Source organism: Ornithodoros turicata, chromosome 1, assembly GCF_037126465.1.
Source record: "Ornithodoros turicata isolate Travis chromosome 1, ASM3712646v1, whole genome shotgun sequence".
NCBI classification, from domain to species: domain Eukaryota; kingdom Metazoa; phylum Arthropoda; class Arachnida; order Ixodida; family Argasidae; genus Ornithodoros; species Ornithodoros turicata.
This window is the reverse complement of record NC_088201.1, coordinates 230822104-230965991: the sequence shown is the minus strand read 5'-3', so window position 1 is coordinate 230965991 and position 143888 is coordinate 230822104. Positions and strand designations below refer to the sequence as shown.

The window sequence follows — 143888 nt, the reverse complement described above, 5'->3', positions numbered from 1 at the left end:
TGCTGCCTTGAATGGGAGTAGAGCTATTCTTAATAATTTTGCGATTCATTTAGTTCAGAGAGTAACCGCGAGGGGGACAGGTGTGTGACTTTATGTCTTGCTGAACCATTTTTTTTTCCTGTACAGTAAGACTTTGGGAATGAAATGCTACAATCTCCTCTTGTCTATGGTGCTCTTCTGCAATAGTTTCCTATGCAATCGTTATAGAAGAATAAAGGAAATAATCTTGGGATAGTGATTCAATAAATAATAGGTCCCCTGTCTAGAGCGCACGCGTCCTTGAGCCACGCAGGTGCATGATGACGTCATACCGTGGCTTCACTGCAGATTGACCAAAGGAGCATTAGTGGAAAAAAACAGGGTAGCCCTGAGACAATAGGATGACGTCACGACCAATGAGAACCGCCAGCAGGGGGCGCAAGGATTCACTTCTCTCTTGGACACTGACGGGTCTCGACACGCAAATTCTGCTCCTGGCGTTGGCCGTCAGTGGAAGAGCGTAGCTTCGGTGGGGTTCTGTCTGCCTCTGATGGGGTGCGGATGTGTGGTTCGTCACTGGTGAATGGTGTTCGACGATGCAGGTGGATTTTGTGACGAGCGGATCTACAATGAGGGAATGCTGTGAACAGGAAAAATGATGGTGAGTGCCTTTTTCACTCTGTTCAAGTGTTTGTTTTCCTCTGTTGCCCAGCAGTCGTACGATTTGTCCTGACGTGTCCTGACATGCCCCGATATGCATGCTTTCCTTTGTTGACGCTTAGTATTTTTTTCTCTTTTGACAAGGAACATTGTTGTCTTGACGATAGTGCTGCCCTGAGTTCTGCGCTCCTGGTTACCCGTACTCTGTGCTGATTTGTTGAGTGCCTAGTCCTCTTATTTGTCGTTGATGGAGTTACGTGTTAGGATATTTTGTTCTTTTGCAAGTCTCATTTAGTAAGCTTCACAAGGGTGGCAAGCTGGGGTAGTTGGTTCAAGTTCAACATGGTGTTCATTGCAGCCAAAACAGACACACACTCAGACAGAGAACACACAACACAAACTGCAAGTTTGTGTTTGCAGTTGCAGTTTGCAATTGCAGTTTGTGTTGTGTGTTCTCTGTCTGAGTGTGTGTCTGTTTTGGCTGCAATGAACACCACGTTGTTCATTTAGTAAGACTTTGGAATTCCTACGATCAGCTTTCATGCATGGTGCTCTTCTGCAATAGTTTCCTATGCAATCGTTATAGAAGAATAAAGGAAATAATCATGGGATAGTGATTCAACAAATAATAGGTCCCCTGTCTAGAGCGTACGCGTCCTTGAGCCACGCAGGTGCATGATGACGTCATACTGTGGCTTCATTGTAGATTGACCAAAGGAGCATTAGTGGAAAAAAAACAGGGTAGTCCTGAGACAATAGGATGATGTCACGACCAATGAGAACGGCCAGCAGGGGGCGCAGGAATGCTCTTCTCTCTTAGCCTCACGACCAATGAGAACGGCCAGCAGGGGGCGCAGGAATGCTCTTCTCACTTAGCCTCACGACCAATGAGCAACGAGAGAAGAGGGTGCAGGAATGCTGTTCACTCTTAGCCTCTCGGAGGTGGTCGCCCCAGAGGGCGCTAGGAGCGCGTATGCGTAGCGGCCGCGGAGCGGCGCCCCAGTCAGTTTCTCTCCGGCTGTCGCAGAAAGCAGACGTGCGCTCCCCGCGCTCGCTCAGTTTCTGGCTGGTTGTCACGGAGAGCAGTCGCATCGGTCTGCGCTCCTGCTGTGGTGAGGTGATTTGTTGCGTAACTAATGCTTTCGTCAACTTTGTTCCCGCTTTGTTTGCGATTTTCGTGCCAGTGCTGGTTGCTGTTGTCCGGGCATCCCCGGCATTTTCTATCATCTTCTGCCTTGGGAACGGCAGTAGCGCTGGCGTGATTCTTAATAATTTTGTTGTGAGATTAGTTGAGAAAGTAACCGCTAGGGGGTGCAGCTGCGGGGCTTTATACAGGACAAAAAAGCATTACGAGTCAGTTTCTGCCTGCCTCTCGGATGGAGCAGTCGCATGGTTCTGCGCTCCTGTTGTGGTGGGATCATTTGTTGTGTAACTAGTTCTATTTTCTTGTTAGCTATTGATGGTTTGCATACTCTTGCTTTCCCAGCCTCTGTATTACGAGTGTTTTTCTCCTTGCATGTCCAGAGCTGTCCTAACTTGCCCAGACATGCCATGATGACGTCACAGCTGACGTCACAGGATGTCCGGAACTTGTGCTGCGATGCTTTGCAACCTGCCTCCGTGCTCCGTCGCCCAGCGACAGTCAGCGGCCGTTCCGGACCGCTTTCTGCAAGATGGCGTCGTTGATCTTCAACTAAACTCCTTCTCTCCACTCTATCTCTATCTTTTTATTTTATTTTCTACCTATTTTTTTATTTTTTATCAGCTCAAGTAGCCGGCAACTCACACAGTGGTCTGGACGTGTCTTAGATGGTCCCCAATTAGTGTAATGACTCCCTGGTGGGTCCCGATTAATGTGGGGGGTCCCAATTAGCTCTAATTGCTAATTAATGGCGTCCAGACGAAGATGTGACTTGCCGGCTAGTTGAGCTGATACACTACTACTGCGGTCGTCTGAAACAGTCAATAAGAGTCACGTAGTGGTCGTCTGTAACTGCCACCAAGAGTCACTAGGGGGTCGTATGCGACTGTCACCAAGCTGCCTCCCCTACTAGCCTGTGATCACCCCCGCGCAGCCATCTTTTGACATGGACAGTGTCAGTTCACGAGTTTCTGAAGGACGAGCTGCTCAGTTTGGGAAGCCACCCTGCGAAGTCACGCGTCGTAACTAGGGCCAGGATTTTTAGGCACTAAAAAAGTGCGAAATAGGCAGGCATTTAGGCCCTAAAAACAGCGAAATAGGCAAATATAGGCACAATAACATTGTAAGCTTTTATTGACACCTTGCTTCTCTATTCTCGTAGCATGGCACAATGAAAGTCGTTCTCAAGTTCTCAAACTTGAAACTTGATATGTTTGCTCTAAATAGGGCCTTGTAGCGGGAGAAGCTTCTTTCCACGTCACATTACGTCACAGGTGCAAACTTGAAACATGAAATCTCGTACGGGCTGAGGTCTTGATCTGGTGTAGGTGTGTCCCCGCCATATACGATCTCTCAAATCTTCAGCAGTGTGGAAAGGGCCCCGATTCTTTTGAATGAAAGCCTCCATCTTCGTGGTGGCTCTGGAGCCCTTCCCTTCCAGGTTTTGGAGCGCAGAGCGGACACGTTGTAAGATCTTTAGAGATTCGTTCAAAGAAATGCCAACTGTTTCTAGCTTTTTCATGTTCGTCGACAGGCAGGATAAATTTTCGGTTCACTGCGTTGTACTTATGGCAACCAACCGATGAGGTGAGCAGTCTTGTTAACTCTACTCTGCGACAGGAGACACAAAAAGCTAGCACCACACCACGCGTTTCTGTTAAGGAGGTTACGTGTCCGTGAGTCACATAGGGCCACGGTAGGAGGCTATTGACGGGGATCAACGTATCCCTCTTAAGAAGGGTCGATGAGTCACAGGGGTGCAGAAAAGATGGCTATCGGAGGGGTCAACGTATTTTTCAGTCTTTGTGACGTCAAGGTTTGTGACGTCAAGGTTGCGACGAGAATAAATGTGTGTTGGAAGAGGACAAAACCTCCCGTTCTGCCATGATATATAACATGCAAGTAAGAAGGTCCGGTCCCAAATTGGCTCAAATAGGCAATTCTAGGCACGAAACTTGGAAAAAGGCATTTATGCATGAAAATGTTCAGTTTAGGCATTTATAGGCAGTTTTAGGCAAATGCCTAAAAATCCTGGCCCTAGTCATAACAAAGCTGCGAAACAGGCGGATGTAAGGAACGATGATGGCCAGCGGAGTAAGCGAGACGCGCTCTGCGTTGTGTTGTGTGTGTGCGGCCCTTCTGGGTTGCGTGTAGACTTGAGCCGTGCCGTCGGTGTCACACCGTGAATGTTGTGGATCATACCCTATCTGTGAGGTCGTCGACGACGTCGATATCTCTTTGCTTCTCTGCGGCAGAGATGGGCAAGTTACCGCCCGTAAACGTGTTGAAGCAGCGATATGAACTGCTGAGTCGCAGGGATAAAGAAATCGTATCGAATAACGAATCTAGCAAGCCCTTAAGAGGACGACATCAATTCGTTGCAGGCTACATACAGTTAACTGTCATCTAAAAGATGCTCCGTGAACTAACCGCTGATGCAACTAGAAACTACATGCGTGAAGTTTGGGGTCGATACAGTCTTGCACGGAACGCAAACTCCATTGACACACATAAGAGTTTGGCAGAGTGCCTTGAACTGTTGAATTAGTTAAATTAGTTGCTGCTACATACACACGAAAGGTCAAGCAGACACACGGACTGCCGGGGACGCCTGCTGACGAAATATTCACATCAGAACTCGAGCCAAGCAGTTCAAGTTTCAAACCTACAACGTGCTGTGATTCACCGCGCTTGAAAGTTGCCCTGTCGCACGATGCAAGGGACCTGCAAAGTTCAATGAAAGTATGGCAAACATTTACCTGTAGTGATCGGAGGCGCACGACATGTTACATAATGCAGCTCAGGAAATATGTTAACGATAAAACATTACGCTCGACTCCCGCGTCAGTCTCGTCTACCCTGCAACAAAACAACAGGATTTGAAATTAAGTGTGGCACGAAAAAAGAAAGCAAGAAAAACACAATTCAGCGAAGTAGAATTCCGCACTCAGCTGCGCCCTCTATTTCCTTGCGTATGTCATGGGACACAGCAGAAATCACAGGGACCTGGGAGTTTCCCACGAAAAATGAAAACTACGTTTCTGACTTTTTCTATTCGGAAACAAGAAACAAGCAACATCAGCTGTTTCGCCACTTTCCTCTCAGAGATCCAAATAGTCCCTTGCTCAGCCACTGCCTGCATTCCGTTGTTCGCGACTCACCTGATCCCACAAGTCATCCAACCTGCAATGTTTTTTTTTTCTTCACTGGAACAAAACAGCTGCCTGCCTATGACTAACCATAAGCACCCAACGGGCTGGTACCCAACGGAGCCTGAATTGTTTCCGTTGATCCCTATGACAAAGAATTGGAATGGTGACCGTGTAGCCAGTAAGAAGTAAAAAAGATCCAGGTACATGCCAATGCCTTTCCTCATAAGCACGTTGAAGTCTGGAAATCAACGGAGGTCACATCGTTTTCCTTGGTGTGACAAAGCCTGCGACGAAGCATATGGATGGTGACCTTTTAATGAATAAAGAATAGCAAAAGATTCAGGTACGTGCTGGTGCCTTTCCACATAAGCTCATAACCGCCTGGAAATCTGAAACGCGTATAACGACGCCAGGCTCCAACAGCTCCACGCAGAGCCCATAGTTTGAGATAGTTCACACAACACTGAGCAAGCGACCAATGAGAGTGCAACGTGGTAGATAATTCTGGTTATTATATTATGTGGTTAACCCCCAACACTCTTTGTACGTTCTAAGCAGGACCCTTCGACATGAAATTCTTCAACTTGGGTCCTCGCGTCCAGTACATTTTTGTACGCACAATTTTCTTGCGCTACAAGGAATAAACAATTTCAATTTGAATACTACTTTACTACGCGTACAGGAGCACACAGTATTCAACGTATAAAACACAACAGCAACAGTGGCCACCACAATCGCGGAATATGGCAGTTATTAGCTTCTTCTGGCTGTTTAATCTCGGCTTCTGCCTCTTTTGTAACCTTCAGCAGTGGCTCCTTGGTCTTCCTACGTCTCAAAATTTCTTCTCGCCTTTTCTTCCTCTTCTTAGCTTCGCGGTCGTTTATCAACGCTGCTCGGACGTCATCTCTCTCTGCGTCCGTCAAGAAATAATTGATCGCGATCGGATCGCCCAGGTTACACTCGTGCGCAAACACTCTCGGGTCCTTGGTGGCCAGGTCGTAGCCCGTGTCCCCCTTGAACTCTGCAATGTCAATTACTCGACTGCCCTGCGAGTAGAGGAGGAAGACCAGAGTCTCTGGACGTCCAGAGGTCGGGAAGGGACCGCTGTAGAGGATGAGCTCATCGCCAGAGTACACGTCCTTGGTGACGATGTTGACCACCAGCCAGTACTGCCAGAACATGAAGGTGATGTCCGTAAGAAAGAGTGTGTACAGGTTTCCTTCTTTCATGTCGAAGGAAACGTGTAAGGGTTCGAGCCAGAGCTGCTGAGCTACAAAAAAGTTGCCCATTCGGATTTTGCGGCCATAGCCGTAGTCGACGTTGATTAGCTGCTTCGGTACGTCCGCCAAGAAGTGAGGTATGACTCCGTCCCTGGTTAGGTTTCCTCTGTAAGCGTCGAAGATATCTTTGGGTCGGTGGGTATCCGAGAGTAGGGCATGTGCTTGGAACTTGTTCTGCAGCAGAGAGTTAAGGGGTTAGGAACGGCCCGATATGGAACCCAAAAAGTTGCGTCGAAGGTTAATAATAATTTAAGATCGTTGACGTTAATATCAAGGTCATATCAAGTACTGACAGATGGTTGGTTCGAATCCTACCACCGCCTGTGCTTAGGAAAATTGGTGTTTCCTTCAGACTTTGAAGACGTATGTTGAAACAGTGCCCTTAGCCCAGCAGAGGGCACATGGGACCACAGGTCCAGGAACAGTACATTCTCTTTGGGCTTGAGTCAGGCGGAGCAAGCTATGAAGCCATTGGACCAGGCGGGTACATCAAAAGATTGGGCTAGGGCCTAGAGATCCGGTGCTCCGCTGTCTATGGCGTAGTACTAATTTTTCATCACAGGCCAATAAGAAACTTTTAACTGCATGAAGCTGGCCTGAGGTTGTGACATCATTTACTTACGTCATCGCCTGCAAAGCTTCGTTTGTGCCGTTTCACCCTTCTGCGTACAGCCGTGAGGGAGTCTGCAGAGAATCCTCTTGTCACGAGAGGTTCTTGAACGCCAAACCTTCTGCGGAATGTAACAGTGTGGTCAGTGGACTTGACGTCGCCCTGATCGGAGACGACAAAGACGTATTGCCGAGGATGCGCTAGCGGAGAGTGCTTGACGATGAAGTCACGTTTGGCTAGATTTCCGTCGTTCACGTTCACGATGGCCCTTGGGACGTCTTCAGGCTCTTGCAGAACAAGGTGCGTGTAGAGACGTCCTGGCTTGATGTCATTTACGGTAGTTAACGGTGGTCCTTCATATTCGTCCATGCTAGACCCATTAACGGCGGGGCTATGGTTCGACGTGTGGATTAGAAGGTCTGGTAGTAGATCGGTGAACGTCGCAGAGTCGATTATCCTTGTGGGATAAACAGTGGCGACTTCACTTCTGGTCCAAACCCGACTTCCGGTTATCCACTTCCCGTATATACTTGTCTTCCGGTACTCACTTCCGGTCGAATTGGATTTCCGGTTCTCCACTTCGGTCTAACCTGACTTTCGGTTGTCCACCTCCGCTCTGTATTTGGCTTCCGGTTCGACACTTTAAATTTTTATAGGTAAGTTCATATAATTAACCTCTAACTTTCCTCAATTGCTTTCAATTACCCTTTAGTTACCAAAGATAACTGCGCGTTACCTGATGTAATCTTGAATTTAATTTTTAATTTATTTAATTTTCATATTTAATTCCCTATACTTATGTTTACTTGCTTTAACAACTTTCAATTTCCTGTAGTTGACGGAAATTAGCTTCAATTACCTGCGGTGACCTGTCGTTGCCTTCGATAATTGTGTAATGTAATCTATGTATGTGATCTATGTTGTATGTTTGTATGTATCTATGTAAGTGTAATCTATAATTTCATTTAATCTTTCTCTTATTTACATTATCTTACATTGATTACCTCTCATAAGCCTTCATTACTCTTACCTCGTACTCTTAAAACTACTTCAATTTCAATGAGTCATGAGTAAAATCTTGCAGCCAAAGAGAGGACGGAGACACAGCGGTAGAAACACACAACAGCGGAACTGCAGCCTCTCAACTAAGATATTTATTGACAATACGTCAGTTAAAAGGCGCAAGAAAGTAGGACACAGATAGTGATAAAGGTGAGGATAAACACGTTCCAACGAAAGTTAGGCTCCTGCAAGATAGTCAATCTCGACTGGTAAGAGGGACAAAGAAGTTTGACTAACACACTTATCTCCCAGTGAGGAGATTAGGGAGGCCTCCACAATCTCTCAAGCAATGTTCAAAGCTAAGAGCTTGCAAGCCCTTGACAAGAATTTTCGACCTGCCCAATCGAAAGAATGCGCTGCTGCAAAACAAAAAAATCATTAATATCTGCGAAGAAAATGAACTCCACCAACTGAAGAAGGCAATCAAGGCAAGCCCTGCGATGTTCTTAGACGTATTCTACACGGCCAAAACACACAAAGTTGACGTACCGTTCCGTGCTATTGTGTCGGAAAGGCACACGTGGCGAAAAAACGTATCTACCTTCCTACTGAACAACCTTAAACGTCTGCCCCTTTCGGATCCTTTCCTCGTCCAGAACTATACACAGATTATCCAGTGCGTGCAGGACATTAACTTCGAGTTCTTCTCAATTGATGTCGAGGAACTGTTCTACTCGGTGCCCCAGGATTGCGTGTTGCAAGAAGTTGAGTCTCTAATTGAAAGGAGCAACCCCATCTGCTTCCAGAATGACACTGGGTTGAGTGTGCCCACCTTCATGGAACTCCTTAATGTTTATCTCTCGTCCACTATAATCAGTGAAAGTGATAGCTTCTTTGTGCAAAAAGGTGGCACCCCTATAGGATCGTCTGTTTCACCCTTACTATGCGACATTTACCTTTCGGCATGTGATACGAGAATTTATAACGCTCTCGTCGGCACTTCTACTTTCTACATTTTCAGATATGTAGACGATTTTCTTCGATGCTTTAGAAAAGATGAAGGCTCATCCTTCGTTCCCTGTGAACAGTTTTTTTTCTTCAATTGTGTCGCAAAAACGCACAAGGTCTCAGATTTACGTACGAACTTCCGCAGGAAGACATGTTGCAATTTCTCGACTTGAGACTTGAGCGAGGCACTTCCCATGTGTGTTGGTCCTACGTGGGAAAACGTGGGATTGCTTCCGCCAAGCTGGGGGAGGCTTTAAGGAAGTCATGCGAACACAAGATGCAGGAGAGTTTTTGTGCCCAGATAAAACAGTTGGTAGAAGGAGGTCACCCTGTGTGTTTGCTGTCCAGCATAGCCGGGAGCCTGCTACGGAAAGTAAAAGGGACCGAAAAGCATAGCAGAGAGCGACCTAATGGAAGACCTGTGAATATCCCGTACTTGCATACCATATCGCACAAACTTAAACATGTAGCAAGTAGGTATAGCGTTCCGGTTGTCCTTTCTGCACCTGTTAAGCTTAGGTCTTTGTGCAGAAAAATCAATAACCCCTCTAAGGCTGGTTGTAAAATCAAACATAGACAGAACTTGGTCCCATGTATGCAGCATATTGTATACAAAATTCCCCTCACATGCGGGAGAGCGTACGTTGGCCAAAGTGGCCGTTGTGTTAATACTCGGCTTCTAGAACACAGATGCAAAGTTGATGCCTCCACCCCTTCTGGGCACCTTGCGGTGCACTGTCGCACTTGCAAATATAAACCACTGCTTGAAGCTACAACCATTTGTGCTCGCTTCAAAGAAAAGAATGTTCGAGAGATTGTGGAGGCCTCCCTAATCTCCTCACTGCGAGATAAGTGTGTTAGTCAAACTTCTTTGTCCCTCTTACCAGTCGAGATTGACTATCTTGCAGGAGACTAACTTTCGTTGGAACGTGTTTATCCTCACCTATATCACTATCTGTGTCCTACTTTCTTGCGCCTTTTAACTGACGTATTGTCAATAAATATCTTTGATGTATATATATTAAGATAGATATTAAAAATACTGCCCTTTTAAAGGAGTACAGAGGGCCATCCAAACAAATTTCAGATTAAGACATCTGATGAAAGTGTGTGTGTCATTATACCGAAGAGCGCGAAAGGTTTTGATGTGTGCAATTTGTTTCCCAGAAAAAAACTCACATAAACATAGCTCCGCGCCTTCACCCTTAACTCGCCACTCAAGCTATAACGAGGATGAGGAGGTATGATGGCACGTCACCGATGACAGCATAAGGAGACTCGTTCTGGTTTGCCGGTCAGTGGGGGTCAGCGCATTGTCCCTTTGCCGCCGTAAACCTGTTTTGCCAGTTTTCCCGGAGAATTGGGGATAGAAAGAGCGGCCGAAGCATTACCGAGCAAGGAGAAAGGCTTTATCAGAACCCCGAACAGCCGAGTAGCAGACGACAGCGGAGTAGCAGACAACATTTCTCTAGGCCAATCAGCGAGCGTTCTCCTTATAGCGTCAGCGCGAGGTTCCAGGCAGATCACAGGCTGGTACTGCTCTTCACCACCGTTGCGCACGGTCGCTTTTCGCGGCGTATTTTAAATTCAATTTCCGCGATAATTATGACTCTGTGGTGTAAATTACTTCGCATGGTGCATCTTACTGGCAAACTTAACAGTTTTATAGGAAGAAAACTGGGTGTTAAAAATGACTTCTGTGCTACTTTAAGAGAAGCGCGTCGTCACCTACACGTTAGATAACATACTGTATTTTATCAGTATTTTAACCTGTCTCAATTTGAAATTCCCTCAGTGACGATTGTTCTCGCGGAAGAAACGGGAAGACGTTAACTGTTACGATCCAAAGGTAGAACCAATTTAATGTTGCACTTTAAATAACAGAGTCTAACCGAACCCGAACTTGAACCGAAAGCATTATTAACCGTTATTTTTGGCCGAACGGAACGAAACAGTCGGCGCCATCTTGGAGCTGAGCCGGAACTGAGCCGTTAAAAAAATACCGGTAACCGGTTCAAATAACGGTTCATACGGGACTAAGGGTGGAACTTCGCATGTTGTGCAGGAACAATTTGTTTGTTTGTTTTTTTCATCTTTTTTATTCTTTGATTAGCTTCGTAGCCTTCGTCTTGCTTGCCGAAAAAGTCGTGCACTGCACGAATGCTCTGGATTTTCTGGGGCTGCAAAATAACCTCAAAGATGGTAACTGAAAACTGCTATGACTACTACTGTCTAAGCCCTACACACGAATATATGTATATATTTAAAAATTTCTTATGAATTAAGGATCAACGACTGTTTTGGGTAGCATTCAGGAAGTGACGGGTGTTATACTAATATACTAACGAGCCTCAGCTATACAGGGTGTCCTTCCTAACTGCAGAAATGATCGCTGACAGATAGCGCTGTCCAAGAAAAACTCACTGCTCCCTATGGCGTTTGTGTTACAAAGAGGTGCTGCATTGTAGGATCAGCCCGTTTGGAACACAGACGTCATAGCAGACTGTCACTTTTTCTTTGATATCGCTGTGTGTAATACCCCTGTCACACGGGCATTTCGATCCTTCTCGAATCCGATCTGCATCGAACTTCCCGAGCACGCTCGAGTTTTGACGCTGCTACACGGCCACTTTCAATGCGCATTGAGTGGTTGACCTGTGGCGCGAGAGGCGGCGCAGCCGTCGCCGTCTGAGTACGTATCCGATTAGCTGTTCCGGCTGTTGTCGCGCGGTGTCGAGAATATAGGCAAATGAATAAACGGAACTCATTAATTTCGCGTTTCGTATATAACAGCGATATTAGTGGTAATTTAACGTATACCGATGTAAGCATCATTTGTAGCTTCGCGCGCATGTCCGTCTTAAGTTATGACAGTTCACCGGGGTCGAGGATGCAAATGGCGTCCGTCGAGCCGTCTTGAAATTCTCAATCCTGTTATGGGAACTGTCTTGAGTCAAGCAGGATCAAAGTTCTATCCTGCTTGGAAGCGGCAGTGTAGCACCATCCGATCTGCATTGGGTTCAAGCAGGTTCGGTCGAGCAGGATCGAAAATGCCCGTGTGACAGGGGTATTAGAGATCATTTCTAGGCGTATCGTGGACATCCTGTGCATAAATGCGAGTACGCGGACCAAGCGATGGATGGAGGCGACATCGGCCGCACGATGTCGCCAAAAATCCTTGCGGTTACCGTGGTACACGGAGCACCCAGTGAAGGCTACTGAGGGATGCTCGCACGTTTTGTGTGGTGGGCAGGGCTCGGAACCGTTATATTTTGGGGATTCAGTTCAAGTTCCGGTTGAACGTTATCGGTTCGTGTCGAACGCAACCAAAATAACGGTTTGAACCGATATTAATCGGTTCGGACCGGTTTATGTGCGCTGTGCTAATCACTGTACCACATGCGAGAGGTAATATCAGGTTCCGGCCGATGGCATGCTTCTCGTTCCTTCCTTCTTACTTCCTCGCCTCTACGCTTCATGGGTACAAAGAACCGTGCACTTCGCAGCAGCTCATCTTTTACACTACCGAAAAGTGCTGCGAAATGCCGTACAGCATGCCATTGAACTCCATGGCAAAAGGCTATCGCCAATTTTTAAAGAAAAAAAATAGAAGAAAGGAGTGGAGGAGGAGGAGGAGGAGGAGTGTCGTTGGGAGGAACCCGAGAGGTCTGCCTGCCTGATTAGGCGGCATGTTTCTCGGGAAGGGAAAGGTGGTGGAGAGGAGGAGAGGAAAGGGTGAAGTGGAAGACCGAGCGGAATCCGCTCGGGGGGAGGATAGCTGCGTCCATGGGCCGACTTCAGGGGAACTGTGCCGGCATACGCCTATTACACATCCGAGGGAAACCCAGGAAAAACCCCAGACGGCACAGCCGGCCCGCGGATTCGAACCGCGGACCTCCCAGTCTCCAAGCGCACGCGTTACCGCTGCGCCACCGGAGCTGGTGAAGAAAGCAGTCACGTGGTAGATACGAGTATCTCATCACCACGCGCACCTCTCGCGAGTTCTTACCCTCTCGCAGCGGGGCAACATCGACTTGCGGGAGTGTGAAAGTCACCTGCAAAGGCGGTGGAGTTCATCCAGAGGGTGGGGAGGGGGGGGGGATCGTCCAAGAGCCAGAGGTCGCAAGAGAATATCAGGCGCAGCGACGATGAAAGTTGGCTCACGACGACCTAACTGTTCTTGATATTATTAAATGACTAATGAATGGAATGAATGAAGACTTATATTTATCAGTGATGACCAGTAGTTCACTACATGTAGTTAAACTACCTGACTGTAGTTAAAAAGGAGTTGCCACTACATTTCTGCAAGTAGTTGATAACTACTAGTTAACAACAGTAGTTATAGGTTACTGAAGGCACCAATTACTTCCGATTATGCCGCAAGCTTTACGGCACGATTGTGCTTCCGATTGATTGATTGATTGATTATTTAAAAGAAAACCAGGGAGAAATTGAACTTGTCTCCTGACTAGTTCTGCTACTCCCAAAACAAACAACAAACAAACAAACAAACAAACAACCCAAACCAAAGAAAAGTACATTCCCCAATCCCAACAATTAGTGTGTTAGTACACTAGGTACAAGTGAATAAATATCACTAAAACACGCAGAGAAACAGATACTTTGAGCTACTTGTTTGATGAGAACGGAGGTGCAGAGCAATTGTGTCGTGCATGTGTACTAAATCTTCACTTTTAATGCTTGCCTAATGAAGCCTCATTTGCTGTGAAATAATTCGGCAACTTAGATTATCGCGTTCGCACAGGAAGAATCCCGCCGCAAGCTTTGTATTTGACGATCATAGCAATGGCTTGAGCCAAAGTTTATTACTGCTTGTGATTCATATTTAGGTGCCGAAGAACACTACAAGATATTAGTGTTGGTGGACAACGTTAAGTAGTTATAGATGTAGTTAAACTACATTGCAGTAGTTAAAAAAGTAGTTTTAACTACTCCCCCGAAAAGTAGTTGAACTACTAGTTAAACTACTCAATCACAAACTAGTTAGCAGTTATACTTAAACTACTGTAGACATAGTTAGTGGCCATCAGTGGTATTTATTTCATTAAAATCGAATTAAAGGAGCGAAGCAAGCGGACATCTTGACCTTTTCGAGTAAAAAACTGGGCTCGGACACGAGTGAGCCCGCCTCGATTTTTCCTCGCGAACATCCTTACCAGCGTCAGTCCACAGCCTCCTATATACTGATCAGTATATAGGAGGCTATGGTCAGTCCTTCTTCTGCTACTTCTTCGTCCTTCAATTAATGGTTCTACAGCAATGTGCCACACAAGAAGAGGAAGAAGGTCGAAAGCTCGACCATCGTATCCTGTGCTCGTGTTCCCGTGTGCGTTCTAACATATGCAATGCTTGTCCCTCTGCTCGCGTTTGCTATCCTTAGCTCGGACCTTTACCACGTCAGCTCTGCGGCGTTGACCGAGCTACTACCAGACCTTCTAATCCACACGTCGAACCATAGCCCCGCCGTTAATGGGTCTAGCATGGACGAATATGAAGGACCACCGTTAAATACTGTAAATGACATCAAGCCAGGACGTCTCTACACGCGCCTTCTCCTGCAAGACCCTGAAGACGTCCCAAGGGCCATCGTGAACGTGAACGACGAAAATCTAGCCAAACGTGACTTCATCGTGAAGCACTCGCCCCTAGCGCATCGTCGGCAATACGTCTTCGTTGTCTCCGATCAGGGCGACGTCAAGTCCACTGACCAGACTGTTGCATTCCGCAGAAGGTTTGGCTTTCAAGAACCTCTCGTGACAAGAGGATTCTCTGCAGACTCCCTCACGGCTGTACGCAGAAGGGTGAAACGGCACAAACGAAGCTTTGCAGGCGATGACGTAAGTAAATGATGTCACAACCTCAGGCCAGCTTCATGCAGTTAAAAGTTTCTTATTGGCCTGTGATGAAAAATTAGTACTACGCCATAGACAGCGGAGCACCGGATCTCTAGGCCCTAGCCCAATCTTTTGATGTACCCGCCTGGTCCAATGGCTTCATAGCTTGCTCCGCCTGACTCAAGCCCAAAGAGAATGTACTGTTCCTGGCCCTGTGGTCCCATGTGCCCTCTGCTGGGCTAAGGGCACTGTTTCAACATACGTCTTCAAAGTCTGAAGGAAACACCAATTTTCCTAAGCACAGGCGGTGGTAGGATTCGAACCAACCATCTGTCAGTACTTGATATGACCTTGATATTAACGTCAACGATCTTAAATTATTATTAACCTTCGACGCAACTTTTTGGGTTCCATATCGGGCCGTTCCTAACCCCTTAACTCTCTGCTGCAGAACAAGTTCCAAGCACATGCCCTACTCTCGGATAGCCACCGACCCAAAGATATCTTCGACGCTTACAGAGGAAACCTAACCAGGGACGGCGTCATACCTCACTTCTTGGCGGACGTACCGAAGCAACTAATCAACGTCGACTACGGCTACGGCCGCAAAATCCGAATGGGCAACTTTTTTGTAGCTCAGCAGCTCTGGCTCGAACCCTTACACGTTTCCTTCGACATGAAAGAAGGGAACCTGTACACACTCTTTCTTACGGACATCACCTTCATGTTCTGGCAGTACTGGCTGGTGGTCAACATCGTCACCAAGGACGTGTACTGTGGCGATGAGCTCATCCTCTACAGCGGTCCCTTCCCAACATATGGACGTCCAGAAACTCTGGTCTTCCTCCTCTACTCTCAGGGGAGTCGAGTAATTGACATTGCAAAGTTCAAGGGGGACACGGGCTACGACCTGGCCACAAAGGACCCCAGGGTGTTTGCGCACGAGTGTAATCTGGGCGATCCGATCGCGATCAATTATTTCTTGACGGACGCAGAGAGAGATGACGTCCGAGCAGCGTTGATAAACGACCGCGAAGCTAAGAAGAGGAAGAAAAGGCGAGAAGAAATTTTGAGACGTAGGAAGACCAAGGAGCCACTGCTGAAGGTTACAAAAGAGGCAGAAGCCGAGATTAAACAGCCAGAAGAAGCTAATAACTGCCATATTCCGCGATTGTGGTGGCCACTGTTGCTGTTGTGTTTTATACGTTGAATACTGTGTGCTCCTGTACGCGTAGTAAAGTAGTATTCAAATTGAAATTGTTTATTCCTTGTAGCGCAAGAAAATTGTGCGTTCAAAAATATACTGGACGCGAGGACCCAAGGGGAATTCCATGTCGAAGGGTCCTGCTTAGAACGTACAAAGAGTGTTGGTGGTTAACGACATAATATAATAACCAGAATTATCTACCACGTTGCACTCTCATTGGTCGCTTGCTCAGTGTTGTGTGAATTATCTCAAACTATGGACTCTGCGTGGAGCTGTTGGAGCCTGGCGTCGTTATACGCGTTTCAGATTTCCAGGCGATTGCGAGCTTATGTGGAAAGGCACCAGCACGTACCTGAATCTTTTGCTAATCTTTATTCATTAAAAGGTCACCATCCATATGCTTCGTCGCAGGCTTTGTCGCACCAAGGAAAACGATGTGACCTCCGTTGATTTCCAGACTGCAACGTGATTATGAGGAAAGGCATCTGGATCTTGTTTGCGTCTTACTGGCTACAGGGTCACCATTCCAATTCTTTGTCATAGGGATCAAGGGAAACAATTCAGACTCCGTTAGGTACCAGCTGTGCTTATGGTTAGTCATACGCAGGCAACTGTTTTGTTGCAGTGAAGAAAAAAAAAACATGGCAGGTTGGATGGCTTGTGGGATCAGATGAGTCTTGGACAACGGAATGCAGATAACGGGTGAGCGTGGAACTCTTTGGATCACTGAGAGGAGACCGGCGAGATCGCTGAGGTCACGTGTTTCTCGTCCACTTCATCGTTCGTTCAGCGAGACTGAAGACACAGGCAGTTCGTTCACTCCTTACTTGAGCTTGATGTCATGTACGCACACATATGTCCACAGTAATGGCAAAAGGGCAAGGGTGCAGGCCAGCTGGTACATGGTGAAAAAATTTGGAACCCGAGAAAGGGACAGAGGAGGGACGACACGACACGTTCTCAAAGTGAGAACGTGTGAACGTGTGAACGACGTGTGAACGTGTGAACGACACGACACGTTCTCAAAGTGAGAACGTGTCGTGTCGTCCCTCCTCTGTCCCTGTCTCGGGTTCCAAATTTTTTCACATATGTCCACATTGTTTCATTGCTTGCTACGAAACTGTGCTTTGAAAATAAGTGCTTCAGAACATTCGGTTGCTTCGCCTTTGTGTGGGCAGAAGCAGTCCTCATTTTTCGTTGGAAACTCGCAGGTCCATGTGATTTCTCATATGTAATATGACATACGGAGATAAATCAATCGCACAAGTGAGGGCGGAATTCTACCTCGCTGAATGGTGTTTTTTTTTTCTTACCACACTTAAATTTCAAATCTTGTTGTTTGTTGCAGGGTTGAAGAGACCGACACGGGAATCGAGCGTAATGTTTTATCGTTAACATATTTTCTGAGCTGCATTATGTAATATGTCGTGCGTCTCCGATCACTACAGGTAAATGTTTGCCATGCTTTCATTGAACTTTGCAGGTCCCGTGCATCGTGCGACAGGGCAACTTTCAAGCGCGGTGAATCACAGCACGTAGGTTTGGAGCTTGAACTGCTTGGCTGAGAGTTCTGATCTGAATATTTCGTCAGCATGCGTCCCCGGCAGTCCGTGTGTCTGCTTGGCCTTTCGTGTGCATGAAGCAGCAACTAATCACAGTTCACCGCACTCTGCCGAACTCTTATGTGTGTCAATGGAGTTTGCGTTCCGTGCAAGACTGTATCGACACCAAACTTCAAGCTTGTAGTTTCTAGTTGCATCAGCGTGGTTTCGGTTAGTCCGCGGAGCAGCTTGAAGATGACAGTTAACTGTATGTAGCCTGCAACGAATTGATTTCGTCCTCGTAAGGGCTTGCTAGGTTCGTTATTCGTTACGATTTCTTTATCCCAGCGACTCAGCAGTTCGTATCGCTGCTTCAACACGTTCAGAGGCGGTAACTTGCCCATCTCTGCCGCTGAGAAGCAAAGAGATATCGGCGTCGTGGACGAACGCACAGATAGGATATGATCCACATCATTCACGGTGTGACACCGACGGCAGGGCTCAATTCTACACGCCCCCAGAAGGGCCGCACACACGCAACAACAACGCACAGAGCGCGTCTCGCTTCTTCCGCTGGCCATCGTCGTCCTCCCCATTCGCTCGTGTCGTCGTTCTGTCATGACACGTGACTTCGCAGGATGTGACAATGAAAAAAATGGCTAGGAAGCAAGCCAGCTGGTAGACGAAAGTTCGGTCCCAGAAGCAGTGCCTATAAGGTATCCGCCGATGAAACAAGGAACCTAAACTGCTCACTCACGACAGTTCTGTGTGACGTCAGAAGCTTCTTCCTCTGCCAAGGTAGGTCCTGGGGTTCAAGGTTTCGTGTTCCTGTCTGTCACTTCGTGGTTCCCTAGTCTCGGGGCTTTACATCATGCTTCGCAGGATGGCTTTCCAAACTCGTTGACTCACACTGTCCGTGTCAAAGGATGGCTGCGCGGGGGCGGCCAGGCTAGTACAGGAGCAGGAGTGCATTGCAGGCGCCGCCAATCCGTTCTGTAGAGTCTTCCTATGGGCCTGTTGCTCTGGGCCAGGTGGCGCGAGTGAGCAGCAACATCAGCGCCCCAAATCATGCAACACTCCCCAGTTTAGCAGACGACGCGGCACTTTCAAGTACACGGTTTCGAGTTGTTCGCGCTTTTCAAGAAGCACCGCTTTTTCTGTTGATTTCCTACAGGTTTTGTAGCTTCCTTGGCACCATACCGTTTGACACACCATACAAAACCCGCTGATGGAACTCCTTGCTGTTGGGATCCGCGGCCGTTTGGGCCCGAAATGGCGCTGTGCAAACTTCAGTGCAACAGCCCTATAAATCGATGGCTAGGAGACCTTCGATGACAGCTGCAGGCAGAGCTCTGGTTGAAGACGACAGTTATAGGTGGCAGCTTGGTGACAGTTGCATACGATCCCCTGGTGGCTCTTGGCGGCAGCTACGAACGGCCGCTACGTGACTCTTATTGACTGTTTCAGACGACCGCTAGGTGACTCTTAGTGACAGTTGGAGACGACCGCTACGTGGCTCTTATTGACAGTTGCAGACGACTGCTGGGTGACTCTTAGTGATTGCTGCAGACGGTCGTTTTGGTTACTCTTGGTGGCAGGAACAGTCAACCGCTAGGTGCTGCAGGAGTGCGGTGCGCTAAAACATTTTTTTTTTATGAAAGATGGAAGTCACTGAAAAAGTTCGCCAGCTGTAGGATTCGAAGCCACATCTTCTGGATTACCGGTCCAGGGCTCTACCATTTAAGCTAAGCTAACACGCCTTCTAACGCTACTTCCAGGGTGCGTCATCTGAAGGGACAAACCAGTAAAGGACAAACCGTATGAATGTGTGTGTGAGTGTGCAAAAACGTAAGAGTGAAAGGAGGATGAGTGAGGGAGAGTGGCTGGTTTGTCCAGCTGGTCAGGCGTGTTAGCTTAGCTCAATTGGTAGAGCCCTGGACCGGCAATCCAGAAGATGTGGGTTCGAGTCCTACAGCTGGCTAACCTTTTCAGTGACTTCCATCTTTCATCGTTAATTTCTTAGGGAACTTGAGACCTTGTATGTGATTGTCCCATTTTGTATGTGATTGTCCCGTTTTGTGACACCAAACTGCAAAGACTTCAGACGAGCTGCTTAGCACTGCTAAAGTGGCCCTAAAGCTACATAAAATAGTCTCCCTTCTCGAATGATGGCTGGCGTTACCTTCACCACAACTCAGACAGAACTGGCTTCCTCCTGAAGACAGCCCGCAGTGCATACAGACCCTCCTTTTTTTCTTCTCTCCACCGTTTGTCACAGCCCAACTCCCTCGTGCAAATAAAACGGGTTTAATGAAAATAAAGTGACAACACGCGCTGCAGAGCGAATGTGGGTTTATTTCAAACACATTTTTGACACCATGGGGTGTCGTGCGTCGGTGCGGAGAAAGTTGCCTTCCAGTCTTCGCTACTGCAAGAAAAAAGAAAGAATAAACAGCGTTACGAAATCAGCTGCTGTGTGTGTGTAGTGTTCTACGTATCGAGTATTTACATAGACACGGCCCGTGTGGTCTTTTAAGACCTATGGAAAAGAATAGGAGGAGGCACCCCAAAGCGCAGGACAAGTGACGAACGAATAAGGGCTCAATTTCATCCCGTTGGAAGCTTCGAACAGGACACGTGACTTGAGAAGACCAATGAGAGCACTGCACATGCACCAGTTTGGGATAACATTTTGATGCGGTACAGCACGGCGTCTGTCCAGGAATTGAGAAACTCTGCTTCAAACGGCTGCGCGGACGCTAGAAACACAAAACTATCGTTGGCAACATATTCCTTTCCCGTGGCTTCCAATTTTCAATGGAACAGGACAACCACTCTCGTTCCTCCATACGCCGATTTGCATGAACTGAAAAGACACTGCATAATTTTAGTGAAAAGGAAACTTAATAAAGACATAAAGAAAACTTCACATAAGAAAACTTAAATAAAGACAACTTAACACAATAAAGAAACGGAAAAGTCCTGGACTCTCGATGTTAGAACACCTTTAAAGTTAATGACTATTTTCCCCTGTAATAACAATCGAATATTAGTCAAGCCATGCGAAGGCGTGCCCTCACGGGGGGTGGGGGGTGGGGGCAAGGGGGTACGTTGCCGTACGCACTGGCTTCAGCAAGTTAACATTGCCGTTGCAACACAACTTATGAATTATTTTAGCTCTCTACGTTCCAGAAACGTAGCTTTTGTGAGCCCAGACAATGTAGCTGCGGGCGCCACTTGACTCGCAGAAGCCCTGCCCTCCCACTCCCCCCCCCCGCCCTCTCCCCACTGCTTCTAAAAAATCATTAAGAAAGGAAATTGCTATACCTAAACAGGTAGCAAAACTCCCGCGGGCCCCCCGTCTTCATCGTGATGCCCTGATAGAGACCATCGGCGCCGTCTATCCAAACTATGCACGAATGCCGTAACACCTGACGTCAGCGGTATGAATAATAGGCAGTGCATGACGCTTTTACATCGGCGTACCGCGTTGCCGCTTGTATTCCGAACAGCTGTAGCGAAAATTTCCAAAGCCTTCGGCTCACCAACATAACCAAACTTGAGGGAACCATACTGAGGGAGATATAACCGATATAAACAGCCCACAGATGCGCAAGCGAGCAGAATGCGAAAACTTGCTCGTGGAGGCTGATGATTTCGTATGCAGGGTGTCCCAGAACACGTGTCATTCAATTACAATAATGATAATTAGAAAACCTACACCACATAGATCGTGCGATCAACGTCACGTGTTCTTACTAGGCTTTTGCCAACTCCTCATAAGAATGTCGTGTAACATAAGTTTCGTGAACCCCAGTCGGAAATTTGCGAGGCACAGGTTACGATTTTAACCCTACCAACGTAAACAGCGTGTCTAATTTAAACAAATTAATGATAATGGACAGGAATATTTAGGAACTATCCCATTGGCACTATCCCTGAACATCAACGCGCTACCCAGGTGCCAGAGGATAGCGCGCGACGAATTTTTCACCGCAGTCGTTGTCAGTACGAGGAACGGAGGTTGGAAACCTAGCCCACACTGGCATCACAGACAGCGATTACACAAGCATGGCTTACGGTGTCCAGGTTTCGCTGGGATCATGCTTCCCCTCCCTCAGTTTCAGGAACTGTGACTTTTTCTACCGTCAATCTGTGGGCTGGGCTTGTAGCCTCCTTTCGTCGGTCTGGCAGCGATTGCGTTCAAAAAGTCGTCGCACGTTACGATCCGGGGCTCCGAAAAGCATGAAAGCGTGATGTCCGATTATTTTTTTCCGATGACACGATGAGCTCGTCAACATCACTGCCATATTGGCAGTGATGTTGACTATCATGAATGAATCAGTTGATTAGTTGAGTATCATGAATTTGAGTAAATTCGACATGCTGCTCACATTGGTGCGGTAAAAAGTGAGCTCTACTAGGCAAATTTCCGAGCTCAGCTCGTAAAATGTCTACATAATTAACCTTGCGATACTCTCAGACCGACGAATGGAGGTTCCAAACCCAGCCCACATAGTGATAGTAGAAAAAGTGACAGTTTCTGAAATTGGGAGAGGGAAAGTGCCATCCCAGAGAAAGTCGGGCGCGATAAGCCATACCTGTGTTATCTCTTTCTGCGTTGCAGGTATGGTCTGGGTTTCCCACCACCTTTCGTCGGGCTGACAAGGATTGCGCTGGAAACTTCGTCGCGCGCTAGCTCCGTAGAGCATGATGTTCGGTTATTTTTTTCTGATGGGATAGCCCCTGAATGTTCCTGTCAATTATCATTAATTTGGGTAAGTTAGAGACGTTCTTCACATTGGTGGGGTAAAAAAAAAGTGACCTTTACTTGGCAAGAGTCTGACTTCAGTTCGCAAAAATTTACATAATGAAATTTACCTTACACGACATTCACCTCAGGAAGTGGCAAAAACCTATTAAGAGCAAATGTCGTTGTCCGCATTATTCCAGGTGACGTAACTATTTTATTTTAATTCAATTACACGTTTTCTGGGGCACCTTAGTGAGGCAACAGGAAGCTTTCCTGCATTGAAAGAGTCATGACTAAGTTACTAATGCACACAAAATCCATACGCATGTCCCAAATATATAAAATTTTTGTGTGTTTACAATCGTACCCCTACAAGCAACATCAAGGACCGCTCGCGCCTTTTGATGATAGCCGTGCCGATGGGTTCGAATTGGTACGTCCCGCTGGCTTTTGCTACCAGTTTAGATTTACCTTGCCTGCCCCCTAATAAAAAAAGGTAGTGTGATAGTGGCGATAACTCACATTACTGTAGGCAATGGTAGGTGCGGTCTCCTCCTGGCTCACGGTGCTCCGATGATTCCGGTCACCTATTGAAAATATTTCGTTTCATGAATACCGACGCAACTCTTGTCCCTTTGTGAAACGAGAACTTCGCCATTTTCCTGCCTCTCACTCTACCAGAACGATTTCCCAGTCTGGGGGAGGCTTATGGTAGCACAGAAGTAATTTTTAACGCCCTGTTTTCTTCGTATAAAGCTGCTAAGTAGGCCAGTAAGCTCCGCCATGCGAAGTAATTCACACCACAGAGTCATAATTATCGCAGAAATTGAATTTAAAGCACGCCGCAGAAAAGCCGCCTGGCGGAACGGCGGTGGAGAGTAGTACAAGCCTGCCTGGAACTTGGCGCTGACGCTACAAGGATCACGCTCGCTGATTGGTCCAGAAAAATGTTGTCTGCTGCTCAGCTGTCGTCTGCTACAAGGCTGTTCGGGGTTCTGCACAAAGCATTGCTCCTGGCTCTGTTATGGTTGCTGCTCCTTCTATCCACAATTCTCCCGGAGAACTGGCAAAACTGGTCTACGGCGGCAAAGGCAAAAAGGCGCTGACCCTCACTGACCAGCGAACCTCATCCGTTACATAGCATCATACATTCTCGTTCTCGTTATACCCAGATTGACGAGTTAATGGTGAACGCACGGAGGCATGTTTATGTTAGTTTTTTTTTTCTTTCGGAGGGAACCAATTGCGCACATCAAAACCTTTCGCGCTATTCGGTAAAGGACACACATACACACATTCATCAGACGTCTTATTGGGATTTTTTAATGGCCCTCTGTACTCAAGACTACGATATCCAGAGCAGTTCGCTAGCAAAATGAAGTTGACATTTTCTCGATTCGGTCTATACCCGAACGGGATCCCGTCAGATCACGACTCGCACTTCTCGCCCAGTTCCGAAGCTTCGCAAAGGATTGTGGGATTCGACTCGGTACGCCAAGTCCTCGCGACGAATCTACGCTGATGCCGCTATATACACAAGGTGTGGTCCTTCGGAGAGCCGACATCCATAGGTCCGATACTTGGTGGATGCCCAAGAGGAAGCGAAGCGCCGAACCAGCGGTTATCTCAAAGAAAGAGCCTACGCGGAATGTGGTCAGCTGTAGGTCGCCGAGTTGGGAGTTCCAGGCACTGCACTCGGGCAAACGTGATGAGGTCGCTGGTTGACAGAGCCGATGCGAAACGGACTTAACGAACACTAATTGAACCTCAGTATGCAATAAGGGGATAAGTCGGATTATCCCCTTTCTAGTATTTTTGTTGCAATGACATCTGGATACCAGTATGTACCTGCCAAAGAAAGTTTAGGGCCGTATTGCAATTTATTGACTCACTATACACTCTAAGAAAAAAAAAAAAAGAGTAAAACGGGGAGTAATTGCAGATTCTACTCCCCTAGTCTGGGATTACTCCCCATTTTAGTCCCCTACCCCGACATTTAGTCCCGACATTTACTCCCCAGGACTGCAAATCGTCACTAAACTTCGCGCATGGTCTCCTGAATGCAACAGTCTACGTAAATATGTGCCCTTGGTCATTTTGTGCGGCATCAGGCTGTATGACTCAGACCATGTAGCATTATCCCAACCACACAGAGTAAGAAACAGTTAGCGCATCTTTCTCCGCAAATTGTGCCCTATGAATGGCGCAAGTTTTTATATCACGCGATATATTACGGTTGACGGTTTGCTTCAAAGTATTTTCACGCATGAACACGAATTATGTACTTGGGACTCTTACAACTGCGCGGGAAACGCAGTTTACACTCTGTGACACTCATTTACTCCCGTGCATTTACTCCCAAAAGGGACTATTTTTGGTGGCGAGGCATTTAGTCCCCAAAAGGAATACAAGCACTCCTTTTTTTCTTAGAGTGTAGGAGGATAAGAAACAGGAAATGTATGTGTGTCAATGCGATGGACACACAGATCCGGTCCTGTTTCGACACATGCATACAAATGATGTAAGTTAAATTTTGCTACGATGCCGAAATCAACTTCGACTTCCGCTCGAAAAACGCGTTCTTCCTACCTCATGTGACCGTGTCAGCACTGCTACTGAGCGTTGTAATCGGAAAAATGTGTGCACTATGCTAATAAATCATATTTTGCTGGTCATACGGAACATTATCTTCAATACTGTGCTTGTTCAGCACCACGATAATTACGATCTAGGCTGCTCCACTGCACAAAAGTAACTTCGGCCATCCTGCCATCACCATGAAAGTCCGACTCGTGAAAACAGTTTTTTTTTTGTTTTTTTCCTGCACGAAAACTCTGTCCGTGTGGTGTTTATAGCAAAAGGGGATATGTCATGCTGCTGTGTTTTGTTCAATTTCTGCTAAGTCACACACCCAGAAGCGGTGCTAACAGGACATGCATGTAGCGTAGACACATGCATATATGTTACATATATTGGATTTGGGTTACTTGAGGAAACTCATCTGCAATCACTTTACCAAGTATTCACTTGAAGTTTTCTCGGTTCGGGATTTTTCGACTCATCCCCTTATTGCATACAGAGGCTCAATTGTCAACAGTCTCAATTGTCAACAGTCTCGAATGGGAAAGGTGCGATAGAAGGATGACAAAAATGGTTTGGGGACGGGGAATTTGAGGCGTGAGGAATTCACGTGGATTAATCTTGTGTTCTTTGGACTGGTCAGTTGTGTATGTTGATTCTGCTCCCGTGACTACATTGGTGGGCCACACCAGATTGATTGTATAGATATCTCAAGCCGCATCTTCCATCTGCACCTGCAACGGTTTAACACTCTCAGCACGAAGCTATTTTCTAAGGACGTCGCAAGGATCAACCTTTTCTTGGGGTTCATCAACCACGGATGGAGTCTACTGCTTCTTGAAGGTAAGTGCCTCTTGAAGGTAAGCTGCTCCATCTGCTCCACCCAGATTTGTGCGTATTTGGAGTATTGTATTGTATACTGTATTTTAAATACAATTTGGGGTATTTTGGTACTCTACTCAATACTTTTTTCTTTTGTGTATTTATACGCTATTTAAAATACATTTTCTGGTATTTTCTACTCAATACTCTAATTACATATTTTGTATCTCCCTCTCAAACTTTCTGTGTCTCGTCTTTCCATTATCTCGTTTGTTCAGTGGAAATTTCCTGAGTCCCTCGGGCTTGACACGGATAGTGACTTTAGACCCGGACATTGGCCCTTCTTGGAAGTCTCCATTTAGAGATCTTGCTCCGTGTGTACTAATCCTTGGCGTGCCAGGGTTCTGTTACGTGTGCCTTGACGCGGAGACGCTCACTGTTAGAAAAATTTATACCTTTTAGGGTATAAATCGCCCGTGCAATAACTCGTACCTTTTAGGATATAAATTTATACCCTCCGGAAAGGTATATATAGTTTATACCCTAGTGCAAGTATAGAATTTATACCTTTTCTTCACATAAACTGTACCTCTGCAGAGGTATATTCTAATCCAGTTTGCGACAAAATTTTAGGAGAGGGAGTTGAAATAACATTTGATGAGAAGAAAAACGTTTTTTCTTTTTTACCACACTCACATATGCAAACCATTTAAGAGTAACGCTCGAGTACACCACACGAATTCCTCGTATAAAGACAAATATAAAATAAAATAATATATAAAAAGAAAAGGTTCAAAGAGGAATACCCGTTCCGCGAGTTTGGCAGTTTGGGTCGATCAAATCCAGATATCGACATCTAAAGGACAACAAATACTGATATACGGCTTGGCGACTTCGCAAACTGTGGAGCACCCTTTGCCTGGCGGACAACCATACGCGTGAGAACGGCAAGATCTAATTATTTCAGGTACACATATAACGCAGTCATAAGCTCAACCTATAGATTGTAAATGCAACTCTAACGAAGTCTGTGTTTCTTAAACAAATTAGTGCTTATCTTAAATGACACCGCTTCAACAAAAGAAAATTATGTGATTCAACACGTGGTGCAAGCAAAGGTATAAAAACGATGAAGGTATAAACAGCCTGCAGTTTTACCTTAGGAGGTATAGCCTCGGTTGTATGTTATGCGCGAGGTATAAACACGTGATAATGAGGTATAAATATGTTACGTTATCCCTGCTTCATACCTCTTTTATACCCTTGTGCATGCTTGGAGGTATAAATCGGAACTTTGTACGTTTTCTATACCCTCCAAAGGTATATATCTGCAACAGAAGGTATAAAAAAGGTACAATAGCCCATTATTATACCTTCTTTATACCTTTTTTTCTAACAGTGCTGAATTCTGACCTCGCCGAGAAGGGACCTGCTAGAAGTTTGCTTTGTTCTGGTTCACACATGTAATTAGTGGAGTTGTTGGTATCTCTTTGTCATCTTTTTGGGACTTGCGTTTAGATGACTCCTATCACACAGCGGCGGCTAGCGTAGTGCGCGGGGTTCAGGTGATTCACGTAGCGGCGACTTGCCGCATTGACCAATGACGGGCGACTTTTTGCGTTCAAGGATAAATACTATCTTAATTGTGTTTGAAATGCTTTTCGAAGTATTTTGTACTCTATCTTAATTACTTAAATGTTCGTGTATTTATACTGTTATCTTAATTACATTATAACGTTACGTTATTTATTATCTTAGCTTAAATACATTTTTGAGTATCTTGTAGATGTCTGGCTCCACCTTAATGATTTCGGTACTTGTACTATGGCAGAAGCCCACATTGCTACCCGAAGGATCCAGCGAAAATTCATAGTGAACCTGAAGCTGTCACTTCCGCTGTCATCGGTTTTCTCCAAGCCTGAAGACTCGTGAACTGCATGTGACGGTGTTCTAGTGTCTCTCTTATTCCTTCTTTCTTTCTTTTTCCATGTTCTCATTTTCCGTTTCCCCCCTTTTTGCTATTTTAGAATAGCGAGCCGGGTCTTTGCCTGGCTAACTTTTTCCTTTCCTTCGTTTATTTAATAAATATATCCACCCCTGATAGTGAAAAGAGCCCTCTGGTGAGGCGGCTTCTATGAATGTCCGATGGGTTTCCACAAAGCTGGCAATAAAAATATAAGTCCCGGGGATCGAAGTGCTTACCAGGAGAAGAACTGGCTACATACCTCTGCGAGATACAACGCACTTTTACGAAAGACCGCAAGAAGAGGAAGTGGTAAGACACGTTTTCTTTCTCTGTCTTCGCCGTTCTCTCCTCTGATCTATTGAAAATATCGGGCGAACGCCTTGTTTTGACGCGTATATGCGGCTATTGTAATTGATAAATAGACGCACTATATGACCGCAGCAAACAGTCAGCTTTTTAGTCGAGCCAATGTGGAGATTGAAGGACTCGGAATGCAATCCTTTAATTGCGCGGCAGCGGAAGCTTAAGTCGACCCATTTCAGCAAGAACGATTCACTGAAACAGCCTACTGTAAAGAAGAAGCGTTACCGTTCGTACCATGGAGGAAAGAAAGAGAGAGGAGGAGCCCTACACTCTTAAAAATGAACTTCACCGCATAGCACGCTCCTAGCCAACCATCATCTCGAATGATATCGTTATCTGCCCTGATTTGTTGAAAACGGGAGGCGTGCGCCTTTTCTGTGACAATTATGAACAGCATAAGTGTCACAGAAAAGGCGTACGCCTCCCATTTCCAACAAATCAGTGCAGATAACGATATCATTCAAGGTGATGGTTCGCTAGTTGTGTGCTATGCCGTGAAGTTCATTTTTAAGAGTGTATGGCTCTGAGAAGTGAAGCCGAGATGGGGGGGGGGGCACTCCAGTGACGTCACCGCTCGCCTTCCGATTTCGGTTACATATCCATCTCTACGGGAGCCCCCAACAACGCATAGTCTCGGAAAGCATGGATAGGTGTGGTGGCAGTGCGCCGAAATGACCCCCCCCCCCCCAGAAAGTGGCGTGTGCAGAGCGACCTCATTGGGCTATTCAGGTGACGCCATCCTCGCATGCCTCCAAAGAAGCTACAGTTCACCTCCTATCCTCGGGTCACTTGCCCCACGCTGCTCTCTTCTCTCGAAGAGCCGCCTCCTTTCCTTCTTTCCTCCACGGTTCGTACCAATCGGTAGACGGGGGGTGGGGGGATATGTTTATTAGGAAAAAGAAAGGAAAGCTCAGCGAGACGAAGGTCGGCTTGCTACTCCAAACAAAAAGAGATAAAGAAGGGAAGAAGGAAAGAAAAGAGGACGAAGAAAAGGGGAAGGAAAAAGGAGAAAAGGGGGAGTAAAGAAAAGGGAAGGAAAGGAAAAGAAGAAAAAAAAGGGAAAGAAGACAAGAAAAAACAAAGGATATAAGGAAAGGAAAGGAAGAAGACAAAACTAAAACTGAAAAGTCACACAGGACAAAGCGATTACTTACCACAACGCAGTTGGTGAGCTTGAAATGTTTGTTCACTTCGACTTCCGAATAGTTCGTTGAACCAGAGGCCGGTATGTCGTATCTGGTGGAAGTCACCAGCGTGGGAGGCTTCCCTGCTTCCCCAGTCACGATTTGGCCGCGCATGACCTTCGTGATGACACGCAGGGAGTCGGTCTTTCCCTTGTGGCTGAACAATTGAACGCCGTTATCCTTGATGGTGATCTCATCGCTGTAAAACGTCAAACGCCTCGAGATGACATTGTCCCTGACATATAAGCTAACAAGTACATTGTGATAGTAATTAATCGCACCGCCAATCTAGCCACGTGCAGTGCTTAAGCCTAGTCCCCACTACAACTTGTCTTCATTACTGGTGCGGTGTGGAGGCGGAATGTGAATGCGGTTGTCGTTCGTCACACTGCGCAGCTGCATGCTTTCTTGGTGCCAAAAGCGGCCGTGTTTGGCCAATCACAGACGAGTGTGCCATAAGCGAGCAGGGATGATCGTTCGCTCATTGGTCAACTGCGTAGGCGCAGGTAACCGTACCGCGTGGGGTACGGTCGGGTCCACTTTTTCCCGCTGCATGTGCTTTTCGCTCTGCCGTAGTCGGTTGCCGTGGCAACAGTAAAGGCTGGTTCACACTGTCACGTTTACGCTTGCGTCTACGGGTTACGGGCGCTTACGGTGGGGGTTGCCATGACGACGAAGAGACGGCGCCCGCAAGATCGTTTCCGCAAGGAGTTGAGGCAACTGAAACTTTTCTCCCGCAAGCTCCGTAACCGTAAGCGCACTGGCCAATAGGATGGCAGAAGAGTTCTGATGCCGCGCGAGCGTTTTGTCTCGCGCGTCTCCTTGCAAAGATGGCGGAAACATTGGATGCCTTAGAAGTTCTTATTCTCCAAGTTGAGAAGTTTCCCTGGCTATACAATAGCAAAAGAAGCGACTACAGGGATGCCACGAAAAAAGAAAACTCATGGATGACAATTAGCATAGCAGTGGGTCTGTCAGGTGATATCTTCACTCAATGAATCTGTCCGAAGTAGCGAGTTGTACGTTGCACTGTCGACGATGGCGTTAAGTTAAGAACATCAACAGTTAAGAACATCGTCAAGGAATGTCTGATTGTCTTCGAAAGCAGCCGGCACCGGGGTGCTGGACGCCATGCTACTCTGTGGCTCTATTTCACTTTTCTTCCGAAGGATGGCGCTCTAGGAGGCCGCTCCTCATTGGAGGAACGGAGCGCCGAAACGTAGTAATGTGAACGATGGAGGAACGATTCCGGCAACGAGATGGGTACTACGTAAGCGCGAACATGGCAGTGTGAACCATCCTTAACGCGTTCCTTTTTTATTAAATTTCGTGTTAGCGCCGCGAAGCAACTGTGGCCATGAGCGGCGTACAGACGTAGACAGATGGAGAGAGTACAGCAGGAAGGACAGAGGGGGTTAGTATGCGTCCTGGGCCGACTTCAGGGGGAACTGTGCCAACATTCGTCTGGAAAGTCTTCGGAAAACCCAGGGAAAACAGGTGACAGGATTCGAACCCGTGTCACCTCCCAGTCTCGGCGTGGAAAGCGATCATGCTAACCACTATGCCAAGGGAGCTGGTGACAGTATAACGCGTGAAATTAACAACGGTACGAACTGAGGGAAAGCTTATACACACACTGGCTTAACGCAAACAACAATGAATCAAAATGTAATACGACGTTTCAATGCGTGTTCGGGCATCATCATCATCATCATCATCAGAATGAGAAAGAAGAACGGTGCGCCACAGAGGAGGTGCAGAGGTTGCCCCGCATGGAAGAGTGTGGTGTTGTATACAGGTTGGAATGTGAACAATGCAGTGCCTGCTACGTGGGAGAAACTGGACGCGGAAAGTCACGAGGCTTTCTAAGAGCTACAAGAGCATCAGCAACATCAAAACCACCACGCGCAGTGAATCGCGGCGCAGCACTTGTCGAGCACGTGCTAAAAGCAGGTCATTCTTTTGAGTTTCACGATGCAAAGACCGTGGCACACGAACATAGATGGGGGAAGGGGGGGGTAAGAAAATGTTTTCAGTCTTTGCACATTCATCGTGATGATAACGCATGTAACAGTCCCAAAGGGTCATTACCTGATTGTTACAAGGTCGTGACTAAGCCATAAGTAGAACTCGGACGGCGTACTGTTTCTTGTTTCTTTCTTTCTGATGATGCCCGAACAGGCATATCGAAAGGTCATATTACAATTTGTGTCATTGTCGCGTTAAAGGAGGTAAGAACTCCCATCTGCATGTATTTAGTTACGGGTTTAATAGATGTAATATTGTTGTTCTACGCTTCATAAACCTATTTAGAATCTATTGTTCAATTCTTCTCCTTCATAACTTGTGCAACGTTAATACAAAAACGCACTCTCTTTCGTATTCGGGCGAGTACACGCCCACCGCCGTCGAGATACTTGTATCCATCGTTACGTCATCTGAAGTATTGTAGCACCCAATCAGACGCCAACGCGGAGGTACACATAGCATTCTACTTTACCATCTTCAAGATTAACTTCACTACATGGCACGCTCGTAGCCAACCATCATCCACAATGACAACGTTCTTGCCTCTGATTTGTTGAAAATGGGAGGCGTAGCCCATTTTGTAGCCGCGCATAATAGATACATAATAAACTTCGCCTCTCGTTATCAACAAATCATGGGCGAGAACGTTGTCATTCGGGAAGATTGTTGGCCAGGAGCGTGCTATGGTGCTGAAGATACGTAGCTATCAAATTCACCTATACAAAAGGTGTCACAGACAACACGTTCAAATCGCCGTTTGGAGCCGACACAGTCGGCGGGCTCGCTTGGTACAGTTCATAGCTCCTTCAAGCCACACTGTTAAAACAGAACTTCACCGCATAGCACGCTCCTGACCAACCATCATACCGAATGATATCATTCTGTGTCATGATTTGTTCAAAACAGGGGGGAGGCGCCTATCTGGGACAAGATAATCTGTCCCAGATAGGCGCCTCCTCTCATTTTCAACAAATCAATGTACAGAACGATATCATTCGGAATGACGGTTGGCTAGGAGCGTGCTATGCGGTGAAGTTCTGTTTTAACAGTGCAGTGTGTATGTAAGCTTTCCTCGTGATGTCCCCTGGTTTCTCGTCTATCTTCAACGGTGTGAACTATAGGCATCAGCAACTGGTCGGGTTGCAACTTTCGCGCCCCTCTTCGGTACCTCCTCTCCCTCAAACTCACGCGACGCGGCCTCACCCATGCACCAACCAAGATCCGCGGTGAGCAAACACCGCCTCACGAAAAGTGTAGCCACGGAAACATTGCCCTCCGTGCGTTTCGAATGAGACGTGGCGGTCTTTGTACAGTTGCTCTCAGCTGCCGCTAGGGGAGCCATACGTGTTTACACCGATGTCCAGTACCACGTGGATGCTTATTTCTCTTATTTTGCGTTACGCACCGTTAGTGCCCGTAGCGGAACCCGCTGACAACCCTGCAGATACCTCCGCGTTCACATCAGTATAGCCCGTTCAAGATGCACTAAGTTCAAAATTTCCGTCTCTGCTGTTGTGCCGCAGAGCATCGGTTTCTTGGACGATTCTTTTCCCCCTTGGTTTCGATTGCGTAAATGGGTCGTCGTGCCACTGGAAGTTGGTCCTGCAGCATGTCCTGCACGTCCTGCAGCAAAATTCGTGTTCGGGTGTGGTACTACCAGTGTGGTAGTACCACAGGTTAAATGTAGTAATACCTCGAGCTTGTAAGAAGCTCGTCCAACAGCATGCATTATTCGTGTTCGGTTGTGGTGCTACCAGTGTGGCTAGGTCGAGAATTGTGGTAATAATACGGGCTTGAACTTACTCGGTTTCTGCCTTGCCCTCCCACATTAGCAAAGCTCCGGGACTCAGTATTATGCGAGTGTCTGTAGACCCATGCTTCAGCAGCATGAAATCTTGCCCCTGAAATGTTGCAATTGTTGAGGCAGCGTTCACACAGCAACTTTTTTTCCAGCAACTATGAGCAACCCTAGAGTTGCTGACAGTCGGCAACCTCCAGCAGCTCGAGTTGCTCAGAGTTGCTGCGAACCGCTCCCCGACCGAAAACTTGACAAGTTGCTCGCGCACCGGCCAATCAGCGAGGGGAGCATTGCCACGTGACTCCCGAGGGCGTTGTGGATTTCGTGCGTAGATTCATGGGTTCAAATCCTGCAGGTGCAGCTGAAAAATAACTTTTCCTTTTTCTTACTAATGTCACGGAAACGTATCAGTTGCCATTACTGGAAGGTAATAATGATCTATTCGCGCAATAAAACTGACTGAAACTTGATAAACAGCAGCTAAAGGAAAGATTCTACCAGTTGGATTCGAACCCACATTCTCCGGTCGCCATAAGGTTGCTTGTGGGTGGAGCTACCGAGTTGCTACGTGTGAGCGCGAACTCGAAATTGCTCGAAAGACGTTGGTTTGAGTTGCTTCGAGTTGCTGGGAAAAGTTGCCCCGTGTGAACGCCGGCTGAGGCTGCTAACAGGTTGTATCAATTTGCAGCTAACTGGTCACTCTGGAAAGCTCCAGGAAACAGATATTTGTCCAAGGGCATGCATTAGGCTTAGAACGCATAGTGTCTATTCTGAAAACGAAACTTGAACGCGGAGCAGCGCCTACCACGTCCTTCTCGTTGTACCCCTTCTCAGTAACACTTGACAGTGACTTGACTGGATGTGTTAGGAAAACGGCGTACGCTCCTGCTCATCCCCAAATGATGCGACGCGCCTTAACACCTCGAGCGCTGAATGACTGCATGGTGAACTTGAGTGAAACCTTTTACGGTGTATTTCCGACACAGAATTATCCCATTGTCATGCCTTGCGCCCTAAATGCACAGCTGCAGCACATAATTGCATACAAGTCGGCAGCTGCTCTGCTGCTGTGCTTAACTTTGTCTTCTGTCACTAGAGAACGTATCTGCAACACGCATATATGGGAAACGTAGGTACCTATAGCAATTGCCCCGCAAGGACTAGAGGTGCAAAATTTCCGGAAAGTTTAGATCGCTCGAAAAAAAAAAAGGTTTTCTTTCGGGTTTTTTTGCGAAAAATTGTAAAAAATGGAAACAAACGCGGTTACTGCTGAGTCGAAGCACTGCCGGCCAAGCCACAGCATACAATGAGCTAGAAACCTTAGTAGTGTTCACCCTCTAGGCATAAATGCAGAGCAGAGCATCCATTGAGACTGCTGTCTACTCAGCGATCGGTACTTGGAACAACCCGTGAACTACGACCAGAACTCCGACATTATGTGAACGCGATGGCGATCGCTTGGAGCAGCCAGACGGAGCTCTAAGTTGGGGATTGCGGGCATATTAAGAGGCACCTAAGGATCTGTTGGCGGGTTGGAACGCATCGAAGCACGGAAATTTACATTTTTCAATTACGTGGCCTGGAAATTTTGTCAGTTTTTTGCCGGAGACGAGAAAAATAAACGAAAAAAAACTTTTTTTTTTCCAAATTTCCGGGTTTTTTCCGGGGCTTCGCATCTCTTCCTCTTGGGGAGGGAGGTCCCCATTCTGGAAAACTCTTGGTACCCTTTCCAATCGCGTAACAAAGGGCTAGTTTCAAGGCCTTCGGGGGCTTCAACAGGTAGTTTCGTCAGCTGGCATAGAACATAATTTTTTAAAAAAATATTGTGATATTCTTCCACCCCAAACCCATGCGCGTCGGAGAGGAAAATGTTGCCGGCTTGCTATATATTTCTTGTTTAACAATGCTGCGATATATCGGAAATGTTTTGGAAAATAGAGGGCTCGATCGTGTTGCCTTCAACGAAGTCTCGTCTATTTGTGTTTTGATAAAGGTAACAAAAAAAAAAATTCAAGTGTGCGTCCTTTCTTATTTAGTTTTCCCCTGGTCTGGAGTTTCATTATGGATTCTCTTTCTTTTTAAGTGCATTTCCACGCGTCATACTCACGTGATTGAACACATCACCACTTGCATCTCCCTTGTAGGTTACATGAATTTCCAGGAGGGTGGCATTAAAGACAGTTTTTTCATCTTCCATTCCAAATTGGTGATAAGTGAGCTTGCTGAGGTCCAGGGTGAGCTGGGCGCGTTTCGACCACATGTCTTGTCCGTTCCATTTCACCTTAAATGAAGAGGTCCTCGTTGCACGTAAGAACATATGTGGTGGAGCAAAATCATACACTCTAAAAAATATAACTCCTTTTTGGGTGTAATTTGACGATACCCTGACTCCCTTTTTGTGTATATATAAACCCTCTGGCAAAACTACACCCCTCAGAAAGGGTGTTCTCTGAACACCTCTGTTGGTGTAATCTAACGGCACCCTAACTGACTCCCTTTTTGGTGTATGTCTACCCCCCCAGGCAAGACAACACCCTTCAGTAAGGGTGTTGTGCTGGGGGCAACGGAAACACAACGGTTAAAATAACAGGCATAACCTTTATTTGGATTACCTATAATACACTGCATGCACTGCAATAAGAACTACATGGTAACCGGACAATACAAAACATAAAAGTGTCCACCAACATAGCGATGAAGGTATTAGGTATTACGGTGAGGCCAAGAGAAGTCCTGCCTGTGCCTTAAAAAAAAATATTTAGGGTGTAATAAGGGAGTAAAGCAACTGATACACCCCAAATTCACCCCAATTACACCTAAAAAGGAGTTTTCTTAGTTACAGTGTAGAAGGCCCGTCGTGCTCTACCATCGAAACTGATTGTCGGAAGTGTACTGACCCTTGAGAGAGAGGGAGATACTTCATTTGACGTGATGGAAATTGATGTTCCGAGGGTAGTACACAAAAGGAAGGAGAAACAAAGCCTCGACCCCTATGAAAATGGCACCAGAAGAGCCAGCAGTATTTTGAAATAAATAAATACAATAAAAATGAAATTCGCCTGTCTGTGACATATTTTGGACGTTGTTTGGACATTGTTTCTTAGGCATTTTGAGGCTTTGCATGTATATTTGTCTTTTCTATGTTGTTCCAGCCCCAGAACATCAGTTCTCTCATTATTTGGTTTTTATTCTGAATTTCATTTCCCGTGCCCAATTTCCTAGAGACACTGGCTGAAGACGGAACTTGCCCTTTCTTTTTCCTGAATGTCTAAAGAGGTCACGCAGAAGGAAATGTACATTGACTGCTTTTGGCGTTGACCTGCCCTTTATTTTCACAAGAAAACAGTCTATAGCTGGTTCAAAGAACGACAAAAAAAAAAAAAAAAAGAAAGAAAAAAGCGTTCAAAGAAAAGAAAAAAAATCTAGAGGTGGAAGTGTAACTGCAGGGTGTCTAGGGAGTATTTGGAGTTTCTGTATAGCGTGCCACATCTTGCGGCAATGCCCTTTCAATAAAAAAGAAAAAAGCTCAAATCACTCAATGACAATCGCGGATGCTTTTTGGCCATACCAAATAGGTAGGGCCTATTCGGCGTATGTTTGTCACAGTTTACTGACATGCACAAAATCGGCGTTTTTCGGTATGTTTCCTGCGTTGAACATCGTTTACCGGACAGCTATCGGCGATGAAAACCACAATGTACTTTCGGCGCTGTGCGTCTAACCATGCCGTTTTACCGTTAACGAAAAAATTAAACGGACATTTTTCCCAACCATAATATTTCCGTATGGTTTTCTGACCTGCATCAACAACTTGCCGGGCATGTGCAGCAATATACCTCTGCCATCTTTCCTGCAATCTTCCTCTGTATTCGGTGTTTTTCGATTAAAACGGAACTAGGAAAAATTTAACCGGCGTATGTTTCTCGGTGTTTTTCGATTAAAACCGAATGAGGAAAAATTTAACCGGCGTATGTTTTTCGGTGGTTTCCGATTAAAACGGAAAACGCGGATCTCTACAAATAGGACAGCCGCGCTAACGCATCGCCGTGACGTCACGCTGTGAAGTGAGTCCATACCTCCACTTGCTAGCGCTTTCATGAGCACGCAGCAAGCACTAGAGTTTCCCTCCTCAGAATAAAACTGAAACCGCAATAACCATATATTGCTAGTCTTGCGTGCTTCCGCGATATTTGAGTGTCCCGCTCGCCTCTGAGTCAATATGAAGGGCGAGGTGCCCCAGATTAATTAGACTACACTTGCGCCCAACACTGCAGTGAGGAATTGCTTGGAGCATTAACTCACGGCAAAGATAACGCCTGTGTCTGCTAACTGCTATGCGTCTTTGAGACACCCAGTATGTCAATCGAAAGATAAACCTGTGCAGCGAGACAGCCATCTGCATTCAACGTGAACCTGCATGGCATATTACCCACCGCGCAAGACTGACTTTCAATGGACATACTCAATGTCTCAAACCGAAACCAGGTACAAACACATGCGTCATGTTGGTCGTGAATTAAAACTCTAAGCGATTCCTCACTCCACTGGTTGATGAACGTGTAATGGAATTAAGCTGGGGCACCTCACCCTTCGCTCTGACTCAGAGGCAAGCAGGACACTCGAATTTGAGGGAGCTCGTAATGAAAACTAATATATGGTATGTGATTTCACGCGGTACGTGTGCTTGTGACGGCCGTGTGCTGCTTCTCAGATAAAAAAGAAACAAAGAAATCCCCACACAGTTTCGCGCAACGGGTACTCAACAGAATTCGAAGAGGTAAGCAGTGTCCCTTTTTCGACACCTGTCAACACTCTAAGAAAGAAAAAAAAAAAGGTGTAATTTGCTAGCTTTCGGGGTAGAAGTGTTTTGTTACAGATTCTCAGCCGTTTCGGGGTAGAAAAAGAGGGGGAGAAGCAAGTCTATCTTTTCATTTCTACGACATGGGTAGAACTGTTCTACCCCTGAGCGTCTTAGCAATTCCACCCCGTTAGTGGCAAAATTCTGCGCCTACACGTTCAAGTGTTGTTCCTCTGGGGGTCTGTCGTTTCTCTCCACATGGGAGACAAGTCTAGCTCAACCCAGTAAACCTCAAAGTGGACCTCTTTGAGATGTCCACCCGACATCCCAAAGTGACTGTTTGGATGTCCCATCGATCATTGCAGAGAGCCAGTAGACGTAGCATGTACGTCCTGGCGACTATGTCTCACTTTTTTTTTCACATTCCACGAACGTCCCAGAGACGAAAAAAACTTCGGGATATTATGATATTCGCAGGATGTTTTCAAATCTGCTCATATTATTGCCGCCATCTTTAAGGTCACGTGTGCCTTGACGTTCGACCAGGACCTGTCCAGGATGAATTGCGTTCGCCCAGCCCGCTTTCGTCTACGGAGCAATGCATTGGATGCCACCCCTGTGCAATCGCCTATGGGAGAGCCGGGTCATGGGATAGTTCACAGCAGTGGCCAGCGCAAGCGCCACATTGCATTGTCGGGGAGAGGCAATGACACTGTCACCCTTGCCACCTCTTTCGTGCTACGCTACACAGGCTGTTGCTAAGCACGTGCTATTCCCTCTCTTACTGCTTCCCCGTTGTCAACGCAAGTGACGCAACGGCAAGTGACGTGATAACGTATAGTGCAAGCGGCGATTGCCAGAACTACTACCCCGGTGCTGGGAGCTTTGCGGATGTCCAGGTCTCGAGTATAGTAGTAGGTCGTGCGTTGTTCCAGACCAAGGGTTTCTGCTTTGCCACTGTGTGTCACCAGAGAAGCCCGGATGAAGTATTTAAACACGACAGGAGTCCTGAGAATTATTCAGGTTTCACAATGCGCATTCGAAATTGAAAACTACCTAGCGAGACATCCTGACGTTCTCAACACAGATACTGAAGGCTAAGATGGCGTTTACACATACAGGGTGTGTGCGGAAAAACGTGACTCGCATTTAGGCACATAGCTTGTTGTCTATCAAGATAACGAACTTCCGTCGCACGATGGCGCATTTATGCGTGCGGAATCTGCAGAAAAATCGTGGAAGCCATACTGAGCTTAAAAAAATAGACAGAGCAACGAAAACTTCGGCCTCCGTGCCTGAGAATAGGGCAACATGGCGGACGCAGGAGAATTGAATTCAAGTACCGCTAGAGGAGCTATCGGTGCATAAATCGAAACGATGTCCCACAGGGATGCTCATCGGTAGTACCCCTAGCGGTGCCTGCACATAACTCTCCTGAGAGCGCCATGCACTACCATGCACTGTCATGACCACCCTATTCTAATGCATGAAAGCCCATGTTTTCGCGCTCTGTTAATTTTTTTTACGCTGAGTATGGCTTCCAGGATTTTGTTTTTGTAGCTTTCGCACGCATAAATACGCCATCGTGCGCCACCGGAAGTCCCTCGGGTAAGTGGACAACGAGTTTCATGTAAAAATGAGGGTCATGTTTTTCTGCACACACCCTGTAGAGCAGGGTGACGGGGTGAAGTTTTGCAAAACTCGTTCGAACCTTTTGCCACGTGGGATAGTATACAAGGTAATAATAATCATAGTAATAATAATATTCATTTCCACGATATTGTGGAGGAGACAGGTACAAGGACAGGGACAGCAGGTGTGCCTGGTACGCTGTTCCTTTGCTTATGGAGGTTAGAGAAAAACGCTTACCATAATCTCATTGGACTGATCGACATCCAGCTGGATTACAGAAACTCCGTACTTGAAGTCTTTCTCCTTGATCAATCCGCTGTCCTTGTAGACGTACTCAGAGTTGTTCGATGGGTCGCTTTGATAAAAACCCAAGTTGCGGCCATACCCTGGGTCATCGACTACGTAGTCTACGTAATGTTTTTCGTCCTTTCCACCTTCATAAAAAATGCGGTACTCTTTCCTGAAAATAAAACGTACATGTAAACATGGCATGGTACAAGTAGGTTTCTAGTAACCGTGCCGTGATACGGACCAGAGTTGGGGAATTCAAATTCCGGAATTGGAATGATTCCGGAGTGATGCCCCATTTTTTAGCGCACCGGAGCGGAATGGGAATGGAGTTAAGTTACCAGCTGTTGGGAGTGGAATTGCAATGGAATTAGACCTGTTTGGCGGCCGGAAAATGGCCAACGAGTGGTTTTAAATTGCTGGCCTCCAGCACGCTGGGTTTTGAGCGGAGGCTACTCAAGCTATATGCGTCTGGCAACCATTCAACCGTAGGTCGTCTATAGTTTCGGATTACAACGCTGTACGTGCGGGCAATCTTGCTCGTGAACGCTCGCTGCGGTGCTGGTTCTTGTTCTCGGAAGTTAATGTTGGAAACAGAAGAACGTAAAATTTATCGAAATAAAGCAGTGTATGATTTTTTTTTCAGCGTTGGCTGTTGGTCGGATATCTAGTATCCCGTTACACGTTTCTTTTTTTTATCACTTTTTTTTTTTTAAAGCGCAACACTTTAGCCCAGAAATGGGAATGCCCTTTTTCTTCAGGGTGGAATGAGAGTGACCCTCGAGTCTTCATTCAGAGGAATTACAAGGAATGGAATTTCGACTCGCGACCACTCCTCGTAATGGAATGGGAATTGTGAATGGATCGGCCCATTCCGCAATACTGATACGGACACGGTAACAGCAGACTGAGAACAACGTGAAGAAAAACTAGAGAACTTCAGACTGCTAGTGGAACTTCCTATCTACCTGTTTTCTATGGTGTCACTCAACTGTGGATACGCGCAGCAAATATTTGCGTCGATACCACGCTGTACATTCAACATATTGTCAACCTTTATCGCGAGTGGAGAAGTCGTGGCTACTTCAGTGGGCGCCCAAGTATTTCGCGCTGTATTTTATTTTTACGTTCTATCGTGCCATTCCCGGTAGTGTAAGACCTGTATCACGTGGTATTTATGTCCCCCATGCTGCCATTAAATATATCGCTTATTTATTTTGCACCCTCACGGTCATACATTTTTTAACCACCTTTGTAAACGGCACATCGCGAAAGATCGCACGCGTTCAGAAAACGAAGACGAAAACACTTGACCTCTTCCGCGCCGCCATGGTGATCGGTCACGGAGGTTGAGGGATAGAGTGATATAAGGAGAAATCCACTTCCCAGCAAGCGTGAGCCGAGCGCAACGACGTCTGCCTCATCGGCATCGACATTCTCCAACCGCCGTTCCAAGCAGTGAAGGCCCGTTGGAGCGGCGGGGCTCGTCATTGTGGCAGTTCGATAGAAAGGATATTGCATATATTGTCACATGGGCATGTCTTTGGAACTCCAGCATCATGAGTGTTTTGCACTGATGTCTCTCCAGCATAGGGGCAGTATTGGCCAATGCCGTTGTGAGCTCGACTAAGAAAAAGGGCGGATCGCAGATGGAATGGCTCTCCGGTGGACAGCGTGGGCGAGAGCACGCGCTTCTTCTTCATCGTCGCCAGAGGCCGCAACACCGAGAACAAATATGTTGAGCGTTGCAGCGAATGCCGTACTGTGCGAGAGGCAGCGTCCCTTTGTTCTCCGGCTTTCAGCTTTGCCAGGTGATTTTTCTTTCTCCCTTTTGCCTCACTGAAGATTTGCCCTTTCTTGTTTTCTCAACGATCACATCTGGTAGACGCATGGAGAATAAGGCCCTGCTGGAAATAGTAGACACGATGTCATTGACTCGTCTCCGGGATTTTAATGACACTCAATGAGAAATCAGACTGCGAATTCCGAATTCGTTCAACGTGTGAAAACCTCGACTATTTCTCATTGACGGAATTGGACGTTAAGCAGGGAAGCTGCCTTCGCCAAACCAGGTTCTGCCGTGGTGTGTGGCGGAGACCACATCACTGATTAGGGAACCAATTGGACGACTTTTGTATTGTACTTTACACGCGCAATGGAAATCGCGCAAAAGGACAGATAGAGAGAGAATAGAGAAATGGTGGGAGGAAGAAGTAGGTCAGTAAACGCCGGTTGGGCGACTTCAAGAGAAGCTGCGCGGATATTCACGTCGAAAGTCCATTTAAAATTCCAAGCGAAAAAAAGAGAAAACCATGCAGCGAATAAAGGTTTGGACAATTTCTTCGGTGCGACACCCTAGTACCCGGCGGAAGCGGGTCATCAGGGTGTCGCGTGGGGGCTTGCGTGTGTCAGGGAGGTCAGAGTCGTATATTAAAAGGGAGTCTGGCCATTGGGAGGAGTCACAAAAAGAGGCTCGACCTGTCAATCACAGTTTCGGTCCTCTGACTGGTTTGCTTTTTACCAAGGGGGTCGCCATGACACCTTACCGCCACCCAAAATGGCGACAAAAACAATCGCAGTGAAGCGGAGATTTCGCGACCAAAAATTTTCACAGACTACTCTGATTTTACGCTGCAAACGTACGTCATCATATACGTTTCTCGGAAATCAGTTTCGCCTCATGCTCATCCACAGATATCTAACTGAAAATTATACTTTTTGACGCCGATGTTACGCCTAGTGAACACGGTCATATTGAAATCATAGCAAAAACGGCACTGTGCTGTACAATCTTATATTTAAATGCTGGACTTGATGTATATAAACATTCTTGCCTTTTATATTCGAGCTATTCTTGTAGATTTATTTAAAAATCATACCGACAACAGAATGTGTCCCAGCAGGTGGTTCTGCCGGCACCGGTACAACCATGGGTACAACGACGGAAGCAGACGAGAATTCCCGACGTGCCTTACGCTCCCTAGGTGGCGTTCATCAAATTTCCACCAAAAATCCACTAGTGTTGCAGATTGCGAGAGGTATCCATTTCAATCCCACCCAATCCACTTGCCACCCAAAATGGCGCTGCCCATGTTGGATACAGGGAGAAATAGTGAGGATAGGTTGATTGATAGCGCCCCATATTTCAAGACCTCATTGGTCGGAAAACTGAAAAAGTGGGTGGAGCTTCAGGTATAGGCATGACCCATTAATGGCCAGGCTCCCTTTTAATATGTGGCTCTGAGGGAAGTGGACGCTAGCGCTCTGTGTCGCTGACACCGCACGCTTCCGCCCCTCCCTCCGAAACAGTGAGCTCATCCGTTTCCCGCGGCCTCTATAGAGTGTCGCAGCGAAGAGAGAGTATGCCGCTCGCGCGTTCCGTAAACGTTTGTCCCAACATGTACACAGGGTTGGCGAATGAGTTTCGCATGCGCTCACTCAGGCGAAAATAACATCAACAACAACAACTTTATTTTGAGATGGAGAGTGGGGATGTGGGGAATAAAATAAAGAGCCCCTTCACAGTAACGATCGAAGTCCGATGGTGTCCAGAAATGTCAAAAGACCTTTCAGCGCAGATCGTTGCTGGGCTGGATTGGGCCAGGGACCAAGCGATTTCGATAGGGAGAATGAGCGAGAGTCCAGCAGACTAAGAGACTCGGAGAATGCGGTTCGCGAACGTTGGTAGTGGGGGCAATGAAGAAGAACGTGCTTCAGATCCTCAAGAGCACCACAGTGGCAGCAGGTGGGAAAGTCAACTTGTCTCAAGCGGTAACGCCACTGCGCTGTAAAGGCCACATCGAGTCGCATTCGGTGGATTAATGCAGCATCTTGACGAGAGGTGTGTCGTGGCATGCGGAGAGCGAGCGTTGGACCAACTCTGCTCAACATAGATGGGGGAGAATGTCGGTTGTCCATTGGCGGTAAGCCAGGGGTGTCACGAGGCATTCAGAATGGAACGGCGAAAATAACATCGAGGCACGCAAATGCCAGTGATGGAAAGCAGTTCAAGTACCACGCGTATATTCTCAAATGCTACTTTAGGTACGTTTCTCAGTGCTTGTTCTCGAAGTATATTTCAGTTTGTGTACGTTGCACTGTACTCTAGGTACTCCTTTTGGAATATCATTCAAATACCGAGTTGGCAATGCAAACGCAGGACTTGGAAAACGTCCGAATAATTTCTAAAAAGGGTTGTCTAGTTCCAACGGGCTTGCCTCTCGTTTGTATGAAAAGGAAGTATCCTTTGTTCAGACATCAGCGCGAGACGATGTCTGCTAGTGAGGGGATAAGCCGAGAAATGATAGGTTGCACAAGCGGCACTGATTCTCCAGTATACGTGAAAACGCATTTTTTGTTTAATATTAATGAGTCTGTGGTGTCGCGCAGAGCCGATAGCGCGCGAGTGTAAGAAGCACCATGAGGATCGCGATCAATAAAGGATTCTGGAATGGGATGTCTGGCTGAGCGGACACAACAGAGTCAAGCTGTAAACTGTCCGTGTTTTTGTACTAGCACTTTGCTCAAACATTGTAAAGATAACAATCGAAATATAACTATCTAGCGTTTCATCGACATCGGTTGTTGAAACGTCCCTTCGGTTCGGTACAGGTTACATAAGCACTTGATGAGTGCTTGTAAGCACTTTGTCAGTCACTTTCTCATTGGTTTTCAGTACACTTCTAATATTGCACTTTGTACGGTGTAGTGGAAATACAGGGTGTCCCAGAAAACGTGTAACTGAATTATAATAAAAAAAAGACTACACCACCTAGAGTCATGCGGTCAACGGTATTTGTTCTTACTGGGTTTTTGCCACCTCATGATGTGCATGTCACGTAACCTAAGTTTAATTATGTAAATTTTTCCGAGCTTAAGTCTGAAATTTGCCAGGTAAAGTGACCTTCACTTGGCAAATTTCCGAGTTGAGTTTGCGAATATTTACATAATTCAACTTACAATACATGACAATCACATGAGGAGGTGGCAAAATCCTAATAAAAACAAATGCCGTTAACCGCATGATTCTAGGTGGCGTAGTTTTTTTATTATAATGCAATGACACGTTTTCTGGGACACCCTGTATAACAGGTGATAGGTACTTGGTACTTTAATTTAAAGGAAGACTTCGTAAGGCGAAAAAAAAAGGGTTTACATCATACCGAACACGAAAGACCCCCTCGATACCGAAAACGCCGTTCGCATTCACTTTGTGCGAATAATTAATTCGCAAATGATGACAATACCAAACCTAAACTACAATGCAAGGCGCACAACGGTTCGGCCGGAGGAAGATACTGCGAGGTTACCCAGCATTGTCGTCTGCTATGGAGCTTGCATTCTTCCATCCCAGATGACGCCCGCAGTGTTGCTTTCAGCGCCCTCTTTCTTCACTTAGACGAAACGCTCACTTCCTAATAATTCGTTCGAATAAACTCTGCGCACTTTGGGAATGCGATATTTCGTATGTACGTTCCTCACACCGCAAGAGTTACTGCTATGTCACAATCTTTACGGTGTTTTTCTTCCGGGGTCGTACTTTAACCGTGTATTCACACGAGCGACATTCCCCCAGAAGCGGAAGATGCGAAAAGCGTCATAGGTCTCTGCTGTCACGTGAGCGCGAGCGTTCAATGTCGTGTCTTCGCCACGACCTACTAGATTATAACGACCATGTCACAATCAGCAACCCCTATGAGGAGCCCGTCCGCACGATCCGCCAGGGGGCTACTCATCGGCACGCCACGATTGGACGATGGAAATTTGAATCCTGAACGCGCAGAAGCATATGTACGACTACAGTAGCAGACGACAGCGATAGCTCCTGTGAACACGCGTAGAATGATGATGATAATCAACCGCAGGATAAAACATCTGTGGAACGTCCACCGCTTGTACAGAAATATTAAGGTAAGCTGAAGTACAAAGTATCGTAGAAATTGAGGAAGCAATAACTGGGACGATGAGTAGCGCTACCGCTAGCTTCCAAAAATGCGGCGATGGAAGGGGTGCCCACGACATGGTCGTCATAATCTAGTAGGTCGTGGTCTTCACGTATACACTGCTAACCGCGGGGAATATCCTCTTACACAGCCACAAGATATTCCGTAGCAGACGACAGGAAAACACGCTGACGGTGTCGTCTCCTAAGTGTCGTCTGCTAAGTGTCGTCTGCTAAATGTCGTCTGCTAAGTGTCGTCTGCTAAATGTCGTCTGCTAAATGCGCAGTTCGCCACCCCGATATTCCGCGCCGTGTGAATGCTCAACATAACACGGGTCGGAACTTCGGCTCTGTGAGCAGTGTTTTCGCTTTCTCTTCTTCTAGAATACTCCGCGAGGATGTCCCTCGTGTGAATACACGGTAAGTACAATCTTGATGTACTTTGCTCATCACAGACTGAAATTGTTCGTATAGTTCTGCAGGAACGGCATTAAAACATGCGTCATTTGGCACTTAGCACCCGTGTCGCCCGCACAAGCATCTTCATGTCCGTGTGCTTTCGCCTACTTTCACTTACACCGTTTTGTCGTCCGGGAAATTTATTACGTGCATCCATTTCATTGACTTTGACAGACCCTTCGGGAAGATGACTTGACCCCTGTCCCATTCCTTTTCGTGAGTGAACCCATTCTGGGAGAAAAAAGGGGGCACGCTTAAGACATTATACTCTATGACTGTAGTGGAAACACAACAAGTCCACGGAATGAAGCACTCTTTGAAATAAAACTTTAATACACACAACCTTTCGTGCGGGACCTGCACTTTATCAGGTGATGATGCAAATAAACGGGGTGTATCCCGTTTGAAACCATTAAAAATTATCTTTCAAAAATAAACGCGTAAGTACCCACTGTTAAAAATATATCTCCCAGAATATACGCTTCAAAATCAACGCACAATAATAATCTCCGAAATAACCCCGTTTAACTAAAAACGCTAAGGAATCAACGGTTAAGAATATATCGTTAAAAATAAATCGTTTCAGAATCCCCCCAAATCCACCCTACAGTTGCTAGAATCACGTGGTATGGCCCAAATCAAGGTTAACTGCAAGCAAGGGGCTTAAACTAACCTCGCAGGACCAAACTATTCTAAACTATCCAAAACTAACCGAAACCAAACTAAACTAACCTAACATAACCTGATCTAACCCGGCGCAAATTGCAATAAATCTGTCTCCGCGCTGGATGGTGAGGGGCTTTTGAAACAGTTTATTTTTAATGCCGGATTATTAAACAGTGATCTATAAGCGGGTATAGTAAGCGGTTTATTTTAGGACCTATATTTTTAACCGTGCATTTTTTCAGCGGTTTATTCTTTAATGTCTTATTCTTAAGCGGTTTATTCTTAATGGTGGATTTCGGGAACCCCCCCCCCCCCACCAGTAAGGGTACAGCAGAACCCGGCTATTAGAGTCTCACCAATGTCTAGTTACCCGCCTCTTTATGTTAATTATCTATCCCCCCACGTGCGACGGCACACTTGATGTGACGCCAAACCCAGAATTTATTACCCACCCTCTGTGTCCCCAATAACACAGTAAACTTGGCATGGATACGTTCCTGCCGCCCGAGTGTGACAGCATAGGAGAGGGTTCAGAAAAAAAACACGATTTTTTTCTGAATCCCTTCTGCGCTGCAAACGCACAACTTCGCCAAAGGACGCTCTCAGTGCTGTACCAACACACATTTACGGGTACAACTCTCTTCAACCTTAATAATAACACTGCAAAAAATACGGTCTCGTTCTCGAGCGCGAGCAGAGCAACCCCCGGGGCCGCTAGGACAATTTAGTTTAAAGGGTCACTGACCAGAAGCCGGAGAGACTTTTCTGCAGTGGCTACCGATAGAATACACAAAAGCAACTTCACATACGAAAATGCACGCCTCAACACCTCGTAGTTTTCGTAAACTCGAATTTTCAACATCGCGGTTCACGCCGACGCTGGCACACCTAGTGTCAAACCAAGAAAACGTACGCATACACAGAAAACTCATCTGGCCATCCCACTGGGATGACGTCAATCGCCCATGCAATCAGCGCGCAGAATGCCGTCACGTGATCGAGCACTACAACAACAACTTTCAGGAAGAACCAACATTTTTACGTCGATATACTGTTGTCACAATGTCTGGAAATAAAAAGTATGTATATACTTCGAAATCTGCGACCCGTTTTATAACTGCGATAATCCAATTAGCGACTTCCGTGGAAAGAGGAACTAACGATGAAAGATGAAAGTCACTGAAAAGGTTAGCCAGCTGTAGGGATCGAACCCACATCTTCTGGATTGCCGGTCCAGGGCTCTACCAATTGAGCTAAGCTAACACGCCTCTCCAGCGACTTTCGGGGTGCGTCATCCGAAGGGACGACAAACCAGCCACTCACTCTCACTCACCCTCCTTTCACTCTTACATTTTTGCTCACTCATACACACATTCATACGACGGAAATCGACGCAAGCGGCACCTGTTGAACAAGAGATAAACTGATGCTCTGAGGCTGGAACAACATAGAAGGGACAGATACAAACAAAGCCTCAAATTGCCTAAGAAGAAGGCAATTTATAAGAACTTAGGCAATTTGAGGCTTTGTTTGTATCTGTCCCTTCTATGTTGTTCCAGCCTCAGAGCATCAGTTTATCTCTTGTTCAAGAGGAACTAGCTACGAAGCTACAAGCTACGACGAGTCCAGGGTCCACAGCGTCCACAGCAGTCCAGGGTCCACAGCGTCTCCTGCCACCCCATCAATCTATATATGCATGTAAACACATATCAACGGGCATACCGGGTAGAGAATGTGGATGCCGGGCTCGCTGCGTGCCGTCGCAATGAGACCCATCTGCTTGAAGGTGTAGTCTTTGGGTGAGAGGATTGGGTAGGACATGGCGTTTCTGTTCTTCTAGACCCCTCACGAGAAGAGTACTGGAGCGAAAATGAATGCGCAGAGGATACGAGCTTCTTATAACGACCGACACATATGGTCTATATCATCACTGCCCACGCGGCTGACGTTTGTTCGCCGTTCGACAGCTTTAAGACCCGACGCCTTTTCCGTTGGCAGGGTCGTATATGCTGCTGGTTTGCAGCTGCGGCAACACAAAGTATCGGATTCGAGAACGTTCTCGCACCCTCTGTTCACGCAGCCTTCACTAACTTCCCTGTCTGTTTCCTCCTCCTCCTCGTCCTTACGATCGGCAGAAGTTTTCCCGCAGGTTTTTCGGGTTCCATTTTATATTTTTATTATTATTAGAATTATTATATTATATAATATTATATTTTTTATTTTATATTCCGTATATATTTTTATAAGGTTAACGTTTTGGTTCTCCGCATCGTTTGTTGGACCTGTCTTGTCATGCGAAACGCCGTTATCACAGGTCATAATACGTACAACAGACACCGATCTGATGATATATGGACCTGGTTTTCCTCATGAAAACACTTTGGAGTCTCCTGCAGAGTTGCGTGGCTTAGATATTAGTTACATTTTTTTTTTCTCTCCGATGTGTAATCCGATAGAAGTAGTTTCTTGAGAGTGTCGTTGAGATGACTGTACCGTCTCTTTCCCCCATGTAATGTACTCAAGAACCTTAGAGGACTTTGTAAATGAGAATGAAACCTGGCAGGGCAAACGTATCTCATTCAGATTTGCATGCTTGCTCTCAGAACAAGTATTTCAAGATTAGTAGCATGAAATCGAAAGCGCTAGAGGGCGCAGAGCAGGTAGCTTAAAACTGGACGGCATACCACGATAGTTTTACTGACATGCGACTTGTACACGAACAGCGCAATGTACTTCTATGATGGGACGAACAGAAGACACGGACGGTCACTTGCAAGCATTGGCGCGAGATTAAACACATTCATACACATACATACTAAAATATGTACGTGCCCTGTCTGGAGAACGGTGTATATATGGGGTTTGTGCAGATAAGCCTAAGTGGCATTTACACACTTACCTTGTTGCCTACTTACCCTACGAACTTCCGGTAGCGCATTTATGCGTACGGAATCTACAGACAAATTGTGGAAGTCATACTGGGCGTATAAAATGAGCTGAGCGACGAAGACATCGGTTCCCGTGCATTAGACTAGCGTAACATGGCGGCCTCTGCAGAGTTGTGCTTATATGTACCACTAGGGGAGCTATCGGTTCAGAAACTAAAAACGATGTCCCACATGGATGTTCATCGGTAGTGCCCCTAGCGGTACCTCCATACAACTCGCCTGAGACGGCCGTGTGGTCCCTATATAATACCACACGGTAGCCTATGTTTTCGTCGCCCTGTTTATTTTTTTCCGCTGAGTATGATTAACGCGATCTTTCTATAGCTTTCACACGGATAAATGCGCCATCATGCGCCACTGGAATTGCGTCACTTAAGTAGACACAAGCTAACTACCCCAAGGCCACTAAGGTTTATACGCGCACATCCTGTATATCATTCTCTTATCGCGCGGCAAAAATATATCGGCTGCACATTTTAGGGCATAAATGAGCGCCTTCGCCAGCGGAGACCAAGAATTCGGTTGTTCTCGGCTGATATTCCTTTAGGCATAGAAGCACACGTGAACGCTTGCCCTAATTGTTTACCCCTGTTCAACAGGGAGAATGCTTCCTGCATGTGCCTGTTTAGTCAGGGCGCGGAACCGTAGAAGGTGGTCTCATTGAAAGCCCTTCCGACAATATTGGCCGGAGACCTGTGAAATTGCTCCACTAGAGGTCGCATCGTGTCTCGGGAAATTTAAGACTAGTCTCGTGCTTGTGTACCCCATTTGAATAAACCCGCTAGATGAACGAGGCAGTGATTCGAGCTCACTAGTACACACTAGTACTGCTCTTGTGTTGTCTTCTGTCTCCTCCGTCGCTGTCCCCTGGGGCTTCACTTGTAGCAGCTAGACGAACGCTGTCCCTGTCCGTCCACGTCTTGCGCACGTTCCTTTATGTGAAGCACAAGAACAGAAACTATACTGTATAGAGAGAAGAGCAAAAGCGTTGCCATAAACGATCCTCTAGTTGGAGATGCCTAACAAATTCAGGCTGTCTGGCTGGTGAGTTTGAGACACACAGTGTACCATGTGGCATCACTCCCGAATGTGTGCAAAGCTGATCCCTCTTTTTTTTTGTTTTGCTCTTCTTTTTTTTTCGCTGATGCGTGATCTACAACGACGGAAAAACAGCGACGAGTGCAGGTAAAACCACAGCGGCCGCGCGACGCATCTCTCCTGCCCAGCTTTACAGCATTCTCTTTTCGTGTAAAGAGCGCATACCGGCGACCGAGGAAGACGAAGGATATTTCCTGACACATACGGGGCCCCAGGTACTAATAATAATTGGGTGTTTACGTCGCGAGACAACTGAGATCATGAGCGACCCCGGGTACGTGACGCAAGCAAATAACACAAAACAGATATGAATGCGTTGGAACTATTTATGTGATTCATATGCCCGCAACAGACACGGCTAGGGTTTGTTTGGCTGCTGGCAGCTTTTAGGTGCGATTCGTTTTCAATTGGCAGGGCAATATATTTTCCTGGCTCCCAGCTGCGTGAACACAAAGTGCAGGCTTCGAGAACTTTCCCCATCCGTTTTACGCAGCCCGTACTACGCGGCCTTCGTTAATTTCCGTCTCTCTTTCCCCTCACCATCGCATAAGGCGTTCCCACAGGGATTTCGGCTTACGCGAACTTGGCTTGACCATCTGTCTAAAGCTGTCATACTGGCACTCTTTCTTCGTTTTTTTAAATATTGTTTCCTCGATTGCAAGTGTCTTCGCTTACAAATAGAGTTTATTAACTGACGTCATTCAGCGCTCTCTAGAAGGCACTGGCCTCGAAAAGGCCACCGCGATTATGTGGGTTCCTCCAAGTTTGGTTCGGTTTTCATGCACTGGCACACGGTGTTTAGAAGGTTCATAACGTTCAAAACATGGAAATTACATGGATTGTAGTGGAAATATTGGTCACCCGGTACACTGACTTTGAAACACCTGATGTACACTGAATGCGATGTGGGTGAAGGTCCGGAGAGTCAAAACCTTTGGACCTATGTTACGAATGCAAATGTGGTAGCGACGGTGGAGTCTCCTGCGGATGACATGCTCCAAAACGCTTTTATTTCGGGAGCCCTTCATTTTCGCAAATTTCGCGGAATCGAGAAAGGAGGAGCGCGAGCAGCTAACGAAATTTAGTAGCTCCGAACAAATCCTATATTCCTGGATTCTTTAAAAATTAAATTAAGGATTCTTCCTGGATTCTTGAAAATTAAATAAAGGGTTTCAAAACCTACAGTAGCCAAGGATTGCATCTCCAAGGCTCCTTGCGTCGCCGGTTTCTAAACCATGTCCTAAGATATCGGGCATACCAGGCTTCTCCGGAAGCATCCTGGAAAAGGGTGGCGATGCGTGTTCATGCATTTCTTGTTGCTCCGAGGTACCTGGAAATGCTGTCAGACCCTCGTCTAAGGCAACACCTACAACACAACTACACGTGTTTTGTATTCTGTTCCGTGATGCCTCTTCACAGGACAGTGATTGCCCAGCGCTGTCAAGGATTCCAGCTGCATGCTGCAACGGATCATCGTTGTTGCCAGCGGGTCCCTGGTCTCGCCTTGGGCGGACGTCCTGGGTTTCCCACACCAGTCCGCCGTCGATCCGTATCAGTGGTTGTCCACTCCATGAATTAGCATAGGAGGTTCTACTGTACGCAAACCGGAAAGTCACCGCGGCTGGAAAGTCCACGAAGAATCCGATCCGGATGGTAAAGTCGCGTCCCAGGATCATTGCTGCTGCTAGTCCAGGAGGGTAAACAAAGCCTTGAATAACCCGTCGTTCAGCGACGGTCAAGGTAATGTGTACAGCTCCACCAGTAGGTACGACCACATCACGGGCGAACTCTTGGTAAGTCCTGCTCTTTCGTACCGAGATCTTCCGTTACAGTCACGAACAGTGCATGGTGTCACCGATCAGGAAACAGCTGTTCCGGTGTCCAACTGCATCGTCTTTGCCGAGAACGCGCACAACACTAAAGGGTACACTGTTGCAGATGTCATCTTGCGATTGGCGTGCAAGTGGGGCCGAAACTGTCTGGGTTACTGTATATTATACATGGTAGCTAGAAGTATCTTGCCTCTTGTGTATGTTCGCTCCGGCCGGCGATGAGATAGCGTAGTTTACGATTACCACTTTCGCCGTTCCAAGTTTCCACGATGCGTTTGTCCGGGGGATGGCTGGAGTACGGTGCGGGCAGGATGTGTCCGCGCTCCCCGTATCCGTAATAACGTATTCTCTCAAACATTTCGTCCATTCGAGCGCGGCGGGGTTGTTCCTTCAGGTTGATCTCCAATCGCTTCGGTGGTTCGGCATTGCACGATTCCCATTATCGGTCGCTTCAATTATGTTCAGCAAGTCTCGCCGATTCGTTTGCCCCTACGGAAAATGGTCTAATGCGTTGTACGAACGACCTGCTGCCAACTCCGCTACTCAGTCCTGCAGGCCAACGGAGCTACAGGTCCGACACCTTTACCGGTCTACGCCATGAGCAAATAGGCACAGGAGTTCCACCGGTCCATGTGGTGGGTGGTACCGCAATTCCGCCAAAAGGATGGCTTATATGGTCCGGACGCTCTGGGCTTCCTTGGTTAAATCAGACAGGAAATAAAAACTTCCACCACGTAAGTATGGCTTGAAGCGAGGCTGACACTGGCGGCTAAGCTCGTGCCACATTGTCCTTTTCGTCAGCGAGGAAGTCCGCTCTCCAGGACAACTCCTGCATTGCTCGAGTGTATTCTAAAAGAACCTCCTCACCATGATGCTTTCGAGCAGTAAGCTAATCGCGCTAACGCATTACATAGTCTGGGCGGAGGAGCTCTTCTCGAAGCAGTTGCTTGAATACGCTCATAGAAACACAGGTGCACCTGCACTATACCTGACCACCAGACTTACACCATAATGCAGTTGCACTTACCAGTGCTGCATGAAGTACTCGACGCAAGATGACGTCTTCGGTTACCCCAACGACCGTCTGCTAGGCATCCACGTCGTCGAGTAAATCTTCCGCTGACTTGGTATCGCCTTTTCCTGAAAATGTCGGTACCCACAAATTCAGGCACAGCAATGTGTCCGGGGATGGCTGGGCGGCGGGTGTGATGCGACAAAGCTGGTGCGTCGGTACCTACAGAGGAATGCCATCCGCCGAGGCGAGTCCTCAGCCAGAGCCTCAGGTTCGTCCTCGTCAGTGCCACTTTCAGGCGTCTTCTTGGAGGCATCACCGTCATAAGTGTCTGCGCTACCCAAACGCTGTCTGTGGGAGAGCGAAAAACAAAACGTGGGGAAGCAAACAGACAAACGAAAAATCCCTGCAACTATATGCTGTGCTGTCTGGGGAAGGGGCGTGACTTGTAGAAACCATCACTGTTGGGCTCCAGTTTTGTGGAAATTGCGACCCAGAAACCGCGGGTGGTTCGAACTACGACCCGCCGACAACAACCCTAACCCCGATGAACACACCCCGCTGGTCAACTAACAACAGAGAATAAGTTTATTTGCTTACATGCAGGTAGAGGGAATCCGCACGTTTTCCTGTACGTTACTGCGCTCCGTACTCTATGCTTTCCCAAAGCCAAAAACAACAAGCCTCCAGCCGCGGTGACGTCGAGGGCGTGACCAACTCCACACAAGAGCGTGATCCGGTTTCTTATCAGCAGTTGCACCACGGAACGGTCACAGAACTTTGAAAGCTATGTTATAACTTGTCCAGACTGAACCAAATCAAGACTTACACACTGACAGTACAGGCAGTCAACTGTGCTCGAAATTTATCAGCACAGATCACATCGATAAATTTTACGTGCCTGTCTTCTTATTACAACAAGTCGACACGGACTGCAAGAATGTCTCTTTGTGAAAGTGTTAAAATCTAACTGCCCCAAAACCCAAAATAAAACGTGACTGGGGAGAACGACTCAAGAAGTAGTGCACAAACTGTGTATACATATTTCTGCTGCTTCATTCACGAGAAGAGATATGTGTCAATGTATGTACGTATTCGAATCGTCTAATGCAACATTCCGCTCTCCGCACCAACACCTTCCTGCGATCCGAGCACTGTGGCGTCAATAATGACAATAGTTGTCTCGCTACGTAAAGCCACGAATTTTATATGAACTAAGCCTGCCTAAATATGAGCCAAAACCAAAGCTAAACATGTAATGTAAACATATCAGCTAAACATAGCTAAAGCTGTCAGCTAAATTTCAGCACACAACAAAGAGCACCATGTTAGCAAAATTAATCGACAGACCGAGCACTGTGGCGTCCATCATGACAATAGTTGTCTCGCTACATAAAGGCACACATTTTATATGAACTACACCTTCCTAAATATGAGCCAAAACCAAAGCTAAACATGGAATGTAAACATATGAGCTAAGCATAGCTAAAGTTATCACCTAAATTTCAGCACACAACAAAGAGCCCCAGGTAACCGAAATGAATCTACAGAGCGAGCACTATGGCGTCAATAATGACAATAGTTGTCTCGCTACGTAAAGCCACGAATTTTATATAAACTAAATCTGCCTCAATATGAGCCAAAAGCAAACCTAAACAAGCAATGTAAACATATCAGCTAAGCACAGCTAAAGTCATCAGCTAAATTTCAGCACACAACAGAGAGCCCCAGGTGAGGGAAATGAATCTACAGAGCGAGCACTATGGCGTCAATAATGACAATAGTTGTCTCGCTACGTAAAGCCACGAATTTTATATGAACTAAACCTGCCTAAATATGAGCCAAAAGCAAAGCTAAACAAGCAATGTAAACATATCAGCTAAGCACAGCTAAAGTCATCAGCTAAATTTCAGCACACAGCAGAGAGCCCCAGTTGAGCGAAATGAATCTACAGAGCGAGCACTATGGCGCCAATAATGACAATAGTTGTCTCGCTACGTAAAGCCACGAATTTTAAATGAACTAAACCTGCCTAAATATGAGCCAAAAGCAAAGCTAAACATGCAATGTAAACATATCAGCTAAGCACAGCTAAAGTCATCAGCTAAATTTCAGCACACAGCAGAGAGCCCCACGTGAGCGAAATGAATCTACAGAGCGAGCACTATGGCGTCAATAATGACAATAGTTGTCTCGCTACGTAAAGCCACGAATTTTATATGAACTAAACCTGCCTAAATATGAGCCAAAACCAAAGCTAATCAAGCAATGTAAACAAATCAGCTAAGCACAGCTAAAGTCATCAGCTAAATTTCAGCACACAACAGAGAGCCCCAGGTGAGGGAAATGAATCCACAGAGCGAGCACTGTGGCGTCAATAATGACAATAGTTGTCTCGCTACGTAAAGTCACGAATTTTATATGAACTAAACCTGCCTAAATATGAGCCAAACGCAAAGCTAAACAAGCAATGTAAACATATCAGCTAAGCACAGCTAAAGTCATCAGCTAAATTTCAGCACACAGCAGAGAGCCCCAGGTGAGCGAAATGAATCTACAGAGCGAGCACTATGGCGTCAATAATGACAATAGTTGTCTCGATACGTAAAGCCACGAATTTTATATGAACTAAACCTGCCTAAATATGAGCCAAAAGCAAAGCTAATCAAGCAATGTAAACAAATCAGCTAAGCACAGCTAAAGTCATCACCTAAATTTCAGCACACAACAGAGAGCCCCAGGTGAGGGAAATGAATCCACAGAGCGAGCACTGTGGCGTCAATAATGACAATAGTTGTCTCGCTACGTAAAGCCACGAATTTTATATGAACTAAACCTGCCTAAATATGAGCCAAACGCAAAGCTAAACAAGCAATGTAAACATATCAGCTAAGCACAGCTAAAGCCATCAGCTAAATTTCAGCACACAGCAGAGAGCCCCAGGTGAGCGAAATGAATCTACAGAGCGAGCACTATGGCGTCAATAATGACAATAGTTGTCTCGATACGTAAAGCCACGAATTTTATATGAACTAAACCTGCCTAAATATGAGCCAAAAGCAAAGCTAATCAAGCAATGTAAACAAATCAGCTAAGCACAGCTAAAGTCATCAGCTAAATTTCAGCACACAACAGAGAGCCCCAGGTGAGGGAAATGAATCCACAGAGCGAGCACTGTGGCGTCAATAATGACAATAGTTGTCTGGCTACGTAAAGTCACGAATTTTATATGAACTAAACCTGCCTAAATATGAGCCAAACGCAAAGCTAAACAAGCAATGTAAACATATCAGCTAAGCACAGCTAAAGTCATCAGCTAAATTTCAGCACACAGCAGAGAGCCCCAGGTGAGCGAAATGAATCTACAGAGCGAGCACTATGGCGTCAATAATGACAATTGTTGTCTCGATACGTAAAGCCACGAATTTTATATGAACTAAACCTGCCTAAATATGAGCCAAAAGCAAAGCTAATCAAGCAATGTAAACAAATCAGCTAAGCACAGCTAAAGTCATCAGCTAAATTTCAGCACACAACAGAGAGCTCCAGGTGAGGGAAATGAATCCACAGAGCGAGCACTGTGGCGTCAATAATGACAATAGTTGTCTGGCTACGTAAAGCCACGAATTTTATATGAACTAAACCTGCCTAAGTATGAGCTAAAAGCAAAGCTAAACAAGCAATGTAAACATATCAGCTAAGCACAGCTAAAGTCATCAGATAAATTTCAGCACACAGCAGAGAGCTCCAGGTGAGCGAAATGAATCTACAGAGCGAGCACTGTGGCGTCAATAATGACAATAGTTGTCTCGCTACGTAAAGCCACGAATTTTATATGAACTAAACCTGCCTAAATATGAGCCAAAAGCAAAGCTAAACAAGCAATGTAAACATATCAGCTAAGCACAGCTAAAGTCATCAGCTAAATTTCAGCACACAACAGAGAGCCCCAGGTGAGGGAAATGAATCCACAGAGTGAGCACTGTGGCGTCAATAATGACAATAGTTGTCTCGCTACGTAAAGCCATGAATTTTATATGAACTAAACCTGCCTAAATATGAGCCAAACGCAAAGCTCAACAAGCAATGTAAACATATCAGCTAAGCACAGCTAAAGTCATCAGCTAAATTTCAGCACACAGCAGAGAGCCCCAGGTGAGCGAAATGAATCTACAGAGCGAGCACTATGGCGTCAATAATGACAATAGTTGTCTCGATACGTAAAGCCACGAATTTTATATGAACTAAACCTGCCTAAATATGAGCCAAAAGCAAAGCTAATCAAGCAATGTAAACAAATCAGCTAAGCACAGCTAAAGTCATCAGCTAAATTTCAGCACACAACAGAGAGCCCCAGGTGAGGGAAATAAATCCACAGAGCGAGCACTGTGGCGTCAATAATGACAATAGTTGTCTGGCTACGTAAAGCCACGAATTTTATATGAACTAAACCTGCCTAAATATGAGCCAAACGCAAAGCTAAACAAGCAATGTAAACACATCAGCTAAGCACAGCTAAAGTCATCAGCTAAATTTCAGCACACAGCAGAGAGCCCCAGGTGAGCGAAATGAATCTACAGAGCGAGCACTATGGCGTCAATAATGACAATAGTTGTCTCGATACGTAAAGCCACGAATTTTATATGAACTAAATCTGCCTAAATATGAGCCAAAAGCAAAGCTAAACAAGCAATGTACACATATCAGCTAAGCGCAGCTAAAGTCATCAGCTAAATTTCAGCACACAGCAGAGAGCCCCAGGTGAGCGAAATGAATCTACAGAGCGAGCACTATGGCGTCAATGATGACAATAGTTGTCTGGCTACGTAAAGTCACGAATTTTATATGAACTAAACCTGCCTAAATATGAGCCAAACGCAAAGCTAAACAAGCAATGTAAACATATCAGCTAAGCACAGCTAAAGTCATCAGCTAAATTTCAGCACACAGCAGAGAGCCCCAGGTGAGCGAAATGAATCTACAGAGCGAGCACTATGGCGTCAATAATGACAATAGTTGTCTCGATACGTAAAGCCACGAATTTTATATGAACTAAACCTGCCTAAATATGAGCCAAAAGCAAAGCTAATCAAGCAATGTAAACATATCAGCTAAGCACAGCTAAAGTCATCAGCTAAATTTCAGCACACAACAAAGAGCACCATGTTAGCAAAATTAATCGACAGACCGAGCACTGTGGCGTCAATAATGACAATAGCTGTCTCGCTACGTAAAGGCACAAATTTTATATGAACTACACCTTCCTAAATATGAGCCAAAACCAAAGCTAAACATGTAATGTAAACATATGAGCTAAACATAGCTAAATGTATCAGCTAAATTTCAGCACACAACAAAGAGCACCATGTTAGCAAAATTAATCTACAGACCGAGCCCTGTGGCGTCAATAATGACAATAGCTGTCTCGCTACGTAAAGGCACGAATTTTATATGAACTACACCTTCCTAAATATGAGCCAAAACCAAAGCTAAACATGTAATGTAAACATATGAGCTAAACATAGCTAAAGGTATCAGCTAAATTTCAGCACACAACAAAGAGCACCATGTTAGCAAAATTAATCTACAGACCGAGCCCTGTGGCGTCAATAATGACAATAGCTGTCTCGCTACGTAAAGGCACAAATTTTATATGAACTACACCTTCCTAAATATGAGCCAAAACCAAAGCTAAACATGTAATGTAAATACATGAGCTAAACATAGCTAAAGGTATCAGCTAAAGTTCAGCACACAACAAAGAGCACCATGTTAGCAAAATTAATCGACAGACCGAGCTATGTGGCGTCAATAATGACAATAGCTGTCTCGCTACGTAAAGGCACAAATTTTATATGAACTACACCTTCCTAAATATGAGCCAAAACCAAAGCTAAACATGTAATGTAAACATATGAGCTAAACATAGCTAAAGGTATCAGATAAAGTTCAGCACACAACAAAGAGCACCATGTTAGCAAAATTAATCGACAGACCGAGCTATGTGGTGTCAATAATGACAATAGCTGTCTCGCTACGTAAAGGCACGAATTTTATATGAACTACACCTTCCTAAACATGAGCCAAAACCAAAGCTAAACATGTAATGTAAACATATGAGCTAAACATAGCTAAGGCTATCAGCTAAATTTCAGCACACAACAAAGAGCACCATGTTAGCAAAATTAATCTACAGACCGAGCCCTGTGGCGTCAATAATGACAATATCTGTCTCGCTACGTAAAGGCACGAATTTTATATGAACTACACCTTCCTAAATATGAGCCAAAACCAAAGCTAAACATGTAATGTAAACATATGAGCTAAACATAGCTAAAGGATTTACACCAAGGCACCTAATATGCAGTCATTTGCATTTGCCATGCATGTGCCATTTCGGGAAGCAACCTCACATCTTTTCCCTCTCAGCATTTCTTCTTTCTCTTGGCATCGGGATACTATCGTCATAGCTTCGGGTTCCTGCATTCGTTAACGGCCTTTGCAGAACCAGTAGTCTCGTTGACTTCCCGACCCTTTCCCGGTCCTGTGTGGTGCTTGGGCAGACAGTCCTCCAAACGTCGAACACACAATCCTCGAAACTTCGAACCGGCCGACACTGCAAAGCTGAATCAAGATCACCCTTACTCACGAGCACGAGTGTTCCTCGAACGAAATGGCCGACGAACAATTGTCCAAGCAAGTGGCGCAAGACACGCTTCAATGTGAGAAGCAGCTGTAATTTTGCGCACGTATGTGTGACCGTTGAGACAGGCAGTGGCGTATCTAGAGCTGCCTGCGCCCATGGCAACATGGTTAACACGATGTCCTTGGGGATGCGTTTTCGTGTGGTCCGCACTAGGTTTCACACTACAACCTCTCTAACAGCGGGTGCTTTAGATCATTTATGAATGTGCCAGGTTGAGTGCCCGACCTGGCACATTCACACCCAACCACATAATGGCGCCCCTGTTCACCTGGCGCCCATGGCACCTGTCCACACCTGCCACACCCTAGATACGCCACTGGAGACAGGGAACAACCTGTAAAGAAACCGAAGTGAATATCACGCGGGTATTTTTGCACCTTGAATGCTGGAATAGTACACCAATTTGGTAACACACCTCCTCGCAATCGATACAGTCCCACGGTCGCCTATAACGAAATAATACAATTGATTTCGTTTACGAAGGGAGTAGCCTCAGGACAGGAGCCGCCGATATTTCGAGCAGAGACTGTTCTTCTTCTGGGCACCGTCCTCATCGTTGACATGGTATTTAAAGGGTTAGGTATGACGTGTTAAACGTTCATGCGAATTGTGGGTCAACAGCCCGGAGAGAAGAAAAGGTCCGTACGGTCTTCTACGGTCGGCGTGAATGGCCGGTTTGTTAGAGTGTGGAGGGGATTATGTGAACGAAGTGATCTAGGCTCCAGACCGGTTACAGAAAAATGGGAGGTTCACGTACACGGGAACGAAACGGGACAACAGGCAGGTATTGGCAAGCATTTGGCGTCACCAGGGTATGCGTCACCCGGTGTGGAGCTCTGTCACCCCCACCCCCTCCAATAATGTGTCCCTTTCCATCCGAGGCGATACACGATAAATAACAGTATCATATCGTACGCAGAAAAAAAAATCACATGCTCACCTATGGGGCTTCTTATATTGTTTGTTGGCGTCACCTCGCTACGGAAAAAGAGCAGAAGCAGCGGTACTGCTGCAGCACGTCACCCCCTTCTGTGGCATCACCCGGCGCTGTCCGCACCCCCCTAGTGACGTCAGTGGTAATGTATATCGTGGCTTCACCGATGTAGCCGGTCCGCTCCTGCTGTCATTTACAATGCGTCCACCGTCTGCAACAGAATATATTTGGATGGTTAAACACTCGTAAAACGCAGGCCTCGTACGATACATCACAGCTAGGCTGACTTACGTTAAGCAAGCATTGAACCTGTACTTAAAAAGCAAGGTCGTCATCCTTCTCGAAGGCCACTTTGCAGAGCAGACAACAGGAAAGGAAGCGGGAAGGAATGCACTGCGGAAAAATACGCCGTGCTATGTCACTCCTCGCCGGGGAGCGCGGAGCGAAGTAGTACGCTGCAACGAAGGCACATATATTCGGGGGACACACGCATTATACAACAAGCACGCGGATAGACGCTTCAGGAGGTACACACATATTATTCAGCAGACACAAAGCCGTTTCATACGGACGTGACGGCGTTGTACATGCTGAAATTTGGCGATGGGGATCGCTGTGCTTGCTATTTGATAACCGCTACGGCTGTTTTTTTTTTTTTTTTTCAGACGGTTACCGCTGTGTTACGGCTGCACTTTCTCAGGAAATTTTTGTTATCCAGTACGTGCCTCCCACAGGATTTAGAGTCTAGTCCCCTTCCCGCTTTATAAGCAGCTATCGAATTGTTTGTTGGTGTCTCCTCCAGTCTCTGGGACTCATCGGCCAAGCCCAAGTACACTGTAAGGAGAAAAAAAAGGAATAAAACGGGGAGTAATTGCAGCTTCTACTCCCCTAGATTGCAATTATTCCCCAGTTTAGTCCCCTAACCTGACATTTAGTCCTGACATTTACCCTCTAGGACTGCAAATTGTCACTGAACTTCGCGAATGGTCTCCTGAATGCAACACTCTACGTAAATATGTGTCCTTGGTCAATTTGAGCGGCATAAGGCTGTATAACTCAGCCAACGCGGCAATTTTGCAGCCGCACAGAGAAAGAAACAGTTAGAGCATCTTTCTTCGTTAATTGTGCCCTATATATAGCGCAAGATTTGATATCACTCGCTATATCAGGGTTGACGGTTTGCGTCAAAGTATTTTCACGCATGCACACGAGTTTTTTTTACCTGGCACTTTTACAACAGCGCGTAAAATGCAGTCTCCGCTCTGTGACATTCATTTACTCCCGAAAGGGACTATGTTTTGTGGCAATGCATTTAGTCCCCAGAAGGAGTAAAAGTACTCTTTTTGTTTCCCCTGTAACGCATAAGACGGCAAATAATTACAGGCATGCTTAAAGAGAAAATGTCCGGCACTCTCCGTGAGATGCTAAGAGGGTGAGCCGTGTAGACCTGAAAGAACATATATGATGAAGATTACAGTGAGTGAGAGCAAAAGATCTAAAAGGCGCACACACGCGTTATTAGGCACATTACGCTATACTTGTAATACTACAAGCACAGCCGCATACTTTTTCTTTCCTTAACTGAATGGGCTGAAGCGACTTCAAGAACGATAGAAACTGAAACGAATGAACAAACAAAAAAAGCCCTCAAGCGACAAGCGGCAAAATCGATGGCGCCGCCGCCACGCGAGCGACAAAAAAGCTCTGTCGCGGCTACATTATGTTGCATCTACTCCCCGTAGATAAGCCCGGACCCCATAACAAGCGACACGCGACGCGCTGCAGAATTTGTCGCTGTCGCGTCTGGTCATGGCGCGACTTCCTGGTCCATTTGAGCAGCGACATTTCGTCACCGAGAAATGATGTTTTTGGAGAAGCAATGCTTATTTTATTCGAGCTAAGTTGTAAATTGCCATAAATATACCAAAAATAGTATTTCATTCGTCAAAACGAGGAGAAATTGTAATGAAGTTGCTATGTAATATTCGCCGTAACGCAGTGGCGCTGCGGTTGAAGTACCCAACGCCCCGCCCACTTCTTCGTCTGCTAGTTTTGTTGGTTGCCCTCTCCACCCTCTCCCTTGCCCACGCGTTCAGTTCTTGTTTCACGCCGCCAAATCTAGCTGGTTTTGTCAAACAACAGGCAACGAACTCAGCCACATGCTACAAATATCTACTGGGAGTAGATGCAGAAATATTGAGCCGCGACAAAGCTTTTTTGACGCTCGTGTGGCGGCAGTGACGTCGATTTTGTCGCTTCTCGCGTGTATCTGCCGCGTGTCGCTTGTTATGGGATTCGGGCTATATTTGTCGCTTGGCGCCAGTGACCGTTGCCCGGCGCGTGCCCAAATCCGCTAGATTTTGCGGGATGTAACTGAAGTGAATGATAACGGATAGAGATGTGGAGGTTACGGCGTAGCGTGGTTGGTAACTCAACTTTATTAAAATGAAATTTCGATGATGTAGGTGGGAAGCAAGCGAACTTTAAAAAGTAAAAGAGGCGGAGCGAGTAAAAAAAAAAAACTATATAGAAGACGAAAGCGGGGGAACCGCAGCGCCACCAAGAGACGGACCCGTAAAATGCATGTGCACATAATTTGGCGCTATTAATTAATGACTCCATTTGGTTGTGTAGTGTATATAAACTAAAATCACTTCACGTCGTGAGGTATTACGTTGGGAAATTCAGATCTTTTTTTTTCCTTTTTTGTTTCCTGAAACGTTGTTTCCCAGCTCGCTTTTGTCGTCGCTCAAATGGGTCGGGAAGCAGCAGCAACCGCGACAGCGACAAAATCTGTAGCATGTCGCCTGTCGCTTCTTATAGGCTCCGCGCTTTACATGTATCCCGGTCACAGGCGGCGACCACCCGAGGAATGTCAGGTCACCGACGATGCATCTCACCCAAGGCTTCACCAGCTACATGCCGTGCTGCAGAAGACACCAGTCTCTCAAACAGAATTTGAAAATATCCTCTCCAACGGGATATGACATAACATGATTACTTCTCTTGCACCTAGCGAAAAAAACAAAACAAAACAAAACCTCTGCGCAGATTTTTGCCTTCGTGAGAGAGAGGGATGATGGGTTTAATGGCAGAAAGGCGGCAAACGCCTTTGTGACGACGCGGAATCAGAAGAAGACAGAGAAGGAGAAAAGGAGGAAGGCGGAGCGTCGACGGTGAAGAGGGTTACTCAAACGTCCATCCGCGCACGCAGTGGGGATGGAGTCCACACAGCGTCAATTGGTTACCTATGGGTAGGCTTCCGACTTTTCGGATTTACAATAACATACAACGTTGGGCTAGTTGGTAAGTATATGACATGGTAGAATGCGCACAAAAACACGGACTAGAGGAAGACAACGCATTTTCAGATTTATCCGATAGACTTCGATAAAATTCCTCCGATGTTCTTTTGCAAGATATCGGATTTATCCGATAAACTCCGGTTTTTCCAACGCCCACGGGGCCTCCTTAAGGATTTTCCCGTTTCCTTCTTCTTTTGTCCGCCTTCTTTCAGACCTAGTTTTCGACTGCAAGCTGATTCACAACGAAAAAGAAAAGGCCAGAAGTGGTAGCCTCCTCCAGGGTCGCTGGACGCATGAATGGCCTAAAAGGAGGCTACTACACACACTTGTCCCATCTGTTCTATGTATCTTCGAACTTAGTGACTCTACCTAACCCCGGGTACTGGGCTATAGTTTGGCACAGAACGGCTCTGAGTTCGTCACAGCTGCTACTCATTTTGAAACTGGGCGCCATTCACAATTTGTACTTCAATAGCTCTGGGTATTAGAACATCGTGCGTTACATCGTCGAGTCACTTTTGCACATCGTTCCTTGCATTGTCTCTGCGATGACGGCTCCGCAATACTTCGAAATCGGCGCCGTCCGTTTCTCAGACTTTGTAATCCTTCGAGAAACTCCGAATTTCCGAAGGATCCGAACTCGAAGGTAAGATCATGCTTGGTTGAAGTGCTTGCATGGTTACCACACTGAAAACTGAAAAGCGCTCTTTTGGGTGAAATGGCTTGTCGTCTAACTCACACCACTTTTTACACCGTATAGTCTGGAACGCCCTTTTTAGAGGGTGTATTCTGTGTAAAACATCCTTTGAAGCGGTGCTTTTCCTTGAAAACGCCGTCTTTTGCACCCTCTACACGCCCTTTTAGAAGGGTGTTTAACAATCTAACACCCTCCTAAAAGGGTGTATAAAGGGTGCAAAATAAGGCATTTTCAAGGAAAAACACGTTTTCGAAGGGGGTTTTGCACAAAATACGCCATATAAAAAGGGTGCTCCAGACTATACGGTGTAAAAAGTGGTGTGAGTTAGAGGACAAGCCAGTTTACAGTGCACTTCCCCTGCTCGATATTCGAAAGTCGAAAATCGAGTCCGCCTTTTCCATCTGTCTTTTTCTTCGCTTGGCACTTTGTTCACACTGCTGCGAACGTCTATAAAAGAACTGAACCCGCCATGATTGCCGCCTGAACTTGCCATTTCGCTGGAATAAGGTGTTTCTTTCAGCGTGTGATAAGTCGCCTCTATAGCGTGTGCGTTGTTGCCTTTCCTTCCATTCAGTTTTTATGTGTTTTTTCTTTCCCGATTTTTTATATCTCGTACATCCTACAGGTGGCGCTGCGGAGACCCGCAAACTAAAGCCATCATCATCTCACAGCTTCTCAGATTTATCAAGCACACAGCTTCATCGGTTTTATCTTCCACTTTGTACTTTCCATTGCGCCGTTGTAGTGGATTTTTTATTGTGTTCAAGACAGGGATCGGAACCGGACCTGAACCCGATCCGAAAACCGAAAAAAAAAGCGTTATTTTCTGAGGAACCCGAACGGAACCGAACACCCCCAAAAAATTCAGTCTGTTATCGGTTCGACAATCGGTTCAGAGGTGAAATAATTATACTACTGACCGACCTTCTTTGACTCACCAACGGTTATATCATACCTTTCTCTTAATTACAAAATGACTGCCCATGAACCAGTTAGACCGGGACCGAAAGACTTAACGATCCAATCCCTGTAAATGTCCCGACCGCTGACCGACTTTTTTTGTCTGCGTGTGTGCGGGGCGGGGGGGGGGGGTTCTCCCTGAGCCGAACCCGAACGAACCGAACCGATATACCTGAACCGGTTCAAGCTGGTAATTTCGGTTCAGCGGAGCTAAACCCGAACCGAACCAATATGCCTGATCCCGAACCCAAACCGGGCCCAAAAAAGTACCGGTTCCGATCCCTTGTTCAAGGCCATTTCACGGATGGGCCTCACGGTGATGCGGTCAGTGAACACTGCATGCATTCTTTGAGAACTTAAAACTTCGCACAGTCCATGACTGTGCAGTATCCTCCTGTTTGTAACCGTGTATTCGCTTGAGCGACATTCCCCGAGAAGCGGAAGATGCGAAAAGCGTCATAGCTCTATGCTGTCACGTGAGCGCGAGCGCTCAACGTCGTGTCCTCACGTACACTGCAAACGGTGGGGAATATCCTGCTACACAGCCACAAGATATCCCATAGCAGACGACAGGAAAACACGCTGACGGTGTCGCCTGCTAAGTGTCGTCTGCTAAGTGTCATCTTCTAAATGTCGTCTGCTAAATGTCGTCTGCTAAGTGCCGTCTGCTAAATGTCGTCTGCTAAGTGCCGTCTGCTAAGTGTCGTCTGCTAAATGTCGTCTGTTAAGTGTCGTCTGCTAAGTGTCGTCTGCTAAATGTCGTCTGTTAAGTGTCGTCTGCTAAGTGTCGTCTGCTAAATGTCGTCTGCTAAGTGTCGTCTGCTAAGTGTCGTCTGCTAAATGTGCAGTACGCCACGCCCGATATTCCGCACCGTGTGAATGCTCACGTAACACGGGACGGAACTTCGTGTCTGTGAGCAGTGCGTTTGCTTTTTCTTCCACTAGAATATTCCGCTGAGGATGTCGCTCGTGTAAATACACAGTAAATCAACGTCACAGAAGAGTGTCGTTCGTTGAAATTCCTGTTCACGTGATGGAGCGCCGCCAGGAGTTTTTCTAGGGTGGGGGCAGAAACGTTGCGGGAGCTGGTGCGTCAAATGGGCCCGGAAAAACTTTGTCTTGACTCAGAAACCATAAGTTTCTGAAAATGTGGGGTTTAGCGCCCCCGTCATGGCGGGGATTCCTTTTTACAAGTTACTTTTAGTTACCCGTTCAGTGCACTTTATTGAACCAACTTGCTGGATTTCCTTGTAAACCAAGCAAGTGTGAAAGATGAAAGTCGCTGAGAAGGTTAGCCAGCTGTAGGACTCGAACCCACATCTTCTGGATTACCGGTCCAGGGATCTACCAATTGAGCTAAGCTAACACGCATTCTCAGCGACTTCCAAGGGTGCGTCATCTTAAGGGACAAACCAGCCACTCTCTCTCACTCATTCTCCTTTCACTCTTACATTTTTGCTCACTCATATACAACTGTTGCACTGAGAGAACTGATGTTCTGAGGCTGGGGGAACAACATAGAAAGGACAAACACATACAAAGCCTCAAATTGCCTAAGAAATGAGCGATGAAAGATAGAAGTCAGTGAAAAGGTTAGTCAGCTGTAGGACTCGAACCCACATCTTCTGGATTGCCAAGCAATCGTGTTTTTTCGTATCGAGCGGGTTTCCAATACTTTGACAACATGACAGACGCTACAGAATTTCGGTATTGTTGGAATTAACCCAAAGTATGACCTATCGGAGCTTTAATACAGGACAGTCTAATTACTTAAGCAATGCCTTGTGTCAGCGACTCCTACATCTATAGCTTATGCCATCAATATGTCTCTACTATAGGAAAGAGACGCTTCTTTACAGCACTGTAAGCTGTGTGACACAATAAACAACTCAGAAGGAAAAAAAACAAACGAGAAGCAGCGAAAGAACACGAGCGCACCCCCTCTAATGAGATTCTTCAGTGAGGAGTGTGTAAAAATTATTAAAGTATGATCCGTACAGGTGGTCATCATGTAACGGTATGTGTGACGCCTGAATGCCACAAACACGCTTTGGTTAATGTCCTTGTTTCATTATTTTCCCCTTCACACGTGGTTTTTCATCGCGCAACTAAATTAGACGAGCACAATCGACAGCGACATATCCCGTACTACCAATCAAGACAAACACTAACGTTCTGCTGGCGCGAACACTGCTGCCGTCTACTGCTATGAGGCCATCCAGGTGGCACCACTGTCGAGGAGAGACGACTGCTCTGTTTCGCGGAAGGAGAAGTTGTCTCCATTTTTGAGTATTCAGGGCTTTATTGCAAGGCTCATTTCTAATTCCTCTTCTTTCATTGAGTCTCATGACAGTCCAGCGTTGTGCTGTTCGTAAGGTGATAAGTAAATTATAAAAACAGTGGTGCATGTCTTTCATCTCTCGTCCGCGTGTTTCAGCCCATATAATGCAAAGAAAAACTGCGTACCACCCTCAGCTGTCTTCAGTGGAGCTATTTCCTGGTATATCCCCTGGGCGTGTTTTTGTTCCGCGTTCGGTTTCGAGACGAAATAGCTCCGTGCGGACATGGATATAGTGAAAGATGAAAGATGAGAGTCGCTGAAACGGTTAGCCAGCTGTAGGACACGAACCCACATCGTCTGGATTACCGGTCCAGGGCTCTACCAATTGAGCTTAGCTGATACACCTCCTCTGCAACTTCCAAAGGTGCGTCATCTGAAGGGACAAACCAGCCGCTCTCTCTCACTCATCCTCCTTTCACTCTTACAGTTTTGCTCACACATACATAACATTCATAGGACGGGATCGACGCAAGCGGCAACTGTTGAACATGGGAGAGCTGATGTTCTGAGGCTGGAACGACATAGAAGGGAGAAATACAAACAAAGCCTTAAAGCGTTGTTTGTATTTGTCCTTTGTGTTGTTCCAGCCTCAGAACATCAGTTCTCTCATGAATATAGTGTCTCATTGTCGCGTGCGAGCATAAAAAGAAGTGTGCACAAAAAATAATAATAATAATAATTCCCGCTTCAGGTCATCAGGCATTCCCAGCATACAGAGTAAGACACTGTACGTGTATATAGCATATGTATACTCTGTCTTTTATTGTTGATGGTACCACAAGCACGGTCTCATGTGAGAGCAGTCACAAATCTTCAAGACGAACTTGGCGAAATCTTCAAAGCACACTGCAGTCCTTAAATGACCTGTGCATAAACTTCTTGATGTAATGCGCGTCTGCGAAGCCGTCCGTAAAATTGGTGTCACCACATAAGTTTTCGACGTCGCCGCGCTCAATTTCGAAGAGGACGTATCCCCCGTCGTAGCTGTATTGTCGTTGTGCGTTGCATATCTGTAAAAAGAGCAGTCGGTAACTGTTCGCACTTTGATTATACGTGGACGATCCAATATGTATCTGCTGGAGAGCCCTCCCTGATGCTACGTATCTCGCATGGTTACGTTTCCTACCCTAGGAGGAATAGTCGCACGTACGCGATAACCATATGGTGAACCCCCTTTTAATATCACCAGAACCGTTCCCACAGAGTTTGGTCATAAAGCGCACTGTCATAATAACGAGAAACGCATCCTCCGTCGGCTCTAGTGACCGGTTCGTTCCAGTCATTCTTACGTGCTCGACAACACCGGCACTGCGTATTCTGGTCCAGGGGGCCTGTCCATATATCACGTGAACTACTACATCTGTAGGTGTTTCATGCGTCTTATACTTGTACTGGACCAAACTCGTACACTGCACGGGCATCCACGACAATACGCGGAGGGACGTCCCGGAGACATTCCTCGGATCATTTTGTACGTACGAGGCATCCACGTTACCTAATCCATGCGCTGACACACGTGGGAACAGCGTGCGGTCTCGCGATAGCCGCCCACCGTCGGTGGGATGGTAAGCAACAGTAGATCAAACAGGTACGCTATAGATGCCAGTTTATGTATACATAGACACAATAAAACGAACAGGAGAGAAGCGTCCTGCATTTTCCTACTTTTATCGAGGGACCGTGCACTTAGCAAATACACGAGCTCATGGCCCGTGCTAGGAGGTGACCATTTTAAAAGAACGTAAGTGTGAGGCGTCGTTATCCAGTTTAAGCACGCACAGTTCAGTATCACCGTGCATATAAACGGTCGAACGCAACAACTCAGGGAAAAGATGTGCTGTTTGTGTCGTCCCTAATTGTGGTATGCCTCGGCCAAATCTCGTTGTTTAAATAAACAGTCGCTCCAAACAAAAACTCGCAATGTAGCGAGTACGGGCGCACTTTTGTGTTAAGCTACCGCTTGCTCGGATGGGTTGTGATACTGTTAAGCGTACACAGACCTGTATATTAGAGCTGTACTAGATATCATGCTGGCACCGGGTTGCTGTCGTTGCAAGCGACTGTTATTTACATAAGCAATAAGGTTATAAGATATGCGGCGCATTATATCTGAATCAACACATCTTGGGGTTCTTAAACACATCGTTTGTTCCACTTTAGAACACCAGTTGGCATACGTAATGACATCAATTAACTCTGCACTTTCTCTGAATGTTTGTGAAAATTTATAGGCACGAAATTTTATACAAAACACTGTGAGACAGAGTACAGTATTATATCTTAGCACCTCAGTAGCCGATAATTCTCCATAAAAATATGGTAGCGTCTCATCCCCCCCTTTTTTTAGTTCGTGAGTTCTAGTGTGAGAATGTTGTAGCCTGTTGCCCCTTTTTACTTGAACCTGCCAGTGACGCTTGAACAGCTTCATGAAGACACGAATTCGTCTAGTACCTACCAGCTGCCGTGCGTTTTGGAAGGTACACCAATAGAACGCAACTTCCACAATTCAACAACGTTAAAGGCAAAACGACACGCTTGAGATCATTATTCTCGTGAAATTGTTCCTGCGGACAAATGGAGGTCGCTGTAGAGACTGTGCCATTCGATGCCTTGACGAACAGGTCTACCAGCGAGCTTATGTATCCACAATCCAAGAGCTTATGCCCTCCTCTGCCTGTAAGCTTCCCATGACCCAAGCATGCACGCTGCGTGCCCTTATCGTATGCTTTACATTCTCCCGGTTTGCGAAGGGAATAACGAAAGGCTTTTGCCTATTTTGACTAGTTTTTCTTGATGCCTTCACGTGCGTTGGCTATATTTGGGCCATTTTGTAAATATGTTTTGCCGAGTTTGACATCTGGCAACCCTGGTGGAGCTTTCACCGCTCGAGCACTGGCTCTCATGAGGAGAGGACGTGTGGTTGGTCGCTTCGCCAGCGCTGCGCTGAGTCAGTTGAGGCGTGGCTGCCAACATCAGAGGTGACGTAGCTTTGACGTAACTGTTAGATCTTTTTCCCGATATTTCCACATTTTTACCTTGCCCTGTTTAACCACCTGCATGACTGGTGCGCTTTTTTTTTTTTTTTTTAATAATTGGGTGTTTACGTCGCGAGACAACTGAGATCATGAGCGACGCCACAGCTGTGGATTGCTTTTGGCTACCTGAGGGTTCTTTAACGTGCGATGAAAGCTCATCACACGGCACCACGTATTTAACGTCCCTCGCGGAAGACGGCGTGTCTAAGCAACTTGTACCCTGCCACCAAGTTGCTGGCGTCCTCGACCGGGTTCGAACCCGCGGTCTCGGGATCAGAAGGCGAACACGCTACCAACTGAGCCACCGAGGCCGGTAAGGTGCGCTTTTTGCTTTTGTTGACGTTCGTAGTTTGCGGTTGCCGTGCCTTTCCCCCGTGTTGCTGCATATTTAGCAGTGTTCATTCTTTACCCTGCGCCTAGCATGTTATGGCTCTCTGGTGTTAGCGCTTGTGTGTGTGACGCTGCAGTTGGGCAAAAATCGACTGCCATTTCTCCTGATCTGTTTTCCCCATGCCGTCCTACGTGTGGACTTGTTTAGCTGTGCCTTGCCACTATTTTGTTGCTGTTTTTATCTTGTGTTAGCCGTCGCGTTTTGTAGCAATGTCCGATAACGCAGCGATTAGGGTTAAACACTTGATTAAAGCCTTTTCCTTTGCGGTGTCGCATGCGTAGCTTTTGCCGTAGCAGTTAGGCCCTTTCACCAAATGTTTTGTGCGTGCATTCAAATGTTTAGACTTGCTTAGCAGTGTCTTTCTTGCTGCAATTTTTAACTACCACTAGTGCCTTTGGTTTCTTTGTCGTTCATGAATATAGCCATGAGGGTGGCGCCATCTGGTGTGATGCCTTGCAACCATATGGCCACCTGTCATCGACCACTGCAACTACCATTCTCAGCCATTCTCAGCCCGACACTCTTTAACGTGGTGATGGCCGGCTTACATTCAATAATTCCTCGCAATCTGTCGTTTTTCCTTGTATGCAGATGACCGTCGCCCTTTGGACAGTAGGAAAATCACGCCCAGCCATACAGCGCCGCCTGCAGCTCACTTTAAATAATGTCCATACGTACTTCACGAACCTTGGGATGGACCTTTCACCCAAAAAGTGTGTCGATCTCCCTTTCAGGCGCAAAGCTATGGCAATTTCCCTTTTTGGCTTGGTGCAAAGAAGCTTGAGCCGGTACGCTTCCACCGATTCCTTGTCGTGGTAATCGACTCGGACTTGCGCTGCGCTCGGCACATTAAACACCTTGAAATTAAAGTGTAACGATGGCTTCCTGCAATTCGACATCTTTCTGGCTCAGGAAGGGGCTGTGATCCGCGTTCCCTGCTCGCGGTTCACGCGGCATTGGTGAGGGCGACTGTGCTTTACAGCCTTTGCGCAGGATATCAACAACTTCATTAAATACACTTCGGTCCCTGTTTGCTCGAAGCCTTCGTCGATGCCTCGGAATTCCAAGAATGGTTAAAACATGGCAAGTACTGGCTGAAGCTGGTGAGCTCACGATTCAAGTTCTCCGTGAACGTGAAACGGCTCGCCACTTCCTCTGTTTGCGTGCTCACATTCCCCGCCACCCGGTCCTCAGTAAAATTCGATACCGCCCTGAAAGCGACTTCTATCGAGTAGCGCACAGGACACGTCACACTCTCACTGGCTTCATAACTAAGGACACTATACCGCCGGAAGCCCCCTGGTCTCTCCGTGTACCGCCCACTTTTGTACGCCTTCCAAACCTTCTGGAAAGAAGAGATCAGGTCCCCTCTCAAGTCCTCCGAGCCCGTTTTCATGCTCTGGTAGACGAGAAGTCCTCCACGTTTATGGCAGCATGTACCGATGGCGCATCCCGCAACAACAAGTCCGCCTCAGCATTCATCTTGCTCTCCGAAGGCGTAGTGCACAGAAGACGCCTTTCACATCCAACCTCCTCCACAGCTGCGGAACTCTATGGCATCTTTTTATTTCTACAACACATCGCTGATTTTACACCGCAGGAATGGGCAGTCTTCACAGGCTCCAATTCTGCACTTCAAGCAATTGAAAATTCCGGCATATGAAGCCCATCCGCACCCCTAGTCCTACAGATGTGTGGCTTACCACGCTATCTACGCAGCAGGCCACAGGCTAGTTCTCCAGTGCGTCTCTCCAGTTCTCCAGCCCATTGTGTTGTCGTGGGGAATGAGCAGCCTGACAGCGCCCCAGAAGCAGCACTCTCGTATCGGAAATGGACCAGTATTGTCTGCTGAGAGGAGACCGCCGTTCCATTCCGCGGCGCCTCGTGACACCCCTGGCTTCCCGCCAATGGGCACCCGACATTCTTGCCCCCTCTATGTTGAGCAGAGTTGATCCAACGCTCGCTTTCCGCATGCCACGAAACACCTATCGTCAAGATGCTGCATTAACCCACCGAATGCGCCTCGATGTGATCTTAACAACCCAGTGGCGTTACCGCTTGAAACAAGTTGACTCTCCGACTTGCTGCCACTGTGGTGCTCTTGAGGATCTGGAGCATATTCTTCTTCATGGCCCCCCACTAACAAACTTCCCGAACCGCACTCTCCGAGTCTCTTTGTCAGCTCGACTCTCGCCCCTTCTCGCTGTCGAAATTGCTTCGTCCCTGTCCCAATCCAGCCCAGCAACGCTCTGCGTTCAGAGCTCTTCTGACATTTCTGGACACCATCGGACTTCGATCGTTATTGTGAAGGGCTCGTTGTTGTATTCCTCACATTCCCACCAGCAATGGGGTAGAGTATTGCCTCTGGTGATGAACCTCCCCACTCTCCAATGTCAAAAATAAGGTTGTTGTAAAAAACTGCAACTACTAGCAGCAAGCAACATGGTAGTCCCCCAGCCGTTCCAGAACAGTTCGACGCGGCATCTTTGATTTTCGAATAAACTGTTCCTCTCCACTCTGTTTCTTTCTATTTTTTTTTCTTTCTCGTGACCACAATTAAGTGGAAACACGCAAAGTGGTTGGGACACAAGTTAGACGCTCCCCAATTACTCCGGCGACTGACTTCAGGATTCTGATTGCTGTGGGGGTCCTCATGAACCTTGCTCACATATGTTTAGTGACTTAGCAGTTTCCCAACGAACAATGCTCGGCGCGCGTCAGAATATATCCACGTGCACAACACAAAGGATTAAAGCCGCGCGGGAGTTTGGCCGACAAGGTCGGGCCTTTTGTGCGGTCTCCCAGTGATCCCCACCACTGGCGCCCCATAGTGTACCATCTATTGAAGACGGAGATAATCCTCTCTGGCGCCTCAAGGCCATGCGCCTAGGCAATTGTGAAAAGGTCCAATGCTAATTAATTGATAAATTAAAGCTGTCCGGGATCATTGTACCGGGAGCTGTCCGGATATTTGTTGTCAGTGTATACTACACACGTTCCCCATAAATACTGGACTCTTACTTACCTTCATCTCGATTGTCTCGTTGGTGTCCAGCATAACTATTTCGGTCGTCTGTATCGTAAAGTACATATAATAGTATGTCATGCTCGAGTTCTCTATTCCTTTTTTGATGTGCTTATGCTCAAGACATTTCTGAAAGGAGGTGCGTTTGTAATCAATAAGAAACGTGCACATCATTGTCGAGAAATGGAGCACATCCCACGCAGCATCCCAAATATGGCTCAACATAGGCAAAAAAAGTTGGCTATCCGAACACACTTTCAAAGCTTGGCCAAAGACTATGGCACCGGCGTGGCACTGGTTCCTTGGCCAAACGTTTGTCTGGCCTATGTGTGCCAAAACACACGTCTGCCCAAGGAGCACACCCGATGTGGGGTGATAATAGGCCGAGTTTGGCTAGCCAAATTTGCCATCAATGGCCTAAGCTACGCTTCACGATGGATATTTGTTCCTTTTTCTAAACACTTGGCATGAATATTGTTCTGTATTTTTTGAATACTGTTATTGTTTGCCGCAAGTGCAATCCTCGCGACGCGTTATGCACTTTCGAAAAGTTGACATTGCACTTTATCGAAAAAACACTACAATTACTTAATACATTGACTGAAATCTTGCGAACCTGTCTGTACCATACATGGCATCCAATCATTTCCCAAACTTTGGTATGCCAAAAGAATATGTTGGCCAAATGCCCGCCAGTCCCTGGTCATTGGTCACTGTCTGCTTGGGATACCGTGCTGACTACTTCCTATTTAGCTTTAGTGCAACACTATGCGTGTGAAGAGAACATAATAAAAAAAGGGCTGCCAGGTACACGTACACCGCGAGAAAAAAGGGTGGAACTGGTGTACCGAAGACGGGAGCAATGAAAAAAAAAGGGGGTCATTGTGTGGGGTTCTCGCGGGAGAATGAGGGCAGACTAGAACAGCCGTTGTCGGTGGACGAAAGAACGTTTTTATTCCTGCGTCGGAGGATTGTAGTGTCGTTGTTGTCGTCGCACTACATATGCCCCCCTTCCAGAGTTCCGGAGGAACGTGTTGGAGCGAGCGTATTCGGAGCCCAAGTGACACGCCTTGGAGGCCTGGGAGGCGTGACTCTGTCCGGTGGTAGAGATGGATCAGGATAGTGGGCCGGGGCTATGTTGCAGAGGAATGCGGGCTTCAACTGATCAATCGACACACTTTCGTGCCGGCCGCGGACGTCAAGGAGGAAGGTCTTAGACGCGCATTGCAGTACCTTGTAAGGGCCGGAGTAAGGAGGTTCGAGGGCGCGACAAAGGCGATCGGTGCGCAAAAATATGTGGAATGCAGAAGGTGGGAATGAAAGGTGGCGCCACGGATGAGGCACGAGTTGGAGTAAACGGGACGGTTGCGAAGGCATTCCGGAGTTGCGTGACGAAAGTTGAAGACTGAACAGGCTGGGGAGGTGGTCTAAAAACGTCTGCAGGTAACCGCAGCGGGGTTCCGTAGACGAGTTCCGCGGAAGAGCAACCCAAGTCAGACTTGAGGGCAGATCGGATACCCAAATGGACCAACGGAAGGGTTTCGGTCCAGTGATTTCGAGAGTTTTGCGCCATGATAGCTTGTTTCATGTGGTGATGAAAACGCTCGACTAGTCCATTGCAGGCGGGGTGGTACGGATATGTTCGAAGCCTTTCAGTTCCGAGGGCGCGAGTAAAAGCGTGGAACCGGGCGCTCTCAAACTGCGGGCCCCGGTCCGTTACGACTTCCTCCGGAACGCCAAAACGGGCGACCCAAGTTGCCAAAAACGCCGTAGCGACGGTGGCAGCAGTAGCGTCTGGTTTGGGTGTTGCGTCCGGCCACCGCGTAAACCGTTCGACGAGTATGTAACGGTTTCCTTTGGATGGTGGTAGTGAACCGACCAGGTCAATGTGCACCTTAGTGAAGCGGTCGGTAGGAGGCAGGAACACTGCCAAAGGGGAAACCGTGTGCCGACGTCATTTAGACACGGAACGCAAGGGCGTACCCAGTGGCGCATATCGTGACGTGCTCAGGGCCACACGAAGCGTTCGAGGACGAGTTTGATGGAAGCACGCGTTCCTGGGTGGGCAAGCCCGTGAATACTGTCAAAGACGGATTTCGTTGGTATGACAGGACGGGGAGCAGCGCAGGTTTTGTCGCTATGGCCCGGGAAAAGCACGTCCTGAAGCTTGAGGCTGGTGGAGCGCTGTGTTCGGAGGTGTGCGATTTCAGGTTTGCGTGACTGTTCGAGGGCAATGATATCTGCGGAGAGAACAGGAGGACTGCCGACAGAGTGAACGCGACTGAGGGCGTCAGCAGCTGCGTTCTTGGCGCCTCTCATGTGCCGAACGTCCGTGGAGAATTCCGCGATGTAAGCCAAATGCCAGATTCCACGCGGAGTGTAGTTCCGACTTGCGGAGGTGAAGACGCCTACAAGAGGATTATGGTCAGTTCAAATAGTACAGCTCCGACCTTCAAAGAAATGCATCAAGTGTCGGACGGCGGAGCAGGCGGCGAGTAGTTCTTTCCCGAAAGCGCTGTACTTTGACTCGGTCTCGGAAAGTTTCCGTGAGAAAAAGGCGAGGGGAAAAACGGATGCCGCCGATTCCCTGATGAAGAGCCGCTCCGAGTGCAGTGTCGGAAGCGTCGACAAGAAGGGATGTTGGTGCATCGTGTGTTGGATGGCTGAGCATGGTGGCACTCGCGAGTGCTTCCTTGACAGAGTCGAAGGCTTCTGCCGCGTCTTCAGACCAGGAGGAGAGCGCGGCTGGCGAGCGGGACGATTTCAGTAAATTCTCGAGTGGCCGCACAAGCGCCGCGCAGCCTGGAACGAAACGATGATACAAATTCACACGCCCGAAGAAACGTCGCAGTTGTTTGCTGGAGGCGGGGCGAAGAAACTCCCGGATGGCCTGGACCTTGCTGGGAAGAGGAACAATGCCGTCTGATGTGATTCTGTGGCTGAGGAACTCGAGAGAGAATTTGCCAAATTCTTATTTTTGGACGTTTATCGCGATGCCGTGCCCCTGCAGACGAGACAGAACTTGTGGAAGGTGGTCTAAGTGTTGCTGTTCTGGAGCGCTGGCGATAAGTATACCGTCCATATACGCAAAAGCGAATGGGAGCCCTCGTAGGATGGTGTCGATAAAGCGCTGAAAGGTTTGGGCCTCGTTCTTGACCTCCCTCTCCAAAGTCCAAAGGCAATATCTTAATTAACTTTCATTAATTTACTTGTTAATTATAAAAGCTACAAAGCTGTCCCAATGGGAACATCTGTTCCTTTCGGTCACATGATATCGTAGCCGTTTTCAGAACAAAAATCCGTTCCATAGATCGCCCGCAAAAAATTAGTGAAGGAACGCCATTTTTTTCTTTATTTTGTTTTAAGGAAACAGAACATGCAACCCAAGATAGGGCCAGTTCCGATAGAGTCACCCGATACGCTTGTTTTTGTTTCGTTTCCGCAAGTTAAAGCTCATCTTCGACACATGAGGCGGCACTGTGCTCCTTCCCCCTGTCGTGTTGGGGATGAAGGAAATACGCGTCTGCAAAGATGCGCAATGAACAAAATAAAGAAAAGAAAAGGCGTTCCTTCACTAATTTTTTTGCGGGCGATCTATGGAACGGATTTTTGTTCTGAAAACGGCTACGATATCATGTGACCGAAAGGAACAGATGTTCCCATTGGGACAACTTTGTAGCTATTATAATTAACAAGTTAATTAATGAAAGTTAATTAAGACATTGCTTTTGGACTTTGCTAATGCCCTGCTAGGGACTGCCCTTCAGCACATGCTATATTGCAATTGATTTCGTCTTGGAAAAAGTGTTATATATATTTTTAAAAAATCTGTTCACACTTAGCGTGGACACAAAGTATAGTTTAATGTTGTCAAGATTATGACCATTCGGAACGTTAAAGTGTTCGGCGACTGCTTTGGGGAGTTTGTTGGACGTGTCTGTTCTGTGTCCGGTAAGGCAGTTGCTCATTTGTTGGCCGGTTTCACCAATGTATTGCGTAGAGCAGTCGCCGCATTCAATGCAGTATATGACATTGGAGCTTGTGCATGTAAACGCGTGGTTAACGGGGCGTGTGTAATTGCTCGCAGTGCTTTTGACGGAGTTAGCGTGTTGAACGTGCTTGCGTACCTACCTATCTTCATCCTATACTCATCTAAGAAAAAAAGACGGGTGATTGGTTCATCATAGTATCACTCATTGATGTGAACCTATCTATAGAGATTGCCATATCATCGCAACAAAAAAGACTAAACTAACGAGGGAAATAAGAGAAGAAGAAAAGATAAGTAGCCATCAAGGCGCGTGCGTAAGCACACCTTCCGTATCTTTAACCCGAAAAGAACTGATCTTCCTCAGAACCGTGAACGTGTGCTGTGAAGCTGATATCTTCGTTTTTGCTCATTTTCTTCAATAAACGTATTTAGAAGTTAGCACCCGTCCTGTCTGTTTCCCCGTTCTCTGTGTTTCTAGCGCTCTCAGTTCAGACGAGCATTTTGTAGTACGTATGTGTCAGCTTTAACCGGATCATTCTAGGCGATTCGGCAACTACCCTCACCAGCCCTGAGGACAGCCAGTTAACTACATGTGTTCTAGCACTCATCTACATGATGGAGCCATGTGCATTGCTCCTTTTGCTGTTGACCGCTTAGCAAGGTACGACATCGCTTAAGCGGCATCATCCCGTATGACTATAGCCCGAATCCCATAACAAGCGACAAGAGATGCGCAGTAGAATTTGTCGCTGTCTCGTCTGTGATGGCGCCACTTCCTGGTCCATTTACGCAGCGACATTTCGTCGCCGACAAGTAATGTTTTTGGAGAAGCGCAATGATCATTTCATTTGAGCGCTAAGTTGTAAATTGCCATAAATATACCAAACGTAATATTTCAGTCACCAAAACGAGAATTTGTAATGAAGGCGCTATGTAATATTCGCCGTAACGCAATGGCGCTGCGGTTCAAGTTGCTAACGTCACGTCCACTTCTTCGTCTGCTACTTTTGTTAGTTTCGGTTTGCGAACTGTCGAAAGCGCGCGCTTTATGCTGCGATGTCTCGAAACAACCAAATGATGTCGTTGCGGAAGAAGCAGCTTCTTCTTCGATCCTGCCTCCTGTTGTGGCGAAAGACGGCCGAGCCCTCCTTCATTGCGTCCGCAACTTCGCGAGCAAGATTTCGGTTGCTGTGTTCGGGGTGACGTTATTTCCATAGAGGTTCCCGACGCACAAGGTCAACCAGAAACTGTTGTTCGTCGGTTTGTTCACTCTTATGTTTCGAGCGTTCAGGAGCCCGAGAACCATTCGGCTCGATGTCCATGCTTGTTGCGCGCCAAAACACGGGTGCCAAAACACGGTGCCCTCTCCAGACTTGGCGTTGCCCACGCGTTCAGTTCTTGTTTCATGCCGCCAAATCTAACTGGCTTTGTCAAACAACGGGCAACGATACTCAGCGACATGATACAAATATCTAACTGGGAGTAGATGCAGAAATATTGAGCAGCGACAAAGCTGTTTTGACGCTCGCGTGGCGGCGGTGCCGTCGATTTTGTCGTTTCTCGCGTGCACCTGCCGCGTGTCGCTTGTTATGGGAATCGGCCTTATCCCGTGTACAATTTAAAAGCAGGAACATTAATTGACGGCAAGACAAGTCTCCAACCTCTGTGTAACCATGTGCAAATAATATGCCGAGCATGTCATCCATCACTTCCAATGAACATCACATTGACTGCTCTTAAATGAATTAACATTTATTCCCCAGCAGCGGCCGGTTGTATTACCTACCCTTCTATTCCATTCGTAAGCATTGCGCAATATATTGCTCGTGCTACACTTCCGGTTCGGGTAGATATTGATATCGTCCTTCCACGTTGGGGGTCTGTAAACATTATTGTAGGCAGCGCTTGAGAAAGCTAGTAGCACTCGCAGGTTGTGGGGCAGCCGTAGGGACTTCATGAACTCCAAGGTGTAAACCTGCAGCGAATTCCATATCGATTATGATGATCTGGCGATTTTATTATTTAGCGTAAGCGTTCGGTAATACTAGCACGCAGAGTTCGAGGTAACTCGTTACTGTAACTAAGTTCCTTTTTTTTTTTGGAAACTTGTAACTTAACTCGGTACTTTTGCGCCGTGGTAACTTTCAGAGGAACTCGTTCCTTTTTCAGGAAACTTTGCCAAAGTAACTTCAGTTAAGTTCCAAGTTACTTTTAACTCGCCTTTCACTCACGTCCACATATTTTCTTGCTTTCTCCGGTTCCTTCATGGCATAAAACGTGACATTCAATCAATGACAGTATCTTATTCAGGAAGTAAGAACAGCTGCCACTGAAATGAAACTAAACCATTGTGCGCCCACAGGGAGTAAGATGCAAAGCGTTCGAATAGACCTCTAGCAGAGAAGCCTCATCATGACATTGGTAGACAGACTGAAACCGAAACAAATCGGAAGGAGAGGGCTGGGTTTCACGAACGGGCACTTGTTCACTTCCTCCCACTGAAAGAAAAGTAGGACAGCGTCCCGTTTAGGGACCATAATCTCCTTAAGACCGTGGCTTTCGGACACGACCTTGTTCACCTCTAGCTTCTAGCATAGGTCGGCGAATTCATTCATGATGGCCTTCACCGACTTCATTCACTATCACCTCATAGAGAATGATGTGATGTTGAATGAAGGGCATGACGTGATGTGAAGTTGAAGTTGAATGAAGGGCTATGATGCAGACATGTACAAGATACTAAAAAATGTATTTAAGAAAGATAATAAATACTGACGATAGAATGTAATTAAGATAGAGTATAAATACATGAAAATTAAAGTAATTAAGAAAGAGTACGAAATACTTCAAAAAGTATTTGAAATACAATTAAGATACTATTTATTCTTGAACGCAAAAAGTCACCAGTCACTGGTCAATGCGGCGAGTCGTCGCTATGTGACATGAACCACCTAAAACCCGCGTACTATGCAAGCCGTCCCTGTGTGATAGGAGTCATCTAAACACAAGTCCCAAAAAGATGACAAAGTGACATATAACTCCACTAAATATATCTGACCCAGAACAAATCAAACTTCTAGCAGGTCCCTGTTCGGCGAGGTCAGAATTCGGCGTTACCACGTCAGGGCATACATAAAAGAACCCTCACCCGCCAAGGATTAGTACATACGGGGCAAGATCACTAAATGGAGACTTCCAAGAAGGGCCAATGTCCGGGTCAAGTCCGAGGGACTCAAGAAATTTCCACTGAACAAGCAACATAATGGAAAGACGAGACACAGAAAGTTTGAGAGGGAGGTCCAAAATATGTAATTAGAGTATTGAGTAGAAAATACCATAAAATGTATTTTAAATAGAGTACAAATACACAAAACAAAAAGTATTGGGTAGAGTACCAAAATGCCGCAAATTGTATTTAAAATACAGTATTTTAAATACAATACTCCAAATACGTACAAGTCTGCAGTATGATGGTGGATGGAAGTCAGTGTGGTGGGTTTTGAAGCCAGCGAGTTGGTTTTTAAGGGGAAGTCAGCGGATGGGTTTTGAAGTTGAAGTATGCGCGATGGATTTTGGAGATGTTGGATAGGTTTCGAAGTCCTTATAATAGGTTTTGAAGCCGACGCAGTTCAGTCAATGTCTGACGTTCACGTCTCGTCACTTGTGCGTGCGGAGTGAAGGGCAAATGTGTATTGGAGTGCGAACATAAACGCTTCGCGTTTCGTGTCTGGTGTGGGCCTGACACTGCAGATGCCTGGCGGATCTCCAGCCGAAGGAAAGTGTTTGTAACGCGTCACTCTCTCGCGTAGTGGGGCGTGGAGGGCAATGTCAAGTAGCATCCATCGGACACAATGTACCAGTAGTCTTCCATCAGAGCACGCAGCTGCTATTTCGTAGATGTTGATTGCAAAAAAAGTACATTTATTTATTTATTGTCAATACCTCAAATGGGGCGATACATGAGGGGGGAAAGCATCGACTTGAAACAAATTGACAATATTGCAGTATTTAACAAAAAAGGTAAATAGCCAATGTGACTCGAAATGATGAATGATCAGAGAGGGATGCGAGTGACTGAGGCGTTCCAGTCGGAGATTGTTTGGGGGAAAAATGAGTACATAAAGTAGGAGTTGTTACAAGTAATAGGCTCTATTTTACAAGAATGATCTAATCTAGATGAGATGTAACTGGCTGGACATATGAACGAAGGGCGAATCGATGATACGTAATATAGTTTATGGAAGAGGCGAGAATGTTTCCTACGCTGCTGGAGTGCAGGCAGATCAAGACACGATTTAAGTAAGGTGATACTGGATGGATCAGTGTAATTAGAAAGTATAAATCTGGTGGCGGCGATTCTGAACAGGTTCAAGGAGATCGACATGATTAGCGTGGTGTGGGTCCCAGATGCTGGAAGCATACTCAAGTTTGGGCCGGACCAAAGTCTGGTATGCAAAACGGCTCACAGGGGACGATGCTAGTCTTAGAGTTGGACGAAGAAAACCTAGGACACGATTTGCTTCACTGATGATGTGGTCGGCCCAAGAAAGAAAGAGTAAGACCCAAGTATTTATAGGAGGTATAGGAGGTAGCAACATGTAGAAGCGTTTAATGTTAGCAGCCAGACAGAACACCAGTCGAATATTGAGTTAAGATCCTGCTGAAGAGCCATCCGGTCAGAAGGAGAACGTATTGGTCGATAAAGGACACAGTCATCAGCAAAGAGCATGATGGAGGATGTTAATGTATTTGGTAGATCACTGATAAAGATGAGAAACAATAGAGGTCCAAGAACTGAACCCTGCGGGACCCCGGAAGACACAGGAATGAAAGGGTATGGTTAACAAGTGTAGCCTGAGACCAGTTGGATAGGTAACTCTGGAAGCAGCGAATGATATCAGGGTAGATATTAAGGAGAGAAAGCTTATGAATGAGACACAGAGTCGAAAGCTTTTCGGAAATCAAGGAAGGTGGAGTCTGCGTACAGTTATCCATCTGAGATGTGATATCAAAGATAAATGAGGCCAATTGCGTTTGGAAACATTTGCGTAACAGTAAAAACCTTTACGAAACCCGTGTTGAAATACGAAGAAGTAGTTGTTGGATTCCACATGATGTGAGAGTGCAGAATAAATAATATGTTCGAGTATCCTGCAGCATATGGGTAGGTAATTCAGGGGTGATGACCTGTCTCCGCACTTAAAAACCGGAATGACCTTTGCCTGTCGCCAGTCACTCGGGACTGGCTTCCCCAAGCTCGAGGGATTGCGAAAAATGGCACACACATATAATGAGGACGCATCTTTCGTGTTTTTAAGAACTTTAGAATTGATGAGGTCGAGCCCGCACGACAACTTGAAACGCTCAATGATTTTTATCAGCCCTGCCTGCGTGACCACAATCTTATCCATTGGAGCGGAGATGCTGTGCGAGTTGGTGACGCGTGAGTGTGCTACGTGCGTGAAAACACTTGCAAAGGCTTCGTTCAATCTAACCGCCTTGTCAGCGTCAGTAAGGTTAGAGTCATCTGTTCCCGTCAAAAGATACAGACTCGGCACGAGGGGGACATAATGGCTCTCCAAAACTTAGGAGACTCACATTTCAGAAGAGGTGGGGAAGTTAATTACCCAAATGTTGCAAGTTAAGGGTTTACTTCATTAAGCTAAATATGTAATGAAGTTACAACCTTCAAGTTCTCAAAATGAAATTAAGTGAGAAACGAAAGTCGTTGCTACCATGCCGCAATTAAGCTGGGAGCGGAGTTCCGAATATACATTGTCAATTGGGCACAAAGTGGGAATTGCAATTCCAAGTTCTGCGAGTTCCCATTTTCCGCGCACATTTCATAGAAGCTTGCCAGTGGCCTTATCAGCTTCCCCGTTAAAAAAAATGCCCTCCACGAACTCCAAACGAACGCTCTGCTGCGACATACCTCAGAAGCACGTCGGAATCGTGGTAGCGTACATGCAGTACATCGCTATGCAACAAGGCGCAGCAGGCACTCTGCTGGCGCCGCGAACGTGGAAGAGGTTGGGTCACTGTCGTCGGATTTTTCAGCAGCAAAATCAAAAGAAAGGAGCCTGCGTTGTGCGTCCTGCCTGCTTGGACGTGAAGCGAAATTGAAATTTCCTATTTTGTTCATGATACTTTTGCGAAGTTACCTCAAAAAGTGACTAACACTACAGTCAAGTGATTACGATGAGAGGTCGTTTCACACATCAAACAAAAACAGGTAAGACCGGGAATTGTTGTATACTCTGTCCACACATATTCACAGATTGTGAGAGAGGAAAAGAAACTGTTTCACAGATTCTAAATTGGTGGTCCTTCCGGGCAGTCTTCATTTTAATTTGCGCCTCACGTTCTGTATGTGAGGCTCATGTGTCCAAGTGTCTCGATCATTAAGAATTCACTTAGTGTTCGTCTGTATATACCCTCCTCGGAGGAAAAAGAAAACAATGGCCTACACATTTCCGACGACAGATTCTCAGTTTTTGGTGTCAGTGATTTATCCAGGCCCTCCTATACATCCCTGTGACACCCCCCAACCCAAAGAAAAAAGTTTGGCGACGCCCCCTGCAAAGAAGGGGGCTTGCTGTTTCAGCTGTTATGACATGTCGGTAATTATACGCGTAAAGCTGTTATCACGTAGCTGTAATAATGGCCCCTGCTTGGCATTCCGGATAACCCACTGCAGTGGTGTATTGCATGAAAGAATTCAAGCACAAACATATGTCCAGCGAAGGGGATCACCGGTCGCTGAATTCGTTCATGACCGCTATTTCCAGTGTCGGTAAGTATCATGTCACAAAAACTCATGTAATACTGAGTGGCAGGCCACGATGTATTCCGATGTCGAAGCTGATACCCCCGCGTCACGAGTGAAAAATGTCGGAAAGCCAGAAGTACGAAGCAACATGAACGTGCAATATACCGGCAGACACGGCGGTCGTACGAAGTCCCATGAACGTTCAATGGATGCCGTACGAAGTCCCATGAACGTTCAATGGATGTCGTACGAAGTCCCATGAACGTTCAATGGATGTCGTACGAAGTCCCATGAACGTTCAATGGATGTCGTACGAAGCCACATGAACCTCCAATGTGCTATGCGCTCACGTAGCTGTCAACAACGGGCGCAACATTGTGCAGCAACCCTACCGCGTAAGCAACATACCTCCCGCCGCCGTTCGCATGCGACAGCGGAAGCCCCTCCCTTTCCTCCTTTCTTGGTGCACCCTGCTTCCAAGCCCAACCCAGAGCAAGGCGACCGCACCCTCCAAACAGCATACCCCTCCTCCGCTTTCGCCCCACTACAAGGAAATTCACGCTAACAGGGGCGAGGAAGACGCCAACGTCGTAATCCTCCAGCAGCGCGCAGCCGAGCACACCAAAGTAGGCTTCGTTGGTATTCAACTTCAAAGCCCCATCAGCGGTCAGCCGAAGCCACATGAACGCGCAAGGTGCTATGCGCTCACTTATCTGTCAACAACGGGCGCAACATTTTGCAACAACCCTACCGCGCCAGCAACACACCTTCCGCCATTCACATGCGACAGCGGAGGTCAAACATGGCATGCCTCCCTTTCCTCCTTCATTGGTAAGCCCTGCTTCCAAGTCCAACCGAGTGCAGGCTGACCGCACCCTCCAAACAGCGTACCCCTCCTTCGCTTATGCTTTTGCCGCCACCACCAGGAAACCCACGCGAACACAGGCGAGCAGGACGCTAGCGTCGTAATCCTGCTGCCGGGCACACCCCACGTAGGCCTTTGTGGGAGTTCAACTACAAAACCCCATCACCGACTTCAGCACCCATCATAGGAATTCAACTTCAAGACCCCATCACAAACTTCAACTTCAAAATCCATCACCGATTTCAGAACCCGTCATAGGAATTCAACTTCAAAACTGCGATGGGATTCACTTCAAAACCGCGATGGGATGCGAAGTTGAATTCTGATGATGGGCTCTGAAGTCGGTGATGGCTTCTGAAGTTGAAGTCGATGATGGGTTCTGAAGTTGAATGATGGGTAATGATGTGATGGATTCTTAATTTGAGGTTGAATGACGTGATGTGAAGTAATGGGTTCTGAAGTGTAATGATGGGTTATGATGTGATGAATTCTGAAGTTGAAGTTGAATGATGGGTTATGAAGTGATGAATTCCGAAGTTGAGTTACGGGCTCGTGATGTGATGGTTTATGACGGTGATGTGATGTGATGGGCGTTCCAGAAAACTGACCATGATGTGATGTTGAATGATTTCTCAGCCTTCCTCTTCTTCATGAATTCTTAGGCCACTTGGATCAATAGCGCTGATAACGCACGAGTATTGCGCATGGTCCGGCTTTAACAATTTACCAGAAGAAATGCGCCTTCTCTATCACATCAACTGGACTCATCCCGGAGGCCTTAACGAAAGACTCGTTGAAGGATACTATAGTTTGTCGACACGTGCCGTACCATGTGTGACCCCTTTTTACACGGATGCCGTGTTAACCCCTAGCGGCGTTATGTGCAGCATTAACCTCAATCCGCGCCTCTAGTCTGGAGAAATGTTCTCGCTCGAAACTCTCTTTCATTGCTCCCCTCTTTGGTACGGCTTTTTTTCTCTGTTTCTTGTCGTCTACCTGGCAGATCTTTTTTATCTATTTGTATTCTACAGCACAATTTTCACTATACTTAATAGAAAACTGGCATTTTCTCGTTGCATTTTTATGGCCAATCCGATATATTTCTGGAATGTGCTCAAACTTAGACTCAGGGACAGAGTCATGCCCGAAGGCTCATATGCTGGCGCAATTTACGAGGGGTGTTCAAATCAAACCGGGACTTTCCGTTTCGTGAGTGTACAAATGGCTCGTGCTACTTCTTTTTCGTCATTTTCACGCGCTACCTCCGCGTTCATTACGTGGTGGTCCAAAGTTTCTGCAAAATAGAAGACACGCGCTGGACAAGATGGCCAACAACCAGGCGAGCGCGCACGTCGAACCAGCGAATTGTCATAAAGTTTCTCGTGAATGAAGGCCTAAAGTCATCTGAAATTCACTCAAGACTTTAGGCTCAGTGTGGCCACGATACACTTAGCCGCAGCAAAGCGTATGAGTGGTGCAAACGGTTCGGAGACGGCCGTACGTCAGTGCAGGGCGATCCCAGCCAGGGCGGCTCAAAGCCCAGTGTCATAGTTCCTGAGAACATCCAACTTGTGGAGTGCCTGATCCTCAAGGACCGACAGATAACATGTCTCGAACTGACTCGAAAGACGGACCTTTCTGTGGGAACGTTGAACACTATTACTCGTCAACAACTCCACTTTCGGAAAGTTAGTGCCCGTTGCGCCCCGAGGCAGCTCTACGTGTTTGAGCGGCACAGAACACTGGAAATCTCCCAAGAGCTAAGGTTCGCTGAAGCACAGCCGCTCCTTGATCGGATGATCACGTGCGATGGAACGTGGGCGCACCGTTTCACTCCTGAGTCTAAACGTGCATTAGAACAATTGAAGCATCCAGGATCGCCAGCTCCCAAGACGTTCCGCAGCACCCCGTCTACGGGTAAGGCCAACTATCAATAGTGCATATAAGTGTAGGGTTCTCACGGATAAGGCGCTGAAGCAAAAGCGTCAGAGCCTCATCTCCAAAGGAGTCCCCCTCCTGCAGGACAATGCACGCCCGCATATCGCGCATCTCAGGGCACGCACCCTACAGGAACTTGGCTGGAAGCTGCTGCCACATCCCCCTTACAGTCCATACTTCGCCCCCCAGTAATTTCTATCTCTTTGGGTCACTGAAAGCGTTCCTAGAGGGCCGTCACTTCAGCTGCGACGACGAGGTCATGAATGTGGTCCGATCATGGCTGCTACGCGCCAGTAAGGATTTCTACGCTGCTGGCATCGAAGCCCTTGTGAAACGCTGGGATAAGTGCATTAGTCCAGCTGGAGATTACGTTGAAAAATAGAACTAATTTCTCGCCAGCAAGTCCATTTTGTTTTGCGAAAAATGAAAAGTCTGACTTGAACACCCCTCGTATGTCAATGTGCATAAAAGTGAATTTTGTACTTAACGCCTCGGTTTTAAACTACATTCTTGCAGTCTGTGGTGGCATTTCTTTCTTTCGATCGATGCAAAATACAAGAGGTTTTACTCGAGGCAAGAAATGTTTCCTCACGTTTCGATCTATAGGGGAACGGATCAGAGAGGGCGAGGGGCTGCATATTTTTGTTGACTTTGTATGGTATGGCCAACCTAACGCCGACATAGTTTACACACTCGTATATTTCCCTAGAAGACTCGAGACTTTCGCACTGGTATCATTGTTTCATTATCAGAACGAATGTACCACGTACAAATTGGTAGCTTCCTCCAGTTGCAGATTCTCAGCAGTGTCGTGTGAAGAGACGTAGGCAAAGAAGAAACACGCCGAAAACCGCTAGAAACTTGCTCGAACGCATTTGACAAATTGCGACGAACCTCTCGTTGCAGCTTTTGGTAAACTGCTAGCGTACGATGGGTCATACACATATCTGGTGTCGACACAGCGTACCACGTACCCCTCTCGACAATGTTGGAATGTTAACGTCCCCATAGATGACGTACCCTTCGTATTTATGCAGAATAAATTTCTGCTACTCTAAGTTCCCCAAACACACGCAGCACAGCAGCCAGGCCAAACCGATACACACAGCGGTACAAAGTTTTAGGAGAGCACCATGGGTGATATCTGGGCGCGCAATTTGATTACGCTGTCGGATTGTTTCCAACAGTAACGTTCTTTCAAAATCATGCGTCCGTCGGTGGGAACGACACTTCATTATCAGTTGTAAATGACACATTTGAGCTTCATTTATTACCACACCTATGACGCCCGCACGTTTTTACTTTTTGTCACCAGGTGCACGTGAGACATCCTTGTCTGGACTTTCCCCCCGCGCACTGGACAGTGCTGAGCGATTCGCTTCAAAGAGTGTCCGCCAGATGTACGCCAGGGCTGACTTTTCCGGGCCTAACAGGGCCCATCGAAAAAGAGCTCGACTTTCATGTTTTTGTGCTACCCGTACCGACCCAGCCAGGCGATTCAGCCCGCAGATCCCGGCCCAGTATTTACAGCCGCGACGTTTATGAAGCAAATTTGTAGGTAGATTAACAGCGCAACAGCACGGGACCAAATTTAATCCGGAACGTACGAACGGACGCGTGCCACCGTTACATGGCTTATATTATGACGCTCTTGCGGAGGAAGCTGCTCTTCCCAGTCCTTACACCTCACACCAAGCTTTGCGAAGGTGATTGTGAAATACGTGAGGTGTTAGAAGCAATGCCAAGTGGCTTTAAGAATGTTCTAGCGCGTGACGATGCGCCACATAATGGTAATCCATTGTGGGTCAGTTAGCTGCGTGAGCGAACTCGACTGAGAGAAACATGCTTGTCGCCCCCCACGGTGCTCGCGCCCCCTGTGCTGTTGTCGGCCCGGAGCGCACAGTCCAACCGGGCCCCATGCCGGGCGACTGTTCACATTCGTCGTGAACATGCGGCGATATATATATAGGTCTATATATATAGGTCTTATAGGTTTATAGAGTGTGGTAGACGCTATAGTCCACCGCGGTCCCGCTAGCGATGTACCAACGCTCACCCAACAGAGGTTTAGTGCATGTACGCTATGGCCTTTGCGCCGTTGGTCGTTGATGGTTCTGCACACACCGCAATAGTTATCAACGCTATCCTTTCAGTATGCAAACGCATAGCGTAGGATACACTAAAACTCCCTAATGAAAAGAACCTTTTTTTTTTTTCCATCATCAACATCGCAGACGGACGAGATCACTATGGTGAAAAAGATGAAGCAACGCACACGGTGATCACGCACCCTTGTTCTGGAACTTTATATTACAGCTATTATTTCATTGCGATTTAATTAAGAATAATTAACACCAGACAGTGAAGCGAGAAGCTGGAGGAGGCTGCACAAACAGCTGACCTACTCGCACTTTATTGTAAAACAAAAATTCCTGTTTGCCAGTCAACTTTTTTTTCTGGATGTCTCACAATTCTGGGAAAGGAACGACACCTTTTGAAGGAAGGCAAGTCGTCCATCGATTGTCGTGCCAAGAAAGTCCCAGCCATTCGTGTGACCTGCCTTGTGTTACTTTCAAACCTTTTCCACCTAAATCGTCTTTCTCTACTAAATGTACTGCTTCATATGTCGCAATATTGGTGCATGGAGCCCACTTACGAAAGTCGTTTGATCCCAAAATTCCCCAAGATCGGTCCACATTGCTGGCCCTCTCGGATAGCAGACAACACCTTCTAGCTCTGGGACCGTTCTTAGCAGCCTGTATGTCTGCGAAGTCTGGAACATTACGGCGTCCAGGTTCATTTCCCTGAAAATCAAGGTTAATGGAGTTACACTGTGTCTCACGTAAAGTTGCAAACTACTGCGAGGAGCTACACAGGCCAAGCAATGCATGACAGCGCTGTATACAGGGTACGTCAATTGTATCGACGTTCATAAGAGACTATGTCGGGAGACTACTACAAGACTAACATCCAGACTATGTCGGTACATATGCTGTGGTAATTACTGCAATTTCTATTTTTGTCCCTAACATCACCTAAGGTCAATGCGTACCTCTAACAGGTTCGAGTTCTCGGCCCCTGCTGGACAGGACTGAGAGCGACTCGCTTAGAACTCCGCATTGTTAACAAGAAGGTTCAATTGAGCTTAAGCTACACTCTAAATCGTTTCACACCTTTAAAAGTGTAAAATAGGTGTATTAACAAAGATCACACCCATTTCACACCCTACAACTTTGTTTTGGAAGTTCCTGAGGGCGTAACAATGGTGTACTACGCCCTCAGGTGAAGTATGATGATAAGTGTGTCGCCTGGGTATAGAAAGGGAGTATGTTTATTTTCGTTCACATGAACAAAAGTAAATATATACAACAACAAGGAACGGGAAGTTACATTACAAAAGTGCATGGCCTGGATTTACAACACGTCTACCATCTGGTAATGCATGCAGATTTAGAAGATCTGTTGAGATAGTCCTTAAATTTCTAAAACACCTTGCTCCTCATTGCAAGACAGAACAAATACATGATAGTGCCCATCATACTCAACTGTAGTTAATGTTTGTATCAGAGTTAATAACATGTATGCCTGCAATCTCAACGAACACGGGTAAGTCCTCCTCGGAAGATTCTTTGGCAACAACACAGCCAACAGCAAATGTGTTATCATTATCAACTGCACTTTTCACATAGACTATAGATTCTGCGTGAATATCACGGTCATGAACGTAACTCTGAATTGCTTCTGGGTTATGTTGAAGTATTATCTCCTTGGAACCATCAGTAGATGTGGCATTTCTGATGAAGGGCTGCAACCACACATACATTTGATAAAATTGATGTCTTCTTGCTAATGAAAGGGTTATGTTCTTAAAATGTCGAGTTTTTCTAGCAACATCTTTAAAATGCTAGTGTTTCCCTTCGAAACGCGTGCTACCACACAGATAGGAGAGGACCAAACATCCTGATGAGTCGCGGATAATGAACAACGTAATGTATTTTACAGGGGTTAGATATTTGTGGGTACAACACTGCAAAGCCTTGAAGAAACGAATAAATGCAACGTTCTAAGTAATGAACATGCATGTGGGGGAGGTGCCTGCTCATGAGAAGGTCTACAATTTCACGAAAAGCTATATACAGCTGCCATGCTTCATTGCCATGCACAGCTGCCATGCCATACATGATTGTCTGTATGTCGGCTGTGCATGTTTACACACATAATTAATCACCTTGATGTGCATACACATACGGACCTCAGTGTGATTATACGCAATATGCTGGTAATTGTGAATACACAGTTACCAGCATATTGCCACAAACCCAGCAGTATTATTCGGCGTTACACCCTTTACACCCCAATTGCCATGAGGGTGTTAAAATACACCTTAAAAGGTGTGCGCCATGAACATTTTGATTTACACCCTTTAAGGTGTAAAACGATTTAGAGTGTATAGTAAGGAAGCCAGGTTACCAGTATATGGGCGGATATGGGAGAGTCATATCTTCCCTTTTGTGTCGCATTTTCCCCACAAAATCACCTTTCTTGCACGTGCGCAAACATAGCACAAACAGCGCGACAGCTATGGCATTGAGACGGACAACCAGGCAAAGATTCCTGCAGAGAAGGTCTCCCGTTAGTACAGCCGCCAAATAGCAATTTCCGGCACAAAGCTCATTTGCCTCATACAGGGTCAATAGTACGCGCTGCAGTAGTATATGCTATGTCAGCAGTATGCCCACTAGCTTCCACAACGCACAGGGGACACGATTAAATTAGCAATTTGAGCTAACTAGGAACCCCCACAGTAGTCACATCACCCAGTGAGTCACCCCGCTAATTGCACTCTGTGCGTTGTGTGCATAAACAAGAAAAAAACTAACAGGAATAGAGTGGAGTGAAACAGTTTATTCGAAAATCATGGATGCCGCATCAAAGAAACCGCTCCAGAGTGACCCGCCATGTTGCTTCTTCACGGCTGGTAGTTGCAGAGATCGGCGACAGGTGGCCACCAATACAGTCTCCCAGGGGAGGCCGCTATCCCTCACTCTCACTCTCTTGCTAGAAGACGGCACCCAGGAATCTGAGGGTTACCTCTCCCGACAGGTGGTGACTGAGCGCGGCCTCCTTTCAGAGTCGGTATTGGTATAGTGTCTTCGAGCGCGATACCGCGGATAAGGGACCGCTCCGCCACAGGCTGGATATTTCAGACAACGGCGTCGCGAGCACCGTCGTAGTTCTATGCGAGAAAGACAGAACAACAAAATACTAGGGGCGGGCGAAAATTGCAACAAGTTTTGAGCATCTGTGTACAAAAAGTAAGGAGAAAGATCCTGCGGCAAATGCCAAATAATTCAAGACAGCACGGGGAGCACAGGTTGGGGAAAGGCTTAAGGGGATTGATTAGGCCTAACCGCATATGTGGTACTATTGGCATTGTTTATACACACGTACGACTGCAATTCTATAGGTGAAAGGCTGACGTGTGTGAGACATATCATGAATCTGTAACTCACAAATGGACCGTGAAATGATTGTGGTGGTGGTCTGCGCCTCATATTACCTAATTGACTCTCCGTTGATATGTAGGAAGTCTCGCGACATTCAATGTGGGTTCGTCCTTTCGCACTGCTATGCAGCACCTGCTGCTGCTGTACGGAAACTCTCCTACAGGAGTTTGTCGTATTAATATCGCTTCGTTACTAGGATTCGATATTTTCATTTATGGTGACTGTCAAACGCGTACGTTCCTGTTAGCGAAATAAAGCTGTGTAACGAAAACGAAGGCCTCTTCTGCTAGTTATCGCTAGTTTCTGCCTGTTTTCATAAGGTAACGAGTTCATTGTCTATCCCTACCGAATGTTTTTGTAGCCTGCACATTGTCTATCGTTACCGAACCCTTTTCAAGAGTCAGTTTCATTTACAACAACTTAGCTTGCAAGTCGTCGACCCTTACAAGAAATGTAGTCGGTATGGTTTTCACACAACATGGACGTGACCGTAATTTGCTTGTAGGTTACCAGGTCACGTGTTTTGAAGTACTTTCCAGAAAACAAGCGAACATGTTAGCTACAACTCTGGTACAAAACGTATGTATCAGGTAGGTTCGGTCGAACAATTTATTGAACTTTATGATACGAATGATGTCCTGAAAGCTCGCTTCACTCAGTCCCGATGATTGAACACGCGCTCCAAACTACTGGCAATCATAAGCGTGTCCAGGTCTTCAGAAACAAATCACAGAACAACCAGCCACAAACCTTCTGCCATCACTCTCCGCCCTGCAGTGGCGTAGCCACGGGGGGGGGGGGGGGGCTAGAGGGGCTCGAGCCCCCTCTCTACCTGCCACTGATTGACCCACGCAAATCGTGCAAATCCGTGGAGAAAATAATATATGGGGGGGGGAGGAGCCAGTGTGACGATCGCGTTCATGGCGTCTATCTATGCGACACTCCTGAATGGTTTTCGAAGTATGAGCTTTTCAAAATCGCATCATTGCCGCATCAAAATCGCATCAATCGCATCAAATTGCGCTGCTGCTGCTACTCAAATCGAGGTTATGGGACCCCGCCTTTACGCTGCGCCACTAGCGGCGCCCTCTGCAGACGCCGTTTCGAAACTCGCGCAGAAGGCTGTTTCGCACTTATTTTTTGTCTCATCGCAGCACTCTTGTGCTGTCGTATTTCGTTTTGCCTGCTTCTAACAATCTTTAACTTTATTCAGACCAGGTTGTTTATGGGGTCAGTGCAAATAAAAATTGAATTTAATCACGTCGAACCTGACGGTCGCTCTGTCATGACAGCAGCAAAAGCAAACTGCTTTGGTAATTTTTCGCAGAGCACAGAGGCAACGCTCTGTGATAGCCCCTGTGAGAATGGTTGCATAAATTTGTGATGCAAGCCTAAATGTGGCCAAAGTGTGACCTGTTTCTAGATGTCTAACGGCAGACGAGCGGTAGCGAAATATCTTGGCCATGTCTCGTAGACCACACTTTTTAGACGTCTAAAACATGTATAGCGTTATGAACGGCTTCTAAAGGTCTAAATCTGTCCGAATCCCTAAAGTCTCAAATTAGCCCATTTTTAGACGTATACTAGCGCACCATATGTTACCTGGGCATCGGTGAGAATGTAGCTATTTCTCTTCAACTTGAAAAAAAAAAAAAGGTTCAAGCATGAGACAAATGACTATCGGTTTGCAAAGTTTCAAGACCTTGAAACATCATTTTCTACTTTTCGTCATTTTCTACTCCACAGGTTCCTTGGTTCTGTTCTTCAAATACAAATACAAGTATAGAAAAATTATTTCCTTATACAGTCGACCCCCGTTTATCCGGACGGTGCCGTTCCCGGCGAAATCGTCCGGATACCGGGGCATCCGGATAAATGAAACGACCAAATAGAAACGTCCTACAGAGCCAGGTTTAATTAAAACACAGAAATCTCGTCAATGACAGCTGTTACATAGTAGTGTAGGCACTCGATTCCTGCAAACTTTTGCTACTTGCATAGAGTTGAGCCGCGCTGTTGCGCTGCTCGAAGAATGTCAGTGCGGACGCAAAGTGTCAATGTCGGAGCCTTGTTTCTGACTGGCGTAATCGGCACCGCCTTGCTGCACAGCATCGGAGGCAACAGCAGCAATCACACCGTCATCAGTCATACCTGCTCACGCGTCATCATCCTTATCAAGGGATCGCAACTCAGCTAGGGGATTGTCTTCATCGGCCAACGGGCCGTAAGCAGCAGGCCCTCGGGTTGGAGTTTTCCCCTCTAGAACCGGACAGTTGCTCGAGATATTTCCAAATGACTCGACTGGTCAACGTGACCCAACGCACACAAATAAAAAAGGGGGTCATCGTGCACGGCTGTCTCCCCTACGGAGGAATGTAGGTCCCTGACGTGTGACGGGAATAACCCCAACACAGCGAAAAGGGTGACGAAGCGGGGTCAGCGCCTCCTCTTACTCACGGTAGTCCGGATATCTGAAACTGGATTACAAGAATTTTGGACTTTCGTTCCCTGGAATTCTTGTCCGAGTCCGGAAGCTGAAGTCCGGATAAACGAGAACAAAATACATGGAGGAAAATCCGTTCCCGTGCCTTTTGTCCGGATATAGCGGGATCCGGATAAATGAAGTCCGGATAAACGGGGGTCAACTGTATCTGTTTGCGGCAATCATTCAATTTGCACAAACATCTCGTCTCTGTGCTACAGCCAATTGGCAAGGTTACTCCCTTCTTTCAAGACATTTAGCCTTCGGATAGAGCGAAAGCGAACGAAAGAGAGATAGCTTGTGTGTGTGTGTCGTTTCCAGGGAAAAAAAAAGAAAAGGTACGTGAAACAGCGGAGTGCGAAGGAGATTTCTTTTCTACCATCTAGCGGTCTTCGGTCACCAGGATGATATGTGTCTCAAGTAATGTTATGGCGTGCTTTGCCCCTCTAGTCCTCTGGCAGCGCAATCATTTCCCAGGTTCAGCTGACAGAGTTTGAATGATATATTTCGGTACGTGTGTCTGTTGCACGTGTGTGTCGTTCTTGTTGGTTTAAATATTATAATATGCCCCACACGTTTGCACGATAATCAACAAGTTATTGACTACTAAGGTACGCGCGGGGAAACATTTTCGCACAAAATATGTGATCACGACCAAGGTCGACTATAATTTGGTGATGGAAAGCACAACCAGCAGGTATAAATGCTCCAGCTATGGCCGTCATCGGCTCAGGAGTGGTACTATTCCTGATGAAGGAGGTTTTACTTCTGATGCCGTCAATGCGAGACATAATAGTGATCATATAATGACGGCTGCAATGAACTACGCCCGTCAGTTTAGAAAGGGTGTGCAGAGAAAGGAACCACTACAGTCGTACTCTACAATGGAACGATGTTTAATGGCAGATGAAAGCATGCCCACGAATACTGAAACCTCGGCGCACGGTCGAGACAATGTACCACAGAGCATATAAGAATGTGGCTGGAAGTCAGGCAATTGACATGAGCCTGCGGCACAACGGCTACATGGCTCCCCCACCCTCGTGTGATTCGGGTAACCAGCGCGGTAAAGGATAAGGGATAGCCGGAGTCATGGGGAGCAAGGCGTTCCACAGGACAGATGTCCCGAGCTTGAGACGGTCCAGGGAAACCATGTCGGGACCACGAGGGAGGAACAGACAGAAATTGTAGTGTACCGAACCGCTTAGTTGCCCAGAGAAGGTTTATTTCCGAACAACTACCAGACAGAATACAGGATACACTCGCACCGTGCGCTCATACCAAAGGCCGATGCTACTAGAGCTATCGTCATTATACAGCAATTCTCCCCTCTTAGCTAATCTTTCACAAGAGAGCCTAAACGGTCCGGAGATCTATGCTGATGCCCCGAGGGTCGAGGAACTGTGGGTTCCTCTGCAACCTTACCGCTCGTTGACTTTGGCACAACTGTCGGCGTAGCGTGTTGGAAATGTGGTGGTCCAGTTCTCGTTTCATCTTGAAGACCGGTGTACGAAGAATGTGATGTGCCCTGAAAGGCGCTGGGGAACCGAAATTCCGGTCGCATTGATGACACTTCAGGCGGTGGGATATGTTGTAGGCCTTCTTCCTTCTGTGGAAAGCGCTGCTGGATGTTGTCCACATGACGGCGTGCTACTGATCCGTCGGAGGTCTTAACCAGGAAAGACCGAATGGCGATCTTTTGTAGAACCACTGCAGAGATCCATTTCAGTTGACCGGAGAGCTTCGTATGCATACTGGCTGGTGGTCTTCAAATTTCCTTGCGCTTCCGTCGGTGTCCACAGAAGGATCGGAGACGGGATGATATGTGGGTGCATGCAGCCAAAAGCATTGACCATCGATGACCGAACATGAGGTGTGCCGGCGTGTGTCCCGTGGACGTCACTGTCAATGTTGCCGATAGAGGAACCTGAATATCTTGCAGACGAGCTTTCTCGGCGCATGATTGATCTCAGCAACCATTCGTTCTACTTGTCCATTGCTTACTGGATGATACGGAGCGGAATGTAGAGTGGGTGACACCATTCCTTTTGCAGAAAATGTCACGAGAAACGAAATTAGGAGCGTTATCGGTGACCAAAAGACGCGGCACGCCAAATGTAGCAAAAGGTGAACGCAATGCGTCCAGCACAGCGCTAGTCGTCGTGGTTGGTTTGACCTCAACCCACTTGCAGAAGGCATCAACAGCTACAGGGTACGATATACCCTCAATCGAATCAGATCCAAATGTGCCATGGAGAGTCAGGACTCATTTCATTTCAATGTGGGCGACAGAAGTGGCTTCTCGCACAGGATTTCATGGCTGACATGCCATGGCGTGTTAGCATGTCAGGGTAGTAACCATGCAACGCCATCAAAGCAGCTCCCCGAACGTATTTTGGCAGAACAACTCGCGAGCCCCATAGCGCACAACCACGGTGAATGGAGAGTTCCGTGAAACGGGTTCAGAAAGGCATGAAAGCTTTCGCTTGCAGCTCATATGTTTTGTCTTTCTGTAAGCCTTTGAAGACCGTCGACAGTACGGAACCCTTTGCCATGTATCGGGATATTCGTTCTGCAGTGAGCGCTTCAACGTGGACGGCAGCAGAACGCCGGCAAGTACTTCACCGTCGTTCATTTTCGGAGGAAGGGGCAAACGACTCCAGGAATCTGCGTCGTTGTTAAATGGACATTGTTAAATGATAAGTACAGCTCGTAATCGTAGGCGCTGAGCTTGAGGCACCATCGTAACATACGGGGCGAGAGTAACTGCAGCGGGGAATGTTCATGACCCATCATGTCAAACAGAGGCTTATGATCAGTGAATATCAAAACACGTCTGCCAGCAGTGTACAGGTGAAAGTATGTGATTCCAAAGATGATCGCCAAGCCAGCATTTCCTTCGCTCTGTCCTAATGTCCGTGAAGCGTATGCCACTGGTTGCTCGCAACGAGAGTCGTCGCATTTGGACAAGACTGCTCCAAGGCCATACCTGAGGCATCGCAGGATAAATGAAGAGGACGCGTTTCGTAGAAATGTACCAGGACATGAGACGAAGCCAAGAGTTCTCTGGGGGCGGCCCAAGAGTCATTCTAGAGTGAGCTCCACGTCGCATTTTTACCAGCAACCGGTTCAGCAGCTCTCCCATCGATACTTTTCCTGGCAAGGAGTTGTCATAAAAACTGGTCATGCCAAGGAATGATTCACACTCCTCCTTGTTCTCAGGTTCAGGAACATCTACTATTGCTTGAACCTTGTCTCTAGTCAGGGGAACATCAGCAACCTAGGAACGCCACGCTGTTTACGCCAAAGACCCATCTTTCTTTTTTATCTTCATTCCAACTTTCTTCAGTCCCTCGAACACAGCTGACAAACGACAAAGATGCTGTTCAGGGCCTGGATCAGAAAAGATGTTATCGTGAGATAGCATGCAGCACCATCCAACCCCGATAAAAGGGTGTCCTAAAGTGTTGAAAAATGAGAGGAGATACGGACACTCCAAACGGTAGACGGTTGACCTCGTGGGTCATCTTGAGCATTGTAAGAGGATTGAGGATTTCAGTCGTTTCGTCATCTTCTCGAAGCTGTTGATAGGCTTGAGCGAGGTCCATACGGGAAAAAGGCGTCCCTCCTCTGGTCGAAGCAACAAGTTCCGTTGCCGTAGGAAGTGATTAGGTGGATTTCACGACACTGTTGACTGTGCATCTGTAGTCCCCCCAAAGTCCTAGTAAACCATTTTCCTTCTGTACAACAACCAAATAAGTCGCCCAGGTTGACGACTGTAGAGGTTACAAGATGACTTACGACTCTAGCTTGTCTTGCTCTTCTTCGACCTTACTGCGAAGGGCGAATCGAACACAACTGGACTTGAGAAACTTTGGATGGACGTCCGGATGAGGCTCAGTGTGAACCGGTTCTCCGATGTGACCGTCCAGTTGAGTGAAAAACACTGAGCTGTACTCGTTTGGAGGACTTTGCGGTGCGTTTGGCTGCACAGCATTAATGCCGGCTAGATTGATGCCCAAAGCTTTAAACTAGGGGTGTGCGAATATTCGAAATTTCGAATACGAATCGAATATTAAATCTGAATTATTCGTATTCGAATCAAGGGCTAAGTATTCGAAAATTTTCGAATATTCGAAACCGGAGATAAAAAGAAATTACAAAATATAACGCTCGAAGTCATCACAAGAGCACGGCACTCCGTGGAGCACGGTTTCGGTTTTCGCATAGTTTCGCTTTTGTTTCAACCGAATTGTCATTGGCAGTTCAACATGGCTGCCACTCTCGTGTTCGCGGCGGGCTTGTCTTCCATGTTTTAACTCTTCACTGGTCAAGCGTGAACGCAGTTTGTTTCGCCTGTTTCACCTTTCAAGTTCAAGACATGCGAGACACGTCCGACGCTGAGGATGACGTCGAACCGTCTGTTACGAAGCTCAAAGAACGCAGCAGCATCTGGAAGTACTTTCGCCGAGCTACGCGTTCATCGGCGGAGTGTGATGCATGCAAGTTCGTATTGCAAACGCCGACAGGCACAACGACGCCTCTCGTAAACCACCTTAAGCGTCATCCTGCCCTTTTGAAGGAGTATAACGACCTACAACAAAAGGCCAACGCAAAGGCATCCAAAAGAGATCAGCCTACGCTCAAAGACTTGCTACGTGGTACGGAGCCTCTGCCGGCGAAGAAGAGATGCGCTCTCAACAGCAAGCTCACAGCAATGGTGGCCCTTAACCTTCAGCCGTACAGTATTGTGGAGGACCGTGGATTCAGAGAACTGATGTCGGAGGCCGTCCCAAGTTACCGCTTGCCGTGCAGATCTACGCTGAAAGGACTTATATTGGACGAACTAAACGCCCATGCCACATGGTCTGAACTAGAAGGTGAGCTCACCGACTTCGAGCAAAGTGCAAACAATGTTGCAGCCACCTCATCACAGGTGTGGAATGCATTTGACAGCTTGGCAAACTCAGACGAAGTGTTTGAACCAGAAAGAGAAGTTGAAGGATATGCAAATGATGTGCTGTTGAAAAGGGACTTGAGTCCCTGTCAGTGGTGGCAGACGACAGGTCGATTCAGCTACCCACACCTTGCACAACTTTGCTATCGTTACTTGGCGATCCCAGCTACCTCCGTACCAAGTGAGAGGGCATTCTCTGCTGCCGGGGCTGTGGTGTGTGCACGAAGGGGAACGTCTGTTGCCTGAGCACGTGGAACAGCTCGTCTTTCTTCATAATAATTTGTGAAATTTCAACTTATTTTGTGTTGTGTGTGTTGAACTTGCAAGTTTGAGCCCCAAAACCGGGCTACGGTCAATTGACAGTTACTAGTCACTCCATTTAGTTTCTTTTACAATGCATGGAAAATTTGAAAGTTCCGCAGTCCATGAAAATAAAAACACGATTGTTACTTGATAACAATTGCTTTTGTCTACTATGCTCCATGCATGTGCACATACTGTATGCCGATGATTCGATATTCGATTCGATGTTCGACCAAAATTATTCGTATTCGATTCGAAATCAGAAATCCACTATTCGCACATCCCTACTTTAAACCAATTACGTCCAAGGTGACTTGGTCCTACCCCATGGGCAACAACAAAGGGATGAAAGATGATGAAAGATGAAAGTCACTGAGAAGGTTAGCCAGCTGTAGGACTCGAACCCATATCTTCTGGATTACCGGTCCAGGGCTCTACCAATTGAGCTAAGCTAACACGCCTTCTCAGCGACTTCCAGGGTGCGTCATCTGAAGGGACAAACCAGTCACTCTCTCTCACTCATCCTCCTTTCGCTCTTACATTTTTGCACACTCATACACACATTCGTACGACAGGGATCGACGGGAACAAAGGGAGTTACGCCGTCCTTCTCTTGCGGCGTACAGTGACTCACTGTCCTCTTGACCTTAAGCTGTTCGCCAGTTCAGGTGTTGAGGTCAGAGGAATCCAGCTTCGGTGGTTTCGATGGCCACAAATTCGTTTACGTGGTCTCACTGATAAGGAAACAGAAGGTACCTCTTCCATTACCAAAGCAGGTCTGTTGAGTGACACGTGAGCTGAGTACTTAGCTAAGGAGTCGCCGCCGACATCCTTGACGGCAAACATGTCGACTGGTGACCCACCATCTGTCAGTCTCGCAGGTATAATATGCATCAGAGCTCTTGTGCCCATGACGCTTTGCAGCCTTCTTTTTCAAACAGGCTTTTTGCATGTGCCAATTTTTCTTGTAGTAGCTGCAAACTGCGTTGCTATGCGGGCAATGAGCAGGAGGAGGATGTGGTCCACAACGAAAACAGTTTTGATTGTTACGCTGCTTCCACTTTTTCCTCAATGCATTAACTTCTTCCGGAGGTTTCGAGGCCTCTATCGTAGTGCGATGGTTGGCAGCAGACTCACCAGTCAACAACAGACGTAGGACGCGTTGAAACGATATGTCACCCTCAACATGAAGACGCTGTCGCAAATTTGCGTTTCTAACACCGCAAGCAAGTGAATCGCGAAGCATGACCTCTAGAGGCAGGCAATACACATGCGAAGGGCAATAGTCAGACGCTGAAGACGACGCGGATGGTCATGAGGATGCTGACGGTCCTGAGCCCACAAAGTAGTGTGGCCTACTGAGTCCACTGAGGTAGCTGCCGTTGTATCTGCAGGTGCAGGAGTCTGATATTCCTGCAGCGAAATGACGTCGTCTTGCCAGGATCCAAAATTGCAATCCTTAGCAATTGGCCTTAGAGCTGTGACATAGTCGGATATCGATTTGCCAGCATGATGGTTGCGTTGGTGAAACTTGGAGTGGCTCTGAAATTCGTAGGGCTTATGCTCAAAATGGCCTGCAGTAGAACAACAGGTTCATCAGACGATACGCCATGAAGACATCGAGGCGCATCAAATTACCGGCAAGTTCGAACGTGTCCTCCCCTACAAACGGGTGAAAATGTGAGCCCTCTTCTGGATCGCCGATACCGCGAGCATCAAAGAAGAAGCTTAGACGCTGGATCCATGAAGGCCAGGACGTACCCTCAAAATCAACAGTTGAGCTGTGCGTGGATATCGTAACTTTCGCACGTCGCCATTGTGGTGTGTCCAACCACTCAGTTCCAGAGAAGATTTATTTCCGAACTGCCAAGACAGAATAGAAGACGCACAGCGCGCTCATACGAAAGGGGGATGCCACTAGAGCTGTCATAAAAATACAACAGAAATGCTTTTCGCCGAGCTCTAGGACACGGTACGGGCCATCGCAGGGAGGTTGCATTGTGTGGCTTACATCATCTCGTCGAGCAAACACACGTGCGGCTGTGCGAGACTCACAAAGATGGACCAGCGCGTGGGGATCCGTATATCTGGGGAGCGGATGGCCACGGAATGTGGCACGGAGGTGGTCCAATACGACGTCATATCCGGGACGGCGACTTCGGAGGTGGGTGTTAAGATTGGACAGGGAAGGTAAAGAGTACAGCAGCACACCAGTTCAGCAGTGCTGCAGTGGTAGCTCTCCTTGATTACTGTGCAATGCCCACCATAACTAGGGGAACGCATTCAATGTAGGATGAGGAAATGTCAGAAGCTCACAAGGCGGACTTCCTCAGGTGGTTAAAATGCTCTACGAGCCAGTTTGAGGTCGGGTGGAATGCTGCAGTGCTGGTCTGTTTACTGCCGATAAGTTTACATAGCTCGTGAGGCAGAGTGGAGTCGAGCAGGCAGCCACGGTCGGAGGTGATTGGGGGCATGCCAAAGCGTGGGATCCATGTTTCGAAGAAGGCTCTTGCAAAGCCCTCAGCGCCTATGTCGGGAAGGGGCAGAGCCTCGGGCCGGAGGGTTAAAACTGTCCAAGCAAGAAAGGATATGCCGAAAGCCCCTGGCTGGAAGTGGTTGTCCAACAAGGTCTCTGTAGATCTTGTCCAAAAGGTGGTCGGATGGGATGAACTTCGCTAGGGGGGTTATGGTGTGTTGGTGAATACTCGCTCTCTGGCAGGCAAGGCAAGAACGTGTCTAGGCGCGGAGGTCAGTGTGCATGTTGGGCCAGATGCAGCATGCGGACATGAGTCGTTGCGTGCCTCATATGCCTGGGTGAAACGGAAGACGTTGAAGATGCCGCGGCGGAAGGTGACTGCCAAGCAGTTTGGGGCACGCCTGACGCACTTCTTCTACAAGTGGGTGGAGACCTCTGAAACCCTGAAAGAGTTCACCTCGCTGCGTGATTTAATATTACGGGAGCAGTTTTGTTAGGTGTCCTCAGGCGTATTTTTCAAAGAGGGTGAATGCGAGGCTCTTGATGAAACTTGTAAACGGGCTGATAAATATTTGGAAGCTCAGGGACTATAGGGAAGACTGAGGAGGAGCACCTAAGAGTGTCGCGAGGTCTACAGGTTGTATGTTGTGTTCCGAGATGGTACACAGAATCGCGGATTGTAGGTTGCGGTTCACTAGGCAAAGGCAAGGCGCCTGTGGGACATGTGGAGAGACAGGACATAGGTCAGCGAATTGTCCGAAGAGAGGATTGGAGAGCGGCTAAGAACGCTTGTATTATGGGTGTCACCTTAGGTTTTGTGAACGATGGTAACGTGGTTAGACATCATGAGGAGCCGTACGAGTGTCGCTATACAGGATGCACCACGATACACAAAGAGTATGTGTAGTAAATTCTGTGCATTCCAGAAATGGTGTACATCGTTACGATGTGGTAAAGGTAGAATGAATGGACTGTCTGTCGAGGTACTCCGCGATACCGGTTCAAACATGGTCATAGTGAGGAGAGGTCTGGTGAAAGACATCCAGCTGACTGGTCGTTATGTGGTGGCACGTTTGGCAGAGGGAACGCTGCGCTGGCTAGCAGAGGCAGTCATAAGTATTGCGACGCCGAATTTGCCGGGGAAGGCCGTGAAGTAACTGCACGAATGCGCCGATATGTGACTTACTGCTGGGCAATGTGACGGGCACGAAGCTAACTGACGTCTCCGAAGTCTGTATAACACTCAACAAGTGGGGCCCATATACAGGGTGTCCACGCTAAGTGTGAACAGATTTTTTAAAAATATATCAATCACTTTTTCCGAGATGAAATCAATTGCAATATAGCATATGCTGAAGGGCACTCCCTAGGGGGGCATTAACAGGGTTCCTAAGGCAATGTCTTAATTAACTTTCAATAATTAACTTTGTAATTATAACAGCCACGAAGTTGCTCCAATGAGAACATCTGATCTCTTCGGTCACCAGATAGCAAAGCCGTTTTCAGAACAAAAATCCGTTCGATAGATCGTCCGCAAAAAATTCGTGAAGGAACGCCATTTTTTTCTTTATTTTATTCATTGCGCATCTCTAGAGACGCGTCTTTCCTTCGCCCCCAATACGAGAGTATGAAAGAGCACACTATCGCCTCTTGCGTCCTGGAAAAAGATTAAAAGAAAACAGAAAATGCAGCCCAAGATAAGGGCAGTCGCGATAGAGTCATCCGATAGATTTGTGTTTTTGTTTTGTTTCCGCAAGTTAAAGCTAATCTTCGACGCATGAGGCGGCACTGTGCTCTTTCACTCTCTCACACTAGGAGTAAAGGAAAGCCGCTTCTTTGAAGATGCGCAATAAACCAAATAAAGAAAAAAATGGCGTTCCTTCACGGCTTTTTTGCGAACGATCTACCGAAGGGATTTTTGTTCTGAAAACGGTTTTGGTATCTGGTGACCGAAGAGGTAAGATGTTCTCATTGGAGCAACTTCGTAGCTTTTATAATTAAAATTTAATTATCGAAAGTTAATTAAGACATTGCCTTAGGAGTCTGTTAATGCCCCCTAGGGAGTGCCCTTCAGCATATGCTATATTGCAATTGATTTCATCTCGGAAAAAGTGATTGATATATTTAAAAAAAATCAGTTCACACTTAGCGTGGACACCCTGTATAGTTGTACGTGCTGTTCCACACAGATCGAGCGAGTTCGATTGTGGTAAACGGTCGAAGGCAACTCAGATTTTCCCCTGGTTACACAACTCCTGTGTAAAAGAACAGTTGAAGGCGTCAACAATGTACAGGCAAAGGTGACTACAGGGGTTTTGGTTCCAACAGCTGACAGTGTACCCAGTCAATGAGAGAAGAGCACGGCGTATTTGGTACGGCCAGCAGGGCGGCGTGAGAAGTTTGAATAAGAACTTTGTACTAGCAGCACCAGTACGGGGAGAGCATGGTTCAGGAGTGAAGGGGGCAATACATAGGTGGTGTACAAACGGTTTAGCCAGTATAGTAAGCTAAAGTATAGCTAGTATAGTGTCCAGCATTCTTTTGGAGGGGTTCGGTTACAAGTATGTTGTGTGTCTTTGTATTTTTCAGAATTGCAAATATGTATCTACATAGCGTTAGAGGAGACCATGGTAGAGTGCGCTCTTGAAAGTGGTTCGTATGCAGGTTTCGAAAGTTGTTCATAAGAAGGAAGTTTGATAGTTGTTGAATTGACATTTTCTCGGAATGTATAAGTCGCTTCGTAAATTGGTCCATTTTCATCGGGTGCAGGTTGTGTGCTACACCCCAGCAGGCGGATTTCCATGTTGTGAAAGTGCACGTCGTGCAGGGCTGGACGAGTGTGTGTGTACTGACGTTGATGTTTGTCACTGCCTCACTTGTATAGCTAAAGTGATGTAACGCTCTGTGTTTCTTTGTATCTATATTAGTTTCACAGTTTTCAGTCAGGGGTGGCTCGGAATTGTCACTGATATATTTACGTCCACTTTAACGTGCATGGTATATCCACTCGTCGTTGGTCCATTGAGATCTAGAAGAATGGACAAGAAGGGCATTTCGGTTTTCTATTTAGTGGCATCAAACAAAGTGAAAAGTGTCTGGGTTAATGTTTTGTGGTGGGGAATTGTAAAGACATTCTGAAGACATTGAACAATTCGGGGTTGTGCAATGTCTTACGACGTGTCATGGTCGTGGTCACACCTGGGCAAAGAAGAAGCTCGGGAGGGAAACGTGCAGGGTGTGTGACGTAAGTGGCACGGACAGAGGTGCACGGGCGATTGGGTTCTGCAAGAGAACAAGGACTTTGGGCTGACAGTCTGCATCGCCTTTGAGTTCTACCACTCGGCTCATGATCCTGTCTCATCTCTGGTCCTGGGGGTCTGCCCCACCAGGTTCTTGCCTCTGGCTCTGGATTGCTTTGTTGCTGACGCTGCGCTGTCCGGCCCGAGGGTTACGTCTGCTGGGTCTGCGTGCGAGGTTGCCCCAGTACAAGCGACAGGCACAGTAAAGTGTCTGCTTACAACACCTTGTTTGACTCTGTCTCATGCTAGTTTCTATCCGAACTAACCTGAGAGCTCTGGCGTCCACGTCCAGTGTAGGCATTGTGAACTGATCCGCCGTCACGTAGAATGACTCACAGCCTGCCGCATCACATAGAGTACTTCTACAGTGAGCTCGAGGGTGTAGCTCATATGTCGTCTCACATGGTGAATGGTTGCACGAAGCAGTCTTCAGATCAATGGTGCGGGATTGTGGTCGGTGTGCAGCACAAACAGTCGACCTTCTAGGAAGTAGTGGTAATGCAGGGAGGAGTTCATGGGACTCAGCTGGTGTAGGCTTCCTCGAGAAGAGACCCAGGGGCCCCCATGCTCCGTCGTGGCGTTGCAACGGCAATGGTCGAAACGTCAACGAAGAGGGCTGTCTCTGCGTCCAGCCGCGGATGGAGGAGGAGAGCAGCGCCAGCGAGAGGCTGCTGAACACTGTCGAAAGCTTGGTCGGTGTGCGAGGTCGAAGAGTCGGGCATGGAAGCGGGTGCCCTTGAGCAAGACTACACGAGCAGGTCATTAAGAGGCTGCAACACAGGGGTGAACAAAGCGGCGATAAAGGTTGACCAAGCCGTGGAAGGAGCCAAGGGTGCGACGGGTAAGGGGGGCGTGGCTAGTCCTGAATGGTCAGAACTTCCAGTAGACTTGAAGAGGTCGGTACCATTGGCATTGATGAGTGGCGAAGCAAAGTAAGTGACATGATTCCGGACTCATTCTTCAGAACATTGGCAATCACGGTATAGGCTTCGAAATAACAAAACTGCTTTGCTTGTAAAACTTCATACGTGTCGTTTTTTGTACTACTCACTAGACACATTAGGGTCAGCGGAAGATGATGGCCAGCATGGCCGGTGGCCCTCATTGCATGTGGTGATGCATTGAAGCATGGCCTTAGCAATTAATATTTAAAAAAAAATACTTTCTCTAGGAGATTATACACTGTCTTTTTGAGTCGTGATGTTCCTTTAGTTCTGTTCTCCTCTTTCGCCTGATGGGCATGAGACGCAAGGGCATCACGGACAGTTTATTTCTAATTGTACTTTCTCTAAATTACTCTTGTTTGCACGTCTACACTTGAACGCATTGTGGTCTCTCATAAATAGCATATCCTACAAACACGAATGACCCATGAGGCACGGAAGCCGTCTCACAGATGTACATAATACAGAGTGTGCAGAAAAACGTGACCCGCATTTTTACACGTAACTCGTTGTGTATTTACCCAAGGAACTTCCGGTGGCGTACGATGGCGTAATTGTGCGTACGAAAGCTATAAAAAAAATCCCGGAAGCCGTACTCAGCGTAAAAAAATAAACAGAGCGCGAAAACATTGGCTTCCATGCATTAGAATAGGCCGGTCATCACAGTGCATGGTAGTGCGTTTCGGTCTCGGGAGAGTTACGTGCAGACACCGCTAGGTGTACTGCCGATGAGCATCCATGTGGGGCATCGTTTCGATTTCTGCACCGATAGCTCCCCTAGCGGTACTTGAACACAACTCTCCTATGCCCACCACGTTGCCCTATTCTGATGCACGGAGGCCGAAGTTTTCGTCGCTCCGTCTATTTTTTTAAGCTGAGTATGGCTTCCGCAATTTTTCTACAGATTCCGTACGCATAAATGCGCCATCGTGCGCCACCGGAAGTTTGTTAGTTAGGTAGACAACAAGCAATGTGCCTAAATGCGGGTCATGTTTTTTTTGCACACACCCTGTGGTTAACTGTCGAAAGGAGTCTGTTGCGCCCGTAAACTATGGCCGAAATATTTGGGGAGGGAAGCGGCGTGGTTGATCACTGGACAGCTCAGCATACTACTGCCGTTTACCGGATGTGCTCCACCCTTGCAGGTAATGTTGGAGCGGATGGAGTCAGACCGTCACGTAGCATTTCCAGCAGATTCCTCCCGTCACAGTGTGCGACTGAAGGCCCAGTGCGGAGCCAGTGAAGGATTAGGGAAGGAAATGGACAGAAGCTCTTAGGCTGCACGTCATACATATGTCTGTAAGTCCCAAACGTCGCCACACGAACATTGGAGAGCCGTTTCGGCCTTATTGGGCCATTATCAGTAATGCGTTGGTAGGCGACGTTTGAGCGAGTGGGTTGGGAATATCACGTGGAACGTGATGTCTTCTCACCAGGGTGAGTGACTCACCTCGTAAAGCCCAGTGCAAGGTCAGTGAAGTATTAAGGAAATAAAATTAGCAGACGCTCTTTGACTGCACGTGAAACATGTGTTTGTAAGTCCCGGCCGTTGTCACACCAGCACTGGACAGCTGTCTCGGCCTTATTACCACAGTACCATACCACCGTACCGTACCACAGGCCACAGTACCATCACTTATATGTATATATAGATACGACGTAACTTTATCGGTACAGCTACCGAGAGTATTTCCAACTTTGTAGATTACCGTGTCAATGATTAATCCCAAAAACTTCCATCCTACATCAAAGAACAAATCACTTCCTGGAAATAATAAGTCAGAGCCAACCTCCTGCTTCAAGTTTGCTGATCATGCTAGACGTTTCTTCCCTCTACAACCAACATCCCTCACGAAGATGGCATTGCTCCAGTTCAAAAGGGCGTTTTTAAAATAAATATCTGGACAACCCATATGATCATTCTGTTCTATTAAGGTTCCTTGACTTTATTCTGAAAGAGAACTTGAGAGAATTTGGCTGTACACATTGCTTGCAAGTCAGTAGCACAGCTATGGGCACTAAGATCACACCAAGTTATGGAAAGATTTCAATGGGAGATCTGGATAAGACATTTGTTCCAACGCGAGAAAAAGTCGACGTTGTACAAGCGTTTTCTGGACGGTACCTTCATGGTTTGGCCATATTCGGAAGACGCCCTATTTATATTCATTAGCGATTTCAACTCAGCACATCCGGACATCAAATTCACCCATTCTTTATGAGCTCTAACCGTTAACTTCGTGGATGTCCAAGTAAACTTAACTTCAGAATGTGGTTCTGTTAACATCTTTGTAACGTTCAATAACAATGTTTTAAACATCCACAGTATTGCCACCACAGTATTCTTCTTCAGTCAGAGCTCATTGGTCAAATCTTCCCGGAACTCCCACATGTAACCTACAGGCGCATGCAAAACCTCAATGATAATCTAGTCAGCTCCAAGGTCAACCGACCAGCAAGTCCGACAGTAGGCTGCCATCCTTGCAATGGCCGCAGATACAAAATACCCAAACTAATGAAAAATACCCACTTGCTTGAGAGCAGAAATTCTAGTGTCTCTGTCAAAATTCATTCAATAAATGAAGTCGCCATTTTATTCTTCTATCAAACAATCAAACTTTAGCTCCGATAGGGGCAGGGAACAACGGCACCCTTACCTCATTTACAAATTCCAATCAATCATTAACGAAGATCCCGTTGTACTTTTGAACAGTAGGGAAACTGGTGGCCTAGAAGTGATATACTTTCCTTTTATTTTTCCTGTTTCTTTCTTTTGAGGGACGGCCTCAGTACAGCTCGCCCTGGCCTGACCCCAAAGAGACTTTTACTAGCATATACTTGCAGTGATTGTGAAGTCAATTATCGAACCCAGTGAAGCAATGTGCAACCCATGTACCTCTTTTGTTCTGACGAAGACAGTGGTACTGTCGAGACGTCGATCGTTCCTTTAAGCGTTTCATAGCATATCATCACCGATGTGTTAAATTACCTATTAAATAAAATTGCGGAACTTTAATTTGCGGAAAAAGCACATGTATCAGGTGACGCTATGGGAAATTCCCTTATCTTGGGTTGCATTTTCTGTTAATCTCTTTCCAGGACACAGGCGCCGACAGTGTGCTCTTCCGCCCTCTGATATTGGGGGTGACGGAAAGACGGGTCTCCGAAGATGGGCAATGAACTAAATAAAGAAAAAAAATTGCGCTCCTTCTCGATTTTTTTTGCGGACGGTCTACAGAACGAATTTTTGTTCAGCAAACGATATGAGGTCACCGAAAGGAACATATCTTCTCATTGCGACACCTGCACGGCTTTTATAATTAAAAGTTACTTTAACGATTTTTAGGTAATTAGTCATTTGACGGTTGAGCAACATATGGCCAAGAACGTCCGTCGGCACAGAGGTGACGACAGCATGTCTATAGCCCTTAGTTTTTTTTTTATGAAAAATCTGTATTAAAAAAAAGACACCCTGCAGATAGTCGTGTAAGATATTGCGTACAATACTGAACGAAGGGTATGGCAAAGGATAACGCTGAGAAACTCGGGTGCGAGAAATAGTGCAACTTCAAGGCATCCTGTTAATTACATCTTATTGAGCAGGCCCATTGAAGTATATACAAAAGCAGCCGTTAAAAAGGAACCGCGGAGCTTTAAGAGTGAAGCTTTTGTACAGGACGAGGGTCATACAAATCTGACATCAGAACAAGCGCTACTAGATGTTTGTCTGACGCACTCTACCCATTATCCGCATCATCCTCATGGAAACGAACTGCACCTGCAAGAGTTTTCCTTTTTCGATTTGTGCAGAAAAGACATCAAGTAAAAGTCATTATGCCGTATTAGCTCCCAAAGTCTGGATATGATGCTCTACATTGCTTCGGTCATATAACGCACAATACCTTACGGGGCTAACAGGTCATTCTTACTTGATGTAGCGTTGAATGTGTTCTCGCATTAGGTCCCTTGTTGCATCAGATTTGTGGTAGGTGTCGATCAGGAAACCAAGCATATGGAAACCGATTGTCTGAATTTTCAGTTGTTCTTCTCGTAGCACCTGTTCCAAGAGTTAGTGAAAGTCATGTAGATATGTTACTGATAATATCAACACTGGAATTGGACTGACAATTACAGCGTTCCGAGCGGCTTCTCATGAATCACTTGTTACCTCTCGTTGCTTCTCTCGAAGTCCGTGTAGCGAGAACAGCACTCGTATATAGCTTCGGCCCCCACAAAGCCCCCTTTGGTGCTTACAATAGTTCGCCACACCCTTTCGGAGCACACCCCTACACGCCTCCATGGTGTTGACGATGGACGCCCTTTCCACTGTGCCTCGGAATCCCGTGCAGGTAGACTTATGCGCAAAGCGTTTCTAGTAACTGTCAGTTACTTTTTGAGTAGTTTTTTTGCTGTCAGAGTAACTTTTCGTGTAATCAGTTACTCAGTAATTGATTACTATTTCAGAAGATATTAGCTCACTTTTCGGATGTTCTGCCCCAGGTCTCAGTGCCGAGAATAAGCTACGCCTCGTACCGTCAGCCTTTCTTTTGGCCGTTCAACCATTGCAAGCACTGTAACAGCGCTCTAGAGTTTCATTGTCATTCCATCTAATCCCTTCGTACACCAATGTGGTGGCACCAGCAGCATTGGAGGTTTAGTGAGTCCTGCGTAAGTTGCACGTAATGCTCTTCCATTGTCGGGTCAACGTCCGCGGAAATCGCAGGGTACGCCGCAATGTAGTAGTTTTTGAAGTGAAGGACCAATCTACCCGCCACACCACTGGCGACGGGGTGGTGGTGGGGTGGTGTCGTCTCCAAATTGGTCGCTTTCTGCAGTGCCCAGATTTTCAGCTTTTCACTAGGGAAGACTGGACCCTTGCAGATATGGCCGCCTTCGTGTGCATCCCGTTCCAGAAATGCAATAACAAACATCAAGTTCTCCCATCGAAGGCCCCTATTTGGGCGCATGGGTCGACTTCGACGAGGAAGGCCAGTGTACGCCATGCAACTTGGCTCTTTTCCTTCGGGAAATCCACGCGGACAGTGTGGAATTGTATGAAGGGATGTTGAGGAAGCACCATCGCGTCCGATCGTTGATGGAATTTGGCGTTGTGTTCCCAGGAGGGCTCTTTCCACAAGAAGCACTTTGCAAGTTTGTAATAAGTATGCCAGAAGCCGCCGCTTGATCTCATTCCGGGTTGCCGTGGTAAAGCTCCTAGGCTTTATGTACTAATGTATCTGGAACTTGAAACGTCTACATGCCTTCGATAGATTGAAGGTGCCGAAAGCCCTCACAGAGCCTGACTGAATTTACTTCCTGCTCTGCTCTACCAGAGCGCTCAGGCTAAGCGTGAGAGTCGGCGTCTACAAAGCAAACTTTCTTGCGCCTTTTTGTGAAAATGACCCATGTCGCACACCGTTTTCGTGTTGCCTCTGCACATGAGTGAAGTATGTTTTCCATAAAACTCTTTCATTAGATGAAATCCTAATAAAACACCCTTACAACTTGCGTTAAAAAACACCCTTAAAAGAGGGGTATATCTATCGAAAACACCTTTAAGGGTGGAGTCGTTTTCCGGCAAGTACTCGCTCTCAAATCGCTTGTATTGTGCGCGCTTCCGTGAGAGCACGCCGAGACACATAGTCCTTGCATTTATGGCAAACATCACCCTGAACACGGGAGCCCGTGATTCCATCGTCTTGCTTGAAGTTAAACTTAAACCAGAGCGCAATGCGTCACAAGCACGCCTCGTTAGCTTGGTGACAATGTGGGACAAGTTTTGGTGCCAAGGTTTCAAAAGGCTTGCACTGCGGCCTCCACAGGTGGCGCTGTCCACCATACAACGTTCACGTCTCGCCCAGATGCACTGTTACTGCCGACCCAAGATCGTGTCACTTCCCTACGCCGGGCTGACAAGTCCCAAGTAGGACGAAACAGCTATACTCGGCTGGGAGTGCACGATCAAATTGTGTAACATATGCTCGACGTGCAGGCATAGAGCATTAGCTATTTTCTCTCTGTATATGTACTTGCTGGCTTGCACTGCGGCCTCCACAGGTGGCGCTGTCCACCACAGAACATTCACGTCTCGCCCAGATGCACTGTTACTGCCGACCAAGATCGTGTCATTTCCCTACGCCGGACTGACAAGTCCCAAGTAGGACGAAACAGCTATACTCGGCTGGGAGTGAACGATCAAATTGTAAACATATGCTCGACGTGCAGGCATAGAGCATTAGCTGTTTTCTCTCAGTATATATACTTGCTGGCTTGCACTGCGGCCTCCACAGGTGGCGCTGTCACCATAGAACATTGACGTCTTGCCCAGATGCACTGTTAGTGCCGACCCAAGATCGTCTCACTTCCCTACGCCGGACTGACAAGTCCCAAGTAGGACGAAACAGCTATACTCGGCTGGGAGTGCCCGATCAAATTGTGTAACATATGCTCGACGTGCAGGCATAGAGCATTAGCTATTTTCTCTCTGTATATGTACTTGCTGGCTTGCACTGCGGCCTCCACAGGTGGCGCTGTCCACCACAGAACATTCACGTCTCGCCCAGATGCACTGTTACTGCCGACCAAGATCGTGTCATTTCCCTACGCCGGACTGACAAGTCCCAAGTAGGACGAAACAGCTATACTCGGCTGGGAGTGAACGATCAAATTGTAAACATATGCTCGACGTGCAGGCATAGAGCATTAGCTGTTTTCTCTCAGTATATATACTTGCTGGCTTGCACTGCGGCCTCCACAGGTGGCGCTGTCACCATAGAACATTGACGTCTTGCCCAGATGCACTGTTAGTGCCGACCCAAGATCGTCTCACTTCCCTACGCCGGACTGACAAGTCCCAAGTAGGACGAAACAGCTATACTCGGCTGGGAGTGCCCGATCAAATTGTGTAACATATGCTCGACGTGCAGGCATAGAGCATTAGCTATTTTCTCTCTGTATATGTACTTGCTGGCTTGCACTGCGGCCTCCACAGGTGGCGCTGTCACCATAGAACATTGACGTCTTGCCCAGATGCACTGTTAGTGCCGACCCAAGATCGTGTCACTTCCCTACGCCGGGCTGACACGTCCCAAGTAGGACGAAACAGCTATACTCGGCTGGGAGTGCCCGATCAAATTGTGTAACATATGCTCGACGTGCAGCCATAGAGTATTAGCTATTTTTCCTTTATATATATATATATATATATATATATATATAAAGGAAGGACCTCTGGTTTGCCAATTCCGAACGATGCGCAGCTACCCAGAGCTGACGAGCCGCAAACACTGCGAAACGCGTGTCCTCTGGTGCTGTCGCATCATTCCATGAGTATGTGTTTCACTGCGTGCAGCCATAGAAGTCACCTTAATTTGTAATTTTGAATAACAAACACGTCTAGTGTTATCTACTTGTTTATTTTATGGCTTTTATCCTGCATTATATATACAGGGTGTCCACGCTAAGTGTGAACATATTTTTTAGATATATATATATATATATCACTTTTTCCAAGATGAAATCAATTGCAATATAGCATATCCTGAAGGGCACTCCCTAGCAGGGCATTATCAAAGTCCAAAGGCAATGTCTTAATTAACTTTCATTAATTAACTTTTTAATTATAAAAGCTACAAAGTTGTCCCAATGAGAACATCTGTTCCTTTCGGTCACCTAATATCGTAGCCGTTTTCAGAACAAAAATCCGTTCCATAGATCGCCCGCAAAAAGTTAATGAAGGAACGCCATTTTTTTCTTTATTTTGTTCATTGCGCATCTTCGCAGACACGTATTTCCTTCATCCCCAACGTGAGAGGGGGAAGGAGCACACTATCGCCTCTCGCATCCTCGAAAAAGATTAAAAAGAAACAGAAAATGCAACCCAAGATAAGGCCAGTTCCGATAGAGTCACCCGATACATTTGTTTTTGTTTTGTTTCCGCAAGTTAAAGCTCATCTTCGACGCATGAGGCGGCACTGTGCTCCTTCCCCCTCTCACGTTGGGGATGAAGGAAATACGCGTCTGCGAAGATGCGCAAACCTGTATATATATATATATATATATATATATATATATATATACAGGCTGTTTCAAAAAGCGTGTCATTCGGACATGATAAAAAAAAACGGGGCGACGGAAAAATACGGGGTAAACGGCATTTGTGTGGCAACTGAATTTGCCACCTTGAAAAATATTTTTCATTTGATTTTAATTAAAAGAAATTGAATTTCCTTAATTGAACTCCAAAATTTCCCAAGTCAACCTGACGTTCTTTTTTTTTCTTTTTGTACAGAATTCGAGATCTCGTAGCAAACTTAGTCTGATCCACCAAGAAGTCCGCTCGATATTGCAAATGGAACTGCCAAAAAAAGTCCCGAAATTGAGGCTTCAAAGTTTCGAGTATTCAACGGCGCACCAAATCAGTTGCAAAGATGCGTGGAGAGGAGGCCATACTCCTGCCTTCATGGAAGACAGAAGGTCGAAAAAAAAGGGGGCGGAAAGAAAGAGGCGGAATCTTTTTTTTTTTTTTTGCCGCTTATCAACGTATGGTGGAATGCCACCCGCCTTGTTATCGGCGCGTCTCGTACTGCATTGAGTCACTAATGGGAGGTACAGAGTATGGCATCCCGCGCGGAAGCCGCCGTTCGGTGTCCGCGATTGGGCCGATCGTGTCCCGTGGTTTCTCCTTCTAAGAACCCTGTCGTCCATGTTGAGTCCCCTCCATCCGAAACCGGTTTCCTCTGTTGCGAGATGGCTCGCCTACGCGCTGTTCACCGGCGGAGAATGGGGCGGTTGCCGTCCCATTGCTAGGCGACGGAGCCGTGCCCGACCCAAGGTGGCGGTCGCGCTCCTCGGCGTGGCTCCGTCTCGCTACTCTGCTGCCTATTTAGTGACTCTAGTACTGCACACCGGTACGGCGATAAATTCCTCTATTTTTCATGTGGGCAGTTCCATGTCCTGCTCTCCGCGCATCTTTGCGACTGATTTGGTGTGCCGTTGAATACCCGAAACTTTGATGCCTCAATTCCGGGTCTTTTTTGTTGCTGTTCCATTTGCAATATTGAGCGGATTTCTTTCTGGATCTGACTAAGTTCGCCACGGGCTCTCGTGTTCTGTAAAAAAAAACAAAAAACGTGAGGTTGACTTGGGAAATTTTGGAGTGCAAATAAAGAAATTCAATTTCTTTTTATTAAAATCAAATGAAAATACTTTTGCAAGATGGCAAATTCAGTTGCCACACAAATGAAGTTTACTCCGTATTTTTCTATCGCCCCGTTTTTTTATGAAGTCCGAATGACGCGTTTTATGAAACACCCTGTATATGTATGTATGTATGAGAGAGAGAGAGAGAGGCCGTTTGTTTGTAACTCAAACGTCACGTTTGAGTGGATGGCGTCAGAAGGTCACGTAACACGTGATTCCTCCCGTCGGGGTGAGATAACTCACTCACTGAAAGCCCAGTGCAAAGCCAGTGAAGTATACAAAGAGAAAAATAGCCGGAGCTCTTTGGCTGCACGTATTAGCATATGTTTGTAACTCAAACGTCGCCATGCCAGTACTGGACAGCTGTTTCGGCCTTGTTAGGCCTCATCAACAGTACGCAGGAGGGCAACGTTTGAATGGATGGCGTCAGAAGGTCACGTAACACGTGATTCCTCCCGTCAGGGTGAGATAACTCACTCACTGAAAGCCCCAGTGCAAAGCCAGTGAAGCACTTGGTCTACAAATTCCAATCTCTAATAAATGAGGATAAAGGAGTGCTATCAACTGTAAGAAGCATATCCGGATAACTTTGTGTGTGTGTGTGTTCTCGGAGTGACCGGTGCCTTTTTTCTTCTTTTCTTTAAAGCTAGACACAGAATAACCCCGGACTAACTAACGAACTAACTAAGACCACCCCGGACTGTCTTTCTTTCCGTGAGGCCGTTGGATAGGGGGTGATATGAAGTAGTCGTCCGATGAATAGTATTGCACGCACGCAAGAGTTCAGAAATCACGGTGGACAAGACAGCTCCACGATCAGTTAATATTTCACGAGGGGCACCATGGCAAATAATGACCTGATGCAGAATAAAACTGCGACGTCTGGTGCCGTTGAGGAAACAAGGGCGGACGTTTCGGCATAACGGGTGTGATGGTCAATGCAGACTATCCACTTTTTTCCCTTCAGAAGACGAGGGGAACGGTCCCAACAGGTCAACTCCAACGCGGTGGATTGGGGGCGGCGGGGTGGGCTGCAGGAGACCTTGAGGGTCGGTCGGCGCATGCTTGCGACGTTGACATTCTAGGCAGGTGCGGACGTAATTCCGAGACGAATCGTCGCATGCCTGGCCAGAAGAAACGACTGACGACGTGGTCGTACGTCCGGGCAAATCCATGACTAACGAATGCAACAACTCAGGAAAAAGATGTGCTGACGCCAGGAATCGAACCTGGGTCTTCTGTGTCGTCCCTAATTGTTGGTCTGCCTCGGCCAAATCGCTTTCTGTACGTCGTTTACAAATCGCCCTGCCTCGTGTCTGAATGAGAGAGTGAGTGAGAAAGATGTAAGAGAGAATGGGAATAGCGTGGTTGGTTGTCCGTCCCCCGCGCACGTGAGGAACTCAATGGCTCAAGGGAAACGGCGTGCTGGTGTGGTGTAGCGGTTAGCATATCTGACCGGAGATCAGAAGACCCGGGTTCGTTTCCTGGGGTCAGCACATCTTTTCCCTGAGTTGTTGCATTCGATAATTTCTGGGCGTTTGAGGCTTACTTGTCTGTGTCGTCCCTCATTGTTGGTCTGCATCGGCCAAATCTCGTTGTTTAAATCCAAGATGTTCGGCACTGGTGTCATCGTGAAAGTGCTGCAAGAGCAGTTTTCGCAGGTGGCGGGGAATAACCAACAAATACGGTCATCCGAAAGGTTCTGCTTATAGAGTATGTTGTCACGAAATTTTGGGCCAGTGATGCTTCTTTGTCGTGGGCTCACCGCTGGTTGATAAAGATAGTAATCACTTCCATCAGATCAGGGTCACGGGCTAGTTCTGCGCAAAAATCGAGGTTGTCAATGAATGAGACAGTTCCGCAGCCTGGTAGTGGTGACCGTGACAGTGCATCCCATCTTGATGCTCAAGTCCTGCTCGATATTTCACATCAAAGTCGAATTCTTGAAGATGGAGGGCCCAACGAGCGAGTCTTCCAGGGGGAGTTGACCAACCAACAGAGCGCGTGATGGTCAGTGAAAACCGTAACATGTCCTTCGTATTAGTAGGGTCTGAGCTTTGTAACTGCCAAGACAACAGTCAAATATTCTTTCTCAGTAACACTGTAGTTCGTCGCCGGGCCAGTGAAGGACCGAAGGCAACCGGGTGTTCTACGTTGTCCCAGCGTTGAGCCAAGACCTCACCGAGTCCCACCCCACTAGCATCCGTGTGAAGATCCGTTGGATTGTCTGGGTTCAAGTGTCGTACTAAAGGGGGCGGACGAAAGTCCGCGTTTCAGGAGCTGGAAAGAGCTGTCGTGTTCGTAAGCCGAACTGTACACTTAGCCTGTTTTTCAAAGAGCATGAAGTTGGTGTGCTTTTTCTGCGACGTCCTTGATGAACCTGCGGAAATAACAGCATAACCCAAGAAAACTCCGCAAAGACTTAACAGTGGTTGGACAGGAAAAGTCCCACAACTGCCACAATCTTCTTAGGGTCAGGCCAAATACCGTCCGCAGACACGACATGTCCCAGGAGCGGCACTTCTTACAGTTCGTCGTGAGATTGGCGCCGCGCATGCAATTAAATCTTGACCGAGAGGGGCATTGTACTCATCAATCGTAGATCCAAACACCAGGATGTCGTCTAGGTAGCAGAGGCAAGCGGTCCATTTCGGATTGCCAAGAACGTTGTCAACCATCCGCTCAAAGGTAGCAGCAGGCGCGTTGCGCAAACGAAACGGCATGACTTTGAACTCGTAAAGCCCATCTGGAGTGACGAAAGCGGTTTTTTCTCAGTCCCTAGGGTCCACATCGATTTGCCAATATGCAGATCGAATACCGATCGTGGAAAAGTATTTTGCATTTTGTAGGGAATCAAGTGCGTCACCAATACGTGGCATTGGATAGGTATCACGCTTAGTGATCTTTTTGAGTTTTCTGTAGTAGACACAAAAGCGCCAGGAGTTATCTTTCTTTCGTACAAAAACGACTGGTGCAGCCCGTATGTAATGGTACAATAGATAAATTTGAAAAATACGGCAATGTTGTCCGTGAAAAGTTGGAAGGTCCTACCTCAAAATAGAGACGGCCTGGAACACTGCAAGGGCTTACATTGCTTCGAGGGGGTTGGAAAAGAACGTGGGGTTAACTTTGCAAATTAGAGAGATCAATTTCAGTTGATTACAGATAACAATTGACAAAACAGGTCCCTCCTGGTTGCAAAAAGTGCCCCAAACACCAACGCAGGAAGCAGCGTCCTTGTGCAACTTTATATAAATCAGGGGCAACTCTGTAGCCTGTAGACGAGTAGAAATAAGAATGGAGCGAACCGGTAGAGAAGTACAGATCCCGACAAAAGTTTACGGAACACCAGAGCGATGTATTTCTTGATCTCAGCGACACCCTAGCGGCGAACGGGAGTGGACACACTTACTGAGAGGTGCGTCGAGTACCCGGTCGCCTGTTTGTAAGTCTATCTGCTCCTGTTTCCAGCAACCGTGTCGCTCAGATGACTATATACACCACTCCAGTGTTCCGTAAACTTTTGTCGGGACCTGTACGAAGGGAGGACAGGAGCCGCCGATATATGGATTTGTTCGAAATATCGACGGCCCTCGTCCTGAGCCCTTCATACTCTGTACAGAGGACCTAATTCTGGTATTACAAACCTGCTCAGCATAGGTGGTGTTATCCTTGTGTGTCCTGAATAAATATCCCGTTAGTTGCGAGCAGGTAACCGGCGTCAACATCTTGTCTTCTCTTCGTTATCTATTGCTGCGTTCAACAATACGTACAAAGTATCACTTGCCCGAAAGAATTCAATGAATTCGCCAATTTGCTTGTCATTTGTGAAGTTGCCGATCCGCATGTTAAGCCTCGCATAATGACGAATGTTCTGCTCATCAAACCACCTCAGGTCCTCCGGCCCGTGTGTTCTGTTCTCCAGGAAGATTTTCAGCGCCCTTTTCGGGGAAGACCTGAAATATGTGCAGAATGTGGCTACAAGGTTTCTTTTCATTGCACGAACTTTGCGCAACAGCAGCGTAACTTGTGTGTTTAGTCAGCGAGGTGCAATATCATTTGCGTGTCTTGACTGATACATTCCCGTCGTGTGATATTTCTAATGGTATCTATTTTGTAGAAGAGTAAGCAAGTTCCGGAAGCAATGTGTCCTCGTCCTCTTGTCAGTGGCGTAGCTGGACCTCCAAGATAGGGGGGAGGGGGGGCTATTTAAGAAACTATCTCCGCGCTGATCCTTGATGCGACACCACACTTGTGCACTCCGCGAAGTGCGTTTGAAAAAAAAAAAAGAAAAGACAGAACGAAAATTATTGAGTTCGACTTTCACAATACGATTACATGTATAGGCTGTCATGTCAAATGAGGTGCTGTCACGAGATTGGAAGGAGAGTGGACTGGATTGGATTGGAGTTCATACTTTGAAAACCATTCAAGGGTGCTGCTTAGATAGACGCCATGAACAGTAAGGGCTTTCGCGATGGTCATACTAGTCTCTCCCCCCCCATATATTATCTTCCCCTCGGATTTGCGTGGGTCGGTCCGTGGCAGGTAGGGGGTCTCGAGCCCCCCTGTGGCTACTCCACTGCCTCTTGTTCATCGATTGGCCACCCTGCTCGTTCAGTTCGAATGCCTTCATCGATCTCGTAGTATGCCGTGCGCGACCCCCGCGTTCCGGGACAGTCATCTACCTTTGCCACTGCTACCACAAGGCCCTTAGCAAGCGTAAGGGTAAGGCGTAACGAGAAGACTGAATTGCGAACCCTCAAAGAGAAATATTATACGTAAAATGGTTAAAAAGCAAGCGAGCTGGTGGCTAAGATCCATGACCATTTCCAGTCTCGGGTTTTCGTCATGGATATTATACGTTTATAGACAGGGCGGACAAAATTAATCGTTCACGAGCGCTTGCCAAAGAGCGACAAAAAGGAAATATCAGGCTATCATTGTCGTACTAGTTTTAATGCAGTCCCCTTTTGTGCCTTGAGGAGCCGAATTCCCGCCCACACACATTTTGTGTTTTCCCCCAAACACTCGTGTCGTATGTCAGTAGAGGTTAATTATCCTGTGACATATATAATATAGTTTGTGTTCACTTAAAGCTATTTTGTCTTTTTCATATACAATACGTACATGGTATTATTAATGTGGCATGCAGGTCGGAAGAGCATTACGCCTACCACGCGCTTTCGATTTCATACACACGATTTCAATAGGAAATTCGAATTTGACATGAAACATCCACCACAGGATGACGCTAGCATATCTGCAGGATGTATGGTTTTACTGCCTCAACGAACGGCACCAACAGGCACCCAGAAGACTACATATTTATGTAAGTTACCGACAAAGATATTCTGAGCATTTCACGGCGTCCTCTGGACATCGATGGTTGTTCCGCGCGGGACGTTTCCCCTTCCCGGCTTAAGTCAGGGAAGTGCCTGCTTTGGACACGAAGCCTTCCATGCAATAATGTCCATAGCCGTTAACAATCATCAAACTGGTACCTACGTTCGGAGGTTACCAATGCACGCGACCTTCTTTTGGCAACGACGGTTGGAGACATCTGGCGGGCATCTCGATAAATACGGCCAGCGACGCATACTATTTGCAAACAGCCTGTTGGAAGCTGCTAAGCAGTCAGCCGTGCGCTGCTTTCCTTTCGTCCCACATGCATTACATCGCATTTCTATGTGGCTCGATCGGAGATATTCCGTTTAAATCGCTTTTATCTCGCACACTGCAAAGCAACAGAATAGAATAATACAGGGACAAATGTACGAGACGAGTGTCTCCCAATCCCCTGGCGCATTTTCGCGGAGCAGATTACGAGTTCCTGGACATAACTAATCGGAGAACTGCAAATGTTTGTATCAAAGACACTGCGACCGGTACCAGTACTTCAGGAATGAATCGGTGTACAACGTCCTTTGTACTTACAGTAATGTCAGATCGAAGCCGCATTTTGTCTTATTATACGTCGGAGCAGAGTACTTTGCGAACATTTCCCCTTCTAGTGGAAACGAAGAAGCTCCGAAGGGCCACCTGTGCTGGTAGTTTTGGAACAGATAGTCCCAAAGGCCGTCCGTGACGTTGATGACATCCACCATCTGACACACGAGCAGGCGACCTGTAACAAACAAAGTATTGCATTTATATTTTCGGCATAAACAAAGAATGAAGTGCGTTCTCAAACAACTAGTGCCGTACCATTGTACCATTACCTGCTCGCAACAGGTACGTGCTTTAACAGATCTGTTGACATCTCGTAATGTATGAAACATTTCATTCGGTGGCGCTCATTATAGCATAAGGAAAGGCCAGTACAACGTCGGTTTGCTTCACTTACTTCTTGAGAGGCTGCAGTTAGCAATAATGGCCTCTTACTAAAATTAGGGCATCGTTAGCATGTATGGCTGATACCTACGATGATGGTGATGATTGAGGGAATTTATGGCTTGCAAGAAGCTAAGGCTATAGTGCACCAAAAATATGCAGAATGCATCATGCAACTTAAGACATAAAACATGGTATAATACAGTAGGAACAACATGAATATTATATAACAGACAGATAACTGGTATCTGAAAAGTGGTAAGCTAACCTTTCAAACGATGACTCGAAAGCGAATGGTAACTTACTGTCACGCTTCTTCTGAAGGGTACCATGATGGTAATTTATCAGGTAACGTAGGTTTGTCAAAATAGATCACGATGCACCTCACGATTACGTATCTTAATTTTATGGGCATCGAAGACGTCCTCATATGGCAAATTTTCACAGATTTCAACCAGAGCCACGCCGCCAATCACCTGTGAAACTCATATGACGTAAATGTTCATCTTTTCTTTTTTCTTTTTTTTTTTGCCCCGTCAATTTTGTGTGTGCGTTTTACGAGGTCACGGAGTAGTATGCCTTTGGGTGCGTTTTTTTTACCCGGGTAACACCCGGGTTACGCACCACGTGACCTGTGGGTAGGAACCCCCGTTTAGCAATTTTCGCCCATTACGAGTTACGCCCGTCTCACCGAACATGGCGGTAGAGGCAGACGACGTTTTTGACGAGGACATGAACATGAACACTTATGACAGAATATGACGGAACAACACGACAGAACATGAACACTTCATAGCTGCCTTCCGCCTGCATGCTCGGAATCCAGACGCGGGACTCTCACTTGACGTCGTGTGAGGTCATAACCTTCTGCTACTCACCTGCTGAGCTGGGTCAGTGAGAGTACGCACCCAGAGTAACCCTCGAGCGACGAGTTGAATTTTCGCCGGTAGGTTATGACATCACTTCCGTCACCCTTGATTTTTCGCCCAGTATGGGTTACCCACGAGTTACCCAGGTACAATAAAAAAACGCACCCTTTGATTGCAGTTACTCTTTTGAAGTGTCTTGATAGAGTTCGTCCGTGGCCATTGCGAGGCCTCCATCTCAGGGAAAACAAAAACAAGATATACCCATGCAAGTTTCATACGCGGCACACACATCCAGGGTGTCCGAGCAAACCGAAAACCGAAAAAAAAAACACGCTATTTTGGTGCGAACCGGAACGGAATGGTAACCGTATACTTTTTTTTTTTTTCGCTCAGGAGCAAAGCCGAAAAATTTATTTAACGGTTTTCAGTCCAAGAAAAAACTTCGCCGGTTTGGACTACGAATAGGCTTATGAAACTGACGTCGTGTATGAAAGATGAGAGAACTGATGTTCTAAGGCTGGAACAACGTAGAAAGGACAAATACATACAAAGCCTCAAACTGGGTAAGAAATTAAGGATATCATCCTTTCAACCTTCCTTTCCATACCATCCTTTCGACGATTCATCCTTCTTGGTTAATTTCTCGTTGACGTCGTGTGTTCTGAAGTCATGTCATTGATACTTTACTAGGGTTACGGTTACGGTGGAATGTATGTCGCTATACTATGGCCCTTAGGCTCCCTTTGTAACGTTTTATCGTTCGCGCACATAGGCTTAGAGGTACATGTGACCGGTTGTGACTCTCTACCAATGTGCCGCAATGTTCGTTTTAATTTCATCCGCCCAAACTCTCCTCAACTAACCAACGACCCAAGGGGGCTGCATAACGGCTTCTCTATCGGTAACATCGCGTCCCTTGTCTGAGAGCAGCGAATTTGAATACATTTAGGTATCCGCGAGGGCAAGTGCATGCGAAGTGGCGCCTCTTTTGTGGACCGGACACGAAGGAAAGAAAACGGAGCCGTCGAGCGCGTTTGTGAAGGTGTTCCTCGATTTGCGTCGTACTCGTGTGGTGGTGCTTGCTAGCTAGGCAGCAGCAACATACACTCGGATGGATGGGACGCGAAGAAAGCACTTTACGTATATGACACCACGACAAAGAAGTCCGTCTGTATTATGCGCTGCAAGAAAGAAGAAAGCCAATTTGAACAGACAGTCATCTTCAGGAACCAGGACCTACCAATTTCACAGCTGCCTATTAATATTAAATACCATGTATGCGGAATAGACGGGTTTACATTTAGCAACATTTTTTTTCTGGGAATGAATATGCCCACCAGAAGCGGAACCGGTTAAAACCGGTATGAACCGTTATTTTTTTGCTCCGGAGCAGAACCGGTACCGGACCGTTTATGATAAAACCGGAACGAAAAACGTTTCGGTTCGACACCCTGCACACATCATACTCGTAGATAACCGAAGGTATATCGCCAGCCGGAGCCTGACTATACTTGGGCTGATCGCCACCGCCCAAGGTCTCTGTGCACGCCTCGTAACACTAGGTACTGTGGAACACGACACGTGGTGGCGCCACTCACCGAACACGAGTGGAAGCCGGTGTGCCCCCCACAATCGCGAGGATGACATTTTTCCGCGGCTGTCTATAGCTCTCGTGATTTTACTGGCCCATTTCGGCGTCTATCCCCCACTGCGGTGAATATCTTTGAAAAAAGTAATTTCTTTGAAAGAGGCATTTCTCTGGGTTTGAAGTGCACGAGAAGGCGTTAGATTTGGAGTAACACGGCTGCTACTGGCAATGACGCTTGACGGATCCTCCGCAGGAACATTCTGGGAAACGTTGGCGATGGAATACGTGCAATAGCGCGCAGTGCACATCATCTCTTCCATTTATCCACAGTAACTGCAGCTCTCCAGACGGGAGTCTGAAGTGCGTCTCTAGTTTCTAGTGTGTGGTCAGGTGTTGTAGATGACGACGGTATCTCTGCGTGGAGCAGATATGGCTTTTTTTAGAGAGTTCTCTGAGTGGAAGAACCCTTCACCACGCAGTTCTTTCCTTTCAGTCGTACCACCGCACATTCGGCGTCAATAACTCCCGGTAAATTTGTATCATAAAGTCGTACCCCGAAGTCTCATCCGAAATGATCCCAGCCGCATAACGTTGTGGGATGTAGTAATTTTGTGCACTCAATCAGTGTTGATTATGGCCAATGATCGAGGCTAAACGAGTACAGAAAAGAAAAAAATGACTTTGGGACCGAAAAATACATCTGCTTTTCGCTGACTTTCACAGCAGGAACTCCAATGGAAATATCCAAGCTACTTTTTTTTTCCTATGCTCGGTTATTGGACGTCTAACCACGAGAGCTGACCCTGTATCCACAATACAAAGCTGTGTGCACGCCGCCCATAATATCAATGCCAGTCATATTTCCTTGCGGCAGTGTAGTGGCACTTCTCAACGGAGGGAAGAACCCATAAAATGTTCCGTATAAGTACACTGAAAACATGTTCATAGCTCAAGCATAGCTCATCGTCGCCATCATGAACGCAATCACGCAGGTGTAGAATATCATGGTCCTTGTGGGACCAGCCAGAGTGATATTTTGTTGTTCGTGCGAGGCAGAAATGAAAGTTTCTCTTCCATCCACACCGCTGTCACAGGGCAAACCGAATGACATTCCCAGCGAATGATAATCGTGCCGAATGTCATTAGTTTGTCTTACATCGAGCTACACGAAGAAACAGAATGTCATTCGTAAATGACGTCACTGTCGAATACTAAGACACCAGGGCCGAACATATGAAGCATTATACAGGTACATTAGTTATATGTTTACTTATCTTGCTCGAAACTAGCGAAACATTCGATTATTTGACAGAATCGTTGCCTTTTCAAAGACATCTAATTGGCTAAGTGCCACAAGCAAAGACAACTAAGAAGCCTATATATATGCACCTCACTTGGCAACGTGGCGACTGGGAGCGATGGTATAGTTATCATATATATAGTATATATATAATAGTATATAGTATAATATATATAGTCATATATATAGTATATAGTATAGTCATTATATAGAAACGGTGTTTAGCCTTTCTTCCTTCGCGTCAAATGTTATCAAATTCGTGATAAAATATCGGAGCACAACTTTTCATTCGTCTTTCATATCTTCGAACGCTTCATCGTTTTCTTTTTTTTTTATACCTATCTGCTGCGAGGGTATATCCCAGGTGTCCTATATCGACGACTTCACTGTTCCATTCTTGCGCGGATCATTTTAAGAAACTTGGCTGATTGAAACGGCTAATGGAGGCTAGCGTGTGTTCTCGCATATTGATGGTGCGTTCTGCTCTCTCCTGAAATCGATGGCGATTGGGGTATCATTCTGTGGAGCATTGAGGCGTAGAGGTGAACTTCCCCGCAAAACAACGAAAACAAACTGAGAGTGAATGACGATATCCTTACGTGGTCCTGGCGCAATACTTGGTATCTTGGTCGGGGTCCCTGCAGAAAGAACTTTCATGTAAGTCAGCTCTGAAATGAGCACAGAGCGCGGCATATTCCGGTGATATTGGCACACCATTGATGTAAATTCAGTTACTTTTGTCAGTCGCCGAGTCATCCGCTGTATCGTCATCCTCGGGTACAACTGGGCTCGTACTGGCCGCTGGGTGCCCAGGGATGGTGGCGCTGGGTCCCTTTTTTTCGGGCAGTTCATCTGTGCTGCCTTTGTTCTCGGACAATCTCCACAGCACTGGTAATATTTTTATAAAAAAAGGTCTACATATTACACGTCCCTTGTGAAGTTAAAAGAATACAATTCAGCAGCATAACGCCTCCACTCAGAATGAATTGATTTCTGGAATTCTCTCGTCTAATATATGATGGAATTCACTCAAACAGTTGGTGTCTGCGCAAGAGAGTCTGACTGGAGAAAAAACACACGGCGTATACACTAACAAGGCAAAAATAAAAGAAGCGTTTCACACACCGACGTGGGCCCATACACGCTAAAGGAAAAAAAAAGAGTAAAATAAAGAGTAATTGGAGCTTCTGCTCAACTCGGTTTTCCCGCGTTAATGTCTTAGCCCCGACATTTATTCGAAAGGACTGGAAATTGTCACGGAACTTGGCAAATGCTCTTCCGAATAGAACACTCGACGTGTAAGTGTGCACTCTTGGTCAATTTGATAGCATAATGCGCTCAGCCAACTTGGCAAACTTCTACTCACAGTTTGCCCTTCTGTCTTTGCAAGTCCTTCCGTGTGTATGTCACAAGATCTCATCACTACACATATCACGGTTGACGGTTTGATTCAAAGTATTTTCACGCGTGTTCCCGAATTATGTATACATGAAACTCACGGAACAGAGCGAGCAGTCTCCATTCTATGACACTGATTTACTCCCGCCCATTTACTCCGGTTTGTCGGTCCGGTGTTTACGCCAAACAAGAGGAGCAAAATAATTCATTTTTTAGAGTGTACAAGACATTAGTCCCGCCTGAGCCATCAAATGTCTCTCGCCTTTATTTGGGAGAACTTGAGACCTACGCAGACCTGGACTTCGTTTTTGTTTAAAAGAACATACTAGCGCCTTTGCCCTTTTTTTTGTTTTTATTTATCGCACTGGAATCTCGGATCAGACAGCAGATGAGCCGATTATTGAGATCGTTGAGCAAATGGAATTCAGATCAAACATGATTAACACTTAGTAATAGAAGTGATCAAGTTGTTTTTCTTACCTAACCCGACGATAGCAGACATCACTAGGATGCATAACGCAGCCGCCGCAACAGTGAATAACACTGAGCTGGGTCGCAGACAGAGACGAATGTAAGAGGACATTTCATTCGTATCTCAGACCGTTCAATATATATCATATAATATATGGACGTCAAAGTAAAAAATGAAACTTAGTTAATGAGTTTACATGAGCACCCACTGGTTTTTGTGGGCTTCACATACGACGATGAATGTAAGTCAGCAGTAAACATCATTTCAGCAGCTGACGGAACTTACTTTTCCCCTGAAATAGCGAAAAAAGCTCCGAATCGGAAACGAAACTCAGAATAGGATGGGCATACATGATAACATAGCATAAGAGCAGGCGTGCTGGTACTATGAAGATGAAATGCTAGACGAAGAGTGAGGTACGCTAGTGCCTAAGATGAGGCCTTCTTCAACTGTGGAACATGCATCAAGTGTCACCAAAGTACTTTCAGGCAGGGTCGGAACCTTTGTGTCTACGCCCTCTTGCTTTTACATCCCCATTGGTGCGGCTTTAGTAAAGGTTGTAGCTGGTGATATATAAAATAAAGTACTTAGGAAAGGAAGACTCGGAATTTGCCAATGTGATCTAACAGAACAAGGTCACCGCTCTTGTAGCTTGTCCGGACCAGTCCTCCTCAGGTACCCGTTGTCGCGGTAGTCGAGTATGTACCGCTGCATCCATCCACCATATGGTGGATGGATTGCCGGTAGGCTCCGATTGCAGTAGGCTCCGATTGGCCAGTAGGCTCGCGACATACGTCGCGAGCCTACTGGCCAAGAGCATATGCGCGCCCCTATTGATCGACTATGTTTTGAAATCAAATTTTGTACGCGCGCATCTCGGTGTCGCCACTTTGGGCTTAGTTTCCAAAATGGCGGGGCGTTCGGTCGAGTTCCACCCTTCTGGTTGCTTCACAGTTGACAGACTGATTGTAGAAATAGTTTCGCGAGTTCATTAGAGTCGCTCTGCAAGTAAGTGCTCTTTCTCCACAAAACTAATGTCCTAGCAAGAGTGCAGCACGTGCGGAATAGGAATTCTGTCATGCGTCAGAACGCGAAGAATATGGAAGAACTGATGTTCCGAGGCTGGAACAACATAGAAGGGACAGATACACACAAAGCTTTAATTTGCCTAAGAAATTAACGATCAAAGAGGAAAGTCACTGAAAAGGCTAGCTAGCTGTAGGCATCTTCTGGATTGCTGGTCCAGGGCTCTACCAATTCCGCTAAGCTAACACGGCTTCTCAGCGACTTCCAGGGTACGTCATCGGAAGGGACAAACCAGCCACTCTCTCTCACTCATCCTCCTTTCACTCTTACATTTTTGCTCACTCATACACGCATTCATACGACGGGATCGACGCAGGCGGCAACTGTTGAACATGAAAGAACTGATGTTCTGAGACTGGAACAACATAGAAGGTAGAAATCCATACAAAGCCTTAATTTGCCTACGAAATTAACGGTTCCAGCCTCAGAACATCAGTTCTTTCATGTTCAACAGTTGCCGCCTGTGTCGATGCCGATGTCGATGTCGATGCCGTTGTCGATGTGTCGATGCCATGCATTCTACATTAGAGGTACGTACTTTCTTGTTCCACGTCCTCTTCTGCTAGGAGCGGAGCACCTAAGTGTGAAGACCTTAGCATTGTCATAGTTTAAGCGAAAGCCACAGAAAGAAAGCCTCTGAAAATATACTCGCCTGCATTGGTCGGCTCGGGGACAGCACCTGCGAAAGATCGTAAGTCGTAAGTGCCGTCAATAGTAACCATGGTTACTGACATGGTTACAGACGGAAATACAGAGACAAGTTTGTAGGAGGGTAACGTTCCGTTAACAGGCTTGGCCACTTGAAATAGTACTTGGTAAGCCAGAGTATCGGCACGACAGCATTGTATAGCTGAGCGTCATTTTTCGCATTATTGAGCACCGTCAACTTCCCAGGCAGCGTGCTAGTATTCGTCCAATACTGAACACATGTGGGCTGGCAAGATTACCAATATTACACCAATATGGGTAGTGTAACGGGTTTTACTCAATACTGAACCAATATGGGCGAGGCCATTTGGCCAATATTCCGCCAATATTTCCGAGTCTCCGCCATAATAATACGTATACCCGGCATAATATCTTATTTTTACTTTTCTCTTTCCTTATTTCTGTATATCTTGACGCTGCGTCGCCCTCAAAACGACGAATAGGTGCTATGCCGTCTTGCTGAAGGGCCCAGCCAGTCGAATTGCCGACTGTACCTTGGAACAGGCGAAAACTTGCCCACATCATATTTCAAAAATAATACAACCCTCGACCTATAAACGAAGAGCAGGATCAACTAAGTGCCGGTAGTCCCAGAAAACTGCCAATGTGAAACACCCGTAGGAAGCCTTCGTTGGCATGGCAATAGGGTATGAGACGAAAATTTCCAACCCGGCATTTGAGACCGAATGAACTATCCAATCCGAGTGTGGCGCACATTAGTTGATTTCGCTCAAACGATCACGCTCTCAGTCTGTTCGACCTAGTGGCCTCGCGATGCCACTACTTGTCAACCAGCAGGTTGAATTGTTCATTTGCGGTCCACGTTATAGTTGGATTGTCAGGTATGTTTCGAACAATGTGCGGGAAGTTGTTGGATGTAAGGCCGTAGTGAATTGGGCATTTCCCACGCTTCAACGTCCAATCCTACCATGTTGTTTCGTACAACACGTCCCATTATCTGCATTTTCAGTCAATATGGGGTGTACACTGTCAATACGTGACCGCCGACATTTGGCATACCTTTGTTCAAGCTCGGCAATATACGGCCCATATTGTCAGGATTTCCCCATACTGCTTCAAACTTACCAAGTTTGAGCTACACTCTAAATATACAACTCCTTTTTGGGTGCAATTTGACGATACCTTAAGCGACTTCCATTTCGCTGTGTATGCACACCCTCTGGCGAAACTACACCCCTTAGAAAGGGAGTCCTCTGAACACCTCTTTTGGTGTAATCCAGCGGTACCCTAGCTGACTCCCTTTTTGGGGTATGTCTACACCCCCAGGCAAGGCAACACCCTTCAGTAAGGGTGTTATGCCGAGGACAACAGAAACACAAGAGGCAAAACAACAAGCATATTATTTATTTGCATTGCCTAGAATGCACTGCACGCGCTGAAATAAGAATTGCATAGTCACCGCACAATACAAAATATAAAAGTGTCGACAAACAAATCGACCAAGGTGAAGTTATTATAGTGAGGCCAAGAGAAGTCCTGCCTGTCTAGTGGAGAAAATGAACTGTGAAATACCTTCATCAAATCAAGGGCAAACCACAAATTACATAATAGTTACGCACATGGACGAGGCTAGAGAAGAATTAAGACTACACAAACACAGCCCTCGTTAACACGCAAGTAGCTCAAGATAGAAAGTAAGGCAATCGGTAAGGAGTCAGCCAAGTGTCGGTAAGGAGACTCGAACCCATACCTCTCTGGTACAACCAATTACACCATGCTGACATAGCCAACATACCCACTCGCCAGGGCCTTGTTCGGAAGACACGCACAGCCATTGACTCTGACCGGAAAAAACAGATGGCTATGGCCTTGTGGTTTCGTTTCCTTCTACCTCTCGAATCGCTGACTCTTGCTAGCTTCTTTACTTTCCACGAAAATGCCGTGTTTTTCTTTTTTTGCAATAATGTGCAACGTTGATCAATTAGGTCCGCAGAAATAACAAAGCAAAAATGAGATAAAAGTGTTATCAGTGGTGAATATTATACAGGATAATGCTTTATTATTCCACGGACTCCCCGTTGGTGTTATCACAGAAATATTGGCAATATTGGCGCAAAGTGGGCTTGCCAATATGGGCAGCCCGTATTGAACCTATCTTGGCAACCCCCGTATGGGACCAATATTGGCGTGCAGCTTGGGAGCCTTAGGGCAGGGAGCACACGTGGGTTCACCATTGCCTGCTAAGTCACCGTCCTCTTTTTTTTCCTGTAAGACGACGGGGGAAGCGTCATACGCCTCGGCTTTCATGCCACCGCGTGACGTCACGAACCGAATCAAGTTGCTCGATAGCGATATCCCCCCCCTTTTAAAATACGTGCATTCACAATGTGGCTCACAACATACTTTACATTAATCCGTGCCAGGTAAATATACACGATGCATTCCCCATTGCATTATGGGGTCTCGCACTCAACGCAGTGGACTGCTACTTTGACATGATGCAACGGCAATTCGTAACATACAGGGTGTCCACGCTAAGTGTGAACAGATTTTTTTAAAATATATCAATCTCTTTTTCCGAGATGAAATCAATTGCAATATAGCATATGCTGAAGGGCACTCCCTACGGGGGCATTAACAGACTCCTAAGGCAATGTCTTAATTAACTTTCAATAATTAACTTTTTAATTATAAAAGTTACGAAGTTGCTCCAATGAGAACATCTGATCTCTTCGGTCACCAGATACCAAAGCCGTTTTCAGAACAAAAATCCGTTCGATAGATCGTCCGCAAAAAATTCGTGAAGGAATGACATTTTTTTCTTTATTTTATTCATTGCGCATCTCTAGAGACGCGTCTTTCCTTCGCCCCCAATACGAGAGGATGAACGAGCACACTATCGCCTCTTGCGTCCCGGAAAAAGATTAAAAGAAAACAGAAAATGCAGCCCAAAATAAGGGCAGTCGCGATAGAGTCATCCGATATATTTGTGTTTTCGTTTTGTTTCCGCAAGTTAAAGCTAATCTTCGACGCATGAGGCGGCACTGTGCTCTTTCACTCTCTCACACTGGGGGTAAAGGAAAGCCGCTTCTTTGAAGATGCGCATTAAACCAAATAAAGAAAAAAATGGCGTTCCTTCACGGTTTTTTTGCGGACGATCTACCGAACGGAGTTTTGTTCTGAAAACGGTTTTGGTATCTCGTGACCGAAGAGATCAGATGTTTTCATTGGAGCAACTTCGTAGCTTTTATAATTAAAAAGTTAATTATTGAAAGTTAATTAAGACATTGCCTTAGAAGTCTGTTAATGCTCCCCTAGGGAATTCCCTTCAGCATATGCTATATTGCAATTGATTTCATCTCGGAAAAAGTGATTGATATATTTTTAAAAAATCTGTTCACACTTAGCGTGGATACCCTGTATATGCTTATGTTACACAGGCTATATTTGTTGCTAAGTCGCATATTATGAACGCCGCGCTGCCTCGTGGTAGCAACTCACTGAAAACGGTTGAAAGCGAGCAGTAGTACGCCTGTATTTTCCCCCTCTCCGGCTTAACGGTAACCGACATGGTGCACATCGCGCTCAGCGTGAAATTTCACACACAATATCCGTTCTGTGCACGTGCGTCAGCGCGTCAAAATGACTAACGCAGCTCGCAGGTGTTGCGTCAAAATGACTCAGTTTAACGCAGCTCGCAAGAGCTGCGCATGCGCAGTTTCCAGCCAAATGGGGTACTGGCTGCGTCTCACGGGAAGAGAGTAGAAGAATAATATACGTTGCTAGTGGGATCCAAGTTTCTAACGTTCACGCAGTGTATGGAGAAGAGAAAGAGGAAGAGACCGCCGAGAAGCGAACCCGCTCCAGTGACATCAACACTTGCTGACCTCATTGGGCTATCCAGGTAACGTGACCCCGCGAGGCTCCAAAGATGATCGTATTCTATCACTTGTCCCACCTTCTCTCTTCTGTCCAAGATCTGTCTATCCCTTGTCTCTTCTGTGAGTCTTTAGGGCTGCTTTTCTTCTCTGCTTCAGTGGTTTTATGGGAGCGCAGACATGGATGGTATCCTCGTTGTCAGAGCGACGCTCAAGGAGCATCTGCAACAGCTTTAACTCGTCCTTTCCAACAAAGTGGAACATGACATAATCAGCAATGACTCTATCTGGGGGACCATTTTTTTTTTATTTCTGTGTTCACATCTCTCCGTCAGGCGCCTCCCATTTGCCCGTGAAAGTTCAAGCTATTCGGGGCTTCCAGCACCAACTACGGTACCTCACCTACGCCGATAGAATTCATTAGAAATTTATTAACCATCACTGGTAACTGGCGACACAGGTCATCCATTGGAGCAGAAAGGTGTTGTAGAGTTGCGGACAATTGGGATATCAGAAAGGAGACAGGTTGCGACGCGGTAACCATGGGTTCAGGGGGGGGGGGGGTTGCTTGTGGCGCCTTACACCTCCCCATCGGCGAGTGTGACCTGCTCGTCACGATTTATGCGCGCGGCCGTCGTTAAGACACAATCTGCGACAAGAGTTGAACAAAATGTTGTCGCAGGCGAGCGTCGTGGTAGAATGGTTGCCCAGTAACTGGTGCATGATTCGCAAGGGCTGCCACGGACGTTGGCCACCGAATTCTTCAGGAGAAAGGAATTACTCAAGCGACGGACACTTGCTTCAGTTTGTCGAAAAAAAGCCACCGGTCAGAAATCGGCTCGAATGATGTACGGGTCGTTTGCAGCACGGTCTGTAATGCAGATGAGATATCTTGTCTGCTACCAAGTAAAACCAGCAAGATTTTAGCAAGTTGTGAAGTGAAAGCAGCAAGATTAAATTGGGGAGGAAGCCATCTTGCATGTTCCCGACCCGATAATGGAGGAATTTCACTCATACGGCAGCCACGGCATGAGATGGAAGCGCCTTTCTGATCCCGAAAGGCATTTAGTGCCGGGGACCATTCAATGGCTGGGTTCGAAATCATTTGGGTCACCAACTGATAGAGGAAGATTCACAATCCCGTTGTGATTGTTGCCACACTTACTATCCAGGTCGTTCCCAAATCGCACGTTGTTCCCGGCTACAGTCCAGCTTGCGCTCCACTCGGCACTCCCGCGGCGCGCAGTCTCGTCGGGCCTGCAGTTACCACCGTCGTTTCAGAGAAGACTCCCATTGCTCCCTTGAGTCAAGCTCATCGATGGAAACATCCGCCGGTCAATCACTTTTGGCGGCAGCTGGACAAGGTCAAGACGAACAGCGGTGATCCTCTAGTCGATTGCTGTCAGCGCTACCGTTGTTTTTCTTTAAAGGCAGCCACCGCCATTCCTCTGCACGACAAGCCATCTCTCATCCTAGACTAGTGTCTGCATCAATATTTTGCCTGGTTGTTCCACCTTGGCGATGTCCCTGACACCATCACCTTAGCCGACTTCCTCAAGCACCACAGTCTCCTCGTCCGCATGTCTCGGCACCGCCTCCTGGACGTTGCCAACAACCAGTATCGCAACGGGACACTATAGTCAGGTGTAGAGTACTGTCATGCGGTGCATACGCTCCTAACAACGCTCCAATCGTGGAATAGTTCTATGTGTTCATCGAGCGGCCTAATTGGACCAGCCCTCTTCAGCACGAAATTGTCCCGCAAGTCATCACACAGAAACTTCCCACCCAGTCCCGTCCCGTTGCGCCAGAGAAATGCAACGTTGCGATAGTTGAATTGGAGCACATACGGCGCCATACGAGCCTCATCCTGCCAGGTCCCCCAAACTCACCTCGGAAAAGCGTGCAACGAAGAAGGCCGCCACTAGATACCCCACTGTTGCCGTTCCGGATCACTTCAGCGCGCTAAGTTTAGCGGCAAAATGTTTTTGTTGTTTCTGCGAATGAATCTAGTCTTTATATGTCCAAATAAAACGCGTATAACAACTTTCTCTGTCGTGTTTCACTTTTTGGTCCCGTTTTTAAACGTGTTGAGCGATCGGAAGGATCTAGTGCACGGCTGCGTGCATCACATAGCGTACCTGTCGTACCAGGCGCCGCAGGCGCTGCAGTCGTCCATTTCTCCTTCGGTGACTTGTCCGGGCTTGGATTGTGCTTCAACTGGATCTTTAGCGCGCTACAATCCACGCAAGCCAACGTCTGGTAACAATGGGGTATCTAGGGGCGGCCTCCGGCATTGCACGCATCGGGATAGGAACAAATACATGGGAAAATGGCGACCTTAGGCGACCTGCATCCTGCAACTTGACCTCACCTCTCCACGTGGCGCCCAAGACGACCGGCCGCGTAAAAGCGGCATTGTAGCACGATGAACGCCATTATTATTGCGGCTATTATTATAGTATTCATTTATAGTGCGCATTCATAGTGCGCTATTATTATAGTAGTCAATAGATTAACCCTACGGCCAGGAAATGACGTCAAACAGGAAATGACGTCATCAAGGACGTATGACGTCACTCCAGGCCGCAGCCGCTCCGCCCTCATATCAGTGAGGTCAGTGGATAAGATAGTTAATCAGTGACGTCACATAGTTAATCTTAGTGATATGATATCAATGATAAGATTAAGTAACAATAATGACGTCATGGTGAAACACACTAGGAATCGAACTTGGGTCCTTTAGGTTGTCAGACGAGCGTCTTAAGCCACTGGGCCACGGGCTCTACATGTTTACTTGCGTCGCTAATCAGGATAGAATTGTGTGAGGTGGAGAGGTTGTTTGATTTCTTTTACGCCAGGTGGCGTCATGGGGGGGGGGGAGTTGAGTTCGTTCATCTACAGATGGCAGCACTTCCAGCAAATTTACCGCCGTTCAACAGATGGCGCTACCTGCGCCCCCCAAATTTTAAATTTCGCGCCCATTTGACTTCGCTCTTGGTTTAAAAGAACTCCCCACGATCATGTTGTTTTCATTTTAGAAAAAGAAAAACAATGGCGAGCCAGTTCTATGTCAACTTACTGTCAAACGCCTCGAGTGATGTATTTCCTAGTAACACAATGAGCAAGTTCAGAGTTAAACTAGCTCAGCCAGTGCAATTGGATGGAAAGTGGGAGGTTGCTCTGGCGGAGGTGAATATCCCATTTGCAATTAATAATGTCACAGATATCGTTAATGGTATATCGGAGACTAGCCTCTTCGGTGGCGTAACCACGACAGAGCAAGTTAAGTTTCTTGCGGGAGAAAGCATTACTGTACTTTTTCGTCAACTTCTAACGAAACACTTCAAAAACCAAGCCAAAATAATACGAGTCAGTGGTCATTATGAAATACAACTTCCACTAAATACTGGTCTGGAATTAAGTTCAACTCTCTCTGCTAAGCTTGGCCTTCCTGAAAAGATTATCGGTTCTTCGGAATTGGATGAAGGCCAGCCAGTAAAAGTATTGAAATATCAGGTGGACACTGAAGAGAAAGTCACCCTAATCACGTATCGTTCACGCACAACCAAATACGAAGTTCCAGAAGGGTATTATGACTCAGGGAAGGACCTCGCCGATGCGATAAATCACGCATATCGAGCAAACTTACACCTACCAGAAGATGCTCGTCTCATATTTTACAATCCCTATAATGGAGTTTGTCAACTGGAACGTCGCAATGAGGGTTACGTTACATTTCACCCATATTTAGCTCTGATGCTTGGATTTGGAAAACGAACAACCTTCTCCAGTTTCACAGTTGCTCAGCGTGATGTCTGCCTCTTCCCAGCGCAAAATTACATTTTCGTTTACAGCGATATCATCGAAAGTGAAGCTGTAGGTGATATAACCGCACCCCTTCTTCGACTTCTCCCATTTAGACTGCAGAGTCGGAATGAGGTTATGTCCTACTCTTTCACAAATCTTTACTATAAATATGTGACTGTCAAGGAGCTGACTAGCATTCAAATCGAACTGGCAAACGAGATAGGTGATTTCATTCCCTTCATTGCTGGTTCTGGTCGTGTGGGAGTAACATTACATTTTCGAAAATGCATATAACTCAGACACCCTGTTGTATATCGCATTTCGGCAGCGGTAAACGAGATCAACCATTGCCACATTACTCAGCTCCTCTTTATCAAGTTGGATCTGGCTTTTTTTCTGAGTTGGTGCAGCGGTTTATACCTATACTGACTAAACAAGTAGCGCCCTATGTAGGTCGGAAACTTCTTGACACAGGACGTCACATAGCGGAGGAAGTGAAACAGGGAACAACGTTTGGAGAGGCACTAAGGAAAGGGGTTGGTCGCACCATCCATTCAACTCGTGACGAGTTGCTGCATAGACTCAGAGGGAAGGGTAGGAAACGTAATAAAAGCAAGGGCAACAGAATTGATCGATCAGTAAAACCAACGAAGAAACGAAGAAAGGTTGACTTTTTCACCTGAGGAAAAAAAGATGTCTACCATCGCCTTAGTACATAAAAATTCTTGCTTCTGCACAACGAATCAGTTGGACCTGTTTTCTGTTCCACCGACAAACTTTTCTCTGGAGAAGTCAGAATATGTGGAGTTTTTCCCCATTTCTGCACCTACCTCGAGCGGTGTGATTGAATATAATGTTCCAGGTCTCGGTGGCGGCTTCTTTGATCTCCAGTCGAGTTTCTTACACATTCAATGTAGAGTTGTGCGTAAAAATGGAGACGCAGCATTGACTACAACTGGCAGTACAGTGACAAATGACAACGTTATTCCTGTACAAGCATTTGCATCTTCTCTCTTTCATCATGTCCACATTTATCTTAATTCGACTCTGGTATCTAATTTCGAACATTATGCCTATCGTTCTTACTTGGACATTGTTACAAATGCAAACAATGTTACTCAAACTCACACCTTGTCCGCAATGCTTTACGAACCAGATCCAGTGGGAGAATCTGAAAATTTTGCTATCCCCAACGAAGCAAAAGGACTTTTCGCACGCTATAAACGCACCAAAGGATCAACTCTCTGTGATCTTTATTCTCCTATCTTTAGCGACATCTGTCAGCAAGAAAAATTTGTCCTTAATAACACCGATATTCGAGTGGTGTTGCGTCAATGTACTGACGAATTTAGACTCCTCTCTGGTCCCAGCGAGACTGAAAAGCATACAATAGAGTTTTCTCGAATTGTGCTCTACCTCCGACGTGTGCAGGTTTCTCCAAGCGTACTCGTTGGCATTGAAAGAAGACTTCAAACGACACCCGCCACATACCTTCTTCGAGGTTTAGAGATTAAGTATAGGACAATCGCTCCAAACCAATCTCAGGTGATATTTGATGATCTCTATAGTGAACGAGTTCCTTCTAAGTTGACCGTATTGATGGTCAAGAGTGAAGCATATCAGGGTCATAGAGAACGGAACCCTTTTAAGCTTGAAAATTTTAAACTCAAAAGAGCAGTGCTCGACGTTGGCGGTCAACACTACACCGACGACTTCGACTTTCAACGAGACATCTATGCAAAGGGATACATGAATTTGCTTCACAAACTTAAGAGCAAGGATATACCTCTAGCTCCGGCTGCATATGCAAAAGAGACATTTATGCTTTATTATCACCTCACACCGGATGTGGAACTGCAGTCACTAAGTCCAGTGCTTCAAGCTAATGTTCGTCTCACATTGACATTTGCTGCTAACCTTACAGAAGCTGTCACGGTGCTCTTTGTTTCCGAGACACCTCGTGTTCTGGAAATAAACAAAGACAGACGCGTTAAATTCGTATAAACGAATCAAAATGGAAGAATGGGAATTTTATGCAGCTTTTGCTCGGAACCATTGCACAAGGACATGCTTTCGTGGAACTTTCGCTCGCGATGAAATTGCATTGCAAAAAGCTGGACCGGGTCTTTATGTGGTGAATACAGCTCCAAGATCTTCCCCGGGAGAACACTGGACTCTATTCCATATCTCTAACGATAGGAGCATTTCTTATTTCGATAGCTACGGAATGCGACCACTATACAAGGAGTTCTACAAATTCATACACCCAGCATCTTCATTTCACTACAACAGGAAACGACTGCAGGGATACGGCTCAGCCACATGTGGACTTTATTGTCTCTATGTAGGTAGTCTTCTCTGCTGTGGGTTTCTACTTGAAGAGTGTACTCGGAGGTTCTCACACACCAACTTTAAACTCAATGATAGGTTGATAGCAATACTTGTGCGTAAACAGATACCACGAAAAACAGATAACATGTCATGTTGTAGTGTACTCTAAAAGTGAATAAATTTGTTTTTGAAAAGAAAAGAGCCTTTATTTAGTCATCTTAGCAAGAAAAGTAGGATACATTACATCAGACAGCTCACAAAAATGGCGAAAAGTATTATACAGTCACAATTTCATCATCACTTTGAAAACAAGAGAACTGAAACAAGCTGTTTTGCAAAGTACATACTCCACTTTTTTTTTTGCAAACACTTTGAAAAAGTTTCTTTATTTAAGGAAGTGACAACTCTCTCATTCACATAAAAAACTTAGAAAAAAGGTGCACTGAATAAGTCAAATGACGATATGTACAATCAACACTCCTTTAGTGTTAAACACTTGTTAGAAAAAAACACAAGAATAAAGAAAAGGGTAACATCTATATTGATGGTAATTGGCTTTTCCATCATTTACCATCCTGTTGGTTCCATCTTTGTTTACACTTGTCCGATGCATACATATGATTAGGTGTGAAAACCAAAAGGGAACGTTTCAATTCCATCTGCACAAATGTAACGCTTTGTATCCAAAGGGTTGAGAGCAATCTTTGTCACTGAGACACTTTTGTTTACATTGTCTTTGCGCACGATCAGGTTCTGTTTAATAGAGTGTATTCTGCCATACTCAAGAGCGTCGGTGTACAGGGAATAAAGAAGCTTCTGTGCTTCAGAATGTTTCACACCTTTCGCACGGTTGTACTGCTTTTTGCTACTCAGTTCGAGAGCGTACAGTTTTGGTTTTAGACAACAGAAACCGAGAATGTGATCACGAGGCATCTCGTTTTTAAACATTCCCAGTACCATCTTATTTTTCGCGCGGATGATCGGGGTCATAGCTAGAGTTATCCAGATGCTTGTCAGCTAGTTCGAGAAGCGCTTTCTCTTCACTCAACTTTATGATGAAGGAATCTGTGTCCATATACAACAGTCTAGTATCTGGAGCTACACGAAGAAGGTGGTTGTGGTAAAAATCAAACATCTTCAGCTTGGACAGTTCCAGTATCGCGAATCCTAGGTACAGTGGCTGTCTCATGCGGAGCACAGATTGAGAGAATTGGAAGAGGATAACATGAGAGCTCAGCGGTCGGAACTCCTTTAGGTTTGGTTTGCGTAGGAGTCTGAGCACTTGTTCGTCGGTTACTGTGAGACGACAGTTTACAAACTTTCTAACCTGCATACACGAACGTCCGTACACGCTATTAATTGAAATCTTAGCTTGGGAGCTTTCGAAGGCATTCGTAGCTCGTTTTCGAAGATCGTGATTGAAGTCCACATAGGATCGGAGAAAGGGCTTTTGATTGAACTTTAGAACCCTGTGAACTTTGGTGAGACGCAAGCCCAAATGCATATACAACTGCAGATTGCGATAGTGTAGAAAATATCTCTCTTTGTCGAATAATGTCAACAGTAATTTTGCATCGGTAGCTTTCTCAGGAAGGTGAAACTCCATCAATTCCTTTTGATACTCTGACAGCAGATCATAGGGAACTGACATTTTCTCGGGGGCAACTGGCAGATCTCTGTGCCGTTGGTGGATTTCTTTGTCATATGCTAGATCTACCTCGAGGAAGTAACCCATAGGTGCGTCATCTGGGAGGTGTGTTATATCCAAGTTCGTGATTTCATCCTCTGTGAGCCACTCGAAACCTCCGTAAGGGAGTGGTTCTCTCATTACTGAACCGTAAAGCCCATTAACGTCTATGTAGTGGATCAAGCTACTTGGGCTTTTGGGGTCAAACTGCTCTGTTCCTGGTACATTTGCAGTCGCTTTCCTCAGCGAACACTGTGTAATACCTCCTCGTATGCCATTTTCAATCAGCAGGTACGCGTCAGGGTCGTGAATCAACTCTAGCTCTACCTTACTCATTTTTAGAGCGCAAGACATGCTTAATCCGGGCAGAGACACAAAGTGAAAAGGTTCGATCTTGTGAAAGTCAAGTGTCCACTTACGAAAGCCCTGAAACACGTCTGCTAAAAGCAGTGCGTCTGTGAGTAAATATAGGTCTGAATACTCTCCCAGATTACGGAGTTGAAATTTTTCAAAGACCCTCTGTGCATGACAATAATCTTCTTCACTTACTTCTGTCCCATTCAAAGTGTTGAAGAATTGATCCCGAGGAGGTAGAGAAAGCTCATTGTAGGCTTCGAAAGTGGTGACAAAATTGTAACAAAACACTCCTTTGCGAACAACTAGTTGAAAGTGTTCTTCGTTTGGAAAAAATTGACGAAGACAACGAAAGTTGTCTTCACCTTTCTCACGTAGATT

At 46.5% G+C, this 143888-nt stretch overlaps 3 protein-coding genes and 2 long non-coding RNA genes across 6 annotated transcripts; 1 reads left to right on the top strand and 4 right to left on the bottom strand.

The window, feature by feature from the left end:
* Positions 1-14147: 14147 nt before the first annotated feature.
* Positions 14148-15941, top strand: LOC135377149 (uncharacterized). The gene is made up of 2 exons (XM_064609446.1): positions 14148-14693; positions 15142-15941. Exons 1-2 carry the CDS (start codon positions 14202-14204, stop codon positions 15898-15900), a joined length of 1251 nt encoding a protein of 416 aa, XP_064465516.1. The 5' UTR covers positions 14148-14201; the 3' UTR covers positions 15901-15941.
* A 3832-nt stretch (positions 15942-19773) lies between these two features.
* On the bottom strand, positions 19774-48614 carry LOC135379080 (uncharacterized). The gene is made up of 8 exons (XM_064612328.1): positions 48439-48614; positions 46169-46281; positions 39600-39822; positions 35040-35213; positions 32938-33035; positions 29077-29305; positions 22714-22778; positions 19774-19866 (listed from the first exon to the last, which is right to left on the bottom strand). Exons 1-7 carry the CDS (start codon positions 48535-48537, stop codon positions 22752-22754), a joined length of 963 nt encoding a protein of 320 aa, XP_064468398.1. The 5' UTR covers positions 48538-48614; the 3' UTR covers positions 19774-19866; positions 22714-22751.
* Positions 48615-69293: 20679 nt separating this feature from the next.
* LOC135377148 (uncharacterized) lies at positions 69294-123856 on the bottom strand. 2 transcript variants are annotated; one of them, XM_064609444.1, is made up of 7 exons: positions 123670-123856; positions 121520-121688; positions 112461-112588; positions 91220-91367; positions 80778-80966; positions 75001-75129; positions 69294-69559 (listed from the first exon to the last, which is right to left on the bottom strand). In XM_064609444.1, the coding sequence occupies exons 1-7, from the start codon at positions 123837-123839 to the stop codon at positions 69386-69388; spliced, it is 1107 nt and encodes a 368-aa protein (XP_064465514.1). In that variant the 5' UTR covers positions 123840-123856; the 3' UTR covers positions 69294-69385. The 2 variants fall into 2 exon arrangements, with proteins under 2 accessions (XP_064465514.1, XP_064465515.1); XM_064609445.1 differs by lacking the exon at positions 80778-80966.
* Positions 123857-128419: 4563 nt separating this feature from the next.
* LOC135377147 (uncharacterized) lies at positions 128420-129945 on the bottom strand. The gene is made up of 3 exons (XR_010418064.1): positions 129701-129945; positions 128558-128710; positions 128420-128460 (listed from the first exon to the last, which is right to left on the bottom strand). It is a non-coding gene; the product is annotated as an uncharacterized LOC135377147 (long non-coding RNA).
* Positions 129946-129992: 47 nt separating this feature from the next.
* On the bottom strand, positions 129993-136565 carry LOC135377146 (uncharacterized). Its single transcript, XR_010418063.1, has 3 exons — positions 136491-136565; positions 131431-131457; positions 129993-131355 (listed from the first exon to the last, which is right to left on the bottom strand). It is a non-coding gene; the product is annotated as an uncharacterized LOC135377146 (long non-coding RNA).
* Between the last annotated feature and the right edge of the window lie 7323 nt (positions 136566-143888).

Excerpts from the sequence above, each read along its gene's own strand:
- LOC135377148 (XM_064609444.1), bottom strand. The coding sequence starts at position 123,839 with ATGGTGGATGTCATCAACGTCACGGACGGCCTTTGGGACTATCTGTTC. Across the intron at positions 80,967-91,219 it reads TTTGGGATCAAACGACTTTC|GTTTACACCTTGGAGTTCAT; the intron begins GTAAGTGGGCTC and ends AATTCGCTGCAG. Across the intron at positions 69,560-75,000 it reads ACGAGACAATCGAGATGAAG|ATATGCAACGCACAACGACA; the intron begins GTAAGTAAGAGT and ends CTCTTTTTACAG.
- LOC135377149 (XM_064609446.1), top strand. The coding sequence starts at position 14,202 with ATGCTTGTCCCTCTGCTCGCGTTTGCTATCCTTAGCTCGGACCTTTAC. Across the intron at positions 14,694-15,141 it reads GAAGCTTTGCAGGCGATGAC|AACAAGTTCCAAGCACATGC; the intron begins GTAAGTAAATGA and ends TCTCTGCTGCAG.
- LOC135379080 (XM_064612328.1), bottom strand. The coding sequence starts at position 48,537 with ATGTCCTACCCAATCCTCTCACCCAAAGACTACACCTTCAAGCAGATG. Across the intron at positions 33,036-35,039 it reads GTGGTGATGTGTTCAATCAC|GGGCAAGATTTCATGCTGCT; the intron begins GTGAGTATGACG and ends GCAACATTTCAG. Across the intron at positions 29,306-32,937 it reads GAGGGCAAGGCAGAAACCGA|CGATGAGATCACCATCAAGG; the intron begins GTAAGTTCAAGC and ends GACGTTTTACAG.